The sequence below is a fragment of the Electrophorus electricus genome, chromosome 20, assembly GCF_041902795.1.
Source record: "Electrophorus electricus isolate QZ-2024a chromosome 20, ASM4190279v1, whole genome shotgun sequence".
Taxonomy (NCBI): Eukaryota; Metazoa; Chordata; class Actinopteri; order Gymnotiformes; family Gymnotidae; genus Electrophorus; species Electrophorus electricus.
This window is the reverse complement of record NC_137516.1, coordinates 14,476,690-14,596,138: the sequence shown is the minus strand read 5'-3', so window position 1 is coordinate 14,596,138 and position 119,449 is coordinate 14,476,690. Positions and strand designations below refer to the sequence as shown.

General features: G+C 41.4%; 10 protein-coding genes across 19 annotated transcripts; 7 read left to right on the top strand and 3 right to left on the bottom strand.

Annotated features, from left to right (window-relative positions):
* The first annotated feature begins 20,784 nt into the window (after window positions 1-20,784).
* Window positions 20,785-22,547, top strand: rgs5b (regulator of G protein signaling 5b). The gene is made up of 4 exons (XM_027021058.3): window positions 20,785-20,912; window positions 21,187-21,332; window positions 21,439-21,605; window positions 21,910-22,547. The coding sequence occupies exons 1-4, from the start codon at window positions 20,869-20,871 to the stop codon at window positions 22,081-22,083; spliced, it is 531 nt and encodes a 176-aa protein (XP_026876859.1). The 5' UTR covers window positions 20,785-20,868; the 3' UTR covers window positions 22,084-22,547.
* Window positions 22,548-26,319: 3,772 nt separating this feature from the next.
* nos1apb (nitric oxide synthase 1 (neuronal) adaptor protein b) lies at window positions 26,320-40,895 on the top strand. 2 transcript variants are annotated; one of them, XM_081703588.1, is made up of 10 exons: window positions 26,320-26,718; window positions 26,893-26,964; window positions 32,043-32,135; window positions 32,231-32,289; window positions 33,407-33,515; window positions 34,438-34,516; window positions 35,578-35,675; window positions 37,719-37,892; window positions 38,205-38,370; window positions 38,977-40,895. In XM_081703588.1, exons 1-10 carry the CDS (start codon window positions 26,617-26,619, stop codon window positions 39,315-39,317), a joined length of 1,293 nt encoding a protein of 430 aa, XP_081559714.1. In that variant the 5' UTR covers window positions 26,320-26,616; the 3' UTR covers window positions 39,318-40,895. The 2 variants fall into 2 exon arrangements, with proteins under 2 accessions (XP_081559714.1, XP_081559715.1); XM_081703589.1 differs by lacking the exon at window positions 26,893-26,964.
* ddr2b (discoidin domain receptor tyrosine kinase 2b) lies at window positions 39,180-51,192 on the top strand. 3 transcript variants are annotated; one of them, XM_081703586.1, is made up of 17 exons: window positions 39,180-39,265; window positions 43,214-43,308; window positions 45,297-45,399; window positions 45,725-45,956; window positions 46,094-46,241; window positions 46,396-46,498; window positions 46,588-46,771; window positions 46,857-47,097; window positions 47,298-47,363; window positions 47,596-47,732; window positions 48,114-48,297; window positions 48,624-48,853; window positions 49,029-49,150; window positions 49,245-49,442; window positions 49,603-49,837; window positions 49,952-50,101; window positions 50,479-51,192. In XM_081703586.1, the coding sequence occupies exons 2-17, from the start codon at window positions 43,239-43,241 to the stop codon at window positions 50,623-50,625; spliced, it is 2,550 nt and encodes an 849-aa protein (XP_081559712.1). In that variant the 5' UTR covers window positions 39,180-39,265; window positions 43,214-43,238; the 3' UTR covers window positions 50,626-51,192. The 3 variants fall into 3 exon arrangements, with proteins under 3 accessions (XP_081559712.1, XP_026876866.3, XP_081559713.1); XM_027021065.3 differs by lacking the exon at window positions 39,180-39,265 and adding an exon at window positions 41,041-41,631 and having other exon boundaries at window positions 50,479-51,191; XM_081703587.1 differs by lacking the exons at window positions 39,180-39,265; window positions 49,952-50,101; window positions 50,479-51,192 and adding an exon at window positions 41,041-41,631 and having other exon boundaries at window positions 49,245-49,446; window positions 49,603-49,807.
* A 657-nt stretch (window positions 51,193-51,849) lies between these two features.
* On the top strand, window positions 51,850-67,621 carry xpr1b (xenotropic and polytropic retrovirus receptor 1b). Its single transcript, XM_027021040.3, has 15 exons — window positions 51,850-52,245; window positions 55,453-55,504; window positions 60,775-60,876; window positions 61,288-61,517; window positions 61,971-62,120; window positions 62,275-62,358; window positions 62,636-62,717; window positions 62,852-63,084; window positions 63,201-63,380; window positions 63,618-63,777; window positions 64,118-64,306; window positions 64,521-64,693; window positions 64,914-65,050; window positions 65,436-65,657; window positions 65,954-67,621. Exons 1-15 carry the CDS (start codon window positions 52,177-52,179, stop codon window positions 66,006-66,008), a joined length of 2,118 nt encoding a protein of 705 aa, XP_026876841.1. The 5' UTR covers window positions 51,850-52,176; the 3' UTR covers window positions 66,009-67,621.
* A 120-nt stretch (window positions 67,622-67,741) lies between these two features.
* Window positions 67,742-74,486, bottom strand: LOC113584246 (lipoamide acyltransferase component of branched-chain alpha-keto acid dehydrogenase complex, mitochondrial-like). 4 transcript variants are annotated; one of them, XM_081703425.1, is made up of 11 exons: window positions 74,346-74,486; window positions 73,762-73,897; window positions 73,125-73,200; window positions 72,617-72,798; window positions 72,355-72,479; window positions 71,760-71,985; window positions 71,371-71,537; window positions 71,028-71,103; window positions 70,634-70,827; window positions 69,630-69,701; window positions 67,742-69,405 (listed from the first exon to the last, which is right to left on the bottom strand). In XM_081703425.1, exons 1-11 carry the CDS (start codon window positions 74,394-74,396, stop codon window positions 69,238-69,240), a joined length of 1,473 nt encoding a protein of 490 aa, XP_081559551.1. In that variant the 5' UTR covers window positions 74,397-74,486; the 3' UTR covers window positions 67,742-69,237. The 4 variants fall into 4 exon arrangements, with proteins under 4 accessions (XP_081559551.1, XP_081559553.1, XP_081559552.1 ...); XM_081703427.1 differs by lacking the exon at window positions 74,346-74,486 and adding an exon at window positions 74,008-74,297; XM_081703426.1 differs by having other exon boundaries at window positions 67,743-69,405; window positions 73,780-73,897.
* A 3,362-nt stretch (window positions 74,487-77,848) lies between these two features.
* On the top strand, window positions 77,849-86,821 carry cdc14aa (cell division cycle 14Aa). Of its 3 annotated transcripts, none has more exons than XM_081703792.1 (15): window positions 77,849-78,309; window positions 78,574-78,664; window positions 78,855-78,930; window positions 79,668-79,760; window positions 79,933-80,012; window positions 80,347-80,413; window positions 80,966-81,028; window positions 81,461-81,548; window positions 81,827-82,057; window positions 82,373-82,508; window positions 82,822-82,957; window positions 83,757-83,845; window positions 84,191-84,316; window positions 84,589-84,964; window positions 85,329-86,821. In XM_081703792.1, the coding sequence occupies exons 1-15, from the start codon at window positions 78,264-78,266 to the stop codon at window positions 85,356-85,358; spliced, it is 1,728 nt and encodes a 575-aa protein (XP_081559918.1). In that variant the 5' UTR covers window positions 77,849-78,263; the 3' UTR covers window positions 85,359-86,821. The 3 variants fall into 3 exon arrangements, with proteins under 3 accessions (XP_081559918.1, XP_081559917.1, XP_026876858.2); XM_081703791.1 differs by having other exon boundaries at window positions 82,370-82,508; window positions 84,194-84,316; XM_027021057.3 differs by having other exon boundaries at window positions 82,370-82,508.
* Window positions 86,822-88,769: 1,948 nt separating this feature from the next.
* vcam1a (vascular cell adhesion molecule 1a) lies at window positions 88,770-92,070 on the top strand. The gene is made up of 5 exons (XM_027021055.3): window positions 88,770-88,879; window positions 88,995-89,270; window positions 89,371-89,652; window positions 90,600-90,851; window positions 91,421-92,070. Exons 1-5 carry the CDS (start codon window positions 88,822-88,824, stop codon window positions 91,570-91,572), a joined length of 1,020 nt encoding a protein of 339 aa, XP_026876856.2. The 5' UTR covers window positions 88,770-88,821; the 3' UTR covers window positions 91,573-92,070.
* A 4,024-nt stretch (window positions 92,071-96,094) lies between these two features.
* On the bottom strand, window positions 96,095-99,900 carry extl2 (exostosin-like glycosyltransferase 2). Its single transcript, XM_027021029.3, has 4 exons — window positions 98,606-99,900; window positions 98,407-98,477; window positions 98,143-98,258; window positions 96,095-97,874 (listed from the first exon to the last, which is right to left on the bottom strand). The coding sequence occupies exons 1-4, from the start codon at window positions 99,069-99,071 to the stop codon at window positions 97,481-97,483; spliced, it is 1,047 nt and encodes a 348-aa protein (XP_026876830.2). The 5' UTR covers window positions 99,072-99,900; the 3' UTR covers window positions 96,095-97,480.
* Window positions 99,901-100,068: 168 nt separating this feature from the next.
* Window positions 100,069-103,561, top strand: zgc:110366 (aldo-keto reductase Mjls_1919). 2 transcript variants are annotated; one of them, XM_081703326.1, is made up of 7 exons: window positions 100,069-100,374; window positions 101,024-101,272; window positions 101,411-101,512; window positions 101,682-101,773; window positions 101,896-102,078; window positions 102,257-102,316; window positions 103,180-103,561. In XM_081703326.1, the coding sequence occupies exons 1-7, from the start codon at window positions 100,314-100,316 to the stop codon at window positions 103,303-103,305; spliced, it is 873 nt and encodes a 290-aa protein (XP_081559452.1). In that variant the 5' UTR covers window positions 100,069-100,313; the 3' UTR covers window positions 103,306-103,561. The 2 variants fall into 2 exon arrangements, with proteins under 2 accessions (XP_081559452.1, XP_035391969.2); XM_035536076.2 differs by having other exon boundaries at window positions 100,072-100,374; window positions 102,629-103,561.
* Window positions 103,562-103,699: 138 nt separating this feature from the next.
* rc3h1b (ring finger and CCCH-type domains 1b) lies at window positions 103,700-117,671 on the bottom strand. Its single transcript, XM_027021028.3, has 19 exons — window positions 117,513-117,671; window positions 115,620-116,051; window positions 115,125-115,245; window positions 114,631-114,870; window positions 113,314-113,489; window positions 112,971-113,171; window positions 112,597-112,729; window positions 112,145-112,376; window positions 111,586-111,831; window positions 111,172-111,362; window positions 110,187-110,632; window positions 109,846-110,004; window positions 109,401-109,553; window positions 109,068-109,287; window positions 108,832-108,922; window positions 108,619-108,715; window positions 108,267-108,431; window positions 107,651-107,751; window positions 103,700-107,456 (listed from the first exon to the last, which is right to left on the bottom strand). The coding sequence occupies exons 2-19, from the start codon at window positions 115,848-115,850 to the stop codon at window positions 107,294-107,296; spliced, it is 3,366 nt and encodes a 1,121-aa protein (XP_026876829.2). The 5' UTR covers window positions 115,851-116,051; window positions 117,513-117,671; the 3' UTR covers window positions 103,700-107,293.
* Window positions 117,672-119,449: the final 1,778 nt, after the last annotated feature.

Here is a 119,449-nt window from a genome sequence, read left to right as displayed (position 1 = left end):
TTCAGTAAAACAAATAATTCTCAGCTATTCCTATTCAGTTTATTCGGATTCACAAATACCGCAAATACCTTGTTTGAAATATCACTGTATTAATATGCACTAGTTGGCGCGTGGAGGAGGGGGAGACGGCATCTTGCTTTCATCTTTTTTCTTAACTTTTTTCGTTGTGCTCCCATAATGGGTTTGTGGGGTGGAAATCCGGCTATGTGTAAATAATTCCAAGAGCATAATTTTATGCAAACATTTCCACAACTAACATTCCACTTGCTGGATAGATTTGTTGCCTCGTTTTTTTTATTCCGTTAGAGTCTTCATAAGAAGAAAGCCTCTTTTACCACAAATTAAAAATACTCGTCATTGCAAACATATTTAGATGCGTCCTAGAGCGTGATATTACGCTATAACGCACGACCCGTCGCTTCGGGAGTCGCGTGTCCAGACCACGTTTTCAGACCAGCAGCGGTTCTCGTGAGGGCCAGGGGCTGATCTGCCTCTGTATCCATGTCACGCGCCGCGGGATGGGTGAGCGCGCGGGCTGAAGACGACGCGGTGTCGACGCCCCGCGCCCTATCGGTTCCCATTACCTGCGCCGTTTCCCACCGGCAATCCAGTCAGTTTAAATATTACACACTCAATGCTAACGCTGCTCTCGTGATACTCCCGGGAAATATACAGGTAAAGTAGATGTGGGCTGGAGCGTGCCGTGCTGGTTGGAGCTGTCAGGAATCCGTATGTCTATTTGCGTTATCATTATGGTTTAAGTGATGCTCATACAGACGGTGGGATGAACGCATGTAGGAGATCGTGTCATCTTAGTGTACAGTCATGTGAGCGTTTTCAAACCAGGCAAAATGTATAAGGATGGAGGCTTGAGAGATGTAGACAGCAGCAGTCAGAGGCATCCACGGATAAAGCACAAGACCTCCCCAGTGATTAACTGGACCTCTTAACTGGCAGCTTTGAGATATCAGAAGACCCTGCAAACAGAACCTCTGTTAAAAACACGAGCGGTACGAAGAGAACATCGGATCGGAAGCCCGTGGAGACACCCCACCCCTCGTGAAAAAAGACTATCCAAATAATGACGTGTTAAAAATAACAATATAGTACCTTTGTGGTGATTAAAGATTAAGGCAAACTTGAAAACATAATAGCGTGTGCTAATGGGTGGATCACATCACAATTATGTATGCGCGCTAACGATCGGGATGCTTAATTCAGTAAAATGTTCGCAACAGACTAATGATGAATTAACCTAGATAACTTTGTGCAAGGTCTGGCCGTCTTTAATAGTACAAAGTCTGGTGTTTGTCTCTCATCTCATTTTTATCCACTGTAGTTTCAGATCTGTTTAGTAGGGGACTTTCAAAGCTCAAAATAGACCTACATAAGAAATATGTAGCCCTATGCACGTATTCTGCTTGAAATATGCCCTCAAATTACTTTTCCGTGGAATGTTCTCCATTCTGAGTTTAAGACATTATTAATCCCCTCCGAATACAATTTACTGAGACCCATTTTATGTCTTGTTAGACACAAACTACATCAGGACGACTAACAGTATTATTATTAAATAGCATTTTGCACTCTATTTTTTTCATATCGCAAAACACCCGATAAACTGACACTGCTGTGAAACTTTCACTTTACCCTCTTGGATGTGGTAAGAAGTTTGAAAGCAATTTTGCCACTGGCGCGTGCCGTTACGCAATCGCGTGAAGAGCTCAAATTTAGGAAGTCAGATCCTGAGCACACTGCTGATGAATCTCTATCAAAAAGCAGTGTTTAACGACAGAGGCACAACAGTCGGATATGGATATTTGTGTCGGTCTTAATAATACATGTTTTCACTCTTCCTCCTGGTTCTCTCTGATTTGTCACGGCTGGGTTTCAAGTTTACCTATCTCAAACTTGAAGGCTCCCAGTACAATAAATATTTGATTGCCGTTTCTCCTGGTCACTGTCGTTCCGCTGGCGCCTATGGAGCAGTAGGCATTTATTTTTTAATGAAAATCCGAGAAGTAAAGTACTAAAATCGTGAGCGATCAATGACAATGCGATATGAAGTGTGGAAGATGCATGGGGTGGGGGGGGGGGGGGGGTGGGGGGGGGCTGTGCACTGCTTGGTCCCGAATGATGCTCCATTGCCCAACAGCGCTGGGCTGCTTGCAAATTCAAATATTTACAAGCTTGTTCGTCATTTGCTGCCAGCGTCGCAGCAAATGCAAGGATATGTAAATATCCACGCGCGCGCGCGCACCAGGAAGGGCGCACGCTACCTGGGGTGTCTCATAGGCTCTCTTGACTGGATGCACAAGTACTGCGCGTGCTGCCGTTAATGAAGTGGCACCAATGGGAGAACGTCAGTGGAGCAGTCGCACGCGCACACACACGCACACACACACACACACACACACACACACACACACACACATATACACACACACACACACGTCCTCTTGTGTTACTTACATCTTTGTAGGGTGTTTCCATTTGTATGTTTTTGAAGGCAAGTATTGATATGCCTATGACAAAACCTTAATCCTAATCCCTGCAACCACAGAAAAATCTTTAAAAAAAAAAAAAACTTTTTTATTTAAAAAAATAAATAAATAAAGCTCAACATTAAAATTATTTTCATTGTTGAAACCAGCCAAACGTCTCAGCACAATCACATTTTTTATGCTCTCTTATCATGATAGGACATGCATGAACGCACACGCGCGCTCACGCGCGCTCACACACACTACACACACACACACACACACACACACACACACACACACACACACTGCTGAAGGACCTGTAGTCCTTGAAATAAGATTATTGTAGTGGGAAACCTTTTAAGATCACCTTCAAGACACAAAATGTGCCTTGAAACAGAAAATCTAATTTTGCAACATCCAAAGGCTGCCTCTTAAAACATAAGAGAGGCTTTCCCTACATACCTTAGGCTTTGACTATTAATCTCCTAATTTGGGTATTGTGACAGGGCAACCTAGGTCAGACGCTCGCGGATGTAGAGCGATGGATTTATTGTATTCCAAGTTCGTGGTGGGTGAACAAGCCAGGGTCAAAACCAGGAAAACAAAGACAGGGGTAATCCAAATCATTAAAGTAAACAGTCTGAGTCAAAAAACCAGAGAGCCATCATAAACCAGGCAAACTATTCCAAAAAGGGGCAGGCAAAAATCAGAAGACAGAAAAGCACAAAACAAAACCGATACACAGGCGAGAAGTCAAGAAATGACTGCTCAGTATGCACAGTAGATACTAGTGGCAATGCTTCACAATGCTGGGAAGTTCTAGGTAGGTTTAAATACAGTTGAATGTAGAGAAACGGGTGATATCAATATTCCCGTGATGAGGGTCCGAAGGAATGTGTATGATTGTTTGAGTCGTTAGCCAGGTGACGAACAGCATGTTGGGTGTTGTAGTGTTCTTGGGGTTCAGCCGACGTGACAGGTATACATTTTCACACTGATCTTGCTAATCCCAAACATCACCCTCTGACAACATACCCTCTTCCTTCAACAAGCTTTATGAACACCTGTTTATTGGAGCAACAAATGTTTTTAAGTTCTTTACAAACATCTAATTATAGGGTTGATCATCATCTGTAAACATTCATATTCTGGCTCATTCCTCCCTTTTAAATCTAAAGCAATGCTTGCCTAAAACCCATAAAATCAACATTAAAGATCAAATTCAGCTCTGTTCATTCTGCAGGGTGCAAATTCCCAGCAAGCAGAATAATACCAGAATCTACCATAGGTTATTTAAACTTCTCGCTGCATGTAAGATTAGTAAGATTTAAAAAATACTCAAATAAAAAGTTTCCTCTTTAATATACCTGCTGTACATGGTAGATCCCTTAATGATCATGTGATCTCATTAAAATATCATTTCCGACTAAGGCATCGAATAATCAAACAGTCCTGCGGTACTTGCCCCTTGTTTGGGTCTCTTCAGAGGCATCCTGAACACAGTCCCGGTGCAGCTGCAGCCCTGGGGGAGTCTGAGTTTATGAAAAACCCATTAAAGAAATAACACACCACCACTACAACATAAATCAAGCATCGACAATCCCGCACCTACAGGGGACGGCTAGGGACAGCTTTGCAATTAAGCCATGCACAAAAACATTGCAAAAGAGGTGCCCACATCAGCAGATTTTGTTGTCCTCTGAGACATGGGCAAAGTACAAGATCCCAATGTCAAATGATGCGTAATTGTTCTGCTCATACTCTATCCATTCAGTGTCTACCAGCATTCAATGGAGGAAACACAATGTCACGGAGAAGTTGCCATTAGATGTCTTAAGACCACTGTTGAAAGGCAATGACCTTTGGGAGCTGTAATTAGTGTAGAATCAATCATTCAGTTCTGTGGAGTGTTTGAATCCTGAGAGGCATACGATAAAATTCTATGTATGTTTACCAAAGTTTTGATATTTGAATCTGAATTTGTTATTGTACTTACAAGAGATTTTCACTTTGTGCTGGTGGCATGCCCAAGTTACCTACCGAAATTTACATATGAGAATCAACATTTCAGAATTGTAGATTAATCAAAACCACAACCGATGTGCGTTACTGGAAGCTACAGTTGCCAGTTGTTACGATGCCATTAAGAGAAGGTCCATGCATTCTCACTGAACCTCTCAATCAGCAATGTTGTTATTTTTGTTCTATTATGAGTTCTGTGGGAATTCTGCCAAGACTCTCAGGGGTTGGAAGTCAACGGAGATCAGTGCAGCCAGTTGCGGATGACCAGTTCTGCTAGCAATCAGCAAACCCTTTTTAGAGGTTGTCCATGGTCCGTGTCACAGAGCAGAAAGGCTGTTCTACTCATTGCTGAAGTGGCCCTCTGGACGAAGCCCTCTCTCTTCCAGCTTGTTCAAATTATAGACCGCAGACACACCGGTGCAGTGAAGCGTAAGCGCCGTCTCCCCTTCAGCAACCAGCAGTGGAGGAAAAAATAAAAGCCAGCGTTTTCCTGCGTTTCCTGAAAGATTGCTTTCAGCAGATCACCAAGATTGCGGAGGAGGCTGAACTTCATTCGCACTGCGTGCTACAATGCCCGCCTGATTGTGTGGTCATCAGATCAAGTGTCACATCCCCCCACCTTGTGATATAAGCACCTGACTTATTATGCAGGACATGAATAGATGCAATTTTCATGAGATCTTTTTCAGCCTAATAATGAATAGAGTCATACTCTTAGGTTATGACATTATATCAACATTCTTGAGCTTCTGTCATGTTATGTCTTAGTCTGCTTACATAGACATGAGAGAGTCTCTCTAACTAGCCCCTTTGCCACTAATGCCCTTGGCTAATAATGATATCCATCCAAGTCACCATCCAGCTTAATTCGTTTATATCCGTGGGCACGTGAGCTGTGGTGCCGTCGAGGAGACCGATAACCTTCAGCACCCAGTAAATCCTGCGCCACGCTCAGCGAGAGCAGCACGACTTGATTTGCAGCATAGAAAAAGGTGGGTGGGGACAGAGAGCGATTAATGTCATGGCATGTTGGCGGGACGTGAAAAGTGGTTGCATTTCTTCTTCAACTGAAAGCCCCATGAGCATTTCGCGGGCAGTGATGAAGGCGCGCTTGTGTCTCGTGTCGAAGATGAAAGAGGGGTCCCGCAGCCGTCCCGCACTTGTTATTAAGAGTTCAGGTATGCTCCACAATCGGCCTCCACCGCCATTATTCTCCTCGTTGAAGACCCTTTCCGGCCTGCTCAAGAACAGTAATCGCTACGCGGGACGGCACTCTAATATCATCACTCGGTGCCTTTGGAGGCTTTGATGGGGAAACTGAGATACATCCATTTCAATCTCAGCTCATTAATCTCGTAATGGTCTCCCCCATCGATAATCTTAACACTGCTTGAAAAAGAGATTTTAAAGTGGAAATAAAGCTGCCTCTGGCCTACATGTAGATTATTAATAATTAATAATTCTGCCCTGTGATTTTGCTAAGAGGTAGATGATCTATATTGAATCAGAACCTACAAAATCTGTAGTTTAATTATAATTTCCAATTTTCACTCTAGTTTAAAAACAATGAATAATAGCTCATCTCTCTCTCTCTCTCTCTCTCTCTCTCTCTCTCTCTCTCTCTCTCTCTCTCTTCTGCATGTAAGTGTATGTGTGTTTTACATATAGGATTAGCTCCGACTTATATCAGCATGTAAATAAGATACAACAAAATAAACCCTAATAGACAAGGAACAATATGAATACATGTTCCACTACATTAAGAGTTAATTTTTCATATCGTGTTTGGAAAAGGCATTTCTGTCAACCGTCACCGTGCAGTTCACCTTGCAGAAACATGTCATGGAACAGTGGCCCCAAGCGTGGGATTTCATCCGGGATCATGTCATGTGGGCATGGCAATGTGCCTGCTAGTCCTCCAGGTGCATGGGCCAGGTTTGATGCTCAGCTTTTGTTCTGTCAGGAAGCCAAACAAATGTAACCCGGGTCACATCGCTCTTCCCACCGTTCCATTCAGCCTGCCGTGAACCTGTTTGGCCCCAAAAGCTCCCAAGCGCCTCATCTGCAGTCAAAGCCTGCCATCTATGTGGAAGTGCGTTTACAGCCTTGATTTCACTCCCTCATAAACCTTGGAAAGATTTATGGTTTTAACTCCACCCACTGAAGATTACCACTATATACCATGAAGGAGAAATGTAGTTAATTTTGTTGCTTTACCAGCTGGCATACTGCACTTCCAAATTGCTTGGTACTTACACTCACCATGGCATGCCCTCACTTAAAGCAACTGTGGGCAAAAAATGGCAAAAACGCTGAGCCAGCACAATGTCTAACAAAAACAGTGTTCAAAAATATACTTTTCCTTGTTTTTGCTACAGTTCGTAACAAACACAGGAAATGTCACATCCAGGCAACTGTCAAAATAACAGATCACCTGGGGGACACAAACTTTACTAAAAAGCAGCTAGCTCAACATGGGAATCATTACTGAGATAAACTAAGCGATCAATGTAGCATCCTGCTTCATCTGGTGCCAAACAAATCCTAATTGCACTGAAGCTGGGGGAGGACAATAGCCACCATTCACTGAGCATGTGTTGAAACATGTGTGTCATACTGTATGTCCAGGAACACAAGCAGGTTAACCACATGTGGTCTACTGTATGTCCAGGAAGAAATGGTTAACCATGTGCCCTCACAAGCTTTAAGAACTATATGCCATTGTGGATATTCGCACACTTCCGCAGGAAATCAACAAATCTAATATATTCAGCCCAGTCTTTTTGCTTCTCTCTGAAGCTTTCTAAAGGTTTTGTGGATTACAGGGGTTACTCAGAAAGGGTACTGTTACAGATCCCATACTCCCTTGTTCATATTGCACCGTTTAAATGGCCTTATTGGAACAGTGTGGATTGCTTGTTTTACAGCAGTCAGCAATACTGACAACTGACTTTGCCAGTCATTGACCTCTCAGCCATTCGAACCCGTCCAATGATATTGAAGCTTCATGGGGCAATCGAGTGGCAAACCATTCCAGTAGCTAGTATAATGGAGGGAGCCTTGTGCATATTTGATTGAAAGGAAATATTTCATCTTCCGAAATGAGGTCATGAGAATTTACCCCTCAGATTAGTGATGCTCTAATCCCAAAAGTGTGGATTAGATGCAGTTTCATTACATACAAAACCATTTCCTGTTAACCATAGGCTGATATTACAGAACACTTTTGATTCTTAGACTGATGGTGATGTAAGTTAATTTATCATTACCTACATTCCCATGAGTCTTATTAAGTGGCCATTATGGTCTAATCTCCATACAGGCTCAGAGAGTTTCTACGCAAATTCAATAGGCGGGATTTGTCGTATTAATATCAGCAGTCTTGCGGTCTTTTATTAAAGTCATCAGGTCAATCCTCTCAAAGATTTGTGCAAATGGAAATTCCCCAGACAGCTTATATTACCACTCAAATGTAATTTTTTTCTTCCTGTGAGCAAAAGCTTATATGAATTGGACGTGCAAATGGTGCAAAACTACAAAAGTGAATAAAGCTCATAATGTCATTTTAACTGAAAAATGCATTATTTACTAACACGGACGGTATCTTAAGCAATAGCTCTGTTATGGAATGAATTCATGCAGTCTGCCTTTTGATTTAACAGGGCTGCCTTTTCTGCCATCATCAGAAACTTGCTGGACTATACTCAGTCCTGCGTTGATTCGGTTGTTTTAGGGAGTAGAAAGAGACATTAGGCTACTATTGACTCAACTAATTAGCTAAATTGCACTACAGATTTAAAAACCTCCTGAACTGCTGAATAATCAGTAATGATTTAATAGTGCATAGAAATGACTGCAAATTGACAATTTACCATCAATTTAAATTAGTTTCCAGAATTATAAAAAAATAAAAACAAACAAACAAACACACATGCTGTTTTATCCATACACCTGAATGCTGTCTGTTCAGTGCATTTGAAGCCCTCTAGCAAACTCTGCTGAGGACTCTGTGGCTTCTTGAGTCCGGCTTGGTAGTAAATAGATAATTTTTCAGGGCTTGGCCTTAGCGTTGTTTCTCCTTTAGTCACAAGATATGTGTACACTCAGAGAAGAAACAGCATTAGTATTCTCCACTGGTGCTGCACTGTAACAATAGCACCTAGCACCGGTTCCCTTCGCTAGGATAAATTGCACAAAGGTTTGTGAGCGTGCACGCGCTTGCGCGCGGTGTTGAACCGCACATTAAGGTTGATTGCTATAAGACAAGCAACCCACGCTGTTCCGACCAGGCCATTTCCACAGCGCAATATAAGCAAAGCGCGAGAATGGCGTCTGTAGCAGTGTGCTTTCTGACCAGTCCCCGTAATCCATAAAACCCGATGGAAAGCATCGACTACAAACAATAAAGTCTGGCCCAAAGATATTCAATTCATTGATTTTCTGCGGAAGTGCAGAAGTCCGGGAGAATAATCGCTCTGCTCCGGCTCTCTCAGGTGTGATACAAAGAGAACCGCATTGCTCTAAAATGTGCCTGAGCTCACAGTTATTAAAAAAAAAACACCTCTGGATCTACCGCTTTTTCAGCAGAAAATCTTAACAGCTGCACATGCCTGACAAATCGTTCACGTCTCATTTGAAACGTGTTGTATAACGTACGTATACGTTATATAATGGTAGTGATACGATAACAGTAGTTCATCCGGTGAATGATCAGAGTCGATGGGACATTTTCAGATAGTAGCGATTGTTTTCTGTTCTGTGAAAGGACCTTATCAGCAAGCCCGCAGGCTGCAGCGTGGGCTACGCGAATGTCTCTCGCATCTGTATACTGCTCCCCAAACACCGACCAGTATCTTCGACTGTTGTTCACAACGGGTTATTTTTGCGTGCCGACTGGACCCCCGGCGGATTCTGCAGTTATCTGGAAATTTGTCCCATATATTGCTGCAGAGAGCCGCGGCCGTCGGCTGCTCCTCCGAGAACGCGCGGCCCCACCGAGACGCCAATTTATTCCCCCCTGCGAGTTTCCACTGAGGATGGAAGAAGGCGAGACAGAAGGCAGTCACAGAAAACGACGAGATCTGTCCCGCTCTTCGCTTGCTAATTCATTTGAAACCGGCGGGAGCTAGCACTCAGGCTTACTATGCTGTGTTTAGTGCTCCCGGAGGCATGCCAATTACAACTGAGTTCAAATTGTTTAATTGCACTCAAACAGTTTTTTTTTTAATTATTTTTTTTTTAACGGTATAACGTCATTAATGCTAAAATGCTGAGATTTCTTATGCTCTGGTATAGGGAGCTGACTGATTTCCAGTATCTCAGTTCTGGTTGCTTGATAACTGAGCAGCTGAAATTTTAATTAAATAACATTTCCTATTTCAGTAGTGCAAGAATCCACTGGTTTCCTGAGAGCTGGAATTAACATTTTATCACTGACCTATAAAACTCCACTCTCTAATGGAGTTCCACAATAGGTCTATTAGGTGTTCAGAAAAAAAAAAATTTGAATACCTACAGCAAATTATCTTCCACCGAGCCTCCAGTAAACTAGCTTTACTTTTTTATAGTTTTTAGCTGACTAATCAGTTATATTACATTACAAATTATTATTATTATTATTAGTAGTAGTAGTAGTAGTAGTAGTAGTAGTAGTATTTAGGCTAGTAGTAGTACTAGAAGTAAGAAATTCATTATTTATATACTGAGTATAATTTTTCTATCCAAGTGTTTAATGTTGTAGCTTTAATATACATAATTTCAGAAGCATTTTTGTTGATAAACTACCAACCATTCACATAGTCTGATAAACTGCACCTGTTTTTTTCCTCTCACGTGTAAGCAGTTTTGGGATATACTATAATAGGTAAGTGCTGCCATCTAGTGGGCATGAAGAGACATTTTATCTCTTTGTGACAGAAGTGGCTCAAGTTGTATATTGTACCTTCAACGGTACTGGCTAGAGCGGCTAAATATGTTAATAATCACCCACTTTCTCTAAACTGATAGCACTATAGGATTATATACATGGCGATTTATTTCAAGATTCTCTTCAGCAGCAACTCAACAAATCTGGCAATATATACACCAGTGGATTTGGGATTTAAATAAATAAATGTCAGCAATATTTAATACTAACACCAAGTCTTCAAGTCATCTATTTTTTGCTGTGGTAAACATAATGTTTACTATGATTTCTGCAGTCCTGTAGTGTAACATAGATTTAACTCTCTTGGGAAGTCAACCAAGAAATCACTCTTGTAGTGCTTGGAAAAGGGCTGTCCATATAATACATAGTGGAAACATGGTTCATTTAATGGAGATCATCATATGATCATATGATGACCATAACGTACAAGCACTGCTCAAAATAGGCCAATCACTTTTTGAAGCTCTAGGGATTTGTATAGAAATTTGTCCCATGTTTTGCGGGAGAGATGTTTTCTTTGACGTTCCTTAGGGGCGATTTTCAGGCGCATGACTTCACACTGCAAACATTTCCCAAGGGGGTTTCTGCGGAAGATGGAAACCAGGGCTTTTGGCTGTAACGGGCCCAGTAACGGCACTGGAGCCCCACCGAATGAAGAACACTTTCGGATATGAAAGCATCCACCTTTCTGGGCACACAGACTCGGTAATTTCTAGTGAATTCAGGAGGATGAGTGTGCTTTCTTCCATCTCAAATGGGAATAATGTGAATTATACAGTATTCAGTGCTGGAATTCTCACTTAGTTTATGTACGGGGTTAAAATTACACGGGTGATTGATTCAGTGGATATATATATATATATATATATATATATATATATATATATATATATATAGATAGATAGATAGATAGATAGATAGATAGATAGATAGATAGATAGATATTAAAGCTCCTTTTGTGCACAATAGCATTTTTCATATTTTTCAAACACTTATAGGTTTGTTGACACATGCAGATCTTAATATACTTTTATGAAGGAGTGCCATGTAGTTTAAGGGACTATTATAATATTAGCAGAACATGTTATGCTACAATGATGACTCTATTCTAAATATTTATTATTTAGGTATTCTCTATGGCATATGTGATTCCTGTAGGGTTTATCTGGCCCATTCCCATTTAGGACCTGGTCTGTGTTACCACTGGTTAGTATCAACATTGCTCATTTTTTGGTATTTTAGTAAGACATCTTTTTTTTTCCTTTCAGATGCTCTACACCTCACCCACAAGCTGCTCTCTCATTGGTAGATGCACTAATTAGCATTATAACTTCAGGCCCCTTTGCTCTCCTGGGTATTCTGGAGATAGCTGGAAATTTGTCCCACTTACTGCAATGAGAAGAATTTATGCAATTTGTGGCAGTTTGGGGGCATAAGACGTAATAACATTTCCTGCTGCCTTTCCAGTTGTGGGTTTATGAATCCCCTGCTGACTAATTATCCTGACCATAGGATCAGCAAAATACTGTGAAATGTTTACCATGTGGATGAGAAGCAGTTCCAGTGAAAGGAGTAATGGTCAGCAGCATTTAGCCTTTTCAAGTTACATCAGTTCAAATGAATATAACCAAACCCACAACAATCATCCTTATAAAAACTGAAGTTGTTACCATAGATACGACATTTTGCATCATCGATAAAACAACATGTGTGTATGTGAGTGTGTGTTTTACAGCCTTACATTAAAGTGAAACCTAATGACTGTACAAGCTGATGGACAGCAGAAACTAATGTTTAGCTTATATTGGTTAGGGAAACATATGCTCTAGATAGGTGGTTTACTGATTATTGATTCCTGAAATTTAGGATTCAGACAGGGAATTGACATTAGAGATGCATGAAAAGAACTTACAATAACAGTCAAATCTGGCCCCTTAACCTACTTTATTTTAGCGATATCCTTGTGAGTATATTGTATTTAATTGATTAGTATTGTTGTTTTTCTTCTCTTTGTAAGACAAATTCCTTAGATATTTAAATGTGCTTGGCAAATTAAATGATTCCAATTCCAATTTCATCTCCCATTATAATTCAAATCTGCAGAGGGTGCTTAATGAACCTTTATGGTCAATATCTTGCTCCCAATGTGTCATGTTACATAAGACACTGAAAATAGAATGGAGTCAATAGGTGCCCTGGTTTTGAAATGTGCTTGGGCAGGTGCAGGAATTTCTTAATTGCTAGATGTTTCAGCTGAGACTAATGATATTTCCCTGGATGGAACCTTCTATGGCTCACTGCTACAAGACGATATCCCACCGAGATTTCCTTGTGCCCAAGCCAAGTACTGACATTTTTTATATTTCCAACCTGAATTTACTGCTTTACACATGCTCAAAGAAGGACTGGAGTCTGTTTTCCCTCAACTACCTTGCCAATATTCATCATGATTTGAGGCTCCTCATATTGACTTCAGTCATTCACCACTATAAAATTTTCATTGCACAGGATGCACCTGTGCTCATTTGATTGCTAAACTGGGTAAACTGAAATCAAAGCCAAACACACACACACACAAACACACACACACACACACAGATACACACACACACACACACACACACACACACACACACACACACACACACACACACACACACACACAGACACACACACACACACACACACACACAAGCACACTTGAGGTTGACTGCAATCTTTCAGTGGGAATCAACATATGAAGGAATTAAAGCACAACAGAACTTTTGATCGGCCAGGACTGGCAGACATCCTCTCCCTTGTACCCAAACTCACAAAACTAAACTGCTTTATTAGTTTATATTACTAAATTAATTTATTAGGTACATATAGCTTGTAGGAGAATCACTTAATGATCACTAAACTATTTTATTAGCTAGACGTGGCTTACAGGTGCATTTTAACAGTAGCAGTGTTAAATGCCCATGCACACTTTGTCAACACTCTCTACCCCACCAATCAGTGGCCAGCTTCTAACCACATGACCATTGCTTACCGTATATTATTTGGGTAGCTTTCTGTTCTGCTCACAGCAGGGTCGCTAACATAGTAGTAGCATAGTTACAGGACTGCTGAAATTTATACATGTGCCATTGTCATTGCAGGCGCACCACTCGAAAATATGTAGACAACTTTGGTTTTTCAGACATGGGCTATAGGATGGCTACATACGTTCGTGTCACAAAACATGGCCTATAGACTCCAACTATGCATGTACAAGGCATCTCGTAGTGGTATGGGGAGATAATTAAGTAGATTCAGGTTCTGCCTTAGAAAGTCACTTTTTGATAACTAATTCTATGAACAGTCTGTTGCTCTGAATTGAAGGCGTGGCTGAGAAAGCTCCCACCATCCAATCTACATGGGCAGTAACAGCTGACTGTCCTCTGCAACTCTTCTCCCACTTACTCATCAGACACAGGCTCAAGACTGCCCACAGTGTTTTTCCAGACTCCCTCTCGAGGATGGTGGACGCACTGGGAATAAGTTCCCTCGTGTTGCAGTAGGCAGGGCTTCAGGATATGACCACTCGCCTTCCCTTGTGGACAGCAGCTCGAGGAGAGGACTTGACATAGTTGCCAAGGAACTAGTTTTCACTGCACTGAGACACGAAAAAGAAAAGTTTCTTGACACAAAAGCCTCTTTCAAGCAATATTAATTGCTAGCAAAACTGCAAAGTATGGTAGTTGAAGACTAATGTCTAGACACCAACTCCAGAGCTGTTGCCTTGGGCCCAGCCACAGTAAAAGCATGCTCCTAGCATGGCTCTTTGTGTGGGTAAGGAGTGCTCCTGCACACCTAGGCAACTCCCAATTTCTTTTTATTGGCAACCCTGGTCCCCCTTTTTGATAAGAAGTGAAATGAATTGCGAAAAGCCCTGCACTCAGTAAAGGTCGCGACGAGAGGCAAAGGGGCTAGATCAATGACATCCAGGGTGCTGACACAGGCAGAGCCGTAAATCAGTCACATGCTGTGGTGTAGTAGACGTAAAAGCTGAGAAATAAAATCCCCTGGGACGAATTCAGGGGTTGATGAAACAGCAATTGCTGAACCAGTTCATGATGGACTGTGTGTATAATGGAAAAATTTAAACAATAGAAAAATAAATGTACAAAGGTCTGTTTGAATTATCTTATATTCATGTTATAATTAAAAGAATAATGCCTCTGCTTTTGTTCTTATATGTGTTTTTAAAATACATCAAAATCAGTTTATGAGCTCAATTAATAACCTAATACCGTTTTGTTATAACTTTTTGAGACCACTGAGAATCTTATGTGCATTTGTAACTTCTCGTTGTGTTTTGTAGTCAGCAGCATCTGATAAGTATGGAAATCAAGCAATGTCTTTGAATAAAAGCTAGTCCTTGGAAAAGGCAACATCTTTGCGTAAGATTAACATCTAACATTAATAATGTCCTCTTAGGGGCTAGCAGGGTTATTAACAATAAGCACCATAAGATACAATCAAAAGCAGGCAAAATATTTGCCGACATCAACTCTATTCCTCAACATCAGTGTCAGACTGCATGACTAATGTGAGATACATAAAGCTTGCAAAAAAAGACACCTCTCATGGCTGTGTAGCATACCTGTAACAGAAAGAGCTGCAGAAATTAAAAACATAATTGCAGGGCAATGCTGAGTCATTAATGACTCCTTCCTACAGTGTTATAACTGCAGGGTGTTTTCCTGCAAGAAAATGTTTCAGCTGATAAAAGCTTTGTGGGCAGCTCTTTCACATAATCACTCTATATGGCGTAACCCTTCCTACTCCTCACCCCCTGCGAGGCAGTTTGCTTCTCTACAGCTCATTGCTGTATAATCTGTAGTTCCCCAGATCCTAGTCTATAGACTCTGTCCTCTAATCCAGTATGTCTTTAGGTCTTGAATGAAGTCAAAAGCTGTTGAAAGTAAAAGTCTTCCTATCTTAAAACTGGAATTAGGGTTAGGATATTCTACTGGAATATGAATTGAAATTGTGCCCAGTGTGTATATGTGTATGTATGTATACACATGTATATGTATATATATTTAATGTTAAGTATATATAATGTTAAGTATATATATATGCACATTTTATTGTTAAGTGTATAATACACAACATTAAAATATTTCTATATGTGAACGTATGAAATAATATGAAATAAGTGTTGTTAAGTTCATGATATGATTTTGGCTTTATTTACCCTCCCTTTCTGTCAGTATTACTGTTATATATATCATTTCTCTAAGATACAACTAGTCACATTAAACTCGTTACCCTTTGAACACCTTTAATTAGCACAAAACGAATTTGACATGCGAATTGTTTACCTCTAACCCCTTGTTCTATGATTAGGACACTTTGTTCCACTCTTTTATGATTTAAAGGACTGTCAGAAACCTGCAAGCGAGTTCGCCGTATTCTGCGGGCGGGTGTCCTTCGCTGAAGAAATGTCACCCCTTTGCATGCCCAATTTCTTACAATGTTCCCAATTAGGGCTTTGTTTGAAAACATCCCCGCTGAGGCTATTTTCATTTACCTGCTGTTATCTTTCTGAGTACTGGGGTGGGAGAGAGATACATTCTACCGAATACTGATGAATCTGATCTCAGCATGGGTTTCAAACCAGAGAGCCCCTCCCCCACAGCTCTTCCCTGAACACTCATCGTACTGTTTAACATGCAGTCCCCAGCACAGGGCCAAGAAACAATGGCAGCTGTTTCGAGAATAAAATGAACAGGCGGCCCCACCTTTCCTGAGAGGTTGTCGGGAATTTCGGGATCCTGGAAGGGGAGAAAGGGAGCGTGGGTAGAGCGGAGCTGAAACGGGGCAGTTTGGAGTAGAATGTAACATGCAGTGTATAATGCAGCTGCCTCTGACATGAGACGGTGATGGAGTGCTCGACCATGGTCCACGGTGCTCCTGGTACAAGCCCAATTACTGCATATGTAAGAATAGGCCAGGCTAATGGCCATTGTAGCATTCATGCTGTCCAGTGTCAACCAGAGGATGATGGGTCCCCCTATTTGAGACTTGGTTCCTCTTGAGATGTCTTCCTCTTAGCCTTAGGGAGTTTTTCCTCACCACTGTCACTTTTGGTTTGCTCTATTGGGGCTTGGACCTGGACATATGTAAAGCTTCTTTGTGACAACAACTGTTGTAAAAAGTGCTATATGAATAAACTTTGCTTTGTTTTGATAAGTACAAAAATATTTATTAATGCTGACATTAATACTTTGGACATTACCTGTCTTTCTAACATTGGTCTATTGTTAGATACTCATCTTTTTTTAGAATGGGAGAAGTCGTTTAAACTCAAGTGTTTGTATGTCTGCACGACTGGAAAGTCTGCCATTAGCTCTTGCCAAAAGCTTCCAGGATGCTGGCCAAGTCTGAAGTATGGAAAGTAGTAGAGAGTGAAATTCCCACAGAAGTCAGGGCTTCCGGCTTGCTTCCCGAAAGTTCGTCAGACCATCATTCGCAGAGGGCTTTATGGACCATCCTTGTGTATTTTGGCTCTCCTCACTGACTGCTCATCCAGTCATATTACACAACAATGATTTCCAAATTCATTATAATTTCCAAATTCCAAAGAACTTTCATATGATGAGTGAGAATTTACATTTGGCACTACAGCTTAGCATGGATGATGTGTGTATCCTCTTGGGACTGGTCATTTTGTCATGAGTCCATATGGCAACTCAAATACACTGGCTTTACAGGGGAACCCGGATTTAAGGAGAAAATATTTAGGGCACCAATGAATTGAAGTTGCTCTGTTTTCTCTCGGTATAGTAAGGTTACGTTTTGTCATGGACAGATGCGAAACTAAATGACATAGGATGAAATATAAAGCCATGCAGGGCTTCAGAGAGAACTGAAACCAGTGAGGAAGCTTGCAGGAGGACTCAGCAGAAAGCATGCTGAGTCTGTGGGGTAATTTCTGCTTGCTGAGTTCTGACTGTCAAAGCACAACACAGAAATTTGCATAAAACAAATAAGAACACAGTAAATGATTATAGTTTAGGGGAACTTTGTTTCAGTGTAGGGGAACTCTTTTTCCATAGGTTTACCTTAGATCTTTAATAGACAGTGAGTGTCGAGCAAAAACTAATTCTCATAATTCTAAAATTGCCCACATATTCAGAAATCAGAAAAGCAGCTTGTTACATTAGGCTTCTATATTAGACAAACAAACTCCAGGTGAATGCAAATATTGACACAACCAGGCATATAAAATAAGAAGCTATTATTTTCCAATGTATTAAAGTAATTGGTTGTGAGGTTGTAAGACATATATCCTCATAAAGCTGAAAAACAAAGAGAAATGAAAAAACAAATCTTTGAAATGGCTGTGTTGGCTTTGTGAGGACTCATTTGTCTGTGACACAAGAGGTGAATAGCTTGTACTCTCACACTTGCTAAGAAAAACCATAACTTTTACAATGGAAACCAGTCGCTTAAATAAAAAAAAAAAACAACTTAAAATTTATATTAAAAATGTTGCTGGCCTTCTTTATTTATTTGAGATGATATTCATTCGGCCTTCGGGGCATGTTGCAGAGGTGAACAAACGCACATCTTTTGCCTCTTACGTAAACGTACCACAGACTGAGTCATATGTTCATTTACAGTTACGTGTTATGAGGCCAAGGCATGAGGGGTCTGAAAAAAAAGAAGATAGAAGGATGAGAGCATTATTCAAACAAGTGACCCAGTTCAAAAAATGCAAATCCAGTTATTTGCTCAGATACAAAAGGGCAATATTGGAGCATTATGTCAATCTGAATTTTTTTTTTACTATATCCAGCATGAGTTCACAGCACATTGCGTGTTACGTCTTCTTCAGCGCATGTAACAGGCGCATTTCATATCAGCCTTTGTTTACAGGTAGCAACATGTCAAACTTTAAATTACAGTTGGATAGTTCTGACCCAGATTCTAGAAAGAGATCTGTCTGCAGAATCAATAGCTACAGCTTAAATTAGTGTCATTTATCTTTGCATTTTTTCCATGATGTTTTGGGATGGCCTGCTTAGCTCGTACCACATAGTCTTGAAAACACACACACACACACACACACACACACACACACACACACACACACACACACACAAACACAGCTCTATGGCTATACAGAGTTAGTAAAAATTGTAGAGAAGTACACAAGGTTTCCATAGAAACAGAACGTTTTGGAGAAAGGTCCTTCACCAGCTGTTCAAGCAAAGTGCTTCACCACTGTTCTACCTCTGTCCAAAACATCTTGTTTCTCTGGAAACCTTGTGTACTTCTCTACTACAGTACTCCACAGTTTTAATATTTGTTCTAAGACTATTTGAAACTTAATATTTTACCTGCTCTGTTAATCATGGTTATTATGACAAATTAATAGTAATAATAACAAAAAATAGCATATTTTGTATATTGTGTATTCTGATTTAAATTAATGCTTTTAATCCCATATATTTAAATTGGCTATTAATGTGTGAGCTTTGGGCTGATATGGTAGAGCAAAAGCAGCCATCTTGTATTGTAGAAAAGCACTATTATTGGAACAGTATGACAAATCGCTCAATATGACAAATAGATTACGGCCCACGTGGAGGTCTGGATCCTGAGACAGGAAGCCACTGCTCCTGTTCATAGGGATTCTGATGCTGAGGGCCATTTCCTGGGACTGAACATGGTACACTGGCAATCAGCAGGATCACTCTGGCATCGTTTGAAAGGCCTTCGTGTGTTTATTGAAGTAATTTTTAATGATTTGCATGCTTTGGGATTATGTTTGGGATTATGTTTCGGATTATGGGCCAGTAGTATTATAAAACATATTTAGAATCATGCAGCAGTGATGTTGGGGAAAAACAGCGAATGAGTGCGTTTGGCACAGCTCTTGGACATGTTCCGTGACTCTGTGTCCCCCCCAAAAAACTGACCCCTGTGAAAAACAGGCCTGTCTCCTGTGTGTTCTTCATCATCTATATAATATACTTCACCATCACAGTGACATCGCACCTTCTTCCTTCACAAGTCAGAGCTCACGCAGGCCAAACTGAAAGCACCATCACTGTATCGGTAACCTCCGGAAGGAGGAAATCACAAAAGGACATCGCACCTCTCAAAACAAATGCATTTCACGTCTGAGCTCACCCCCTGAAGCAGAGCCCAACTGTGAAATAACAACCCAAAGCATGCCCTTCTCTAAACTCCATCACTGGCAGATGTAACTGAAACTGGAGCCAGACTGGCAGACCCAGAACTAATGCAGCGTTCTCTTTGAGACAACCTTTCGGGTCTGGCCTTCACAACACACGTCACTTTTGCTCTCAGGGTTTTAAGGTACTTTTTTACCTCGCTTCCCCGCCTCAGTGTCTGAAGCAGCAGACTCCGCTACCGTCTGCTTTGGTGTGTCTTTGTGATGGGTGCAGAAGTGAAGCAACCCTGGTTTCCTCTTGATGATGTGGGTGGGCTTCCTCCCAACTTGTCAAAACAAATAGTTCACCAATAGAGTCCCCTATCATTTCCTGCACCCACTGACTGTACATTTAACACTCGCTAACATCCCCGTTCCTCATGAAACGGCACCTTCCTGTGTCATATTGTAGAGGTAGGGCTTTTACGGGAAACAGAATTCTATAGTCAGAAACGCTTTATACAGATTACGAGAAGAATAACGTTTCTTTAAAGGTGCAGTCGGGTGCAAGGAGTTTGCTTGTCAAAGTGTGAAAATATTACAATTCAGTTGGACTCATTCTGTCTGGTTGTTGTAACAACTTTTCAAACGCTCAGTCTGAAAAATAACTTGCGATTCTAATAACTTGCGATTCTAGAGGCTCCCAGTAAACCTTCTGCTACCCAAAGCCTTTTAACATAGATGATGAGCTAAACTGAGTCATTCTGTGTCAAAGTGGTGCTTGTGTATGACAAGACTGTATATTGCCAAATTAATCTACACATCATACAGAGAAATGCATCATTCACTGCTTCCTAGCTCAATTTCTTATGACTAGAATCAACCACCGAAGAACCAGGCAGCTGATTACACCTTTTGTGAATTTGTGAAGCCTGTTTCTGCTCTGACTAAAATTCTCTAGCACTCCTATTGTGATTACTGAACATTAACACTAGAGATGTTTGGGTTTTTTTAATTGTGTGAGGAAAACCTCAATTTCAGAAACAATGTTGTCTCCTGGAAATGATTCATAACTGACTGCTGAAAGAACATCCCCTGCCTGCACAGGAGCTTGTTTCTACTGGCTGAGAGGAGTAGCGTCATTGAGTGGGCTGTTGTATAAATAGTGCTGGGCTGCTGTGTTTTCCGGCAGAATCAAAACTCCTTGGCAGCACACGTTACCTATTCATCTTTGTGTTGCATGCAACCCGTAGCTGGAAATCTCTCACAGCATTAACATGTGCAGAGGACTGGAATCACTGCCAATTACGTGTCTGGAGAGGTACGTTACACTACTCAGATTCCTTTTTATATTTTGTGTTTCTTTTGTTACTGCGGATAACTTGAGGTTAATACTGCCAAATTATTCATTAATGACACTTAATACTTACTGAAAAGACATTTGAAATCAAAACACATGTTACAATTAAAAGGCCACTGTTGTTATTTCATGCACTGTGGCATGCGTCAGCAGAGTTCCATCTGATGACCGGGCCTGTGAGCAGATGTTTGATGTAGCTTGCCTTCCATCTAACTGGCTGTTTCATCTCTCCCAGGGCTAAGCAATTCAAGGCTCGGCTCGGAAGCTTTCTGTTAAAACAGGAGCTCAGTGTAACTGTTCTCCAGAACAAAGCTGACAAGCTGAAGACAGAGGACGCGCTTGAGTGGAGAGCGTCCTTCCAGAGTCTTCTGGTTCACAAAGGTGAGCATACTCTGAACTTAGCAAGCATAAGTCATGAAAGCATTCCCTACATTCACATGATTCTTTCTAACTGAGATCTCATGGCCTGTTGTGCACTTGTGTGCAGATGGACTACATGCCTTCAGAGAGTTCTTGGTGTCTGAGTACAGCGAGGAAAACATAGCATTCTATCTCGCCTGCGATGACTACAAGAAAACAAAGACATCTTCCAAGATGTGCTCCAAAGCTAAGAAAATCTATGAAGAGTTCATTAGACATGATGCACCAAGAGAGGTACTTATTCAAGAATACTATGGATCATTAGTAATGGAAATATCTCTTACACATGAGTCATTAATAATTATAAAATGCCCTGTACAAATTATAGACATGTATGTCATTGGTAAAATGGGTACAGGTGTTATTTCAAATATTTAAATACTTATTATAGCTTGACTCTAGCTATAAATTTAGAAAGGTACACTAAAAATTATTTTAGCTATTTTAACAGCTCTTTAAAAATGTTTTTAAAGGTTCTTAATTATTCACTTGGTTATTGCTTGGTAAGGCAACTTGCTCTCAATCTGTCTCCCCTCAGGTGAATCTCGATCACGAGACTAAAACCATCACAAAAAAGAATGTAGAGAATCCCACGCCTTCCTGCTTTGAGCTGGCTCAGAGCAAGATCTACACTCTGATGGAGAAGGACTGCTACCCAAGATTCCTCAAATCCACCCTGTGTGTGGACCTGAGCAGGCAGCTCTCTCCCTAAGGACATCTCCAGGGATCAAGCCTGGAACATTCCTGGAACACTTCAGGGACACAAGGTGCATGCGGTCATTTAGAGGAGTATCTTGGATGGAACCAAGGTTGGAGCCAAAGAGTAGTGGAAGAAACTGCAAGAAACTGACTGGAAGATGCCTACGCTATACCAGCATTGGGTCATACACAAATGCAGGTCGGGAGGTTGTACTGTAGCACTGGAACAAAACCGTGAGGTCAAAAACTCGAAAATGCAAACCTTTTGCACAAACAATGTAGAAAAAATTTGTTTGGTTTTCTTGTATGCTCATATTTTTCGCTTCTGTATTTATTGACAACTGTTTTTTTCTGTATTTATTTAATTTTATGACACTGATATTTATTTAAAAAGTATATTTTACACAAATACCACATGCTGACTGATGATTACACTGTGATGTATGGAATTCTGAAGGAATAAAAAATTTGAACTAATTTCCTGAGTCTGATGGATTATATACAATCTACATTTCTTTCTATACAGCAGTGACATTTATATTGTGAATACTGTGAGTTAAGTGTGTGTGTGTGTGTGTGTGTGTGTGTGTGTGTGTGTGTGTGTATATGTATGTATGTATGTATGCATGTATGTATATATATATATATATATATATATATATATATATATATATATATATATATATATATATATATATATATACATACATATATATATGTATGTATGTATGTATGTAGTGCTTAGCTACATCTGTTGAACTGAGTCATTCTCCCATTATATCTTTGTAAAGTCTTTGAAGGCCTTTCCAGCAATCCATTACCTTACATGTATTTTATTGCTTGTTCTGACAAACTACTCACCGGATTGTTGTGATTGTAGTGTTAAACGGGTTTCTCATTTCCAGTCTACATTTTAGTAAACACTGAAAAAGAACACCACATGCACAACACTCCAGTACAATTTCCTTTAAAGCTCCCTTTGTAGTACGTATTGATAACCTGAGGGTGTTTTATTTCTTCCGGGAACGTGCGACAGAGGGTGGCCAGTCTCCATGGCGACAGCACAGGCCCACTCATGTCTCCAACTCAACGCCTCAGCAGTGCTTTGTTTTTTCTTTTGCTTGCCACTATCCTGTGCGCGCCCACGGACGCCTGCCAGGTCCGTGAACCTGCCAGTGAGTCATGTGCTCCTCTGCCCCTGCACCGTCGCCCTCGCTCCCTTTAACACTGATCTCAAGACAGTTTAGGTATTTTCCCGTTGTAATAGAGGTGACTGGCTCAGAGCCAGGGAGAAGTACAGGGTCGACCAGGAGCTTATTGAACTTGTGAATGTTTGCAAGCAGTTTATGGGGGAATTCAGCCACAAAGCCTCCATGGGGTTCTGCCTGGGGCACCAGGTTCCATTAGAGCAAAACACTTTTTGGAATCACCTCCGGAGTAGTAGTGTGTAACGCATGGAGGCAAAGCAGGATGCGGGGACGAACATACATTTATTAATACGTATAACACTGAAGCCGTAGAGGAGGAGGGATTCTGAAGAGGGACAAAGGAAGAAACACTCAAAGGAGAATATACAGAAAGGAAAAGACGTCCTCCTCTTGCTCGGACTGCGTGGCGAGGCGAGGCGACTAAAGGATGCAAAGCGGGGAAGTTAAAGGCACAGGGTGGGCAGTGAGAGTGCTAGAGAAGATAAAGATTACGGTTCATGCTAAATGACATTAGCGTGACTTTCAACATGCAGAATATCGATATACAGAGTGGATTAAACATGTTAGGGGCTTCACAAGAGGAGTTCTGGCAGTGCCAGAACTCAATTTTGTAGTTCAATAAAGATGTTTAGCCACACATCAAATCTTTAGGTAGTTTTTGGTGGCATGCAAATCGCCGCTACTACAACTCACGAAATCTGGAATATGATACAGCGAGTTAGTCTCAGTGATGCAAAAGGAAAGCTAGTGGGAAGATTGTTGATTACATGGGAAGCTTCCCTGGGAAACGTGTTGCTTGTAGGTTACAGAAACACCCTTTGGTGGCTCTGTATATTTGGTGACTCTGTGCGGTGGCTATTTGTGTTAGTCAATTAAGGTTTCATTAATGGATTGCCATTCATTGACTAAAAGGTGATATGATACATGTATCCTGTAATTGTCTGTCATAGGAATTGGGCCATTAGTAGTCATTAAACCATCTTTTTTTTGGTCTGTGTAATTAGAGTGACATGTTTTACAATGAAAGGAATATAATAATATAATAAACCCCCATATCTCTCTCTCTCTCTCTCTCTCTCTCTCTCTCTCTCTCTCTCTCTCTCTCTCTCTCTCTCTGCAGCAACTTAAAAAGCAGCAGAAATAACGGATCATGGAGCCCCATGCAAAGTATCCCTGAAAGAAAAGGCAAAAAGACGAAAAGTGCAGCATGTTCTGAGATGACCTTTTCTCACCTTCTCTCAAAATGTGGCCTGTGTGAGGAGCAACACGAGCACATTAGTAGTACTGCTGAATGCATTTATTTATAGCTGGCCCCGCCACCACGACGGATGACGCACTTTCATTTCTTGACATCTCACAAGTCAGAAACCTATTAAATGAAGGAGCATTTGAGGGTCACAACAGCTTTCAGAAAACTGATGCACATCAACACATAAGAAAAAGAGTTTCAAATGTCTGCTTGCCTGGTAGGAGCACATGTCCCTTTATAATGGACATTTCAGCAGATTTGACATACATGTCAGGGATGGGCCAGCTAAGTAATTGGCACAGATTTTTTTTTTCACCTCCAAAGAAATCAGAGTATAGTTGAGCCAGTTTTCCAAACAGCTGAGCTATCATTAATGTTTCCCCAGTAAAATCCAAAAATAATTATCCTTCCATTTTGCTTGTAAAAATGAAATCTGAATGCCAAGATTTCTGACTAGCTTTTTAGTTTTTAGATCCCTAGATTCAAGATATGCACTGATTTTGAGACGTTCCATTCTACAAATATCATAAATTCTATTTGCTCCATATTTTAAATAAAATAAATTCTGTTGAATTTAGCTATTTTTATGTGCACATATAGAGAGTGTATCTAAATTTATACTGTGGGCTGTAACCATCAGGTGAGGGAGCCCAGTATATGTGCATGTCATCTGCATAAATGTAATAACATGTTTTGGTGTCCTGTATAATTTGGTTTAGAACTAGTCCTTGGGGATGCCATGTTTACAGCCATCCTATCAGATTTATACATGCCTATCCTGACAAAGTAAGTCTGGCTGCCTAAATAGAAAGACCATTTGAGGACCATTCCAGATAGCCCTTCCCAACCTTTTAACCTGTCTAGAAGTAGTCTATGATCTATAGTGACTAATGCAGCACTAAGATATAGTAATATCAGAAATGACATTTTACCAGAGCCAATATTCTAGCATATATAATTTATTACCTTTATGAGGGCAGTCTCTGTGCTATGATGAGGTTGGAAACCTGATTGTCAATATATCCATTTACATTCAGTAAATCAGTTAGTTAGCTAAAAGCCACTCTCTCAATGATCATTATTAAGTTTGTTACAAATAAAATTCAGAAGAGCGTGTTTAAGTATAAAAGAGCAGTATTCAAAAGAGGTTACCACTGAAGTGTTTTTGCACTGTAGTGTATCTATAAAGAAATTTTTTATACCTGCCTTTTAATCAGACATGCAGCAGTTTCACGTTATAAGGAACCAAATAGCAACCTGGTGAAGCCAGCAGGTGCAGAACAAGCAGGTCAGAGTAGTAAACGATCAAAGTATTGAACAGAGGAGATACTGTAAAGAATGTGGATGAATGTGCCCAGTTATCTATAGGAAAAAGATTCAATGGAGTAACTGCAGTGTACAGTAGTTAGAGATGTAGCGATATTCAAAATAGTAAAGTACAGACGTTTTCCGGAGAAACAGGTCAGAGATCCTTCAGCTGTTCCCGAAAGTGCTTAATTTATCATTAATCTTATCATTTTACCATTGCTGATATAACCACTATGTACATGTACGGCAATGTAGCATAACACTGTTTTATGGGAGTAATACATGTAATGTAATGATTGCAGACATCCTTTAAAAAAAAAAAAGATCTGTCCGCTATTCCGTATGATCGCTCCGATATTCTATTTCAGTTTAGTTATGCCTTAACAATAGTCATCGCTAGATGTCAGCTTTTCACCAAAATATCCCACGGTTTAGTCAACCGTGACGGCTAGCGCACGCTTCCAAAAATCAGTGATGGGGACAGCCTGCACCAACAGGAACAGCTGGAATTATCAGGCAAACGCGCGTCTGCATCATCCACAACGATCCTGCAGGCAGCAGAGGGTTCGTATTTTGTTTCAATCGGCTTGACGGGAGAATTGTGATTTTCATCTACGAATTGCCATAGTCGAATTATACCTGGGATTCTTGATAGCAATTTGCTGTGAAGCTCATACGTTCGTTAGGCGCAGGCGGGGACCCTCCACTGGGCATGTATTTTCGAGGTGGCATGCCCCGGTGAAGGATTAAATTTACTCCACGTACGCAGCCTACATTCATCATGCCGGAAAAAACGAAGTACAATTTGGTGGACGACGCGCTCGAACCGAGGATCCTTCCCGACAACGACATCTTTCAGTACGGGATCACGTTCGAAGTGAAGGTGCGTTTCGTGGTTTGTAAATGACATCTTTCATGTAAGGGTTAAGTCTGTACAGTCTATAATGAAGCAATGTCACCCACGGGCTATTGCGTACGTCGTGTAACCTGTTGCAGTGTTGTGTGCGCGGGTAAGAAAAGCTAACTTTTTAACTTTTGTGACTATGTTTCAACTCAGTTTATAGGCAGCCTGGAGATAGTAAGACCCAAAAGCAGGTTGGAGATACTGGCAGCTATGAGGCGGATTCGCGTGAGTGGAAGTTTAATTTATTCTAAAATAAGACCACAAGAAACAAACTGTATTAGATAACCTCATTTCTGTCCCATTGTCAATATATTCCGTTAATGCCGAATAATAATTGTAAGTTAATTATTACTAAACGTCAGTGAATTTATTTGCGCAAAAATAGGAATTTACATACTGTGGAACATTCAGTTGAGTATCTTGAGTTCATGCACATGGTTTTGAAATTCGAAGAAACTTTGTTTTATTTTCAGACCATGAGGTATTCGGATAAGTTTCTTATTTTTTAGGTTTCTAATTTTTGTGCAATACCTGAACCATGAGCATTATCAACAAAATTCTGATAAAAACATTTTCATTTTAAGATGTGACTGATTCTCAGATCCTGTGCTCTGAACTCACATCCATTCATAAATCTCTGATTCATATTCAGTCACTAAGCCAAAGAACTGGCCACTTCTATGAATGTTGCCTGCAAAAATCTTATTGCCTCCTTAAATAATACCATTTTGTAAGTATAAAAGTTTTGACAGTGGGGTTCACTGAAAGAAATTTAATTTGAACTTCGGAGAACATCTGTAAGGGGGCCCTACCTGATACCCTGATAAGCCAGAAAGGACTCGTCAATATGATAAAGGTCTCTGAAAGCTTTCTACCTGGATGCATTTATGAGTTAATAGCTTGTTTCTAGTGCATGTAATGTGAGTCAAATAATGAATGAAAATGAATTCAAGGTGGTAGTGTTAAAATCTCTATCAGAGTCACTATCAGAAAACATCTGTGTCTAGCTGTTTGCAGCCAGTAGTCCGGAAAGGTATAGGGCCCCATCAGTTTCCTTTAACCACAAACACACACACACACACACACACACACACACACACACACACACACACACACACACACACACACACACAGACACAGACACACAAACAGTGCAGTATGTTTCAAAAGACCTGTAGGCTATAGCAAGACTGATGCATGTCTTACTGAATGTGGATAACATCAGAACTTGAAGGCTTTTGCATTATTTTACTGAAATATCACTGCAATATGTTGCATTATAATAAATGTGCAGGTCAAATACCTATCTAACTTATTTGGAAAAAAAAACATTTCTCTTAATGGATCTACCAATAATAAACAAATACTACATTAAAAAACAAATATTACCTGCATATTCAGGAATTCTCCTAAATTTTGCTTCACGCTTTGCATGCAGTCACTAGGAAGCTGAAATGAGAGACTTCAGTTTTAAGTGGTGCTTCTGCAGTGTGACCCACATGAGACTCTAATAGTACAAGTCACTGCTTTAGGTCTGATTTGACCTCTAAGCCTCAGCTAAAGAACATTCACCTCACAGTATCACGTTTCCCTGCCTCTCCCAGCGAGAAGAAGCAGGCTGCTCTGATTGCATGTGAATTCATTAATAATTCCTCATGCTTCTACCCTCATCACCATATAGGCAGCGCTCTCAAGGAAAACATCCTTTGGTGTGAGCGTTCCTTTTTGTGCCACTGCTTACCATAGCAGCAGTCTTTGGACTTGCCCCAGTACCAGTTATAGATTTACGACAACAGCATTGCAGCAGTGTACTATGAGAGTGGCTAGCCTTTCGCTTTTGTAGCCAACATCCAAGACTGATCACAGAAGAGCTATTTGAGAAATATGGAGAGCATCACCATAGAGACATACGCCCGTACTAGCCCTGCATGGGTTAGAGGTGGGGCTGGTGTAAAAGGCTTGTTCTTTAAGGAATTCAGCTCCTGCTTCTGGTCTGTCTGCCTCTCTTCATTTTGATTCGCTAGCAGCGGTGGGGGGGGGGGGGGGGGGTTTGGGGTTGCTGTTTGGCTGCTCTTGCTGACTACTGGAGAAGGACGCCAGCACTAATCAAGGACGAGGAGAGATGAAGCTGAACATGCCCCCCGCGTTGCCAAGGCCCCTGCAGAGTTGTGGTCTCCGGCTTCCTTTCCGTCGCAGGCCCGAGGACTCCATCAAATAGGTTGCATAAACAACACTTATCTGTGAGCCATAGTAGCCAATTTTGAAAGATACAAACAGAAAGGAAAGGAAATAGGAAAAGACCTTAAAGGAACAAAATTTGGTTTCCTAAGGAGATCCAGGAAAGTAGGAAAATCCAGCTCAACATAAGGAGAGAATACATCAAAAATGGAATATGTGCCACAGTCTCAGTAGACAGACTGTACCTAGATGGAAAGCTATATAGAGATATGGAAACTGCACCATGCCTGTACTGGGACTACATGCATAAGGGGGGAAAGAAATTGGATACCTGTATGTTGTGGAAAAATAGCACAAACCTCTAAATAACACCCATTAACCACATTGCTCTAAACAAATGCATCTATATTTTCACTTTCAGTGTTTATCTACTTATATGTGTTGTCCTGTTAAGTGTTAGTTTATTTATTTATTATTTTATTTTTTTGTTGCCTCCAACCACTCTCCAGTTGCCCCTAATTTTACTTTTAATATCTTTAACACACAGTAACACCTTCAACTTAGCAGCATTGTATGTTTTTGTCCAAGTCCCATGGCTTAAAACATTTTCCCACTATCAAACGTAATAACACCAATGTATAATCATAGAATCCTACACCAAGATCCACATACATATACAAACATAAAAGCACGCAGAGACACACTCGAGCACCAAAACTACCATTTTCAATAGCCAAACATAAAAATTGTGCTAAAAATTGTAACATGGAATATCTGTGATATTGAATCTCAGGAAAAAGAAATTAAGATACAAAACCACGTCGATAGACTAAATGCAGGCATTTGCCTTTTGCAAGAAACCCACCTAACAGAATCAGACCAACACAAATTGAAATCACTTCAATTCAGCCATATATTGTCAGCCTATTACAACTCCAAACAAAGGGGTGTATCTAATTAAATATTCTAATAGAAAATAAATCTCCTTCATACATAATACCACTATCACTGACATTGAAGGTCGGTTTATTATAATAAATATAATTTTCAATCACAATACAATAACTATTGCAAATATCTACAGTCCTGTAACTGACAAGCCCAGTTTTTTCCAAAATGTTTTTGATGCCAATCCAGTTTTTCAGACTCTCCAGTTGTATTGGGTGGGTATTTTAATACAGATAACCCAGAAAGGAGTGACCATGCCCCTGTCTCCATTATTCAGAAAGAAATCAGCACAAAGCAGGTCAGTACGATTCAGTGCATCCCTGCTCGATGACCATGTGTTTTCCACCTTCATTAAAAGAATCGGAATCCATTATAGAATTAAATACTTCTCCAGAATCCCAGTCCACAATTCTATGGGAAACTGGAAAGGCAGTATTAAGAGGGAAACTCATATCTTATTCCTCATATAAGAAAAAGAAGGACACAGAAAAAGATTCTACATTAAAACAAAAATTTAAAGAATTAGAAAGTGTAATAATAAATAATTCCATAGACGAATTACAAATCGAGCAATCACAAGCGTGGGCTGAATGATTTGATAAATACAAAAACCAAATCTTTACTACAAAGACTAAAATATGAAAAGTTTGAGGATAGTAATAAATCTGGCAAACACTTAGCAAACCTTATTAAAAGAAACAAAGAAAAAACAATAATACCAATAATTAAGGATACAACAGGAACAATTGTGAACACCCCAGAAGAAATTAACAACACATTCAGAAACGTCTTTGAAAAGTTACATTTAGAAGATCATGACTCCAAATCAGAAGATATAACAATTTGCAAAAATACAGAACTACCAAAACTATCACAAGAACAAAAACATCAGTTATTGGCCTCTGTCACTTATGAATACTGACACTAAAATTCTAAGCAATGCATTTGCAAATAGAATAGAAACAGTAATCCCACATTTTATCCTTCCTGACCAAACAGATTTCATCAAAGGCAGACACTCCTCTACTAACGTGCCAACTATTTAACCTAATCCAATATGCTAGCGACCAAAGAAAAGGAAGAACAGCATAAGTAGCAATTGGAACCCTAGATGCAGAGAAAGCATTTGACAAAGTCAGTTGGAACTTTTTTATTCACTACACTATACTGGCTGGCTTTTGGTGAGTAATTTATACAGTGGACAAGATCTTATACACCTCACCTGCAGCTACAATAACCACTAATGGGATTATATCACAGTGCATCCTCTCCAAACAAACTCATCCAAAATATTCTATCCATGCCATGTGGCACTGTATATGCTTAAAACACTATTGGAAAGAAGTCATCAAGCTGTTAACATTCTGCTTAAACATCACAATCCCTCTATCTCCAGAACTATATCTTTAGGAGACAAATCAATTAAGAGAAACCACCACTGTACTACTCACTGCTCTAACCATGGCCAAACTGTCCTCATGAACTGGAAATCAATAAATATCACTACTATTACTCACTGGAAAAACTCATTAATCGATCAGATATCAATGGGAAAAATATCTGCCTCCATCAAAAAGAAAACTACTCAATACAACTCAATCTGAACACTGTTGATTAACTTTCCACAACAGTAATCACCTCAAGAAATTAATGTCACTGAAAAGTAGGTACACTGAAACCCAATACCCAATTCCACATCGCCCCACCACAACAAAACACTTCCCTTCATGCACACATGCACATACTGAATGCTATTCCTGTTTAATGTTATTTTAACATCTTATGTACATATTTCTGGTGTTATTAATCAGTCATTTATTTCAAAATTATAATTTTTTGTTGTTGTTGTTGAAAGATGGATACTTTTGTCTTTTTTCACCTGTAGTCACTGTCCATACTATCTGCTAGTTCATTCAGGTTTACGTGTCCTCTCTCATACAAGATGCATAATTACTAATAAAGTCTTTAGTCCTCCGAAGATGGGGGGTGCTGGTGGGTCAAAAAAAAAGATTGACTGATTTCTGCCACAGCCAGCCACCAACATGGCTGCCATAAGCAGCCCTGTGGTTTTATGGGTAAATGTGAATTTGATTTTGTCTTTGGTTTGAGATCTAGTGTGCACTATAAAGACGAATAATACTTTGTTTTGGTAATATAAGTCTTTTTTCCACTTTCAGTATGAGTTTAAAGTGAAGAACATCAAGAAGACAAAAGTCAGCCTTGTCGTGTCAGTGGACGGTGTCAAGGTAGCGTTGCGGAAAAAAACAAAGGTACGAGCCCTTGTGTCTCCTTCCTTAATATCCCAAAGCTGAAAGCAAAATTGTCATAAATTTCCATAAAATTCCATTTTTTTGTCTAATTGTAGAAAAATACATACAGCTGGGATGAGAATCAGTTAACACTGGCCCACGACCCCATTTACAGGTAATTAAAAAAAGATCTGTAGTAAGTTTCCTAATCTGATTACAACATAACTCAGTTTAATTTTGATTATGAATTTATGATGCTGCCGAGGCAAAAGAATCTCAGCTTCTGTTACAGAAATGAGCCGCCATAATTCCTTTAGCAACAGCTCATGTTAGCCAGATCGATCTGGAAATGAAATGGAAAAATGGTCATATCCTTATTGACTGCCTTGCTGTGCTAGTTGGATGCACCGGAAGTACTAAAAACATTATGACCCGGAAAAAGACGTTCAATGTCCCAAAAGACACAAAGTGCCAAATGAGGGCAAGACGATGAGTTAAGGTCACCAGTAGAATCTCTCACAGTAACCACATTATTCAAGTTTAATTAAACATCTCATATTCTACATCATAAACACAGCAAGCTTCAAAAATGCAGCATCAATTACTAGCCTTAATCCTTAGACATTATGAGTTCATTTGTATATTCATCTTTAAAATTTGCATGTCTCATTTTCTGCTGTTCACTGTGAAAGATTACACTGGTCAACGATCTGCTTTGTACCAAAAAAACCAAACGCCTGTTTATTATGTATTTTTGCACGCTGAATCCAAACATGCTTTCAGAATTTCTGTAACATGCTCGTATGTCAGTATGCATGGTATGGAAACGCAGTAACAAGGAAAGAGGACCTTCTCCATGTTGGCAGACTACTGCTGGACACTAAAGCTGCTGAGGCCAAATACAGGCAACAGTCAGACACTGTGCATTTTAGAAATGTATACATATTTTAAGTGTAATAACAGCCTTATTTATAAATAAGTGATATTAATTAAGTGATATCATTAATTAAGTGATATTATTAATGTAAAATTGAATTGCCCTGTCACTTCAAAACCATACGTGATGGGACTGTTCTAAAAACACATTCAAATTCAGCATTAACATTCTAGAAGGTCTAGCTGTTTAAGCCTGGGAAGCAAAAAAAGACATTTTGTTGCCCACAGTTACTTACTTCCCAAGCAGAGTGCATGTTGTCTAATGTTGTCCCTATACACACACACACACACACACACACACACACACACACACACACACACACACACACACACACACAATGTTTTTCCCTTTCCAGAATATTCTATGTTTCTCATGATTCCCATGACCTGAAAATATTCAGCTACATTGCAAAGGACAAGAAGAGTAATGTGTTTCGCTGCAACGTCTTCAAATCCAAGAGAAAAGTTGGTGACATTCTCATATATATGTGTGTGTGTGTGTGTGTGTGTGTGTGTGTGTGTGTGTGTGTGTGTGTGTGAGAGAGAGAGAGAGAGAGAGAGAGAGAGAGAGAGAGATACTGTATAATGAGATGCTTAGTGATTCATGAAACAGATGAAAGGGACATGGACTAGGCTTGAAGAAGTGAGCAATTAAGACTGAATGCCTATGAGTTTGGGAGATGGTGATTTAATCTCCTTTTTAATGACTCCAAATGCTCCATTGATTGAGGCTTCCATACTGAAATATTGAAGAAAAACAAGATAAGGATCAGTTACAAATGATTTCTAAACAAATATAAAGAAATGAAGTCCAAATTGACAAGGCCCACAGCGTATAAAGCTATTCACACTTTAAAACACTTTGTTTTGGTGGTGTGGAGGATTTATTACACGCACTTTTTAAGAAACATACACTCATTATTTTTAGGACAACTGATTAATTTTGATAGTACCATGTTGACCAGATAATGATGTCCAACAAACTAGCTTTCTGATTGGTGTTGCTATGCTGTGGTGTGTAGGAGTAATGGTAGGTAATACAAAGGGCTGAATCCCATTGGATCAGAAATGAGCTAATCCATCATGATGACAGCAATCTCAACACCCTTCCTTCTCTCTCTCTCCCTCCCTCTCTCTCTCTCTCTCTCTCTCTCTCTCTCTCTTGCTCTTTCTCACTCTTATTCGACCTCCCATCTCACTCTATTTTACCGTCTTCATTTTCTGCTTTTCCTTTCCACCCTCATGGTAATTCCGGATCATTTGACTAATTCAGCTTTCAGCAATAGTGCTTTTGAACTTAATTATTATTGCTTCAGTGCAGCCATGTTATGAGCTGTGGTAGGTGTATCCACTCATATGTCCTCTTCTGTCTCATCGCTGATATTAGAGCCAGGCTATGCGGATAGTGCAGACAGTGGGCCAAGCCTTTGAGATTTGCCACAAGCAGAGCCTGGACTCCGTTGATGGTAAGAGCATACGCTGGTGGTGTAATTCAGAGTCGCTCAACCCGGACCTCAGGAAGTACCTCAGATGGTCCACGTTTTTACCCTGTCTCACCTCCCATTTGGCCTTAAACAAGCCGTTAAGAACACTGAACACATGATGCAGGTGTACTGGGAGCTGGGTTAGAACACAAATGGAGACCAGCTTGTGGTTCTTGAGGAATGGGTTGAGAAATGCTGGTCTGATTCATTCCCTTTTCCTCCACTGTAGAGGATTTTTATGATGCTATGTGGCATCTGTCATAAAATTGCTGTCATAAGCCTGACCATGAAAAAATATAGAGATTCATAAGAACCTCTCAATAGGCCACATAAACACGACCATGCAGAATACACCCATGGAGTGGATTCAAGCAGCCGACGCTATCGCTAATGCTGTTGCCATCGTTTCCAAGGCTGAGCTTTTTGTTCATGCCTGCTAAGAATGCTGTGGTAGTGGGGGCGTGGCCGAGCAAGACATGGCCCGGGTGAACCGGTGAGTAATTAAAAGAGGTTGGACCTGTGCGTGGTCAATGGCCGCCTGCTTATATGCAAATTCCTCTGCTTGTAGGTGGCCGAAGCCAGAGCCAAAGCGACTCCCCTTGAATACAGATCAAGACACAGATAATGCAGAAAGGCGGGACTGTTTCCTAGTTTGAATTTTTTTTTTTCTTTCCCAAAAGATAAACAGAGCTCTGTGCTCTAAATCTCCCTCCCATTTCCTGTCTGCCTGTCCTAGAACAGGAATTTTCTAAAAACATCATCAACAGCGGCAGCCTAGTCCATTTAAACTTTTGTCATTTGACGTTTGTCTTGTTTCAGGTGTTACAAACGTGACAAATACTCATAAGCTCCATTTTCTCGACTTGGAATAAACCGGTCTTGGACTAAACTGTCATTTCAGCAAGGCCATATTGTTGGAACTCTGATTTAGTTTCAGTTTAGGACTGCTTTTGGTCCGGGGAACTGGCTGCATTCGGTGTCATGTAGAAAAGGAGAAACACAGCTTTTGCAGTGAGACCTTTTTGGTCTGTTTGCTCTGGCAGCATGGCTGGTGAAGGGAGAGGAGGAAAGAGAAGAGGATGAGAGGATGCCAGCCACGGACGCTGCCACGGACGAGTCGTCCTGCGAGCGAGAGACAAAGGTGCCTGTTTAAACCTGCATGCACTTTAGCAAATGCATCTATGCCAATATGATTGACAAAAGAAAAATGAAGCCTCCCTCTTGAAGATATTTTTGTTCGGGAAGCATAAGTGGATCACCAACACTACCAAATTAAGGTTGCTCATAAAGCAGCATTTATTATCGGTGATGAGCCAAGGTCTGTTCAGTTCCTCCGTATTTAGGGGCATTGCTTTAAAATGCAGGTATTTTACCAGTCTGGTGACCTAGTGATGCATGTTAATGTCAGAACATGCAAATACATAAAAAAAACAAGCTAACTAATAAATGAATAAATGAAAAAGGAGCATTGACAGCATGACAACATCTCCATCATGAAAACAAACTGCAGAACCTCAGATGGCCTTTCAAAAATGCTCTATTGTGGAGGCCTGATGACGGATTTGTTCCTCCTTGGTGCCCTTGAAGCCTGATTAATCCTCAGCAGTGCTGGGTTATGGTAGCTGGAGTAATAGGAAGACATGGAAGGTTGGCGCATAAACTAGAAAAGGAGCGTTTTATAGAGCTCTTGTGTGGCTGCACCGCCTCCCCTGCTGGTGGTCTGGTGTATTACATTGTACAGCCTCTGCCACCTGCCTAAACCAAAGCAGACAGACCGTGAGGCACTGCAGGCAGTACAATTTTAATAGTTGTTCTGTGTCAGGATTTTCACATTTGACCGCTAGGCAACAGGTTAGCTGCATTGCAGGACTTTTCCAGTCCCTGCTATTCATTACTGATGCCAAGCACATAGTAAATGCCTCCAGACTGAATGAGTGTGCGACATTCCCAGGTTATTTATAGGGCCCTCACTGTGCTTTTGCATGTAGGGCAAAATTCAGGCCATGAACAAAGGTTGAGAACACAATCACAGATAATGGAAAGATTATTTAGTTGTTTTTTTCCCTGTTAACCAAGGCAGGCTTACAGTTTGGATCATTTTTAAGTCACTCTAATCAAAATACATAGATGTGAATGAGCTAGATGATGTCTAGTCTGACTACATACATAGATAAAGGTATATGTGTACAAACAGAGAAATAGTTTAAAACATATCATACTAATAATATTGTAAACTTATATATAAAAAGTATATATTTCATGAATATATATATATATATATATATATATTTCCCCTCCACATTAAGCAGAAATGCAAAGCACAATTCAAATACTGCATACAAAAAAAATGCTAAAATAATCATACACAATATCAGTCCTACCTTTATTTTATACTGCTGAGCTGAGTAAGCAAAATAACAAAGCAAGATGTGGAGCGAATCACTCCCTTGGGAAAACCACACATCTACAGAAAAGAGCATGGAAGCTAATCTGGAAATACATGTTACACAAAGAAGGGGTCATTGATGCAAAGCACCAAAACAGCTCTAATAGTGCCCTCTTGTGGCACATTATGTTAACCGTGAGTGAGCACGCTGTTGAGTATATGAAAGAGCTACAAGGCAGGTCTGTGAGGTGCTAATAAAAAACTGAACAAAATTGCAGAAAGGGCAGTTACTCAAAGGCAAATGACATGGCAGGAATGAGGATAATTAGGAAAACATACCCTAAGACTGCCTTATGGTGCATGCCGTATTCTGTTACTATCTTGTTGCCGAGGTTTATTACCATTCTAATGTTCAGTTAAACTAGTGTTCTACGGGCAGGTTATTTTTCTTTTTTAATTAAGACAGTTTTTTTTTTCCAAGCTACTAAGTAAAATTAGCTAACCTAGCCAAAATGAAGATGTTCGTTGACTGAGGAGAAAGCGGAATGCTAGCTAATGAACTGATAAGTTGATTGACACGCAACAAAAGCCAACTACATTACAACACTGCTTAAGGCTACAAGTAAGCTTACATTATAATTTGTTTTGCTGGTCGCTCTGAAGCTTGCAAGCAACACTCTTCATGACAGGCTTTGTTTTGAAAATGATACATTAGTATTGTATGGGAAGGGCAGAACCCAGCAGTGCTATGGGCTGGTGGTAATCTGAGAGCAGAACCCTCTGCCTTGTCATCTTCAGGTCGCTGAGGGCCCGGTGGTGGAGGCCAAGGCCCCTGGGCTGGTGTCCCCTGGGCTGGTGTCCCTTGGGCCGGCGTCTCCTCTGCCAGGAGCCCTCACCATGAGTCTTCAGGTGCAGCTACTGCAAAGACAGCTCCATCACCAAGAAGAGAAGAACCTGGCTGCTTCGGCACAGGCAAGCGCCGTGCTTTAACCGGACACACTCTGACGTGACATTCACCCCTCCTCCACCATCTTCTCCGTCACCTGTCCATATTCGTTCACTATACCCACTCTCCTTGGTTGTCTTGTAATTCCAACTTAGCTTTTGAACTGAAGGTTTGATTCCTAAATTCCCATTTCATTCTTCCTTGGTGTATCTATGGAGTGGGACGTAATATGGAGGGCGCATTTGTAGATCTTTCTGTGCTCGAAGGTTGAGGGTCATTGCTACCGCTAACAACGACCTTTCCGCACGGTCACTTGTGATTTGCCGTTCCCCCTCCAGACGGTGCTCCTCCAGCGGAGGTTCTCGGCGGAGGTGAGGGCCAGGGAGGAGGCGCAGGCCCGGGAGCAGCACCTCCTGCGGCAAAACGAAGAGCTCCTGCGCCGCATCTCCCTGCTGGTCGATCGTGTCCAAGAGCTGGAGCTCGGCGCAAACTCTGCCTCCTCCAGTGAGCCCTGCCCCTTCTCTTCCTCTGTTTTTCTCCATCTCTGTTTTTTTAATCACAGTGCCCATATTCAGTTTCAGTTCACAAATGTCACTTTGTCCAGATTAGTAGAAAAACAGCCTGTTTAAACGTTGAAAAAGTGGCAGTAAAACACTATGTTCATAGAATGTTCAAACTGTACTCCCTAATAACAGTGTGCTACTTTAATTGAACCTTAATCTTTGTATATTCCAGTAATTATGCCTTGTCATTCATATATTACTACTAACACTAACAAAAGGTCAAGAAAGAATTGACAAACATAAAGCCTACATTTCTTGAAGTTTCATCTGCGGTCTCCCAAGTTTCCAATGTAGTGTTAGATGTAAGAAGCAAAAGTCTTCATTGTCTTCTATTTCCCTTTCACAACTGAGGATGTTAAATGGTTGTATTTACTCATTGAAATTGACAAATGTGTTGTATCATTCTGATTTGGTGGACTGGGCACAGCAAAGCTAAGCTGAATGCATAGTTTCTGAATCTCCTGCCAGTTACATAGATCTAGCAATGCCACATCTCTGGGTGATGTGACTGACGTGCAATGTCTCTCTCTCTCACTCTCTCCTGCAGCGGGCTCGCAGGACAGCCTGCTCGAGATTGCCCTGAGAGCCAGAGTCACGGGCATGCCCCGCCGCCCGACGCCTGTGCAGGGCGGCATGTTCCGAGAACCTGACCTGTGCCATCTGGATCCATTCCGCTTCCTTCCAGGACCTCCAGTCCGAGAGAAGAAGCCAGACCAGGACCGGGACTCGGGCCAGGGTCTGGAAGAAGAGAACCCAACAGAGTGTTCTCCTCCCGAGGGCCAGTTCTACGGTGCTGTGGAGACTCTCGGATTCAGAGAGTCAGGAATCGCTTCAGGGTACGAGTCCAATACGGACGAGAGTGATGATCGGGACAGCTGGGGGCAGTAAGATCAAGGATGTCCTAGGAGGTACACTAGAGAGGCCCTGTGTTTGTTTGTCATTTTTAGTCCATATGACTACATTAAAAAAAACTCCACAACACAAGAGGCTCCCCCTAACTTACTCTGACTGCACTAATAGACAATACTATTCTGTTCACATTAAGCCTTCATCATAAACTCCGACTGCTGTTAAAATTCTGAATATTCTGAGCTTTTCAGGTACATGCACCTGCACTGACACTATATTGGCTTCTTTGGCCCTGTTCTAGCTCTGTGGGAATGTTGGTTCTTTTCTTACAGAAGCAGGATTCTCTAGGAATGTCTGACTAAACCTGCAAGTGGACTTGCATTAGAAGGGCATTCTGCATTTGTGTGGTACATGTGTAAGGGGTGCAGAGGCAGCAGTGTATGTTGTGAACGTTCAGAGAAGGCAGCCTGTTTTCCCGGTGCACCAAAATCTACCCCAGTGCCATATTCATACCCTCAAGAATTTAAGCTTATAGCTCGTGACAGGTCCATGACTCCTTACTGACTTGATATTTCAAAAGATGTATTTAAAAACTCTTTTAAACCTCCTGCCACCATCGCAGTGTTAATGCGCAGGGCACATCACGGGGCCGCAGACCAGCAGCGCTTTCGTCATCAGTAGCTGATGATTGTGGGAAGTCTCGAGCCAGAGCAGTGACGTGAAGCCAAGGCTAAAAACTGAACAACAGCCAAAACTCATGCTTCTAGCAGCTCCCTGAAGTGCACAGTAGGAGTTTCCTGGATTTCTTTGCTCCAGCCGCATGGCCATTGACACTTCACAGCGCCAGCACGTTCTGGTGTCCAGCGTGAGGCCGTGTGCTTGTTTTGGTTAAATGACAGACCAGCTGTCCACCCTGGAGCGAAATGAGCTGCAAAGCTTGTTTCTGTTTATTTTCAAAGGGAGAACTGGCAATAACTCGAGAGGCACTTGGGTCAATCTGAAACATGATGTTTTCTGTTGCTCTGTTGGAGGTTGGCCAGACTGGATAGAATGTGTGACAGTTGTTTTTGCCTTTTTTTGTCTCTTAGTCCACAGCGCAGTATACATCGGTGCTACGTGTGTGCAGAATGTTTCTCATTCTTCAGCCTGCCTGAAGATGCCAAGCTCATGAAATGATCTGTTAAAAGAGCAGGATATCTAAACACACTGTCATTAGAGTTTGAAATATACTGAATATTTTTGTTTTTCTCAGTGTATAGGATGCTGTCGTTCATTCATTTCATATTACCTTTGGACATGTTTTTCATTCAGTTATAATGGTAAAATGCTGAAATTGTGTTTTGTTCTTCTTAATGTACTATGTGCTGCCTTTTTTTGCAATGTTGTTACAATGTTTCCTATTCACACATTTTTCAGTAGTAAAAAAATCCTGTGCAAATTCCACTGTTAATAATGTGATTGGACCTATCATTAGCATGCAATTCTTCACCTGTAAACCTGTAAACTGTTCTGCTCTAAGTCCTCACTGTCTCATGCACACCAAATTCAACTCACAATCACAAGTGTAGAAGGTATGTTCAAACCTGAATATCATTAAACTGCGCTGGATTACAGTCATCCAGGATTGTCATTCCTACTATAAACGTATTTATTCCGAGAGGTATTGAAGATTATTTTTTAAGGGAGAGAGTAAACATGCACCTCTGGATCTTGGCCAATATTACTGTGCTGTTTTCCTCATCTAATATCAGTGTTTGTCATTCTGTCCCAGTATTGCTGTGTTCCTAAGATATGGTGAGTTATTATAACACTTGTTTTATCTATAGGCCCCTGCAAAATAACCATGTCATTTTCACTGACTTGGGTGTTGAATGGCTTTCCTTGTTTTCATAGAAGGAATCTTCCTTATTTGGATAACCGGAGATGAAATGATTGCGTCTAATTTGTAACTGGCCTTACGAAAGTACCTTAATCTTAGAGGTGTGAGTTTTTAAGCAAGCATGTTGTGGTTCAGCCAATAAAAAAGGGAAAGACTAGCAGTAAACGTTTTCTGTGCCCCATAATTGAATCCTTATGTATCTCTGGCTGACTTCTGGGCTGCTTGGCACTCCTCCACAGTGGCGCTGACTATAAACTTTCTGTCCCCCACCTTTCTGCTTATTTCTGCTCTGGTAAAAGGACCACTGGCTTTGGTTTGCTTTCTTCCCCTGTACGCTCACTGCTCTCTCCGGCCAAAAGAAGACTGCGCTTGGTGTAATTCAGAGCTCTTGTTACACTTGTCCATTCATGGGCTAACGTACAGTGTGGACTTGCCCTTCGGAGCTGCATTCATGGAATTTGAGCCATAAGTGTGGTGAGTTTCTTATGACGGATGCAAATTCTGAATATGTTGGCATCGATTATTGTCATGACAGCACTAAAAAGCTTGTTCTTGTATTGGGGAAATAATGTAAAATATCCTGACTGAGGTAAATGAGTGTGGTTATGCAATTAAAAAGGGTACTATTAATTTTCATATTTCCTATCCAAGTTGATGTGACATGGCAAGATATGGAGGCAGTAGAATGTTAATGATGTGTATGACTCTACAGTGAGTGGGTTCATTGCTTCTCTACACTGTTTTGTACAATATTTTTGATTATTCTTAAAAATTCCCCAAATAATGCTCATTTAGTAATGTTTTTTAAGAGGAAATTATTTTAAAACTGCGTCTACAAATGACTACACAGATAATAATAGGAAAAAGAAGCAGGCAAGCCCATATTACATATTTTACTCAAAAATATGCGCTAACTTGGTAATATTATTGGTAAAAATCACAAAGCTTGGATGCCTACAGGGGGCGCCTATGAGCTGAATGGTGTGACAGTCATTGCATGTGGCGGTCTTATAGAGGAGCAATCTTACTGTCCTCGCATGCGAATCCCAGCCCGCCAGCTTGAGCCGTTTGAGTAATCACCTCCCACTTCCCTCAGAGATGGGCGTTCATCCATTCTCTCACACACCCTGCTGACAGGAGACGTACTGTAGAAGCGCCCTTAAAGTGTGATGAATGAAAGGCAGATCAAGCTTGAAGCAGGCTATAATCACAGGAAGAGTAGTTTTACCTGTGAACTCACAGGACTACAAGAAGCTGTTGGTGTTTTACTTTACTTTTTAATTGCATCTGCTTTGAGATTATTAGTATGAATCGAAGTAACACAGACAGATGGACGGACAGACGGATAGATAGATAGATAGATAGATAGATAGATAGATAGATAGATAGATAGATAGATAGATAGATAGATAGATAGATAGATAGATAGATAGATAGATAGATAGATAGATAGATAGATAGATAGATAGATAGATAGATAGATAGGGTAGTTAGTTGGTACATGGTGGTTATGCGTGTGTGGATATGTGTGAGTGGTTAGATGTAAGTGGTTAGGTGTGTGTGGTTAGGTGGGTGTGGTTAAGTGTGTGTGGATAGGTATGAGTGGTTAGGTGTGTGTGGTTATGTGTGTGTGGCTAGGTTGTTATTGGTTAGGTGTGAGTGGTTAGCTGTGTGTGGTTATGTGTGTGGATAGGTGTGAGTGGTAAGCTGTGTGTGGTTGTACTCAGTCATAATTGTAAGTTGCTTTGGATAAAAGCATCAGCTAAATTCCATAAATGTAAATATGTGGTTAGGTGTGAGTGATTATGTCTGCGGATTGGTGTGAATGTTTAGGTATGAGTGGTGTGTGGTGCGGGGGGGGTTATGCGTGCGTGGATAGGTGTGAGTGCTTAGGCTTGAGTAGTTATGTGTGTGTGGTTATGTGTGTGTGGATAGGTGTGAATGGTTCTGTATGAGTGGTTAGCCGTGGGTGGTTATGCTTGTGTGGATAGGAATACGTGGTTAGGAGAATGAACTTGACACTTTGTGACCTTGTTTTTGTTGGATTTTTTCACAGGTGTTGAGATCATTTCCGAGTTAAAATGTTCCAGACAGGACTGCTTCTACTCTTGCTTTTCCTTCTCGGAACAGTGAGATCACAGGTGAATCCAGGTAAGAATAAACAACATTGCCACATTGCCAGAGGGTGCACAACAGAAAGCAGATATTGTAGGACAAAGATCGTACAATCATTTTTAATTTCTATATTAATTCTTGAGTCAGCAAATGCTCTCTACAGCCCAACCTATGGGAAGGTTAACAGTCTACCCTTCCTCACTACTCCATCTTTGGTTAATAGATTTTCTCACCCCAGATGACCCTACCATTTAGCAGTGTACAAATGTCATCATGGTAGATGTGTTTATGCTGGGGAAGACACATTTGAGTACTTAACCTTACTAAACTTCTTCCATTTCAAATACTCTAATCTGCTGCCGGTGCAATTAATCACAATGGATATTTTCACACATTGTAGTTTGTTTTGCTAACATTAACTGGATTTGAGCCAATATTTGAAAAGATCCCATTTTCATGGGCCTTTGGACAAGTTAAGCAGATGATGTGATTAGGCAACATTTGGAAGGAAAAGGCAAGACTTATTTTAAACTTTAAATCTTGTATTGTAGTTTTCGATTTAGTATTTATGATGTAACTGTAGAGACATATTTAAGGTTCAAAATGGCTAAAAGTCCTTTGCTTGAATTGTGTTGCAGAGTCAGGCCCAATTCATAAATTAACTCAATTATCGACAGATCCTCACACTGCTTAGTCCTACCGAGTCCTCACCCATCTACAAGTAGACGATTCTACCAATCAAAATTGCATTGTCATATCAGTGTAATTGAGATGATGACATCAAGTGCCTTTGATCTTTTTACAAGCATTTAATAACCTATACCCTACTAAGAACCAGGCTACACTGTTGTGTACATATTTTATTTCTTTTTTGCTATTTGTAACGAGTAGCACCTGCTAAATATGGTTAGGTAAGTAAAATCTTCAAAAAAGTAGTCTGCAAAAAAAGTGGTGTCACGGGTTTGACGCAAGCGCACCATACGTAGAAGTTAGTATGGTCATCTTAATCAAACAGGCATATGTAATGACTGCATTTTCATGGTCCTTCAACGTGGCGTCCACAGAAGAATTTCGCTGGCGAAAGCACCCATTGGCCAGTGTACCTTTTGCAGTGGTCCGAAGCGTTTGTGGTTTCTGAGCTCATTGGCCAGAACAAGCAGGTCATTCACAGGCTGGCAGTGCAAAGAGGAGCCTGCTCTGGGGGGTCTAGTGTCCGCTTAACCTGCCAAGACTAACACGACTGGTGGGGTGACAGAGTTCCTCATTCATTCGCTACTCTTGGGCTTTTCCTGTTAACCACCTCTAGGACACCATGGCTGTACTAAGTTGTCACCCATCTACAAGCAGACATTTCTACCAGTAATAGAAAATTGCAATGTCATATGGGTATTAAGGTATACACGTCCAAACATATTTTTGGATCCCAAAACGAACGATTTCTTGTCCATAAGATTCAGCTCAAAGCGTATACTTCTCTCTTTGGCTGGCTGGTGAATAAAGGTCCTCTGTCTCCACGTAAAGGCCTCCTGGAAAGGGTGGGTGGTATTTGGGTATTTACTTTCAGGGTGTGGGTTTGAGAAGCTGGGGCTTGGGTCTGTTCGCCTTCATGCCCAAAGCTCCTAGAAAGTCTTTACAACTACATTTTGTTTTCCACAGCTTAAACAAACCCATCCATTATATTTCACCTGCAGTCTTCATGTGTTATTAAACTGTGCATGTGATTATATCAGCTCATAAACACACACATACAAATAGTGACTTGTCTTCACAAGTTTATAGGCACAAAAACAAATCATCAACAAAATCTGTCCCACTTTAAACTCGCCTGTGTTCATTTGCGAAATTCGATTCAGACACTACTGGACTTGATCTAGTGCTGCTGATGTTACTGTGAATCACGATCCACTTTATTACTGGCAGGGTGCATTCACCAGGACATGGTTTCAGATTCTGCCGCTGAGAAATGTGTGGGGAAGGTATATTTCATGTCTCTGTGCCTCTTTGAATGCACGTCTGTGTCGTAGGAGTGTGCAGGTATCCCCTGGGGATGACAGGAGGTAAGATTCAGGATGAGGACATCTCTGCCTCAAGTCAGTGGTCCGAGTCAACCGCAGCTAGATATGGCAGGTAAGTACACACACACACACATACACACACACATCTAAAATAAGCACTAGTTCTTAACATAGCATTGTCCTTCAGGGAATGAGAAATGCTTAGGCTATTTGAAAATAAAAGCAATCTTTCTATAACCTTGTGAAGACCAGTAAAAAGATCCTACAAGTCACTATTTGCATCTGCGTGCGTGCTGCTTTTTACTGTTCTTCTTAGGACCCTTATGATTCTTTCATGTTTATGAGGACACATACTTGTATCATACTTGAGACTCTCAAACACAAACACTGCTGTGTACTAAACTGTCCACTCTTCTCTGCTCCTTCCCTAAATTAAGGCTGGATTTTGATGACGGCGATGGGGCGTGGTGCCCGGACGCCGTGGCCGAGTCGAGCAGCCTGAAGGAGTTCCTGCAGGTGGATCTGCGCACCCTCCACTTCGTCACGTTGGTGGGCACGCAGGGACGCCATGCTGAAGGCATGGGCAATGAGTTTGCCCAGCGGTACAGGATCAAGTACAGCCGTGAAGGCAGCCTCTGGGTCTCCTGGCGTGACCGCCAGGGCAGCCAGGTGAGGCAGCAGGACAAGCATTTGGTGCGGCAGGCACGTTTTCCTAAAACAGGCGCTCCCTTTCGATGACTTTGTCATTCTAGTTATCCTCGTGAGGTGGCCATGTGACCATGTCCGCCACTCGTTCTTGTGCCCAGATCATCGAAGGGAACGAAAATGCCTACGACGTGGTGCTGAAGGACCTGGAGCCGCCGATCATAGCACGTTTCGTGCGCTTCATGCCCGTGACCGACCACTCCATGACTGTGTGTATGAGGGTGGAGCTTTATGGGTGTGAATGGCTAGGTCAGATCTTGTTCCAGCCCTTCATTACTTTTGAATGGCCATGGAGCCATTAATGGAGCACGTTATGCTCTGAGAGCAGAACGAGTCTTTTGGCTCTGAAAAGGTAAAATAACAAAGTTGCAGCATGCCAGATTGAATTTGCCCTTCACTACAGATGGCCTCGTATCCTACAGCGCCCCCCTTGGTCATGAGATGATCATACGCGGCCAGCATGTCAACCTTAATGATACTACATATGACGGAGCTGTGGGCATCAGGTGAATCATTTGTGCATTTTCCTGAGTCTCACAGGACTGGGTCAGGGCCTGAAGATACATAAAGAGCCTGCTCTCTCTCTGTGACTCAGCATGACAGAGGGCCTTGGTCAGCTCACCGATGGAAGCTGGGGTCTGGATGACTTCACTCAGAGCCAGGTCTATGGCGTCTGGCCTGGCTACGACTACGTGGGCTGGGCCAACGTCAGCTTCCCCAGTAATGAGGTGGAGATGATGTTTGAGTTTGACCGCATCAGAAACTTCTCACTGATGAAGGTTGGCGCCTTATTTTCTGTCTTCTTGAGCTCGTTTCATCTCGTTGAAATATATATACGCCAAACATCATCACATGTCATCCTAGGTGCACTGTAACAACATGTACACATTGGGGGTGAGAATATTCCAGCAAGCTGTCTGTTACTTCCGCTCTGAGTCAGACTGGGAGGAGAAAGCCGTTTCCTTCAAACCCAGAGTGGACATCATCAGCCCAAGTGCTCGCTTCATCACCGTGGCTCTCGGCAACCGCATGGCCAATGCAATTAAGTGCCACTTTGCGTTCAGCGACACCTGGATGATGTTCAGCGAGATTGCTTTCCAGTCAGGTAACAATTCCCATGCTACATGGACATTATCTTCACATTTTATTTTTTAAAACTCCTTTTTAACTGATTGTTTCCTGCTCATTTGCTTACATTTGTTTACATACGGATGAGTTTGTGAGTAGTACACACGTAAATGACGTGTAAAGTGATTCAGTATATTATCTGAGAGATAAAATGCGCCTCAACTTCCCAAATTGCAGACAAAGCGGTGTACAACACCTCTCTAGCTCCTCGGAATCGTGGACACCCTACCAGCCTACACCCAGGTGAGCAGCCAAGGACTGCTGACATGTCTGACACGTTCAGCTTTCTTTCTATATAAATTTCCCTACCCACGATAGGTCAAATGTAGTTTGCACGCACCACGCACATTAAGTGTGCCCTGTTGTTTATATAGTGCTAATGACCAATTTGTGCTGTGCCATTTATTTCGATAATGACGTGTAATGCGAATAAGCGAGAACATGTCTGACTCTCTCTAACCAACACCTCCTCCAGGACGAAACCCCACCCACAAGACTGACGACAGCAACACGCGCATCCTCGTAGGATGTTTGGTGGCCATCATTGTCATCCTATTGGCCATCATCATTATTATACTCTGGAGACAAGTCTGGCAGAAAATGCTAGAAAAAGTTAGTGATTAGTGTTATTGCCATTTAATCTATTTACATAATTACAACACTTCCAATTTTACATTCACTTCTACTCATAAGATCATATCCTAAGCAGCACTGAAGACATGCATTTAAAAGGTGAATAAAAGATACAAAATTTAAATTGAAGGTTACTAGATTTCACTACAACTACAACATAAATGCACATATATGCAATTCGTATGAATTGGCAAAAGACACCAGAAGATTATGCGTGTCTTCCTTTAGAATGTTTGTGTTATTTTTTGTTGTTGTTGTCAAGTACACCATCTTATGTCAGTGAATTGTGAATATGTTAAGAAGTGAGCTGTGATTGCATCATTGCTTATGGAAATGAAATACAACGAAAATCTGTTCCAGGCTTTCCGACGGATGTTGGATGATGAACTGACGGCACGTCTCTCAGTTCCTAGGGAAGCCTTCACTAATTCTTCCACCAGTGATGCTGAGTCCACATCCACATATGAGAGGGTCTTCCCTCTGGATTACCAGGAGCCGTGTGGCCTACGAAAATCACCAGAATTCCGGGCTACAGAGAATCTTGGTGAGGAGTATCTGATTCACTGGTTCTAATCTTGTGTAAAGTTTGCACCTTTCTATGGCAACAGTGACATTATAAGGTTTTGCAGCTTACTAAAGTGGTCTCACAGATTTATTTTGCACAAATAAGTTGTTGAAAAAGCATATGTTTTATCTAAAATTCAACAAATTTGTCATAATTAATTTGTAGGAATTTCTACATATTTTTCCATGAAAATGTGCATGATATGAGACTACACTTGTAACCAGCAACATCAACCGACTGGGGCTTCTGTGATGCATTGTATCTGATCCATGTAAACCGCATTTTCCAACTGGCTGGCTTGACAGTGGCAGTGGGAAGTGTATCCTCTCAGCAGATTCTGGGCGACCTTCCGGACATGGTTCCTCACTACGCGGAGGCGGACGTAGTGAGACAGCAGGAGGTGCCCAGCACCCGTGGTTACTGTATCGCTGCGGTCGGTGTGCCGCTGGCACCCGGCCGTGATGGAGCTCTGGAGGAATTCCCCCGAGAAAAGCTCACCTTCAAAGAGAAGCTGGGAGAAGGCCAGTTTGGAGAGGTGGGTGCAGAAGTCTGTCGTTAGACAGCAACATAACTATAAGACACAAAAAGTCTTATGGTGATGCCATACTGCTTTGTATGTCAGTTAAACCAGACAAATCCGAATAGATTTGACCCACATATTTCCCCTGACTTTGTTTAACACTAAAAGCTTGATTGATTATGTGCTTCAGGTTCATCTATGTGAGGTAAGAGGAATGCAGGATTTTATGAATAAAGATGGGAGTGGTCCGTGTAATGAGCCCTTCCTTGTAGCTGTAAAGACCCTTAGAGAGGATGCAACCAAAAATGCAAGGTACACACACACACGCAAATGCAGGGTGCGTTTTTTTTGCTTTTCGCATAGTTTGATTAGTTGTTTCATTTTTTACATTTGTTTTGTTTTCCAGAAATGACTTTCTGAAGGAGATCAGGATCATGTCAAGGCTGAGGGACCCCAACATCATTCGGCTGCTGGCCGTGTGTGTGGAGAGCGACCCTCTATGCATGATCACAGAGTACATGGAGAATGGAGACCTCAACCAGTTCCTCTCCCGCCATGAACTTCAGACTTCAACCACTGACCGCCTGCATGTAGCCACCATCAGGTCTGTAAGTTTGCACTGTTCAGACAAACTTTTTGTTTCTGCATACTTATCTGGTGAAACGAGAAAACCTACTATACTTTAACTGTACCAGATAAACCATGAAAATTCATGGTCTTGTGTACATGACATGGAGCAGTTATGGACTTGTTTTCTTTGGCAGCTTCCACACCCTGATCCACATGGCCACACAGATTGCCTCGGGCATGAAGTACCTGTCATCCCTTAACTTTGTGCACCGTGACCTGGCCACCCGTAACTGTCTAGTGGGGACGAACCGTACCATTAAGATCGCCGACTTTGGCATGAGCAGAAACCTGTATCGCGCTGACTACTACCGCATCCAGGGCCGAGCCGTGCTTCCCATCCGCTGGATGTCCTGGGAGAGCATCCTCCTGGTAGGCTCTGGGATAACTGGAGGGAGATGGAACAGCCCAGATGGAACAGCCAACGTTTATGTGTTTGGAACTTGGAGTGCGTTTGACTCTTTTGGCTTTTTTTTTTTTGGTCAGGGCAAGTTCACCATGGCCAGCGACGTGTGGGCCTTCGGCGTGACGTTCTGGGAGACGCTGATGCTCTGTAAAGAGCAGCCCTACTCGCAGCTCTCAGATGAGGAGGTGATCGAGAACACGGGCGAGTTCTTTCGCGATCAGAACAAACAGGTCTGCACTTGCATCTGTGTTTCTGTGCATGTGTTAAAAAAAGAAAAGAATGTGAAAAAAAACATGAACATTAAAAAACCCATTTTTCTGATAAGAACACCTGATTCTAAAACATTGGCATCATACTGTTAGAAATTAATCCTTAACTAGCAGTACCATTCCTGGACGGCTGTGTTGTGCCCTCAGCACTACAGAATCTAGTGTTCCCATATACTTCGAGCTGATCTCTCAGCCCTGTCACACCAGGAAAACTGTACTGCTGTGGTCTCCCACAAAAGATGCCAGAGGATCTTGAAACTATGGGAAAGACTCCTATGCCATGCAATACCATATTCGGTCTGAGGGTGGCAGTGCTGAGCTGCGTTGGTCTCCCCCAGGTCTACCTGCCAAAGCCTGCCTGCTGCTCTGATGCAGTTTACTGTCTCATGCAAAGCTGCTGGATGAGGAATGCCAAAGAAAGGCCCACCTTTCAGCAGATCCACAGCACTCTGATGGAATGCCAAGGTTATCTGCATACTGACTGATGAATCTGACATCAGAAATGGATTCCACATTTACACATCCTTTAGCTGATGCTTTTATCCAAAGAAACTTACACTTGTGACCGAGTACAGCTTGAGCAATCGAGGGTTAAGGGCCTTGCTCAGGAGCCCAATAGTGGCATCTTGGCAATGGTGGGGCTTGAACCTGCAACCATCCAATTACAAGTCAAGTACCTTAACCACTGAGCTACTGCTGCCCTATTTATTAGCTACTAACACTCTTTAGGTAAGAATGTTAGTAAGTAGACTATGGCAAATTAGTCTCTAAGTGTTTTTTGTGATATGTTTTTATTTTACATGTGAATACTTGATATTTCTTTTCTTATCCTTGTTAGCCTAATCTGTTATATACAGCTGTTTACACATATTAAAATATGCCATGATTATCCTATGTAATAATTTTGTAAGAATAAACTCAACAATCTTTTATTTGCACATTACTCTGCTATTCTGTTTGAACATTCATGTTGTCCAGCTAATGTGGTTAGCGTATTTGTGCATGGTCACTATTTAGCCAAGTCTAGAAAATAACCACTTCTAATGCCAAATGTATTGAAATGTGTGAGTGTGGACAATTACTAGGCACAGCACTGTTCTTTATGGACGGCTATTGCGTATAAAAAGTTAATGGCCTCGTCGGCTTTGAGTTTTGCAAGTTTTCCTTACAACAGTTTTTAGGATTTGGGATAACGTGGCGTAAATGTAAGATCGTAATGATTTATTGCATACGTCTATGAACTTGATCAGGCAAGTGTACATCCACTTAAACCCTTAATCCTGTGTTAAGAAGAGTTGCCACTGAAATATATTAAGGTCTACGGTATCTTACACGCAGTTAGATAGCTATATTGAAGAGCGAGTTAAGTAAACGTTTTGCTTTTCATTTCCTTTTGATTACGGTTCGCTTTATTAAAATCTGTAACGCACTTCCAATCAATAAAGCAGAGAAACCTCCAAGAAGAAACATCGATGCGGGTAGTCTGTTTGGATGTAAGCAAACAGCAGTTTCAAATAATACTCCCCAGGTTAAACGATTACTCAATAAATTGTTTACATCAAACATAACGTAATTTCCATGCTGCTTGCTGGCACCCTTTGCTTTTTTGCATTCAAGATACCTTTGTAAATGACAGTGTAAAGCTTGAAAAGGGCATCGTTCCTCAGCTCGTAAACACCCCCTCCCTCTCCCAGATGTACATGACGCGACACTGACGGAAATACCCGACAACTATGGCGGCTGCCAGATCTTTCAGCTTCACCAAACGTTTAAATATTGTCAGTGTATAGCCGTCCTCGTACTTTTCCAGTCACTTATGGTAGCGTCTCGCAGTATATCCAGCTATTAACTGAAAGGATGGCGAGGCCTTTCGTTTAGGAACATGTCTGTGTGTCAGTCATATTCCCTCGGCTGTTATGTGGAGCGGGGACTGGAGAGCTACGAAAAAGCGACCGTGAATTTGAAAAGAAGCGTTTTCAGTCGCTGATGATTTCATCTGGTAGCTTTCCGACCGGGTCTCTCGCAAAATCCCAAAGATGAAATTTACCGAGCATCTGTCGGCGCACATCACCCCGGAGTGGAGGAAACAATACATCCAATATGAGGTGAGTGAACGTGAACGGACGTTAACGAAGTCCTGTGCTAGCACTCTACGACTTGGTTAGCTAGAGCTAATACCCACCTTTAAAAGACTATAAACCATACAGGGGGCAGTTTATTATTACTGTGATAAACGAAATTGGTTACGTATCTAAGAATTATAGATAGTGTTTTTATTACTCTTCGACTTGCTGCCACCGCTTTCCATATGAACAATAATAATCACCTAGTAATTAATAAATAGCTGGCTAGCTTAGCTGGCTAACTAGCTAATGAAGGAATGACAATGATGTGTGTAACGGTAACTTGGTGGCTAACGAATGGTAGCGAGATATTCAACCTCCAGACACTGGTTTATATTTGGGTTTACGGTTTCAGATAAGCTAGTTTTAATGAATTCTCACCAAGCCTAAGAGCACTATACAGATTGTTTTGGGCACATCATTGAGACAGCTCTTTTTAATCTGTCAGGTGGAGGGAGTAGAAAGGTCTGCTTAGACTGAATATGTAGCGTTACACCACGGAATAATGTTCCATTTTCTAGAGCAGCGTAAAAGATTTTTGCTCTTCCTCTACTTGCTCTTTAAATATTTAAACTATTCCAGTAACGCTTTGAGTTCTGTCTTAATTCTCAAATCCTCATACTTGCATGGTATTGTGAAATTCTGTTTCATTGGTCTAACTGTATGCTGAATTGCACTCGAAAGACAAACCATTTCAGTTTTCAAGTTAGTGCATGCAGCTAACCAGCTGACGGAGTAGGTTTTTTTGCTGACCTTTCACATTTATCGTTCTTCCCTAACAGGTTTGATTAGATTTTGCCGCTCATTTACGAAGACGTGCTTATCTCTCAGACTGTTCCAGGCTCCTTAATGTTTATTTGGCTTTTTTGGGAGTTTGTTTGTTTTAAGTTACCCCGTCTTCGCCCCTGTCTAATCTTCATATGCAGATATATGTTGACACATGCCTTCATAGATGTATGCTTTAGCAGGCAACATAATTTAATTATTTCACATGACCGCTTGTGAGCCAGCTGCAGTGGAACTGACAGTGGACATTGGCTCCGTCGCTGGGCTTTACTGCAGTCCAGCGCCTTCAGGTTTAATGGCCTACACATAATGAGATTATTGCTGTCCTGGTGCTTTGATAGAAAATTAGTCATCACCCACAGTGAGCAAAGTGGATGGGTTACTGTGTGTGCATGTCCCAATCAGCTAATGAGAATGAAAGCTTGGTTGTTACATTCCGGTGTGCAGTGTAAGACAAAGGCTGAGTGCACTTTTACACACAGACGTGGCTTTCTAGCTCAGTGCTGAGTTTGAGCGCGCCAGCCTTCAATATGTATTCCTACAGGAATAAGGAATTTTTCTTAAGACCTAGCTGCTCAGAACGACAGTTGAAAACAGGTTGAACACAGTTGGCTCTAAAGAGTAAAAGTGCATTGTAGCAACGCTGGTTTCTGTTTAGCGACTTCCCGAGTTTGATAAAGCTGATGCAAGCCGATTGCAGACAGATTGCAAATGTTACACAGTTCACACTGACATGGATTTCAGATTCACTGCAGTCTTAGACGGAGAGAAAAAGGATGTGGGAAATTAGGGGCACCAATAGAGACATCATATTTATAATATAGGCCTAGCTAAAGCTACACTAATATTTGCACCATGTCCATAGAAATACACTAAATGTTGGCATGTATTAACCAAACATCGCTACCCCCCCAGAACCCTTTACAACACTGTAGGAAAACCCCTACAACCCCTGTAGTCTGCCAAACATTCTGCCATAATAGTGTAAAGCTTTTGTGTCTCTGTCTTACCAATCAGCCATGCCACAGTGTCCTGCAGAATGAGCTTTTCAGCTCTGTCTGCAGGACACCAGGCTTGCACACTGCAGGCCTTGCAGGGCCATGCTGGGATTTACACAGGCCAGTGTTTTGCTGACGCAAGGCTTATGGCATCAACACTGTCAGACTTTCCTGGGCTGCTTTTTTGTTTTTTGTTTTTGTTTTTGTTTTTCACTCTGCATTCTCCTTGTTGGCTCAGAACACTGTAAAGGGACACTGTAGGTTCATGTTCTGGGAAGGTCAATAAGAACATCATAATACATGGCTACTGTTGTTGTATGTGATATAAATTAGACATTGCCATCATATTGGCATTAACTGATTAATTGTGTCTCTCTTTGTTTAAGACATCAGACATATGCTAGTGTGAGAGTTAGAGGATTGTGTCTGAGAGCTGGCAGGGAGAGATGTCATTAATGATATCGGATAACCAGGATTGGATACTGCCATTTGCCATTCCCTCACCTCCCACTACTTCCTTATGGCAAGATGTGATCTTTGACCTAGTGTTTTGCAAGCAGCCCCAGAAGCCCCCACTATACAGCAAAAGGCATGGGGAGAGGGTGACCAAAAAGTGCAGGGAATAGCTGATTTTTTAAAAAAGACATGAATCAGCACATTGTCTTAATAGTGAAGAGTAAATGGATAAGCGGGTAGAGGTCACCTCCCTGATTCACAAGTTCACAGTTTTTGACTTTAAAAATACAATTCAAGAACTGGTGGAACAAAACAGGCATGCCATTTACATTCTAAACAAAGGCATTGTCTACAATTTGGCATTTGTGTTACTCTTTTAGCAATGGTGGGTGGGTGTAAGTGACAGACATGAATATGCAGTGTTTTGTCCACTGAATTTTAGATCGTGCTAGTCTCCAGAATGCACCTCATATTTGTGCCATAGTGATGACTTCCCACCTCTTAGAATATACCTGTCGACTTAATAAAAATCTCTGTCAGAGTCATAAATGTTTATGAACCAAACATGGCAGTTTTGCCCTCTGCAGTTGCTGACCTGATTCTTTAACAAGTCTCTGGCTTTCCTGTTGCTTGCAGGATGCTTATGGACTGATCTCAGACACTCACACTGGGAATGTGGGGGTGCTGTGATGACTCAGGTGTGTTGTAGCAGCAGTCACATGAAAATGTGAAGCACCATTATTATCGGCCTTTTCCTGTCCTCCTGGCCAGATCTGGATAGTTCCCCTTCCTCTCTCTGTGACTTCTTTCCATTCTGGCTGCCTTGTCTGCGTATGCACCTTGGCAGATGTTCCCCTGGAAGGCAGAAATGGCACCAGGCCAGGCACATGCTAATGCTGACTATTTGACCATTGGAAATAACCTCTCATGTCCTCCTTCCTCCTCACAGGCTTTTAAGGAGATGCTGTACTCTGCCCAGGACCAGGCTCCGTCAGTTGAAGGTAACTATATTGTGTGCGTGTGTTTGATAGAATACACATCCCACACAAACATAAATATGATCCACCCATGTACAACAATTATAAAACCGCTCCCATGCATAGACTTGCATGACACGGTAAATGTTGATATTGCTATGACCGTGCTACATAATGTTCAAGCTATAGAGGGCCTGGTTTCTCTTGAGTCTTTTGAATTCAGGCATTCATTATGGCAAACATGCAGAGATGAGTTATGATGGCTTGGGGAAGCAGCACTCCAAAGAACAGCAGGCAGAATGGAAACCTATAGAGGCTTGTTGTGGTTGCTAAGCACTCTGCAGTCGATATGTTAGCCAAAGAGCACCTCATGCCTTTCCCCAGCTGGTGCAAACTATATGGTCATTTAGGCAATGATCATTTGGTTGCGATTTACTTAACTACATAGTTAGAATCCCTTCCTTATTGCGATTATCTTTAACAAGCTTTCAGTGTTAAGACCCATATATGAATATATTTGTAACTGTAATTTCCCAGATTGGTCAAGATTAGAGGATGAACATCCTTTCCTATATACGTAGTCTCTTTGCTTGGTAAAGTTAGGTAGAATGGGGCAGTGTTGTACTAGGCTCAGGGCATGGTGCCTGGATGCACTGTGACAGCAGTCTGTCTTGATGCATCTTTTGTTGTATCCCATAATTCATGAATGGATACGTAAAGTCGAAGGCAGCCTCTACACTACCCAAGTGGCTGACAAAGGGGGCAGCGGGCATGCACGACGTGGCACAATACTTGAAGTGGCAGAGTCCGTACCATCCAGTCAAATGCCTCCCGTCTCTGGACAGTCAATTGAGCCTCTCCTGAACGGTGGCTTGCATTGCGATAAGGCGGTATTCATAAAACTACACTAACGCATGTTGTTATCCTGGTGTTATCACACGTATGGTCATAGCAGCTGCATGCTTTCATGTGTGCTTTCATGCATCACTAGGTTAATTGCATAAACCCCTTGGTTTGGTCCCTGCACATCTCTGGATACACATTTCCTATTAAGAACAGAAGGTCTTTTTTATTTTTTTTATTTTTTTATTTTTTTTTCTCTTCTTGAATTTGACTATTTGTCATTCTTGTCACACAAATAAGGATGTAATGGTCTAGTACTCTGTTGCTTTGCCCTTCTAAACAGAGCTCTGTACTGGGTTTTCTAAGTCAACAAGAATTGAATCAAACAGTGTCATTCAATTTGTGAAAAGTAGTTTGAGAGGGAAGTTTTGTGGTCTTTTTGTGTATCGTTAAGTGTGGCGTGTGTTTGCAATTTTGCATCAGAATGTTATCACTTTAAATGTGCCTTTTGTATATTTAATCATTTCCGATGACTTCATAGTAGGTTTTTTCCTCAGGAGTTTCAAAGCCGTAATTAAAACCATACTTCAGTAATAGACCAGATTCCCTGTCACAAGCCCGTATCATAGCTTTTTTGGAATAAAGAACACAAGCTAAACCCAGTAGAAGTAAGCATTTCTGAATTATTACAAATAAAAGTAAGCACTAAAGTTTCAACATAAGATGCTTAAAGTTGGAGACATTTAGAAAGAGCATCTGGGGTTTTCAGCTTTACTAATCTGCTTCGTTTCTGTGTGTCGCCAGTGAATGTCACCTATGGCTTTGTTATGAATGGTCAGACACAGCTAAGATTCCTTTCCAGGGTATGATCTCAGTGTTGGAACATTTCTGGCATGTTATTATGAAGGGTGTGATAAATGTTGATGTCACCTAATAATATCCTTTTTAGACAGGAATTGCGATGACCCTCATTGTTGGTAGGCTTAAATTAAATTTAAAAAGTGAATTTCTCTAGCTAGCAGCAACATCTTACTGTAGCAAGATTCCCAGTAAGGTTGCAATGTCAATAAAAGAAACTTAAGTGGCTTGTAAATCAGCCATTTTTATTTGTTTGGGTTTTTATTTTTGTGTTTATGATATAAACAATGATGTCTTTAATAAGCTACGAACACGTGCCTCTATAGTGATCTATTTTTCACTACGGATCGTAATGTTGTGGCAACAAAACTTGGAACGACGTTTTTTGTCCTTCAGCAAAAAAATGTGCTACTTTGTATGAAACACATTTAAAGGGATACTGTGTAAGATGGTGTCATTAGTGACAACAAATTGCAGTGTAATTCAAAGAGTCAACAAAGTTTTTAATATTAATTTGGGGTTACTAGTAATTTAAACTTTTCATCAGTTTAGGAGTAGCATTCTGAATGTTTTCTGCAGACTCCTTTTCTCGTGGACTAGTATAGTACACAATAAAAATCAAATGTGCAATACAAAGTAATTAAAAGCTACCTGTAGCATCAGGATATGTTCATTTTCCTGTGACATAGACAGGGTACCAGCTATGCAAGGAATAAGCCCACATAAGAAAATATGTTTAGCCTGGGACGTCTATATTTGGGGTGAGAAGAGTAGTGTTCCTTTGTTATGGCACTCAAGCTTTAGTGGAATTACCCTTGGGCAGCACAAGTTAAACACTGCTTTGGCCATGGCAGTAAATTTTCACCCATTCACTGCCTGTGATTTATCCTCATTGATGTGCGATGGAAAGCTCAGGGAGAGCAGTCACAGCAGTTTATTAAAGTACAGAGCTGTCAGATAAACACCCGCGCTCCGGTATGAGAGCAGGTGGCCACTCACCCGCACACTTCCTCGCACACGGCCCAAAGCGCCATGCCCGGTTGTTCCAGACGCCGCCGCCGCTTTGCTGCTTTTCTTTTCTGTGTCAATGCTGCCACCCCAGTCACAATCCCGCACAGTGCGCTCAGGGTTTCACAAAGACGTGGGAGCGAGTCGGTTGTAATTATGTGTAAATAACAGTAATCTGCTTTCTCTGTATGTTTATGCTTTTCTTGGGGAGTGCCAGTTGAAGGCAGTTAACCGCGATCATTTCAGGTTTAAAACACACTCACACTTGTGAAAACCAAAGTCGCAGTGCCCCTCTCGGCTGGTGAAATGCCATAACTGGCAGTGACGTTAGCTAAAGGACTGATTTGTGGAGGCGGCTGCAAACCTCAACCCCTCATTGTGAGACTTTTGGGCGCAAAGTTACTCATACTATTATGACAGCCTTTGCCAGTCTAACAATGAGATCATATGCTCAGAATTTCTCCATAAAGAGTGGTTTTCCCACTTTGATGGCCATGTCCAGACATTACCACAGGAGCATCCGGTGATGAGGCCCAGCTTGGACATGCCAGATTCCAGAAGGATCTTGGCGAGTTCCAGAATCCCACTCTGACACTGTTTACATGGTCTTCTGTTTTGTAGAGGGGGGAGGGGGAATATTTCCCCTAGCAATTTGCAACCCTAGCTTCCTGCCCTAAGCTCCAACTGTGTGAGAAAGCAGTCAGGGCCCTGTTTCTCCGTCCCCGCTGTGCTCGTGTGTAATCGAGCCATATGTCCTACTGCAAGGGCCTCGTCCGTGCTCCAGGCCAGACACACTGACCCACTTGCAGGCCCCCACTCAGAAGGTTACCCAAACCATGCACCCAGCCATGTGTTCCCATGGTAGACCATTTCTACAGCTGGGCTAGAGAAACATTGCAAAATCATGTTGGGTTTGGACTAAAATTGATAGTTATCTTTCTCTTAGAGGTGCAGTTCTTCAGACAGCCTTGAATCCCGAGAACATGTGAAACTGTCCCTGTTTACTCGTTGACGTTAAATCTGAGGAACAAAGAACATGTGGCTATTCAGGTCACTCACATTCTTATTTGACCTACATTGATTCTTTGCTCTCTTCATTCCATGTGAACCCTCATCGTCCCAAATCATTGCAACATTTCCCTGAGATCAAGAACTGCAGAATAGGATAAGAAATGCACTCTGTCTTGAACAATGCAGACAACCTTGGTAAACTCCTTGTCACACCTCATCATGGATGGTAACTGACCCAACTAGGAACTTTTTTTATATGGCTATAGTGGTTTGTTTACCTAAACTGTTTACATATGCTTCTTATCACAGTGAACTACAATAATCGATAAGAGTGATTTGATAAGTTGGCATCTTGCCTTGAGTGACTGTACTCACAGCTCTGTTATGCTGTGTATTCTTCTAATAATAAACCAAATGTCAGTGAGTAACACTGTGTTCAAGTATGCTCAAACAATGTCAATTTCCATCATTTTGTCTTTGGGAAATGATACTGTGATTCTTTTAAATATGGTCTTCTGCAGGCTCATAATGGGCTATGTTAGTTATCACAACTTAATATAATGAGTCTGATCAATTTTGCTTTTTGGTGGAAAATGTGCTTAAAAACCACGTTTCCCTCACACTCTCTCCTCTCCACATTTCTCAAGCATGTTCCCCTCATCTCTTGCTAAAAATATTTTTAAAAATTCAATTGGTCTGAATTATGTTATGAAAGTAGCTGAGTACTCTTCCTAACAATATAGCAGTGAACTGTGCTGAACAATGACCTGGTGGCTTGTGAATTGTTACTGTAAAAAAAGGTAGTGTTTTGTCTCTTGTTGATGTTATGCCCTGATTAAGAAAACAAGGTGTGAGTCATGGACAGCACTAGTTACAGTAAACACGTGAGACAAAGTAATTTATGTATTCCGTGTCATTTCTCCAAACCAAAATCCTCCGTCCAGGGAAAATAATCATTTGACTCACTCCCGAAGATGATGACTCAGTGTCTGGCAGCGTGAATGTTGTACAGCCATGCGCTCTGAGACACCACCGTGCCCCTCGGGAGAAATCCACTTCTCACCCACTTCTCCTTGGCAACGTGCTGTTTATAGTCGACTCCCTCTCAGCAGTGGGCCATCGGGGCATTAGGAAACTGTCCCACCAGTCCTCAAGCTGTCCCTAAGTGTTCTGTCATGGATTTCTGCCTTTGGTTTTCACTGGTTCATTCATCATTCTGAAATTGGGACTTGCTTTATTAATGCTAGATCTCCCTTGTTGGCACAAAAGAACATCGGATGGGCTTTGTGATGATATGCCTGGTGCAGTGCGAGAATGCTATCTGTGATATTGGTTCCACCATGCTGTGTTTTGGCACTGTTACCATGGAAGCAGCAGTTCTACACTCTCAGCCGTACACTCTCAGCGATCTGTCACTTTGGATAAGAGACACGCTGCTTGGTGTCCGGCTCCAAACTGGCAAACCGGCAAATACGTACAAAAAGTGGTTTGGATTGAAATGGAAAGAAAATATTCAAGACCATGTTATCACTTACATTTCTCATGTCTTTCTTGTACTCCCTCTGTCTCTCTAGTCACAGATGAAGACACTGTTAAGAGATACTATGCCAAGTTTGAGGAGAAGTTCTTTCAAACATGTGAGAAGGAATTGGCCAAAATTAACACATTTTATTCAGGTAAGCACATGATTTCTCAACAGAACCCTTCCCTGGGTATAACTTTGTGTGTAGCTGCCATTAAGATGTATATTGTAAAAAGTACTGAACAAATAAAATTATTATTATTATTATTATTATTATTATTATATATATATTTTATTATAATATGTAATTATTAATAGAAACTGTATAGAAATGTATAAATTAATAGAATAATTATGTACAGAAACCGTATTAAATTATTTAAATGTAGAAGGAGCCACAAACAGATTTTTTTTATTTTTTATTTATCAAAATCCCTTCTTGCTTACTTTTTTACCTTTAAGCCATTTTCATATACTCCACATACATAAAGTTATCCACTCATCCACCCATCTCTCCATGTGGCTGATGTCACTGTCTGCCCCGCCCCACCCTCTGGCCCCGCAGAGAAGCTGGCAGAGGCGCAGAGGCGTTTCGCCACGCTGCAGAACGAGCTGCAGTCGTCGCTGGACGCGCAGCGTGAGAGCAGCCGCGCCCCGGGCCTGCGCAGTCGCGCCCGCCGCCGCCCTGTCTTCCACCTGTCGCAGCAGGAGCGCTGCAAGCACCGCAACATCAAAGACCTGCAGCTGGCCTTCAGCGAGTTCTACCTGAGCCTCATCCTGCTGCAGAACTATCAGGTCAGAATCCCCCTCACGCATAAACAGACCCCACCCTCCCCAGGGTCAGCAGTTCCCTTTTCCTGGGCCTGGGGGACCTGAAAGTGACCTGACTGTATCGACCTAGGTGTGTCTGAGCTAGACTAGAGTTAGGACTGTTTTCATAAATAAGTGAGAGCAGTGCGAAGAGCACAGGTAACATGCAATTAATAATCACAGACTGCACCAGGCATCTCCTCATCACAAAAGCCCATCTGATTTTCTTTTTGCTTCTACTGTTTCCATCCATTTTGCTGCTGTTCTGTTAACAGTATGACTCAATCTCTGCTATTTCTCTCACACTGATGCCTCCTTTAGTGCTGGCATCTCTCATCTCTCCGATCACTTTTTACCAACTGCTCCCACCTCAGCGTTGCTTGCGTAATTAATTGCTGTACCACTGTCCCTAGAACAGAAGTGCCTTCTTTTCTCTAGAATCTGAACTTCACTGGTTTCCGGAAGATTCTTAAGAAGCATGACAAGATTTTCGAGACGGCACGGGGGGCAGACTGGCGTGTCATCCACGTGGAAGTTGCACCCTTCTACACTTGTAAGAAGATCACCCAGCTCATCTCTGAGACTGAGGTACCTGGTGTCTAGAATGTAATCTTTCATACTCTAATAGGCCTTTTAGGCTGGTCAGACTACTGTGAAATGTCTTTTTAAGGACACAACACACTGAAATGACAGTAAAGCGACAGTCAAATAAATGAAAAGCACATGGTCATTTTTTTTTTAGGCCCTGGTTACAGCGGAGTTGGAGGGGGGTGACCGACAGAAGGCTATGAAGAGGCTTAGAGTGCCTCCCTTGGGTGCAGCCCAGGTGAGACATCTGCATGAGTAGGTGATAGATGGTGGTTAAAGGAATATTGTGTTTTATTTTGTATAAAAATGGATGACTATGAGCATGAGCTGGTGGGGACCTGTGTTGGTGTTCCTTTTAGATGGTTGCAGGAAAATGTCTTTAATTTGGTTAAACTTAGAAACGCAGGATGAATATCGGGAACAGTTCTATTTTTGCATTTGTTTGTTTTTTGTTATGATGTGAAGTCACAGTCAGCCACTATTGTGATAGCTCTGTCCTTCCTGTTCCATTTCAGCCTGCGCCGGCATGGACAACTTTTAGGGTCGGATTGTACTGCGGAGTCTTCATCGTTTTATTAGTCACCATCACCATCACAGGTACAACCCTTTCACTTGTCCACCACCTCACACCACCCAGTGACCAGCTCCCCAAACCCAGTGCCCTGCCCACCCACACTAAGTGGGCCATTTCTCCTGAACTTAAGAGGCGCTGTGACTTGTCACGTGCACAGGCGCGGTGAGCGCAGTGAAATTCGGCGCGGTGAAATTCGGCACGGTGAAATTCGGTGCGGACAAATCAGCAGTGTGGCCGCTGGTGCGGATCTACCGTGGCGGCTTCCTGCTCATCGAGTTCCTCTTCCTGTTGGGCATCAACACGTATGGCTGGAGGCAGGCGGGTGTCAACCACGTGCTGATCTTCGAGCTGAACCCACGCAACAACCTCTCCCACCAGCATCTCTTTGAGGTGCTTTTGACCTCGTCTTCTCAGAAAGAAGAAAGCCGTCTACTTGACTGGTAATAGCATATTGTTCCTGCATTACATGAACTTTTATATGGCCTTGTGTTCTGTCTGATTTGCAGATTGCTGGTTTTCTAGGAGTGCTGTGGTGTGTCAGCATCCTGTCCTGTCTTTTCTCTGAGGCCATAATGATCCCAATTTGGGCCAACCCTCTAGCGCTCTATGGCTTCTTCATGCTTTTCCTCATCAATCCTTTCAAGACCTGCTATTATAAATCACGCTTCTGGTTGCTCAAGCTTCTGGTAAGACCCATTAGAGTACTGATTTATGCCCCACACCTTGCAGATTACTGATTTATGCCCCACCCCTTTCAGAGCACTGATTTTGGTGTGCGTGTCCCAGCCCTTCAGAGCACTGATTTTGCTCTCACATTTCCACTGGGCCTCCAATTGATTGTTTTTTAATCATTTAGCCCTCATTTGGTGAGCTATCTCTCCTCTGCCTCCAACCCCTGCCATGCCGCCTCCTCCTACCCCCAGTTTCGAGTGGTCACAGCTCCGTTTCACAAAGTGGAGTTTGCTGACTTCTGGCTTGCTGATCAGCTCAACTCCCTGGCTGTACTTCTAATGGACCTGGAGTACCTTGTCTGCTTCTACAGCTTGGAGATAAACTGGACACCAAGCTATGAAATATCTAATGGTAAGGTGTCATTCCTTATCAAAAGGTTCAACAAAGTTTTTGAATAAAATGGATATTTATTGCGATTGTGTGTGATTGAGAGTGTTTTGAGTCATGCATCCTGACTAATAATGGAACTATGTTATGCCAGACTACATGTAAAATTTGGCCACCCATGACAAATCTGTTGGTGTAATGTACTTTGTACAAGAACCAGAAATATATCTGCAGGTTTGAAAGTGGTGAACTTGGGAAAACTTATAAATGTAGATGCATCAATTTGCTGATCAATACAGCACTTTGGTGATTTAAGCCTGTAGCCATTAGTCATATTTTTGTTGCATTTCTTTTCTCCTGTTAGGTATATGTAATTCATACTCCTACGGGGTGCGGGCTGTCATCCAGTGCTTGCCGGCGTGGTTCCGATTCGTGCAGTGTCTGAGACGTTACAGGGATACTCGGCGGGCTTTTCCCCACTTGGTCAATGCTGGCAAATACTCCACAACCTTCTTTGTGGTGACCTTTGCAGCACTCTACAACACACACAAAGGTAGGACTGTCATTTATGTGTCCTGCATAGACCACTAACTAAACACACCTGACAAAATAACAGTAAAAACCTTGCAATCTTATCCAGTGTTGGTATGTTAGGGTACAAATATTGAACTTTGAGGAATGCTTGTCTATTTCTGTGCATTTCCGTTTCAGAATTTGCGGATATCGAACTGGTATCAAGTTTTGATATGAAACAATTTTTCTTTCAGTTCGCAAAGATAATGCTTCAGAGGCGGACATTTTCTTCTACCTGCTGATTGCGTTCTCTGTGATCAACTCGTGCTATACACTTGTGTGGGACCTAAAAATGGACTGGGGCCTTTTTGACCGCAACGCAGGGGAGAACGCACTTCTCAGAGAGGAAATAGTATACCCACAGAAGGTAAGGGGAGCCACACAAGCACTGGATTCCACTCACTAAATTTGTGACTTTCATTGTAATGTTGTGGCTGTATGACTTTGATAATACACAGTTGCTGTCCGTTATGAATGAGGCTTTGGTTGTAGTAGTGATAGAAAGAAGATCGATTCTGCTATATGTTCTGTATGCGTCGCCATGTACTAAAGCTCCGCCTGAATGCATTCTGCTTTCTCCTTGCCAGGCTTACTATTACTGTGCCATATTAGAAAATGTGATCTTACGCTTTGCCTGGACAATTCCTATTACTGTCAGAGCCACGTACCATGTTGACATTGCTGACATTTTGGCCACTGTTCTTGCACCTTTAGAGGTTTTCAGGTAAGAATCGCTACAGACATCCATAGTTCAGGAACCATGTAGCACAAGACAACTTCTGACATACACATATGTAAAAATAGGCAGTGTGTGTGTATCTACATGTAATCAGATTTTTCTAAGACTTACCCCAGCCCTAAACTCAGTAACGAAGATGAAATATTTTGCCCTTCAGTGTAAAAAATAAATAAATAAAAAATCAAACATGTAGCTTTAGTAATAATTGCTTTATCTTATTTTGCTGGCCCTGACAAAGGTCACCCCTGTTTCTAACACACACACACACACACACACACACACACACACACACACACACACACACAGAACCACAGACACAGCTTTGTACAGCTCTATCAGCATAACCTTGCCATTCTCACCTTTCCCTCAGACGCTTTGTGTGGAACTTCTTCCGTCTGGAGAATGAGCATCTGAACAACTGCGGCGAGTTCCGTGCTGTGCGTGACATATCCGTGGCACCGCTGAATGCCGACGACCAGACCCTGCTGGAGCAGATGATGGACCAGGAGGATGGTGTGAGGAACAGGCAGGGCAAGAAGAGCTGGAAGCGCAGTTACAGCATGTCGCTCCGACGGCCGCGCCTCGCCTCCCAGTACGCATAACACCGCACCACTGAAAAGGCTCAATCCGTTACCCATACTGTCTGCATACAAGCATCTATGTTTAAGATGAAAATCTGGCAGAGCTGTTAAGCAGTGTGCAAAACGTGTACCTTTTCGTAATTGCAACAATAGATTACAATATTTTTGTTTGGTTTGATGGGCTATTTGCTGATACCTATGGCTAATTTATATAATATGCTCTGAATACTGACTACAATCAGTATGTTAGTATAATTTATGTTTTTAGGCCACCTCTTCACGCCGTTCTTCCGTCTTACCTTTGTAGATCTAAAATCCGTGACACCAAGGTACTGATAGAGGACACGGACGATGACACCTGACATCTGGCCGCACTCTTCAGCGCTCATTCGAACCCTAGAAATGGATCACGGTCCCCTCAGGGACCTTAAGCCTTCCATGGCTATTCAATCAGTCCATCACAAAGCTGCCTGTTTACACCACACACACACAGTCATGTACAAACTCTTCACGCACACACTGGCACTCACTCACTATATTCACTAGTACAGGCTTTTAACAGGAACAGCCACTTGTCAGTTACTGTATTATCTTTTTTGATTTGTTGTTACTACCTTGATTATTTTCAAAGCTCTGTTACTTGGAAGATGAAAATAATCAAAGACTGTATGAACCTATATGTACATTCCCATAACAGGGATCTAGAGGTGATAATCAGAAAAAATAAGACTGGCTCTGGAGTTGAACCTCCAGAAATGAAGAGATTCACCAACATGTTGTATACCATGTCTCTTTATATGTTTTTATGAAGACTATTGTATTGGTCATGTAGCAGTCCTGTAGATGCTTTTTTTTTATTTTTATGAATGTACATTATATTGTTATTTATGTGAAGGATAGTTGACATTGCCTTTGATCGTTTAAGAGGAAATTCTGTTAAAGGACGGTGACAATGTAGTATGCCTGTCTCAGATCTTTCCCAGTATGGACCTCCATTTTGTACATGTATTTCAAAACCCTCAGGTGGCATTGATGAGATTTATGAAATGACTCTGTCATGTTCAAGCACTCCAAAAAATGCCCCACTTATGCAGGCCTAGCTAAAAAACCACTGAACTAAACTTGACAAAGGTTCATGAAAAAGTGTGCGTGCGTGCATGTGCGTGTGTGCGTATGCGTGCATTGAAAAAGCATAATGCCAGTTTGAACCAGTGCTGCTTGATAGAACCTGCTGGTGGTTTATCTAGCAGAGTTTAGGAATACAGCTCGTTTAAGAGCAAGCCAAATATCGGAAACATTCCGTGAGAGCTTTGTAGTGATTGCAGTGGGGGAATTGAAGTTCATGCTTAAATTGGTAGCTCTGGATCAGCTAGTGATCTACAGTACAAGCAGTCCCTAATCCCCTCAAACCCTTGTCATTTTTTTTTCTTCGTTATTCGGAACATTAAAGTAGAAAGCCAATTGGTCGGTGGTGTATCTTTATTTGTATCATCACATTCCATTCTAGTAGCCATTCCAAGTGAGTTTTGTTCTATCTACTTTTACTCTTTGTTTATGTCTTCCAGAGTCAGACCCAGTCCTCAAAAGCCACCTAAGGGTTTTACTGATATAATGGTTTTTATCCCACTTTGATCTGGAGCCCCCGTTTGGATCTGTGTAACCTCTGAAGCTGTCTCTGGCACCTGCCGAACTGAGGACTTACGCATGGTGTGCATCAGGGATCAATCCTGGATCCCATTGAAATGGACTGTTACATTCCGTGAGGAAGCATAGCCAACAAGCCTTTGCACAGAAAAGAGAGGAGTTCCTACTCCCAGTAGTAATTGTTGTTATTACCATTGTGGTGCATAGGAGCTGGGCTGATTTATGCCCTTTGGGAACATAGATTCACTTCAGTGCATCTGCAATAACCGGAAGGCTCCTCTTCAGATATCATGTCATGTACTACTGTCCCAAGTAAATGCTTGGACCAAAACTGCTTCCTGTGACTTTTTTTTTCCCCCTCTTTGCTTTTTATAGTTTGACTCCAAATGAAGATGATGATACTTTATTGTGGTTGTGCATCCATTTTGTTCAATCTTGTTTTAATCTTTCCATTTTCTCCCTATGTGCAGGTTTTTAGTTTTAAAATGATGAGTGTGCATGGTGTATTATAACCATCACATTCACTGGTGGCAATAGCTAATTGGAAAGTCAAAATAAACTAATTAAAAATAGATATTTGCTATGACTTACATATTTATCAGTATGACCATATACATCATCTTTGGGTATTAAACCCATGTACTTGTTACTGCTCCTACCTTGCTCTTATTGTTTTGGCTTGTTCATGTTACAAGTTAGTGATTTTTGGCATTTTTGGTTTTATATTGATTTAACTTACTGTGTGGTTATAATAGGAAGCCTTTGGTTTGCTTAACTTACTTTTAAAGGCCTTTTTTAGTGAAAAGCTACAGACTTAAATGTTTTCTTGGAGAGGAGACCCTCAAATCCCTTGTCTGTTGCATGATCACTTTGCACATCAGAAAAGATTCACTATTGTTTGACCCAGACCATATTAAAACAGTTCTGCCCCATTATTTATAATTGCTTGTAGTACAACCTTGCCAATAGCTTTACTACTGAATAGATGCTCTTCAGCTGCTTCTCGCTGGGCCTAAACCCATCCCATGTGGCAAATAAATCAGGTCCAAAGAAACCCCAGTAAATCTTTCCAAAAACAGGAAATACAAAGCACTTGAAGTTGCCCAAGCAAAGTCAACATACAAAACTTCAAAATGTCTTATCTTGTAAATACTTTAAACCAAAACTAGCATTCTTGAGAAATTTTCTTTAAGTTTGTATTTTTAAACATTTAAAAAAATGTTTTTCTTTTTCTAAATTTCCTTGGGCATAATCACAATCTTGCCACATTGTCATCACACCTACAATACAATTGTAAAGAAGCTTCCTATGTAACAGTGTCCCTTCAGAGTCCAGCGAGGCCACTCCATTGGCGCTTTAATGAAGTAGCTGTCTGTCAGCTCTACAGATGTTCATTGTGAAGATGAAGAGGTCTCTGAGATGGCCAGCAGACAATGAGATGGGGCATTGAGATGGAGCAGCATCAGACTGCCTCTGCACCCCCACCCCCACCCGTACCAGCCTCTACCACATCCACTCTAGGCTTCTCTGGCCCTAAGTACAGGAAACTGGAGCCTTACATCTACAGTAGAGGCTGAAGTTCAGTTAGGGTGTAAAAGAGGGTGTAAAAACTATGAAGCTAAAAAAAAACCCTAAAACATCCATATAATTGGAAATCAAATATACTAACTGCACCTATAGGGTGCAAAATGCTTGTTCATTCATTATAATTTTATTAACAAACAAAAAAATCTCAGATTGTAGACTTACAGTGATTGTTGAATCAGAAAGTAATCTGAGAAAAAGTTTCAAGAATGACAACCTTTTCTTTTCCATTTGTTGAAATGTTACATTAATGTAGCAGGCAAGGCACCTTGGCCCCGCTAAGAGTAGGATGGCCAAAACAACACCAACATACTAAGTGAAGAAGCCCCAGGGTGGTCTCCTGCAAAGGTTCTCAGAAATGCCTCATTTGAGGTCAAGGACCATAGAGGACGGCTGCTCCAAATAGGAGCACCACAGGTTGGAGAAGCGCGACATGGTGGCTCCGTCAATGACACGGTGGTCAGCCGACCAGCTGACGCTCATGATGTGGGCCTTGACCAACTCGGCGCAGGAGTTAAACCTGGGCAGCGCCTTGAAAAGAGAAGAGTGCCAGCCTCAGAAATCCAAATATTTGAACAAAGCCATTTTGAATGCTTAAAACATCTGGAGTCAGCCTTTGTAGTTAGTGACAAGGTGGCCAAAGATAAATTAAATTGCAAAATACACTTGTTTTATATTAGATCATACAGTGCATAGCCTGCATGTCTGTAGTTATAAAATACAGAATATAATATCTACAGAATATAATGACCAACCTGGATCTTTCCCAAAGCGCCAATAGCCACCTCCGGGGGTAGGATAACTGGCTTGGCATAGGTTCCTCCAATCTGAGCCAGAAACAATTGAAAAATGTCAAGCTACAGGAACCAGATCATTTTGTCCTGAATCTCACAGGCAGTGTTTAGGACGCAGGGTTCGGCAGGAATCAAGAGTAATTATTCCCCGTGCTGAAAGCCCAAGGTAATGAAGGACTTAGTTCCTGGCCGGATGCACCACAGCTGACTCAACTCTCTACAAGGCTTTGAGTTTCAAGGTCATTTGAATGGATTGAGTCTTATTATAGTTCTGTGGCCAGTTGATCCCAAATAGGTTCCTGAATGTTTTTGGGATATTTTTCCAAAACCTTAGAACTGTTATCCAGGTTCAACTCAGTTTGTATTATTTTATGTTTGGTTTCTGAAACCAATTTAAGATTCATATTAGCTACAGTATAGTGGACTGCAAAACACTTTTTCAATGCGTTAGTAGTGATCGCCATCTTTTGGCCAGAAACTGAACTACACAGTTAAGGGTCACATTAGAAAAAAGTTATGCAGGTGTTATGCACTAGTTATGCATATGAATATAAAAACTCAAGCTTCACAATCTGTATTTTAGGCTAATTTATAAAGCAGTTGAGATATATAATGAACATATTCCACACAAGCATATAGAATGATAGACTAAACGCTTAGCGTCTTTGGAGTGTGGGACTTTGGAAAACTTTTTGAATGGAGGGTGTGTGATTAAGCAAGAGGGTGGTAGACTGCTGCAGTGGCTAAATCTGATGAACATAAGCATGAAGTGTGAAACTGATTACAGCAGCCTTAAGCCCATAAAGCCGCCTTCTTGCACTCATAACCTACACTGATCATAATCCATATTAATCCATCTTTTCACTGGGGTAAGAATAAACCTTTCTTGAATCAAAGTCTTTTTACGATTTCTTTCAACCCACATCCCTGCGGAGGCGAGACCAGACCAGGTTCGGGGAGCTCACCGAGCCGACGTTGGAGAGCGTGAATGTGCCCCCAGTCAGGTCAGCTGGGCCCAGCTGTCCTGCCGAGCCCAGCGCCTGCAGGCGGTTCAGCTCAGCTGCGATTTCGAACACGCTCAGAGCCTGCACATTCTTCACACTGGGCACCAGGAGGCCCTGTGGGGTGTCCATGGCCAGGCCAATGTTGTGAGACCCCTGAACAAGAAAGGCAGAGAAGTGTTTAGGTGATAATTGAGCATAACATAAAATATTACAGAATTTCTTTTCAATGTCTTTTCAGTCATCTGCTTCAGTATGGGTACAAAAATGTTCTTTCTTCTTTGCTCGTTCAGTCATTTAAATGACTTCAGTTTTGGAACAAGGCTCAGGAATTATAAAAGCAGATAGGAGCTTTCCTTGTAAGTGATGGTGTGGCAGCCCTCGTCGAAAGAAGCATTGAGAATTGGGAACTGCAACAGGCTCATTGATGCAGCCTATACAAGGACAGTACAGCAGAGTTTCATGAGCATGGTTGAAGTGGTGTCTGAAGAGTATGAACAACTAGAGAACTAGGAGCATATGAAAGGGATAGTCTGACCAAAAATGCTAACATGGCTAACAGTACAAATCCTGAATAAAATGTTTTTGGCATACTGTATTCAATATACATTATTATTTTTGGCCAAACTATCCCTTTAACACCATTTTGAATATTCAGAGATGTTAGTAAGAAGTAGGAAAACGTGCACCATGCGTCAAACCTTGACGAAGAAGGGCATGTAGCTGAGCCGCACTCCCCGAGCTTCAGCCAGGCCCTTCAGTTCCGATCGCAGGAGTACCAGCTGAGTGAGGTCAACCTCGTCACAGTAACCAAAGTGGGGGATCTTCAAAGCGGCTGTCATGGTCTTCACCATGGCCTTCTGGAAACCTACATGAGTGTTGCCATGACAGAAGAACAGAAGCCTGGAGCAAACAGTTCGAACTAAACTGCTTGTAGTCAGGCTAGCTGTTTGTATTATTCTATATCTTCAAGGCTAAAGTGAGGGAGCAAAAGAAGAATAAATTCTTATAACTCCTAAACTCCTCCCATTAGCTTATATTAGCTGTCATTAGCATTAGAAGTGGAACACTAAAGCAGCTGCCATGCTACCACTGAGAGGCTCTGTCCTGTCTTTCCCTGTGAAAACCTGGCACAGGATAGCAGGCAGAGGGCTGGGCCCTGGCCTTTTCTGCTTGACAGGAGCCCCTGGTGGAACCGGCTGCTTCACTTCATCGTAGGGAAGGATGGCTCCTGTCTGTTTGGCCAAGAAGTTGAGGATGTCCTCCTTCAGGATACGCCCGTCCTTTCCTGTCCCGACAACCTCGCTCAGTTTAATCTGATGGGAGACAGAAGTGGGAAACAAACATGGAGTGCAAAGAGAGGCCCAAATTAGCCACATGATTTAGAAAGATTGGAATTTGCTATTTGGTCAAATGCAAAAAAAAAAAAAAAAAAAAAAACTTTTTTTTTTTTTTTTAAAGTTTAGCTGACATCCCAAGGTACATCATCATTGTAAAATGACCAACACAAATTGGAAAAACTTAATTATCACTCTGAAAATACATGTGCAATGATGTTAAGCCTCGTGTAAATTTGTTAAATATGAATGGCAACTTGAAATCTTGAGATAACATTTTGTTTTGCCACACCCACGAACCCATCACATGACTTCACCCATTACTGGTTTATATGTCAGACAACCCACGTTGTTCTCCATGGCGAGACGTCGCACTGCAGGGGTAGCCTGGGTTTTGAGGCCTTTAATCTCCTGGTGTGTGTGCTCGTGTGAAACTGCTGGCGTCTCTACCACGTCCTCCTCTGGTGCGCCATCTGCCGGACAGACAGAAAATGGCATCCAGGTAGCATGATTGCAGCATAATGTACTACAGGGTTTTTAAAAAAAGAACAGTGTGTGTTACAAGTCTTTAAAAAAGATGGGTGTGTGTATGCCTAGGAGGGGGGCTTACCCTGTACTGTCTCAGTCTCAATGTCTACAAGTGGGGATCCGACAAGGGCGACCGCATCCACATCATAGTAGAGCTTCCGTACAACTCCCTCGTAACGGCTTGTAATAGTGACGGACGCCTTGTCGCTCTGCACCTCACAGATGCTGTCAAACTGGGACACTCTGTCACCCTCCTTCACATACCTTTACACAAGTACAACAACTGTAATCAGCTGGAGCTGGCATAGAAGCAGAATGCCTAATTTGAGAATGTATAGCTACTAAGCTGGTCATCAGAAAATGTTAAAACATGAACTGTAGGAGGTAACACTGCTAACCAAAGATAGCAACATTTTGTGATAATTAGTAATAAGTTCACTAATGCATGCATACTTCTAGCACAAAACTGGACAGAGGAAATGATGGTGATATCATGCACAATTTACTGCAAAACTCTCTTATATGATGTATTTATTTAATCTATTAGGGAATGGAACTAGCAAATTAAATGGTTGTGGCTGTACACATACCACTCTTTCACCGTCACCTCCATAATACCCTCTCCAATGTCTGATAATTTGAACTGAAGAACTTGACCAGAAGACACTTGGGGGAGAGGATACAAACCACTGAATTAGCTACTTTGCACAAAATAACAAATATCTAGATATTAAGAGAAGTAGCAAGTAATTTCTATGGCATGCTCAATTATGGCAATTGTCTGAACCCAAGTTCACTACTATTCAGAATGTATAGTGTGAAATGGTCTTTTCCATCTCTAAATGTGCAGAGGTTATTTACATGTTCCTTCGGGAAGCTGCATATATCTAGGTAAGTGTGTAGGCAGAATGGGTACATATATCTTATCTAGGTAATTATGTATCCAGGATGGGTACATATATTTTATTTAGGTAATTATGTATCCAGGATGGGTACATATAGCTTATCTAGGTAATTATGTATCCAGGATGAGTACATATAGCCTATCTAGGTAATTATGTATCCAGGATGAGTACATATAGCTTATCTAGGTAATTATGTATCCAGGATGGGTACATATATTTTATTTAGGTAATTATGTATCCAGGATGAGTACATATAGCTTATCTAGGTAATTATGTATCCAGGATGGGTACATATAGCTCATCTAGGTAATTATGTACCCACTCAGGTGAAGGAGCATACCACCGCTTGATCTGAAGGGTCTGCACTGTTGTGAGGTTAAGGGATGCTGGAATGCATAATGTTCCGCACACGCTTGGAGCCTGGGACACGGCTTGAAGTGGCGGGATGACAACTGCGGCTTTGACGGAAAACAATAAAGAATCAGAACATCCGAACAAAACGACCGTTTTGTTAACCTTATGTTGCATTTAGAAACAAATCTGTAGTGTAACCGAACGAATGGGTCACCTCAATGTCACGAACTGAAGAACGTTTTATTTAAATTCTGAGATGCATAGTTTAAAACTATGTTTGCATTTTGAAGGAGCAATATTTTTTTTAAATTAAATTCGCAATTAAATATATTAATTTCTAGGGAAAAGCTAGCTGGCTAGCTAAGCAAACTAGAGAAAGGGAAGAGCAAATAAACGGATTAATCCAGCTAGCTAGTTTTCAGAAGTAGTAATGGTAGTAATCATTTTTGTCGGTCTAAGTACATACAGTTATTCTATTTCTGCATACTACCGTGAGTACAGTGTTAAGTGCATTATAAGTTTTAACCTTTCGCAGAATGTATGTAAAATTACCAAACGCCTCAAAATCCTAAAGCAACACCGCACTGTTGTCACCGCCGCCATCTTTTCCTCCAAATCAGAGCAAGATTGTAAATAGAACAAGAGGGCCTACTAGCAGGTGAAGTCAGTGAAAGCCCCAACCATCTCTCTGATGCGTAGAAATTCTCATCATAGTGATAATAGTTGTATTTCATTTTAAACTGATTGTTAAGCCTTGTGAGAATAAAATGATTACAACAAGTCCAAAACAGCAAACAACTTGCCGTAGACATCTCTGTACCGAAACTGTTGTGTGAACCATCTTGTAACACAATTTTCTGTAGCCCTGAAATACCATGCTGATAACATGTTCTCTCCTACTTTACTCGACCAATCTTCTTTTTTTTTCTTTTTTTTTTTTGTCGAACGGAAAAAAGGTTAGTAGCCTATTTAAATGCTATCAGCATCTCGGCTTCTGCATACTAACGATGGGGATGTCCTGATGTGAATGTATATTAACAATGATAAAACGAGGTGTATATTCGCAATGGTAGAGTAAACTTCATTATGGAAAAAATATTAGTTCATTAGGTGTTTGCATTTCCACTTGGCTTGTTCACAAATAAGAGTGTCTCTAAATTACATAATTACTGTTTATTGAAATAATTATAGTCATCATTATATTTATTTTTTAATCACAGTACACTGTGTGAACATTTCAAATAGAAAGATAGGCTGCAAGTAATCATATTAAAAATTGAAACAAAAAAAAATTCTTCTTTTAAAATGTGTAAACATAATATAAGATAATAAAATAATATCTTATTTGTGTTTATTTTTAAAAGAAAAGCCTGTCTCGTGGTAATAATGTACTGTAATTTCATATAAAATGAAAATTCATCCTTTGTTATCTGAATTGTACAATATTTGACGGTTGTAAATTGTAGGTCTGTGCAATGGCTGAGCAGAGCAATGTAAACAATGATTGCAGGATTGTGTAAATTCAAAATGATGACACTAAGGGATGCATACATGTGAACATGGAACTTTTTCTGTGTGTCCAAGAAAGATTTACCTGTGGGACAATAAAATATATATCATATATCATATCACTGGCCTGGGTGTATTGTTTGGATGCCATCCCGCTCAGTCCTTAGAGTTCTGCAGGAGTAGACTCTCCACTCTCTGAGAGTAGTGTACCAGGCTGACAGCCAATGGGCCTTCAACTCTACTTTAATTGGCTGACTGGTTAATGACTGGTGAGCCAGGGAAGGAACAGAAATATTTAAACTTAAATGAAACTAACTGAAACAGAACTCATGGAAAGAACACTGTGAATTCTGTGATATCTATATCCATATAGTCACTGGTATGATTAAACAGTTGTATGTTCCTTTAGAGCACTAGAATTATGCAAGCATGATTGGAACAATCCAGCCTCAAATAATCACGATTGCCACAAGTTTGGCTGTATTCAGAAAGATTTCTACAAATCCTCTCTGTATTAGAGGAGCTGCTTGCCATAATTAAACCATACTTCTTTAGTTTCTCATACAGCACCACACAGTCCTGATAACCTCTCCTGTAACGCAGTTGCTGACCTTGACTTGCTACCAGAAACCCAGCACCGGTTTGCTTCTTGCCTCCACTGCCATCTCATCATCTCGAGTGTTGCTTCCCCACCATTTCACAGTAACCAACCCTTGCCTGTCTCTGACACAACAGAACAACCTTTTTCCATCCTATTAACATGGCGGGGGGGGGGGGGGTCCCATACAATAGAAAAGTAGAAGTCGTGTTATGGCGCTGAAGAGTTCAGGACACTTGGAAAGAAACGATATTCACCCCTTTATGGGAATCAAGTGTAACGGAATCCCCGGGTCAGTAGACAGTAGACCCTTTTTTTTCTGGATGCCGAGCAGTAACCTGAGTCCGTCACCTGAGCTACTCTTACCCTTGTTCTGTGGTGTGTTGTCAGGTGAGGCTGCAAGTGTGTTCCCATGCCTCTGCTTCTATCCCTCATACTGCTGAGGAATCCTGCTTCCTGTTTACCCTGGGTGGCTCACGGAGACGCCGTCCTTACCGCAGTCTCTGTTTACCTCGGGATAACGTATGCTGATGCGGAGCGTTTGAGATCCTGGTGGGTTTTGATTTTTTTTTTGCATGTACTCTTCCTTTGTTTTCCTTTGTTGTCCTTCCCCAGTTGTCTCTTTACCAACCCCAATGAAGGCATGTCGCGTCTGGCAGTCTCGGGGGGACAACGGCGGGTTAAACACAGGCCCCAATCCGTGCTACCTCCGATGGCCTGGATCTCACACATAGCAGGTGGGTCTCCTGATTTATAACATGTAGTATAACATCTCCTACTAACAATCTTCATTTTCAGTGTGCATGCCTCTTAGACAATTTTTTTCTTCTTTTTGTTACTAAGCATGTTTCATATTCTATGTTGTCTGTGGGAGTCAGGTTGTGTGAATTCTATTAAAGTTTCTATTTAATATTTAAGGTGGAAATGGTGGAAAACCATATTTAATGTGGAAATGGTCTTTGTCATGTTAGAGGCCAGAAGTGTGTCGAGGGAGAAGGGTTGAATGTGAACTGGCATGTCAGTGTGTTGGGGCTAAAGCATTCTAAGCATAATCTTCCTCGGCCATATTAGTGCTAAATTAGCGTCAGCGGCATGAACCACGGCTGCTGCGGAGATGCCCACCAGGCATCTTCTTCACACAGCCCTGCAAGCACTGCAGGACTCATCAGCAGCTCTCACACTGGGCCTGACACAAGTTGCTCAAGATACCTACCTCCACATTAATCCATATAGTCTATTTGTTTAATTAGGTTAATTAAGTGTCCAATTAGATGTCTATTCAGACCTTATTCAAATTTGAATATACGATTATCAACCACTTTTAAAGGCGTTTATTGTAGAAACAGCTTGTAGATGTACAGTTATCAAAGCACATGGGATGTACTCCTCAGCTGGCTAGTTGTTTGGCTGGTGGACCACTCTCAAAGTAACAGTGATAGTGACACATTCAAAAATCCCAGCAACACTGCTGTGTCTGATGAACTCATACCAACTTGACACCCATAATCATTCCACCTTAAACATTTACATTTACATTTACATTCACATGAAATGTGTCATTTTCTAAAAGACTATTTGGTATTCACTGCCTTTAAAAGTAAAGTTTTAAAAGTAGCTTTGAGATATAGTGGTGGAGTGTAGTAATAATAATAATAATAATAATAATAATAATGATAATAATAATAATAATAATCGAGACACTACAGATTATATCCTAAAACTTTTATAAGGTATTTTTGGGGGGTATCATGCGTAGTTCAGACAATCAGTAACGTCACTGAGCTTCAAATCTTTCCTTCGATATTCGTTGGCACTAATCCAAAATCTTACCCTTACGTTTACGCCGAGCATCGCGTTTCGAATGCTGATTGGTCCGTATAAACTTATCCATAGCAACCCAGCTTTGTGTGGTGGAAGGGCACGTGGTTACTAAGCGACGGTGCTTTAATAGTGTAGCATGAAGTTTGTTACGTTGTATCAGCTATTTGTGAGCGCATATGTAAGATTTTTACGATAAAGAAGGCAACGTTAAAAAACAATACATTTATAATTACATTTTTTGAATATAAAGTTTTCAGTCGCTTTTTGGAGGGATTTTACCGTCGGCACTCGATATGGATTTACTTTTGCGGGTTGGGACTGTGACCCATTGGCTACTATATTTTGCAACTGCAATGATTTTGCTTCTTGATTGCACATTGCGCATTGTTTTTTACACAGGGATTGACTGCACCGTTTAGTAGACTACTAATTCTCTCTAGTCTATTTTCCATTCCAAAGGCCATCAGAGAATAATCAGACTTATTTGAACTGTTACCAAACAACCTAAATCGCACGGAATCATTTTAAGACCACTGAATGAAATGGCACATCACAATGACTTGTTCGGAGCTACTGAGTTTATCAAAGGTATTTATTCCAGTTATTAGGCTATGTTGAGACGAAATCCGTAGTCTAGCCAATTAGGCCTATTTATGTTAACAGAGCAGTTTGTTATATAGGGATATAGTTTCACATTATGCCCCAAGGAGAAAAGAAAGAATATGTTACTTAATCTTACTGCAACAAAAGAAAAATATAACCTAAGCTAAAACTCACGTCATTCTCATTGTTTATTTCATCTCCTAATTTACATAAATGAATACTTTCTGTCTCCTTAATATTTTCTTGCAGATCGGTTATATTTTGCTACTGTGCGATGCAAACCAAAAAGCACAGCGAATACGCATTATTTCTGCACGGATGATGAATTTGTCTATGAAAAGTGAGTTTCTCTTACACTTAAATCCAAGTGTAGGCTATAACGCATATAATATGCGACATGATTTTAATTTCCACAGTTTAGGAATTTTGGTATCAAAGTAACAAGCTGTTTGTTTTAAATATAGCAATAGATTACGTGCTCATGGTTATTTCATGTAGACATAATTCAATTTGTTGTGTGTTTGTTTCAGTTTCTACGCAGACTTTGGGCCTCTTAATTTGGCCATGCTGTATCGATACTGCTGTAAACTGAATAAGAAGTTGAAGGTAAACTAGGATTGCATTCTGTATACTGAACCCTATTAAGTAGGTTGTCTGTCTGTGTGCCTTATGACTTTATGTTTTGGCTTATAGTTTAAAATTGAATGTAGTGTGTTATGGCTTGGTGTTTAGAGTTAAGGGTATATTAATGCTAACTCATTTATAGCTTACAGCAATGTAATCACGTAGTGGTCCCGTTATTAGGAAGCCAACCGTAATAACGGGAGTGGAGATGTACTTGAGTTGAACTTTGATATTTGAGGGAAACTTAGGCAGCAACAGGCTTGAATGGGTGAAAATAATGTTAAGCAATTGTTAACAAACCAGGTATTTAGCAACTGAACCTAATACTTTGTAGTTTCATTTCACTAATGGCTTCAGACTGCACCTACATATTAGAAATGAACTTTGGTGCTTTTCAAATGGTGCTGTGCTGAATGCTGAGACATACTTCAATGGCCAGAGCTCTGTGTGTTCTCAGTGTAAGTAATGGTTTCCTAAACAACATAATGCAAAATTTACCAAATATGAAATTTGTGTATGTTGGCTTATGATAGGCCACATTGCACTGAGCACAGAAGAATGTGCTTAAGAATGCATGTCAATGTAAATGAAAAGATTTTAAATCGGAGTTTGTGGGTTTAAACTTGGAAGGCCAACTAGATTTGCTGGTTTTCGGAATGGCCAAACAGTGAACTTTCAGTTGCTTGGAGAAAAACAATCAATCTCCTGTATCTGCACAGTCCTTTACTCTGTCCCGGAAGCGTATTGTCCACTACACCAGTTATGACCAGCGGAAGAGGTCCAACGCCGCATTCCTGATTGGTGCTTATGCTGTGAGTACACACACACACACACACACTGCAGGATTTTAAATGTTTTAAACCTGGCTGCCATCAGAAGTGGGATATTGGACACTGATCCTAGATCAGTGAAATGGCTGATTGTTAACCTGGAACAGTACGTGTATGCTGCCCTTTCCTCATATTTTTTTGGATTCGTCTGTAGGTGATATACCTAAAGAGGACTCCAGAAGAAGTGTACCAAGCCCTGGTATCTGGAAATAAAGTGTCATATGTACCTTTTAGGTGGGACACCTGACCTCACATGTCACCAAAACAGCCACTAAAGTAGTTTAAGGTGACTGTAATTACCTGCCGTGCTTCAAAATGTAAATGTAGCATGCTCATTTTTTAGAGGACAGTTTGAAGCACTCCACCATTTAGAAAATGCTGAATTTGTCTTAGCTTATGTATATAAGATAATCATGGTGAAGACCTTTATTAAAATAAAACGTTCCTGAAACATCCCATGCAAGGCCATTTTCAATGCTGAAAAGTTTATCACAAAGCAAGCCTGACTTTTTCTGTGCCTCTTTATCTCTAACATCAGTAATTCAAGATTATCTTTCTATCCCTCTAGAGACGCGGCCTTTGGGAACTGTACATACAATCTAACCGTCTTTGACTGTTTACAAGGCATCCGCAAGGTGAGGTGTGTAGCCTGGGTAAGATCTGAAGTTAACACTAGCCTTCAGTGGCTTGTTGCCTTTCTGGCCTCCATGGTTTTTTGTGGTGTGTAGTTCAGATCACCTTCCAAAGCCTCAGATGTAATCCATAATCCCTTGGTTCAAGAATTCTCTTTTTCTGGATTGAGATTGGTAGTGGTACCTGCATGATTCCGGATGGGAGAACTGTTGGCTGATTATTTAAAAAAAAAAAAGTATTCCCTTTACTGTAAAGAATTAGGAACTTCAGACTGATTTACTAGGGGATATGAAGTCTGTATAAAACATGTTAATAGTATGTAGTTGGTGTTACAAAATGATATTGCACACCCAATAATTCTAATAATTCTGGACTTTCTGCGGAAGCATTTATGGATTTGTTTTCCTCATAATTAATCTAATTGTCATATGAATGATTATCACTTACTGCTCAAAATGTGACTGGTCAACCTTGTTCATACAAATTGAAAACTGTGCAGTATGAATTGGTCTTAAACTTGGTCACTTCACCTGGTTTCCATGGTCTCTGTGCAGGCCTTGCAACATGCGTTCATTGACTTTGAGACATTTGATGTTGAAGAGTACGAGCATTATGAGGTATGAGACTCCCTCGGGTATCACCATGGACTTTGTACCAGAATGTTCTAAACTTCAACCAGTTAAGACTGCCTTTACAATAAAAAAATAAAAAACTTGTTTTAAAATGTAGGAGGCCATCAATGCTGGATAAATTTGGCCATCCAAATATATTCAACCCATTGGAGATATACCTTTCATAACTATTTTCAAACAATTATATTTGCACTGAAATAATACAACTTCACTTTTTGGGGGGTGGGGATATATTCCCACATCTATTCATTCATTGTACATCTAATATTCATTGTATATCATTCTCAATAACTGATAATGTAAAACGTGATTAACTTAACATGTTTGTGTGTATTATCTATGTAATACACTAAAGCATGCAGCAAGTCTTTTGACCTAGTTTGGCTGAACGTATGTTTGCTTTGGTTTTTGTTCAAGCGTGTAGAAAATGGGGATTTTAACTGGATTGTGCCTGGGAAGCTACTGGCGTTCAGTGGGCCTCATCCCAAGATCAAAATCGAGAACGGTGAGTAATGGAGACTTGAAATGGGGACGACCACCCATTATCATCTGAAACCACGTGCTTGCTTCATTTGTGCCAAAACCATCTGCACCGTTTGGCAAAGAAATCACTTTGACCCATTGAAAGCAACACTGACCTCCAGTTCTCTAAAATTCTCTGAGCTTTTTAATTCTCCCATGTGTTCTCTATCACTTATCAAACTAAAACCTCCAAATGAAGGCATGGCCAACACTCACAAAGGACTAATCCCTTCCCACCCCCCACCCCCGGCCCTATCTCAGGTTACCCGCTCCATACCCCTGAAGCCTACTTCCCCTACTTCCGCCAGCACAACGTAACTGATGTGGTCCGGCTCAACAGGAAGATCTACGAGGGCCAGCGATTCATGGACGCTGGCTTCAGGCATCATGACCTGTTCTTTGTGGATGGCGGCACACCCAGTGACCTTATCCTCCAGCGTTTCCTGCATATCTGTGAAAGTACTGAGGGGGCCATCGCTGTTCACTGCAAAGGTGAGGAGACTGCTGGGAAACCCCTGGTGGAGGGCGGGTCTTGCTGAAGCCTGCAGACTTTATTTTTGTGTGGTACATGCAGTGCATTGTTGTTGGTTTTTTTTTGCTGTAGCCTTACTCGATAAATATTTCAACATGCAACTTGGACAAAAAACAAGGTTGACTTGTTTATTTTTTTAGTTTTTACTCTATGTATGGAAACACATTGAAATATGTTCTAAATCATCTTACCTACTCACCTCATGTGCTAATTAGGCTACATCTTAATCCATTGTTCCTCCGATGGTCATTCCTTTTGGCTTGTGTGTGCAGCAGGTCTCGGCAGGACGGGCACTCTGATTGGCTGCTACCTCATGAAGCACTACCGTTTCACAGCAGCAGAGGCCATTGCCTGGATACGCATCTGTAGGCCTGGCTCGATCATCGGACCCCAGCAGAACTTTCTAGAAGAGTGAGTGGATGAGGGTGGTGGCACGTGATGCAGGTCATGTGCAGTGATGGTGTAGATGCATCCAAGCCTGGTCCATAACCATTTAAAGCAGAGGCGCAATCCCAGGAACGCTCTGCAGGGGCCTCCCATTCCCAACACATCTGATTCTGATGTGATGGATCAGGACCGGATCTGAGAACCTCTGATTTAAAGAACACTTTTATGTTCCACATCTCCACACCAGCAGCTCATTGTTCTGTATCCCCATCTCTCTCTTTCTCCCTCTCTCTCTCTCTCTCTCTCTCTCTCTCTCTCTGTCTCTCTCTCTCTCTAGAAAGCAGAATAGCATGTGGGTGGAGGGGGACTTGCACCGATCCAAGCAGCAGGAGAGGGGCCTGGCGCACCTCCTCTCTGCCATGGATGACATCTCCATCACCAGCACAACCCAAAACTCCCAAAGCACAGATGAGGTAAGACACGTGATGTCACAGTTCATTTCAGATGAACGGAACCAATCAGCTGATGCACTCAATGTGGCGTTGAATGACATCACAAAATGCCTCTCATACCTGCATTCACTGGGAACTTTATTAAGTACACCTATGCCATATTTACATATAACTGCATTTTTATGTGCATCCAATTGCAGACTATAGCATAGCTGTTGGTATGCACAGTTTGAGAGCCACCCTCTGTCCTGCTTATTACTGGTTAGTGTTTAACCGGTACTGGCTAAGTGTTGGGCCATTCTTAGTGTAACAGTGACACTGATGAGGTTGTGGCACTGATGTGGCCCTTTAAACTGCTCTTTGGCTATCACTCCTCACAGTATGGCTGGATTTCTTACACATAAGTGTTTCTGTTCAGCTGAAACTGGGTCAAACACCCAAAAGTGTAGCCAACAGCTGTCCTGTAGTCAGAAACTGACCATTGATGAAGGGCTAACATTAAATGTACAATGTAACTGAGCTATAGACTAAATGGTCTATAGACTCATAACTGTATACCTGTGAGGTCATAATACATAAAATAGTATTTCTCAGAAGGTGGGTGGTGAAACCTGAAGAAGGTTATAACTGAAGGCTTTTCTTAATTTAACATTTTCAATTTTTAACTTTAAATGTGTATTTGATTAGGTTTCATAATCAAAAATGCCAGTGATCTTATATGCCTTATTTTATTACCTACTAGTATTCTTATGTTAAAGGCATGGCTAAATGGAAAATGAAGTAAATCCTGAAATAACTGTCGTTGTGCCATTCGCTACAGAATGACGATAATGTGAACACAACTCAAGGAGATAAACTACGTGTTTTGAAGGGCAGCCGCCTTCCCAGAGCTGCATCAACTGCTTTCAGGTATGAGGCTTGCTGTCGGTCTGAAACTTGCTCTCAGGTGTGAAACTCACTGTCAGGTATGAGAATCGCTGTCAGGAGGAAGCCTTGCTTGGGTGTTTGCATCCAGTTTAGAGAAACCATGTATCAGACTCAATCCACATCTATACTAAATCATTTCTGTTACCAAAACCTGGTGCACAGACATCCTTTACTCCTTTGCTTATCCTTGACTCCTACACCCATCATGTAGTGTAAGGTGCGGTCTAGCAAGAATAATATCGCACACTGGCAATTGTGCACATAATGTTGTTGTGCTGCCAAGCCTTGGACGTTTGTTTTCAGCGATTTGTTGTTGCTTTGCTGTAGTAGGATATTGCCAGCACCTACTTCCTTCTCTCCCTGGAAGTCTTCCAAAATTCCTTTCTCTTTCACCGCCCCATCACCCCAAAGAATCATGCGAAGCCCCTCATCTTCTGCAGGAAACCTAAAGAGGTCAGTTTGTGACAAAATGCATAGGAATTAGTGAATGTTTATGATATGTCTGTCAGACTGCTCCTTAGACTTAGACTTAATGCTGGATCAAAAGGATGTCGAGTTAAAAGAAATAAGAATTATTGCCAATCTAGATTTTTCTAGTGCTGGTGATCAGTGGGCCTCATCCCATGAGATCTAGACAATGAGATTTAACTAATCTTGCACTGTGAAATTTCACGCAGTCATCTGCAACCCAGCTCCACATTAATTTGTGCCTGTGTTCTCCACAGCTCCAAGCCCCGTTTAACCCGCTCCCTTGGCAACCTCTACAGTCCAGGTGACTTCCAGGAAGAGGACTCCAATGGCTTCTCTTCTCTGTACTCCTCTCCGCCCTCTGGGCCTCCACCCTTGTCATGTGCCCTACCTCCACCCCGCTTCAGCTATCCCGACCTCCACTGGCCTTTCTCCAGCCCCAATTTCCAACAGGAGGTCAACAGCGGGCGGGGCAGGGCGACCAGTGCCAGGACTGTCGCCCCCACCCACTCCTTCAGGCCCATGAAGAGAGCCTTCGGTCCCAAGCCCGTAACCACGTCTGGCCCTCTCAGAGCACCGGGTTTACTGGGGCTTGGCAGGCCACCAGGCCACATCCTCAGTCGCTCCATCCCTGTGAGTGAATGTCCGGTTCGTGTGCCAGAGGACTGCAATCCGTTCTCTTCCATGCTGATGCCTGTTCCTCGTTGCTCTTTCCCACTCTGGGACTCTCCATGGTACAAGATATTTCTTTCTTCCAGATGCGTTTTTTCTGATTTTTCCTTAACATTTCTCTGCCTGGATCTTTCTTCATCCCTGTATTCTCTTCTGCCATGGTTTATATACCTCAGTCTTTCAATCGAGGGTTTTTTATGTGCATGACATGCACATGTGCATGCACGTATAAGTATCTAGGTTATATATATTGTCTGGGCCCTGAGTAAGGAAGGGAGACAGATGGATTCTGCTGATTCATGCTAGTGTCTCTGTCTTTTCACAGTCCCTTCAGTCGGAATATGTTAAGTACTAAGACTGCAACGACGCACTGATTCCATTCCCATCCAGACTGTTGATCGATTCTCTCTTCAGTAAGCTGCAACCTGCTTCAGAACTCACAGGGACTACAGAATTAACAGCTTTGTTGCAATGATATATAAAGGCAAACAAAAGAAGGGATCAGTACGTGTTTATAATGTCAAAAAGTCTTGACACTGAAGTTTGTAATTATGTTTTTTTGTTTTGTTTTTATTTTGTGTTTGTTACTTCTACTTAGGCCATCTTACATAAGATTGTGTATTACTTTATCTAAATAATGCTGTGCTTACCCCATCCCTAATCTTAATATCAGTAAGTAAAAGAAAATAATTTGAATGATTTTTAAAAAATATACACAAATGGTTTTGTCATTCTCACATTAAGATATGGCTATTACTTATGTTGTGTGTCTGCTCCTGATACTGAATTTAGTGGTTGCAGAGTGTGTGCATGCATGTGCCTATGCATGTGTTTTTATTTACGTGTATGCTATGCATATGCCTGCCTGCCCACCTGATCACTCAAGCATACTTTTTCACATGACTGCATAGAAACTGTGATTTATAAAACATTGTTTGTTCAGTTTCTCTTGCATTGATTGTAGGTCATAGTTAATTACTAAAATAGACTGAAACTAAACATAAATGTGGTTAAAATTATATTTGTCATAAGAACCTCAATATTTAGCCAATTTAAGTTACTACATTTCTGCGGTTACTATTGTAACAATGCATAATGTGTGCCATATCCCAAAGTAGATTCAGACAATATATATTTTTAAAATGTCTTCTCATAAAGTAATTTCTCATAGGTTTATATGGTCATTAAACAAGGTGCATTAGCACATTATTAAAACCTGCGAACAGCACAGCGCCTCTCCAGAACTCCATCTAGAATTTATTGTCCAATAAGAAAATGCATTGACATTGCTATCGCTTACATGTTTTGTGTGTTAGCAGATGGCCTACAAATTCTTGAGCCATCTGCTTTTGAAACACAAAGACTACATCTTCTTTACTGAGGGTTCAGTAACAAATCTATAAGTTTGCCCATGTTGCAATGTTGCACTGTCATATTGTAGGCCTTTGTTATTATACACTTAATTCAACTGAATATATAGTCTTAATTAGTCTTAATTGTGGCAAAACCTAGTCCCATGTGTTATTTTATATGCAAAGAGTACTTAAGAATGACAAAATTGAAAAAAAACCCCAGAAACCTTGGAATGGAAAAAAGAATGAAGTGGTCCACTGTACGCCTGAACCCAATACAAGTACTGTTCATCTGTAAACTGCATGCAGATCTCTACAAACACTGACCTAAAACCCCATTTATGGGTACATATTCACGTTTAGCAATAAAAAAAAAACAATCTATACCCATATGTAATTTATAAAGTGGATGTGCTTTCAAACTGAGGGTACATGCTGAAATAAACAAATAAATAAATAAACGCTACATTCCTAAGTAATGCTTGGTTGTGTTTGATAACACCCGGGGCGACGAAGGTGAAGCTGAGGCCACACACTTAAGTGCAATTAAAACAAATTATTCGATGTTAACATAGCATATACTTTATTCCTTGTATTAACATTCAACCTAATATTACATGCTGACATGTAGTTTGAGAGAAATAAAACATTAAAACCGCTACTTTACTAAACAGCACATAACCCGTTGATACACAGCTGTGCTCGATTTATAATAACGTGAAGTCGGTCACCCAAAAGACCACAGTATGTCCTAACAAGAGACACTTTCTCAGCTACAAATACTTAACAAAACTAAACTAATGAAAGTAACCCTACCAACAAACATCACCTCCTCCCTGCAAGGGCTGAAAAAGGAAAAAGGCACCTACTGCATGACATGGGGCCCTACCAGAGTGCAAAAAAAGGCACCTACTGTACAACATGGGGCCCCACTGAAGCACAGAAAGCAATGATCCATCACATATGGTGAAATAGTTCTGACACATCCTTGATTAAGATTAACATTATCCTATTAGGCATTCCAGATTAAATGTATTTACCACAGTTCTATGGTAACAAACCACTGGGACATATAAACCTTTTAAATGTTTATTTCTCAAACACCTCTGAAGTAGGGAACTATTAAGAGGGAACTGCTAACTTTTGTTTGACACTCACACACACACACACACACACACACACACGATAATGCCAGGCATTGTGTTTTGAATATACGCAGAGTTTGAGATGTAAATTCCAAAACATATCAAAGAATTTGCTGACACTCCTAGACTGTTGTCACAGAACCCACTGTGGGAAAGCATACCCTAATGGGCATTTTGAGGAGACTGTAAGGCACTGCATCTAATTTTCTTCACTGGGATTTTTTTATGTTGAATGGGCACTTTTGTGTTTTCTCACCTAAGAGGGCATCTAAGAGGGTACTTCATGAGGTTTTTTTTAATCAAAAAGGCACCTGTAGGGAACATCATTTGTCCCTTTGTGAGGGCACCTATATGACACCACATTCCCATGCATGTAAGAGCACTTTTTACAACAATGTATCCCATTAAATCTACTGGATGGGCATGTCTCCATTAGTGGAGCACTTAACTGGCCACTTCATCAGGTTTTCTCAATTGTAGCCATTCCCTGCATAGCACTCTACACTATTTGGTGACATTGTCATGTAGACGCAACATAGGGGGTACTTCTTAATTACACGTTTTTTCCACTGGAAGACCCACCAATAGGGAATGTCAAGGGTAGCCTGTTGTAAGGGCACCTTATAGAGCACTGCATCACATTTCCTCCACTAAAAGGGCACTCATTAAGACACGCAATCACATTATTTGCTCTAAAATCATCATTATCTATTGCATGAAAGGGCACCATAGAGGGCCCTGAATCATTTTTTCCTGTATGAAAGGCAGCCAATAGGACCTTTCCTCTTGTTTTCACCATTCTAGACGGCACTTCTGCCATGCCTTTTCAACTGTAGAGTCACCGGTAAACGAAGGCACCAGTTGAGTTAAATTAACAACATGAATTCTTAAGGGCAAACCAAATTTTCTCTTGTTTCAAAGGAAAATGAACAACAAACAATAAAAGTCTTCAAGGTTAACTTGCAATTTCCAATAATTTCTCAGTTCCATCAGATGGTGGCAATGACTTAATTTTATTTCCATCACCTAACTACCACATTACGAGTACAAAACTTATGCTGTAGGTTGCTATCATGTATGTATTTATCTACTCTTATATGTATGCCTGTTTTCCTATTAATGGGTTTATACAGTGAAAAAGAGTGAATATTTTCACAAAATATAACAATGTTATAATAACGGAACATTCGTTGATTGGACGAGGGCCAACACGTTGATCTTTATAAATACCGCCCACGGACAGTCTAATCATACAATGGAACACACAAGAGCCAAACCGGAGCACTAATTTACGAATTTTAACATATAGCTCTGACACAAAATGAACGAAAAACATATTGTTTTTGTTTTATGCATGGCAGCTCTGAATTTATTTACAGGTTGGCATCTTTTGTGCGCTTTTCCTTCAGCACGAATTCTACCTATAGTAGAATGTTTGCAATTATATTAAATTATTGATGTATTTACCATGTTGAATATTCTTTGCCTTTTCAGCAAAACATGCGCACGAAGTATACTTACACCCACAAAATCCGGTGAAGCATATTAACGAAAGCGTCGAGTTGATATGCACTGTGGCTGGATGTTCGCAAGAAATAAAATTCATGTGGTCAACGTTATTAGACAGTTCTACAGGAGGTCAAAGTAAGACTAACCAAACAGTATCCCGTCTACTGTTCAAGACGTTATCAATAGAACACGAAAAAATAATTGTTTGCAAAGTTATTTGTGGAGGATATAAAGAAAACAAGACAAAGATAAGAGTATATTGTAAGTACCCGCATTATTACTATGAAAATCGAAAATAATCTCATTAACAGACTCACTAATCGTTTTCTTTGGGTACAATGAAATGCCGTTTCTTTCACAGCGTTCCCAACTAATCCTGTGATTTCACGCATTCACGAGTTGCAACTGCAGTGTGCAATACACAATGTCTATCCTCCGTCTAAGTTCAAAATCCAGTGGTTTCGCGGAGATACACAAATTTCAGACGAATATGACACATCTTCCAGCGAAGTCGTCGCGCAGGGCATGCATTCCATTTACAAACCTACCGACGAAGACCGCGGCAAGAACATCACTTGCAAAGTTACTCTGAATATGGAAGGAGTACCCGAGGATCGAACGGTGCGGTCAGTTACAGTCCAATGTAAGTTGCTCAGCTCAGTGAACATTTGAATGTGTTTGTTTATTTATTTATTAACTGAGGATTTGAAATGGTGGCGTTCGAGGAGTGTATTTAGGCATGTTTGCAGGCGAATATTTTAATGTGTATTTGTGTAGTCCAAATTACATTATATCTAAGTGCTATAAATGTACTTCTATAACAGCACGTTTTGTAGGGCGCACCTTCAATTTTGATTAGATAAAAGCATTGTGACAATTTAAAATTAATCAAAGTAGTACAGGGGCTGGTATTATGCACCTATATTACATACCTTATTAACTTGACATCACCAAGCTTATGTCTGTAGTGTATTCTGAATATGACTGTACCATACTATGATATAAAAAAATTGACCACTGAAGCACATCTCAGAACCAAATAAATGGTAAGGAAAATACTCTGCGCCTGAGGTAAGAAGGCATGAAAACAAGCTCCACATCATAAATATCATCCCAAACTGTAGAGACTTTAGCATGAAACTCACAAAGGCTGAGCCACAAACAGAAAAACTGGATTACAGCATGTTGTGTAAAACTCTGACTGTCTTGTACAAATATGAGGAAAGCAAGCATCTGATTGGAGTAGAACTACAAAATCCATGCCTACACGTGTGAAACATAGTGTGAAGGTTGCCATCCAGCAGAACTTTGCTCCTATTATTACTCAGCATGGGATAATTATTGTATTGTATAGTTTTGGTACCACTACCATCAACCTCAGTGTGGTTGCAATGCAATGCTACATTTTCAAAAGAGTCTGTTCAAATGTGCTGCTCACCTATAACAATAATATAGGTAATATTTAGAAATGCCTTAAACCAATAAACTACTTATAGACATATTTTTGAGTGAACCTTACGTAAGAAATAACCAAACATCAAATGTATTTTTGACACATATCACTTAGCTATATCTCCTGATTTCGTTTAGATGGTCCAGCATTCATCACTATATCCAATCACACCACTGTGAGGCTCGGCGAGCGTCTGGAATTGAGGTGTGACACTGACAGGGAATCTAGTATAATGTGGACAAAGTTAGGAAAGAGCGGCGCAGTTGCACTTGGCAAGGACAAGGAGCTCGTGTTTGAACACGCTGACTGGAACCACACAGGCGAATATGAGTGCGAAGTGAGCACTGCGATGGGAAGTTGGCGGTCCAAGGTGAACGTGACTGTTCAAGGTAGGTAGAATTAACATTTTCACCTTATCATCCTAGATTTTTTAAGATGGTGGCTGACTGAAAAACTTGAGTATGTAGTTTTGCAGGTCCTCCTAGTGTTCACAAGATCAGACTAAGCCAGACGACTGAACCAAGCGAAGGAGACAAAATTACCATATTCTGAGATTCGGACAGCAATCCTTCCGTACATTTGATGACTTCTGGAACCTCCTTAAATTACAGCGAAAGGTCAAGTTCTGATCGGGCTTATATGTGCATAAATATTCCCTCCATTCAGATAAAGGATTCTGAATTCTACTACTGTGATGCACGCAATGAATCTGGCCGCAAAAGCAGCAGCATTAATATATTGGTCCACGGTAGGTTATTTAGATCAGTGTGCTGGCCTCACTGGACTGTGATGGTCAATTTTTAGTCCACCAAGTCCAATGAGCATCAGCAAGTCATCTTGGAATTTAAATCATTAAATCATCTGCTGTTTTTATGATGGGTGTAAAGACAAGGAGTTCTGAGTCTGAACCCTAGGGGATTCTGTATCAGTTCTCTAATGCAGCTGGTTTCTTCCCTAGATCGGCGATCTGTGGTGCCCCACCTGCAGAATGCCATCATTCCTGCTGTGAGCTGCATGACTCTGCTGGGTGCTGCTGCTGCCTTAATTCTATTCCTGAGGAACATGAAGAAGAACTCGCAAGATATTGCCATCGATGCATTAAACACATAATCTTCAAGCAAAGGAATTCTCTCCTTCTCTCCTTGTTATTATTACTTTTACTACTCAGTGGTAATATTATTTGTGATAATACTACTCAGTGATAATATTAATATTATAATGATGCATAATAGACCTTCAATAAAAATTGGCAGCCCATATACCGAAAGACAACATATTGAGATTTCTTTTTCTCAGAATGTAGGCTAGTGAAATACATTTTTAACAGTGAATACAGTATGTTACCATGCGGGGGGATTCTTTGATTGACATAGTGAAGTCTGAAGGACACAGGAATAGATTCCTTTCACCGGACCCACTCCACATACCCTTTTTCAAATTTCTATATCAGATTTGATCAGGTAGTTTTTTTCTGTATTTTTTTGATGTTACACCAAAAACTTTGTTATTGTTTTACTCTTTAACTGATTTAAATAACATTTTACTGTTTTATTGTGGCTTTAATGCAGCAATGGGTAATAAATAAAACATATTCTTATGAAAAATGAACTGGTCTGACCTCGTATTTTTTGCCAGAAGCCAAATCTAAATTAACAATACTTTTAATAGTGTTAATATGTTTGAAAATGCACACTAAGTTTTTATCCTCTGTATAAAAACAAAAGGCAGAAGTCACCATTCTGAATCAGTACTGTGGAATATGGTGCAGTTTGTTTACATGTTCAATGCAAAAAAAATGCTAACAAATATTTCTCAGTTCTCTACATGTCCTGTCGTTAAAAGGGCAGGGACACTTTTCTTTCTTTTCTTGTTTTGACTTTATTTTATGTGTTTATTATATCTGTGTGTTTACTGTCTTTATATGTTTATTTTATGTACCTGATCCAAAATAATGGGTTGCAGGAAAGTGTACAAGCAGCCTCAACACCATCTTTTTATTTCTCAAAGTAGCCTAGTGGTATTTCCTTACTTTATTATAGCATTAGCTTCCTCCTTGTCCTATAACAAAAGGAGGAATTATTTTATATAACTCTCCACCTGAGTACTGGCCAAGACATCACAGAGGTTAAGGGTGAGAACACAGCAAATGTGATCTATCAATAAAATTAGATCAAGTAAATTAGGGCTATTAAAGGAGAATAGGAGGGCAGTAGAAATGGTGACAAAATGCTTCAATGATTAGAAGTTGCTATAGTTGAGCCTAAATACAGAGAGAGTGGATCACCAGTGGTCAGAAGGAGCTAATCTGGTTTAAAACTGCTCCTCTGATAAATGCAAAGGTGAGACTTGCATGTGGAGTGCAGGTTTCAACATCCATCACCAAAAAAAAGCCAAGGCCAGCTGGGAGGTCTGCTTGTAAACCAAGAACAAACACCACTTCTTGGCATGCACTAGGAATCATTCTTTCTGCCTTTTTGACTGCCTCTGCATACGCACATATACATATGACAGATGGAACAGGAAGGTGGCCATCTGGCTCTAGATCAGCATTACTACAATGAGGGACAAGTTCCATTGTGAGGCAGTGATAAGGAACTAGATTAGATAGGCATGGCCCAAAGTGGTGAAAATAAGAAGTGTTCTGTTTGAAACAGTCAACTGGCACCAGGGTGGGAAAGAATGTGTCTCATATGAAATTCACAGTGAATACATACTGTTCGAAGAAGCCCCTTATCATTTGAAGGCACCAAGGAGGGGATTCTCCTAGCTTTCTAGGGTGAGTACTACGGCTTACTATATGGGTTACAGTGGATTTCTTGACTTCTAAATCAACAAAAAAAAGAATCAGATGAAAATTAAATGTACAAAACAACTGTAAATATATAAAATACCCAAATAAAAATGTAAGACTATTCATCCACTGTGACAAAAAGGAATGACCCCATTTCTTGCTTTTTAAAGACAACACAGTGGCATGGTCAGAAAGCAGAAATACCCCAATCCAACACCTCCAAAATGTACATTAATGTATGCATGGCTAAAGGTGACAAAGTACAGTATAAAGCAAAAAAGGTGGGCGAAAAAAAAGAGTAATCAGATATGTACCAAAGTGTCTAAGAATGGAAGGGAGTTTTACCAACTATCTGGTAGGGGCAGGGGGTTAGAAGGGTCATTAGGATCCAAGCAATTAACTGGAAGCTGGGCATCCACAGTTTGGACTGTCCTTGCAGGTTCGAGGGCTGGGTGGTAGGACACAAGCCCTCAGATAATGCATGAAGACACTTGCCGGAAACTCAGGTAGTATTAACAATCACCCAGGGCGTAGATATGTTCTATGGGTTAATACAGGATTTTGCAAAGCATTTTGGTGCTTTTTGCATACATACAACTTTTCAACGTATTGAAAAGTGAAAACCTCAAGCTTTTCAGCATGCAAGAAACAGCTTCGATTTCAGAGGGGACTGTTGCTTTCAGAGGGAACTGTATGAACATGGAGGCTGTTTGGCAAATGGTAAAAACAGCACAACGTTAACGACCTCTATCGACATTAGCCACACCGCTGCTCACTCTTAAAAGGAAGCCTTCATATCGCCAGGACATACTGGATCAAAGAAAATATTTCCTGCCATCGTTTTACCACTGTTTCTGAGAGCAGTGGTGCAATGTTTTCAGGGTGATAAGGGAACAAAATAAGCAATACCATTTCCTCCAAACCAGAAAACAAAAAAAAAGGTTCATTAATGTGCTGATTTTCGGAATATTTATAAATAATAATCCTCGGAATTCATAAGATTTCATCTGATTAATTTTTAAGAACATTTAGACAGTGGCTGGTGCAGGAATGTCGTAGTGATTTTCATTTACTGTTAGAAGCTGATAAATCTGCAGTGGAGGTCATCAGAATCAGAGTGGGATGTTTCAAACACCGTATTGTAACTGCTACCACCTTAGGCCTTCTTTAAAAAGCAACACCACCAGTACCAGGGCAGACAAGTTTATTAATACAATCTAAAAACCATAAAACACCACACTGAGTGGAAAATCGGGTTCTGAGTTCAGGCACAAAAGGGCTTCACTAACATTTAATGGGGTTACCATCACACGTGTGCAAAAATCACTTTGTCAGTACAGTCTGTGATAACTCAAATATTTCCACACCACACCTAATTAAAATCCTACATCACAAAAAACAAACAAACTCAGAATCAAAGAAAACACTCCCAGCGGGCACGAATTTATCGGGACCAAACGTAGAGGAAACAAAAACGTGACTCAGCCCCCCTGGACACAAAATACAAAACAGATTATCCCACATAAAAAATTAAGCACAAAATCAACAAACATTAATGTGCATCATATTTAAACATCACCTTACGTCATATTCCATATTTACCGAAATTGCGCTTAATCACGTAAAATGTTTTTACTTTTCCCATCGCTCTCCATTCATTCAGGACGCAACCTACTCCGTGGCAACGCTGCTATTTTCCCGTGTCTGTTCGCGCCGACTAGAACACTTTCCAAACGCCATCCACCTGCACGTTTAGCCCACGCCGTCTTTGTACCGCTCAATATGTCGCACGTAAATACGCGTGCTCATAACGAACTGGGTTCCCCCCGCCTTAATTACACGGGTTCTGTGTGCACGCGCCTTTCCCTCAGTCACTCACTTAATCTTATTCCGTTTTCACTATATCACAGTATAAAAAAACTTATGTTGAGTTAGTTGGCAAAATTTGCAACAAGTACGTTGCAAACAATAATTCCACCCAATCTTCATAGAAGTCACATTTCCATTGGTCTTCTTTAAGATGTTTTGGCAAGCATTTTACTATTTTACATTTACTATGTGTTTCTTTGTAGTGTGAATGATGAGAGATGTGGATCTACACCGGCATCACAGAAGTTCTCTAATTTCACTGCACTTTCTATTTGTTTGTTTTTTCTCTATTCACCAGTTTTTGTTTATTTTATTATGCATAAGAAGGTTTACCTGATTTCCCTGATACACGTTAGTGAGATAAGAAAGAATAGGGTGAAGCTATGAAAATGAAAAAACAATTCGAAGAAAATGAAGGAACAAAACTGATGATTTGATAACACCAGGGGTTAAATGGCTTGTAGTATTCATTTTCATCAAGTCGAAGGAAGTTTGAAGTCTTTGCAGGTTGATCTGGAAATCTCGTCTATTACTGTTTTACGAGGAGAGAGATTGAGTTCTCATGAACCAGCCTCATCAAGCGACAAACATTTAATTGTTGACGCCATCCTGCAAGTTCTTTTTTGGCCCTTAGCTTAATTTTCTATTATGTAATTGTTTCCTTCTTATTCCCAGAGGTCAAGTTGAAAGTGAAAGTTAAATAAAAAGTTTTGTCATTTTTATTCGGAGAAATATGTGAAATTTCAAGCGAACATCTACTATCAAAGAAGCCAGAAATGTACTTGAATGGTTGTCCTATGAAAAGATCAGAAAAATAAGTGATAGATGACTGTTTTAATCTAAAAACTATTTGGTTCTGCTGAACGTAGACGCTCCATCTGCATCACATGTGAGAAGGGCAAGTTTATTTTTTATATTTAAATGGACATGGTGATAATGTGCCTTGGTTCTTACTGAAGCCCAAACGACAGCTTTAAGAAAGGGAAAATTTTATTGCGTTATATTAATATTTAACTGACCAGAGAGAACCGGCAACTATGAATAAACAGAAATGTACATAATCGATGACAAAACTGACAGTTGTCATTGGTGCTATTTTTCTGTGACAAAACACACTTCATTTTACACAGATTATTTTGTACATAAATTTTACACAGTACATAATTTTGTTCTTGATGATTGTGTTTGACACACAATCGTGTCACAAGGTTTGTCTATAATATAAATGTGATGTTGAAATCTGTGATCACTATTATGTTTTTTGGGTATGTCTGCCTCCATGTACATGAAAGGAAAAGTAATGAAAAGGCAAGGTGGTCTAAGAATTTTACGTAGGAATTTTAGAAAGGTAAGAATTTCAATGGTAGGTTGAGATCTGCTCTTTACAGTCTTGCATCAGAAAGAAGTAAATAGAAGCTTGACTGCAAAGCCAAACAGAAATGGAAGAAAACCAAACTAATTATTCACTATGGAATTATTTTAAATCATATTAATAACAATGTAGTGCTAAAGCAAAAAAACAAAACAAAAAACAACTTAATACATCATTTTATTTTGTTACTGATCTCCTTCCCTTTAAATCCTAAATTAACCAGCGTAATGACAGTTCCCCAATAACGTCATGATTTTGCATTACGTGTTAATCAAAATAACAAATATTCGCCCACATCTTACAATTCCATCCACACCAATACTGTTTGTTTTAATGCAGTTTTTGCTGCATTAGATGTGGTGTAAACTCCTCTTAGGAAACAGGCACTTCTACAGATGCACTCTAAAGATCAGCTCTTAGACCATTACTGATGAAAGCAAACCTTCATTTTTCATATTTTAAAGGGGAACCATTATGCTTTCCAGTTTTTCCATTTTTTTTAATGTTATAGAGCTTTTTGTGCATGTAAATGGTTTGCAGTTATAAAGCACAAAGTAAACTCAAGAGTGTATAGCTCTCTCCCAAAGAAACCTCATTTCTCAGCTTTGTGAAATGCCTCGTTGGAATTTCAGCCTTTTCTTTGTTACAGGATGATGTAATCTCACAAAACTTTCCACAATGCCCACTTATTGTCCCAACTTGCCATGCCCTCATACAATGTATAGCAAGTACTGGAAGCCAGGAAGAGTTTGTACAGTGTTGTAGCCATGTTGGGAAGATGATGTGTTCTGCATTAAGGGTAAATCTAGTTTGTATCTTCAAAATAAAGTTGTTGAAATTCATTTTTACTACTGTTCTCTCTCTCATTCCAATTATTTTTACTGTGCCTGGCACAGTGGAATGCTTAAAAAAACAAAACAAAAAAAAAAAAACATGCTCAGTTCTATGCTGAATTTTCACATCAAAATCTACTTTTCCCCTCCACATCAGTTCCTGCTCCTGTGGTTGCCATAGCTGGGGAAGCCGAACTGTGAGATCATGATGTTAGAGTAATGCAGCGGCATGCCTCCATAAATCTGTGCCAGCCTGTTCAGGCAGTGCGAGCGCTGGAGCAAGTGTGCCGCGCGGTGCCACATGCCCAAGTACCCGCTGCTGGCATCCTTCTCCAGGTTCCTCAGGTCCACCGGCTTCACAAACACCCCGGCTGACCGGTGGGGTCCCGGAACCCGTGCCAGGTCTCGAGCCACCACAAAGTTCATGGCGATGTCATCGCAGTTCTGCGTCTCATCCACCAGGGCGTGCACTTCAGGAGGCTGCGCCTGGAACTGCTGGAGGAAGCGTCGGTGGAAAAAGGCTGCACCCACGAGCACCATGGAGTACCTGCAGAGGAGAAAGAGGACCATTCAACCATTCATTTACTATTATCTGTCTCCACATTGTAGGAGGGCTGTGTGTACAGATATATTTGACCTGTACTACTGTTTTCTGTAAACCTCCTTTCTAGAACTCCTACTTTGGCAGTATTAAAATTAATGTTAATAAAAAGAATGCCTTTGTTGTGCTATTGATCAGTGCTCTTGGATTGCCAAAATCACAACCACCTTAAAATTTGATTAATATTTGGTTATGATAGTTGTTTGTGGCCTACCTGTCCCCACCACCCATGTCAGGATCCTGGAGTTCAAAACTGCCATAGCTATACACACCGGAGACTGTGGTCACATGCTTCCTTGGTACAAAGCCCACTATTTGGTCTGGAAATTGCTGCAATGGCAGTTGCAAATAATTGTTACGTTTGCGTGTGTGTGAGTGCCACCTAATATCTTAATAGAACTAGCGAATCTAGATGTTCATTTGGATTAACTTTAGATACTGTGTTAGCTGTGCGATGTTCACCTTGGTGGTCCCTCACCTTCCAGATGGAGTATGCAAACCTAATATCAGGGAGGCTGACCAATGTGTCATCATCCAGCATCAACACAGCTGTTAAGGAGAAAAACAATTTAATGTTTTAAAACCATGATCTCTTCCTCTAAATGGACACAGGTTTTGGATTTTGAGTTGGTTTTTCAGGCCAGTTATTTTAAAACTGTCTTGTCTGTCTCTCACACCATCCGTCTCTATCTCAGCGAATGGCTGAAGCCGGTTACGCATCCGGTTGCTTGTCTGTTGTTTGAAGATCACCGATATTGGATGGGGTCCTAGAGAGTCCCATAGTTTAACAGGCGGCAGCTCCGCGATGTTGTTCCAAACAATGATTATCTGGTGCAGACGAGAAACTGCTTGGTAATGATTCAGCAGTTTCAGAAGAACGTCCGTGCGGTTGTATGTTTGCATGACTATGGTAAACGAGTTTTCACGTGGTGGGAGGGCGAATGAACTGTTAGATTGGCGGCGGAAGACTCCCAGGATACTGTCTTCTGAAGAAGGTAATAAAGACGTCAAGACTGCCCCAACCACCAGGAGCAACAAAGGGACGATAACGCACGCCCGCCGAAGGTTGATGAGCCTGCATCCTCGAACACGAATCGTAGAAACACGATTTTTAAAGGGTATCAAAGTGCGAACACTGCACATTCTTAATACTATTAGCTATATCGTATAGTCTAATTTTAGCATTTTAGAATGATCTAGGAACATCTAGCCCTTAGATGTTTACAAGCTAGATGTAAACACGACATAACATACTAATACTCCTTTGGAAGCACTGTAGTATTTTTGGCCGCCTTAAAACTGCTTAAAACGTTTTCTAACGCCTAAGCCCAGTGTAGTGTAGTAAAACAAAATCTGCGTTAAAAACTCGATTTTGTGCAGTTAGCTCTTAGTTGTTAAAACATAAGTAGTTTAGATCACTACATGTAACGTTCGTTAACAAATATTTTAAACGTTTCACGCCATTACTATCTCATACATTTCCCAAGAAAATCCCGTCGGCCAGATAAAACTAGGAAAAGTTAGTACGTTTGTGCACACTGCGCATGCTCAAAACACTCAGGGTGCGTTCAACGCAGCCGTTGCCCAATTCTTTGACCGTATACATCTATTGTGACTATTAGAAAACTGGCGTATCTGTGTAAAACTACCTGAAAACTGTCCTACAACTTAATAAATAAGATTAACGGAAATAGTTTACACCAGACAAACAGACAACTTAAAACAAGATTTTTTAACCACAAAATCTCATTAGCCCACAACTACTGTCTACAGGCTACTGTCGCAAAACACGACTCCTTTAACGACACCGTAAGTCTGAGAGTAGGCTGTCCCTGAGCTACTCCAGCACACTTTAAGATTTCGCTCTGTCTTTATGAGAACGTGAGATTTTGAAGCATTGTAGGAAAACATAGTTTAAAACGTAACATCAGTGCATTAGCTATTTAAGATAACTGACTTAATTTAAATGAAAATGGAATAGATAAAATCCCTAATGCCAATGATGCTCTAAGATCTGTTCTTATATCATCTGTATAATAACCTAACCGTGATTTTAAGACTATACTTCGAATAACATTTATTTATTTATTTCTTTGTTTCTTTGTTCGATTGTTTTGGCCGGAGTGAAACCATGCATAATAATAATAATTCAACAAGGACGAACATTGTCTTAAGTTTAAATGCACAAAATACGGTATAAGCGCGTATTTCACTTTACGCGCGAATGTACCGTAAGATCCGGTATATTTGCGCATTTATGGTTACAACGCCGGTGGCTCGAATAGCTTGCCTGCGGATCACAGGCTCGTTATCAGACATAACATTACTAGTAAACTAACGTGCAATAAATTCAATAGCAATATAGTCTTCGTCCCCATTGTTTCCATGTTGCCTTGTCCCATTGTATCTCTCTCCAATGGACAGAAAATTCCGATACTTGGTTTAGGTGAGTAACCTACAGTAGGTTATTGTTAGCGGAAGGTGCATATCAAATTTGCAAGATACAATTAGTACGTTAGCCATTTTTGTCTGCTTTATTGGGTACACTGGTCGCTGTTTTAATAAAACGTAAAAGGCAGGAAAATGGCTACATTTACTGACAGGCATCGGTAGTGATCGGTTATTTGGGAGATCGGTCCAACGGGATAGGTAAAATACTGCGACTCGAAACAAACTACCAAAACTGTATCAACAGAATAACTTATATGAAAGCGTCGAGTTTGTGTTGCTGTTAAATGACTTCATATTTTAGTCAAATAAACGTTTACTTCCACCCAGAGTTTGTAGTTTGTTTCTCTGTATGTTGTGTGTCTTCATAGTTTAGTCAAAATAAACGCTCGTTTCGACCCAGTATAACAGTTCCTGTAAAATAACACTTACCTGACGCTTTTATCCAAAGCACTTTACGATTAGGACTGAGTACAACTTGAGGGTTAAGGGTCTTGATCAGGTGTCCAACAGTGGCAACTCAGCAGTTGTGGGGCTTGAACTAGCAACCCTCTAATTACAAGGCAACTACCTTAACCACTAAGCTACCACCGCCCGACTGCATATAAAACTAGGTCACTCATTACATTTCGACCTCGTATCTCTAGGGACATCGCATCATGGTGGCTACTCCCACGAGGCAGTCGTTTATGCTCTTCGGGATTGCGGTATTAGACACATAGACACCGCCAAGCGTTATGGGTGCGAGGAGGCTTTGGCCAAGGCAGTGGCCGAGAGCCGAGTGCCACGCGATGACCTCTGGATCACCACGAAGCTCTGGCCTTACGACTACGGGTACCACAGTGCCAAGCAGGCTTGCCTGGCTTCTTCGGCCAGGCTTGGAGTGGACTACTTGGGTAAGGGTGCATTAGTCCTTCCGGACGAATGACTGTTGTCAGATGGATATTGACCAAGCAAGAGTTTGTCACAACCTTCTAATATTTGTCATGCAGTGCTTTATAATGTGATGGCAATCTGATCTCTCTTCTTTTCAGACTTGTACCTAATGCACTGGCCTGACTGCATGGTTCCAGGCCGCTCTAACAGGGATGTTCGAGCAGAGACATGGAGAGCACTGGAAGACATGTATGATGAAGGTGGAGGATTTATATTACTCATTGCGTTTCAGTTAACAGATCTATGTGTTCACCTGGATTCATACAGTATTCTTCAAAGCATAAATGGAAAAGTAACCCAAGTGGCTCACAAGTGGAATGTTGGCTGGCTAGGAGCTTTCGCTTGAGCGCCTTTTCCCCAATGATACAGGACTCTGCCATGCTATTGGAGTGAGTAACTTCCTAATCTCACACCTTGAGGAGCTAAAGGATGACTGCGGCATTGTGCCTCACGTCAACCAGGTGAGCAAGAATCAAAGGAACGTTCTTCACGCCTTGAAGCGTGTGGCGCTGACCGACGTGCCCTTTTCTATTCACTGGTGCAGGAGCAATAGGTAAGGCGAACATTTCTGATCCTTTTGCAGGTCGAGTTTCACCCCTTCCAGCAGCCTTGGGATCTGGTGCAGTATTGCCAGAAGGAAGGCATAGCATTCCAGGGCTTCTGCCCCCTGGCCAAGGGCCAGGCTCTCAGCCACCCGCTCATCCTAGGGCTGGCTGAGAAGTATGGCCGCAGTGCCTCCCAGATCTGCATTGGCTGGAGCATTCAGGTACAGGAGTGCTAAATGAGCTCTGTTCGACAATACAGACAGAGCAGTAGCGATAGGTAGAACTTGCACAAGAGTCCAAGACATGCTGCAGTCAGCCAGAGTCTCCTGCATTATACAACCATGCTCCCAAAATTGGGTTTAACTGGCCTCTTGCATCATATGATTTTGTTCTCTGCAGAATGGGGTCATTACAATCCCAAAGTCCACCAACCCACAGAGGATCTTTGAGAACTGCCAGGTAAGTCTGTGACTTCTCCAAAGGTTTTCCTCCCTGCTGTGAAGGTCCAGCTTTGAACTCATCTGCTGTAGCATTTTATGCACAGCATAATCATAAGACAGAATCATGAGATAAAGATTTTTAAAAAGTTTTGCTGCATCACTATGTTGACTGAGGTCAACTTGTTCATAGCTCTGTAGCTGTTCTTTGGCTCCCAAACAGACCTGAGGTCTAGAATTGGCTTTCTCTTTACAACGTACAGAGCCCATTTATAGCTTGGCTGTGCACAAAGCACTTGCATGTCATCTTCTGAGACTGCCTCTGCATGTGCAGGTGTTTGGGTTCCAACTGGAAGAGAAAGACATGGCACTTATTGGCACCCTACACGATGAGAGGCATGTGAGCTGGGACCCAACCCTGGTGAAATGACCACGCTGGTGTGTGTTGATAGTGGCATGGCATTGGGTTCAAATGCATCCTTTGCACCACTCTATAGAGAAGTGGCACCAAAGGAACACTTCACCTGATAAATGCAACCTACACCAATATGGAATGTAAATTATATGCATTAGTTCATTCACTTACATGTCATTTACTAATGTTCCTTTATATCTAAACTTAACACTCTGTTGCGTTGTAGATACAGAGCAATACATCCACTAAGTGTTTTCCAAAGTTTTTTGCTCTCAAAAATATAAACCTGGACTGGTTTTTCCCAAAAGCATCATAACACAAAGAACATCTTTAAACAGTAGAGAGAGTATTATATTGAACACTACCATGCTTTTTGGAAACGGCTCGAAACAGTGAAGATGAATGAAGAAAATGAACATATTTTACATAGAATTAAGTTGCCAGTTCTGAGCTTTTTGTTTTGTTTGCAGGTTTTTGGGTACATGCTATCAGAAAAGGACATGGCTAATAGTGCACAGCTACACAAAGCTTATTCATCTCAGTTACCCACTCTGGAAAGATTAAATAGTGCTGAAGTGTTTTTTAGACAGATATGACACAGGTAGGGTCATTATCGATTTTTATCAACAAATACAACTTATGACTATCATTTAGAATACACCAAGTGTGCCTTTATAGAGGTCAAATGGTCAGAATGTATAATTGCATGCTTGAAATGTACTGTTAAAAATGGTTCAGATGTTTTCAGAACTCTAGCAGGTCCAACTCCAAGTTGGGAGCTTATTGGAGAATTTCAATAGTGTGTTTTGATGTGTGTATTGTAAATCAGGCCTGTATTAACATCAGTGCATCTTAGGGGGGCATCATTTTAACAGTAAAAAAAGTTGCATTAATTTGTTATACTGTGTATGGCTTCTAAAATCTCAAATTTAAAATGTAAAATATTTTAATGGAAAATTTAGTTATTGAAAAATTTAATCCACATTGATATTAAAGTGTCAATATTGTTTAATTCATCCCTCTCATTTAGAATCACTGTTGTACACAAGTTACATTTTTCTTTAATATCACAGGTTTTTTTCCCTCATCCTCCAACTTCGTTTCACTTCTCAAACAAACAAAAGAGCAGATTGTATTATACAAAAAATGCAAACCAATTTTCACACAGTGAATTGTTTTACAAAGTCATAAAATGGCGTAATAATGGCTACATCCACATTGGAGTAAGATGGTTCTAAACATTCCTTAATGGAGTATAATCTATATTTATATATATATAGATATATATATAAAACCTTTCCTTGTTGAAATCAAGCCTGTACCTTAATTTAAGAGATTTTACAAGACAACTTTGAAGTAAGCATAAAAAAGCCATTACATTTCCCAAAAAAGTTAGGAACAGGGGAAAAAAAAAAAAAAAAAAAAACCACACAAACACGGCCATAACAGTGTTAAGGTTCAAAATGAGTTAATTTGCCTTTCATTTAAATGAGTGCTACAGGTCCGCTCAAAACAGACAATCCAGATAGAGAAATGAATATCATCCATTAGGGACAGACCCATTCTCAAAGAAAATCACATTATGCTGTGACTTCTCAGCAAGGGGTGGGGGGGAACATGCATGAAGCTTAAAGATGTAAATGAGGCTTAAGTCTTTTTAAGTGGCTATATCTGGTTGGTCAACATGATCGCATTTGTGAAACAATGTACCAAAAGGACAAAAATCCAAGCCAGTGAGATCACCGGAAAAAAAAGAGGGGAGGGGGGTGGCGAAGAAGAAGAAAAAAAAACAAAACAAAAAAACCCCCCTAGGGCACCCAAGCAAGTGCCAATTTGCTGACAAATATTAAATACATATAGCACATTCCCATATAATCCAGAGGTTAAAATAAAATGAGCATCCCTGCTTTTCTGTGCCAGTCATGGACGCTCCATGCAAAAACCAAAAGGAACAAACCCTTACACCTGCTAAACACTGTCGTAATGTGGCATGCTTGAAGCAGGTTAACCGTTTCAGCCGCAAAAACAGCATAGCAAAGCATGAACGGTCATCATGCTTGCCATGTCGCCTAGAACAAAAATACTCTGTGCATTCAGGAGCAGCCATGCTGGCTGGATTCTTAAAAGCTAGTATGATTCCTTTTCTTCACATAGAAGACAAGGAAAACCAAAGCCTAGCAGTGCCAGAAAGTATATTTGAGTTCACGAGTCACTATTCAGAAGATAACTTTGATTAGCCAGCTTTTGTATTTCAGCACTTTATAAACTCCAAGCAGGCTTCTTAAAAAGGTTTGTACTTCCATGCTGGTTTTGATTTACTTTGATTTGGTTAATACATGGTGTCTTCCTGTTGCAATGGTCCATAAAGTGAGAAAAGAGAATCTCAGTATTTGCTATAGGGGGCTGAGAGGAGATTGTTAGTCATTTAATATAAATGCTTGCCCATAGAACGTTTCAGCACTACATAGCTGTAATGAGTAAAACGCATCATCTGTTCACAGAAAGCAGAGATGTTCAGAACAGACAGGTGGCAAGAGACATTAAATGGGAAATCAAGACAATTTCAACTCACTCCAAAATAAACAGCATTTGTTTTGTACAAAATGATCACTAGGGCCAAGCAGTGTCTTAAAAACTGAATTTTTGATCACGGAGTAGGATGGTTTATTAATTTTACAACAAAAGATGACCACACACACCTACTTAGAGTGCTTGTCAAGCACGAGACTGCAAAACCTCATCAGGAAGTTCGGCTTTGTCTCCGCATGTGTAGACAGCTCAAGTTGTTTTTGGTTTTTTTGAAATGGTGGCATGCTCTTCTTGAGCAAAATCATCAAAAGAAAGGAAATTGGGGGGGGGGGGGGGGAGACCATGACTACACATCGTCATCATTTAAAAAAAACAACAACCCATCAACAGCACAAAGAAAAAAAAATGTTGAGGTTGCACCCAAAATTGGAGCTTAATATTGTCGGTCTCAAGAGACTAGAACAAAACAATCACATGTGAAGAATGTCATCACTATAGGAAGACTTCAAAGCTTGTCCACTTCCTGATCTTTTCCTTTATTAGGGGCATTCTTTTTTTGTTTAAATAGTCAGAATATATTATGTGCAAAAACACATTAGGTCAAAGCGAAGTGATACAGGTTTAAGCTGAATAAATGTCTCCGTGGAGAATTGATTCAAAATAAATCAGTGAGGTTATAAGGAGCTCATTTACAAGCCTAATCATGACACTGATCAGGGTGGCCTTGTTTAAGATAAACAATTGCTGTCTGGACAACATGGTAATCAGTTCTGGGTGTTGTGGCTGTTGGTTGTTCTCCATTGCATCTAAGATTCCAGCTCAAGCATTCTATCATCCTGGGTTTACTTCTGTTGTAGTAGCATCTCCTTCTACGGTTTCTGTGCAGCGACTAACCCGAATATACAAACATGACCAGGAACCCCAAATAAGCAACTTCACAGAAGTTAAGGAGAATCACTGAAAACTTCTGAATAGGCTGCGAGCACATGAAACAGATGTAGCACTGGGAGGAAAACGAATTTCATCCTAAACCACTGAACCCCAACCCCAGGGAACACAAGGATCTAAAAGTGTCATTCTTCCTCTAATAAAAAAAGCACACACTCATAGAAAAACATGGAAAAAGTGCTCATTTTTTAAAGACATTGTATGCATTCTATAAAACAGAATGCTTTGTGTGTTAAACTTACAAATTCTGAACAGTTCTGTAGCCAAACCATAAATTAAATGAAATCTTATAATTGATTATTTATGATCAACCCCTGTGTTCGCTGGAACTAGGGCCCATATCTGTTCACGATACAACGCCCGCCCTAGCTGAGTTATATACCTGGTGGGGAAAACCTGTAGTAATGGTCCATACAAAATGGATTGATAAAAAGGCTCTCCATGCTATATTGTGCCTGGTCAGTCAGTTCATATTCAAGGCCGCACAGATTTTGTTAAATGTTTCAACACAGGCCAACTGCGTACGAGGCTTCTCGTTCCCTACCATCACACCTCATAACTGGAGTCACAGAACAGCAGAAAGACTCCAGATGCTACAAGAGTCTACAAAGGCTTCTGTTTCTTTTCCTATGCTGCCAGTCATCAGATCTGTTTATTCCTTTATTTCCATGCTTGCTTTGGGTTTGTCTTTGTTATTTAAATGTGTCATGGGCAGGGAAAAAAAGAAGAAAAAGGAAAGAGAAAAAAATAAGGTATAATCAGATGCCCTGGTTTCCAGGTGATGAGAAGTCATTTAAAACAAACAAAAAAGCTCATTCACAGAACAAAAAAAAAGAAAATTCATATCACGGCAGATACTGCTCATTTTTCTAGATAAAACAAAGATAAATTTGTGTCTGTGCATGCATGTAACAGCATGCAGGTGCGTATAGGTGTGTGTCCCTCTTAAATTCTGTGTACAAATTTCAAGAGTTTCTGATCTCAGGTCTCTCTAAATCAGTTGGGACACGTTTTTACCTGTGTGCAGCCAAGTAATGAGAATTACTGAATCTTGAATAGAGGGGTGTGTTTATGAGGGGTGTGTGGGTTGGGGGGGTGGGGACACTCTTAAGAGCACGAATGAACAACACCATTCTTTTGGAGCTCCGAGCCACTCGCTGCTTGGTCACCAGAGCAAAGGGTGAGCGAAGATGTCTTATTGGTCAAAGACAGCATAGGGCCTCCCACACTATTGGCTGGCCCCATGCTACTCGATCCATTAGAGACGTCACTACAAAAAAAAAAGATGACACGTTATGCCTTTAGGGACATTATTTCCAGATTCACCTAGTTTCTAAGCAGCAAAGCACAACAGTTTGTTCTAGGTATGACACATTAGGTTCTAGATATCTCTCTGCCTAGGAATGACGCATATTAAGAAGTGAACAAGAGTTCAGTACAATTATGTAGTGCAGTTATGCTCACCCCAGGGCTAAGGAGAGTTCTTCCAGTTGGGCTTTATGGTCAACTTGCCCATTTTCAGTGGATTTCAGTTTGTACTGCACCTCATGGGCCACCTGGTTCTCCTGCAACGACATCCAAAAAATATTTTTTGTAATAAAATCTCCAATGGTACAGTTTCTTTGACGGAAATGTTCAGTATTTGGCCCAAAGGTGAAATGACCCAGGATGTTCTTGTTATTCACGACTGATATGATTCAATATGAAAATGATGCAGATTAATTGAATTCAACCGCCGAATATGATTAGTATGTCAATGCTTCATTTCTGTTAATTACATAAATGGTATCAATTTCCTGTTGTTTTCATTAATGCGTAAATGTTTGTCATGGACGAGTTATACTTGTTCAACCTCTGTTACTCACACCTATAACAGGAATCTAAAAGTGGTGAATATCTGTACCATATGCCATTCCCTGTAACTCCCTACCCATGCAGTAAACAAATAAAACTAGTGGATCTACCAGTGGTTTTTATTAGCACTGCCTACCAGTAGTTTACATTAGCATTGCCTATCAGAGGTCTACACTAATGCCCTCTACCAGTTGCACGCAAGGAGCATCGTCCCTGTCTCACTCACCATGGCAATCTCGCGGGTCCTCTTGCCAATCTCTCGCTCCACATGGTGGAGCTCCAGGCTGAGCTGCTCGCTGGAAACGCCACCCCCTGTTCCCCACTTGGCGGCCGGAGGCTGGGCAGCCAGGGCGCTGGCCTCTCTCTGTAGCAGCATGGAGTTGCTGGCGGCCTGCTCACATATTGAGCAGTAAACGGTTTGATGGTGGGCGTCAGAGCAAGTACACGCATCATTTCCGCGCATTCCAAAAATAGTATACACGTCACAAAGTGCTGCTGATTAGCGACTTCGGGTTCTTCAGGCAGTGATTTACAGGTGTAATGAAAGCCTCGTTTCGGCGCTAAGGGCGCCTACAAACCTCCATGCCACGGATCTGCGTCTGCTGACTGATCTGCTGGTTGACCTGCTGCAGTTCGATCTTCAGCTGCTCCCGATCGGAGTTGGACACAGGCAGGCTGGATGAGACCCACAACCAAAATCAATCAATCAATCAAAATGGGAGGGAGATTGGATGCAAGTTCCACTGATTGAGGTAACAGGTACAGTATGACTGACAGGATGGCTGGCATACCGTTCGTTGAAGTGGCCAGTAGAGGGCATACTCTGGTGCTGCGGGTAGGATACGCTGCTCCAGCCTCCATGGTTCCCATACGAGTACTCGGCTGAGGGAGCAATACATGGAGCCCAGTTCAGACATTCCTTGATGGTTTGAGATACTGCATGAGGTACTGCCACAGCAATGAAGCATAACGACTAGGACGACTGGAAATAGACCCTAGCCTCGCATGCTGTGTAGAGCCTACTTGCCTGTGATGGTCATGTGCTTGGTGCCAGAGGCCTGTGATGAGGCCATGGCCTGCACCGGGCCCGTGGTCTGGTAACCCGTCTTAGAGGTGCGCGAGATGGCCCCAAAGGGCGACACTGTGGGTAAAGGGCCAAACGGGATGATGGGGTCGTCATCCTTGACCTCCGCAGCACGGCGCTGTACATCCAGGGGCAGCTCACGCAGGCTCTTTCCGTCCACGTTCTGGATGGAGGTGGGGAAGAGGAGCATCATTACTCTTCAGGCCAAGTAAACCACAAAGAAAGGTTCCAAAAGAAAAGAGCAATAAAGAAGCAAATGGAGAGATTTCTCCCAACCATCATTTCCACAGAGCCGGCTGCCATGGCATCTTTTGGCTTGGGGTCTTTGGAGCTGATGTACGAGCCTATAGTGTCACATGACCACGGAGAGTACTGCCCTGCGTAGTCGGGCTCCCGGCTCCCGAAGGGCTTGGAGCCGTCTTCTATGTACTGCAAGGCAAAAGGAGGAGAAAGCATCTTCTCAAACCCTGCGAGTCACACATAATGGAGGCTCTCTGCTAGGTGGAGAAGACACCACTGCAACACAAAGTCCTTCCTGGTCCTCTGCCTGTGGTCTTTCAGGTTTCTACTCAACTAGCTCACATTTACTACCTTAATTGAGCACCAAGGCATCTTAGTTTTTGCTGATTATTTTCAGAGCGGTGTTCAGTGCATCTGCATTTTAAAAGGAAAACTGGCAAGCTGGCTCATGGCATAAGGTTCCAGTATGGTGTGCGCTCACCTCTTGAGGGTAGTCGGCATGGAAGGCGGGGGAGGGGAGGGTAGGGGAGGCAGCGAACGGTGGTGGTGAGATGACCTTCCTCTCCTCCAGCTGGTTCAAGAGCTCTTTGCGCCTGCGGTGCAGGTAGTCCAGGCTGGGTTGTGCACGGCCGTACAGGTCCTGCAGGGGGCAGAAAGTTAGTGGCTGACATAGAAGAGACGCCAGCCTGAAGGTTATTTAAGGTGCATTGTCTACCTACTCAAAGGCAGGCAGATCCAGATTGTCTAGTTTACAGCAAATATTTAGATGTTAAAATTTGATATTCAAGGTCTTGTTTAAAAATGAACATTGTAGAGACTCACCCTCACTTGGGACCTGATTGGTCCAGGGTGGGGTGTGTGTGGGTAGTACCCCTCAGGCGGGTACCTCTCCCGTGTTGCTGACTCAGAGTGATACATGGAGCTGGCGGCTCCAGCTGCAGTGGGTGGCAGGGGGGCGGGGGGGGCATCAAGGGGCACGGGGCTCATCCGGACCAGATCGTCCCGAGGTGGGGCAAAGGGCTGAGGGGTAGGTGGGGGTCCGGCGTAGGGGCCGGGTCGACGGCCGTCATAGTGAGAAGGTGGGGGGTAGGGGTGGGGGCTCATTGCGGAGAAAGGTGGACCAGTGTGGGGGCCTGCGTAATGGCGCTCGGGGCCGTAGCCAGGGTAAGGGTCCTGATAAGAGGCCACGGCAGAATCACCTGGGGCGGCGGGGTTACGGATGTAACGAGGCGGGACATACTGGGTGGCCTGGTAGGGGTAAGGATTCCCTGGAGAACAAAAAGCTGGCATGTTAGAAGGATGGCATGACATGGACATTAACAAATGTGTTTACAGTACAAGAGGAATTTAGGTGTAGGATGACCAGATATCAAAACTCAAATATTTTCCTCAAACAAAGTCACACTGCAACAGCTGCACACTGACTGTTGTCCATGGGGTTTATTTGCACATACTGCTTCAACTTTTTATTATAGTGTTCTGATTGGCTAGCAGAAGGGCCCCCACCTTGCAGTACATGTACAATTACAAACGTGACTTTGAATCAGATTGAAGATTCGAAAATAAGTTTTATTCAGTCATTCCCATGACTCACTAACGGCAAGACTCAGGGAACTGAGGTGAAGTGAAATTTTGGCAACTGCAGTTCTCAAATATGACTTGCCTTCTAAAACTTTTGAGTTTGGTATTTATTTGCTTCAGTTTTACTTACTGTGAATGATTTCTTTCTGTAATTTCTTTGGCTGTAGCTCTTCTTGTCTACATCCAATGACACCATTTATAACAGGCAACACTATGATACACTCACCGGTGGAGTACTGTGGGTCATACTGTGATCCTGCAGGGGCCCTGGCCTCTGAGTAGAAGACCTCAGACTGCTGTGGGTAGACTTGAGGCACCCCACGGGGCACGCCAGGTATCTGCTTGGGAATGGGCTGGTGCTCCACCCTGGGGTGCGAGGCCGCGTGGGCTGGTAGGGGCAAGCCGCCTTTATCCAGACTACGTGAGAGGGGGCAAAAAAACCAAACAAAACAGCCACAGGTTAACAAAGCAACGGCCCTCACCCTGGCCTGCCACAAGCGAGACTGGGCAGACAAAGGAAGAAACAGCAGCTGAAAGCCGAGGTGCTTATTTTATGGCTCGGAGCAGTGCTGTAATGTGAAGCCGTGACTTTATGCCACTGGTGAGTGTGAGGGAAGGAGCAGAGCTGGTGAGGACGTACGAGTCAGGTGGAGAGCCAGGCGCGCTTAGGCCGGTGGCGTCTAGCTTGGGCTTGCGCATGAGCTCATAGGTGGAGGGGTCGGGCCCGCGGGCCAGGAGCTGCGGCACCGGCGTGGCCGGACAAGGTGGCACCAGGCCATTGGCTAGCGGCGAGGCCTTGCGGGTGACGCTCTCCAACGTGACGCCTTCCTCGGGCAGCAGGGCGCATGGCAACCTTGGAGTCAGCCGCTTATTCATCTTTCGGTATCTATGGGAGGCAGACAGCGTGCTCAGTTTCTCCCCCCCGATACACAGTCATTCCAGCACTACTAGCTTATTCAGTCATTGTGTGTAAAACAACATTACACTAATGATCCTTAGTACTTCTAATAAAACAAACTAGTGAGGTAAGACCTACATGATGAGATCTGAATCCATCACACCATGCTACTTGATTGCACTATGATTCCCACCATCTTTCCCTAATAATTAGCAACACTATCCCTTTCCTTCCCATTCTTTAAAAGACAGGATTGTAGTGGAAGAGAGTGACTAGGATATTGGCTGTCGGGTGTACTCACTTCTCCAGCTCCTCCTGCGAGTGGGCAAAGGTGCAGCTGGCCCCGCGTGGGCAACCGCCCTTCTGCTTCATGTCGCGGCACATGTAGGTCTTGTACTTGCTGTGCTGGGCCGGCTGCTGCTGCTCGGCACCCTTCTTGCTGTGATTCTGGATAAAGTCCACCAGACCGTGCACCACTGTGCGCACGGCCACTAGGCCCTTCTCCAGCTGCTCCCATGTTGGAGGTGGGGCATCTGTGGACAGAAGGAGGGGGGGTAAATATATGCTGAGACTAGGTGCCTTTATCAACAGTCACCTGCGAGCATTTTGGGGACCCAGTGCCAGTTATGGATATTTACACCGCCACACAGTTCAATCCCAGGACACCTGGTGTTTAGATTAAAAAGCTACTGAAAGAGCTGATTAACTGGATCAAGTGCGTTCGATTAAGGTAACCGGTTTTCTGCTCCACACCTGGACTGGGGTCAATGTTGGCGAGCAGCTCTAGGTGCGGTCTGAGACGGTTCAGGTTGGCGGGGTCGCCTGTCCTCTGCAGTGCTATGGTCAGCTCCTGCACACTCTGTGCAAACGACGCAGGCGTCTGCAACTGAGCCACAACCAAAACCGGAGATCAACCTTTCTTCCAAAAAAACATGACCTCTCAGGAATTCGAAACAATCCATGTGTAGGTTTAACATGGTATTATATTTTGAACTTGGGATATTAATTCCATAGGTCAGCAATGTTGTCAATGCCTTACATGTTAAAATAATAAATATTAACACTAATAATAATAATAATAATAATAATAATAATTTATCTGTGGGGCCTCGATTACTATGACGGACCTTGTCTATGATGGACTGCATGTGGGACTTGTGGGACTGGTCCCCGTAGAGCAGTGAAGACCACTGGTCCGGGGCAATCCGCAGTCCACCCTCCATGGCGATCTGGACGATCTGGGAGTCGTGCTCCCTCCGTAGGGCCTCGTACGTGCGGAACTCCTCCTTCAGTTGCATTAGGGATGAGTCTTCATCCCTCTTGGTCACCTGCACCGGGCCAACGAGGAGAGTGATTTGTTGCAAACAAGAAAGATTGAAAAGCTCTGTGTTCATTGAACAATAATAAGAAAAAACCTGATGTGCGTAAAAATGGTCAAATTCTTGTTTCTGTTGTGAAAGAGGTGATTACTTTGAAGCAGGAGGCACGGTAGAGCAGCTGAACCACGTGTCCAATACTGGTTTTGGAGGCCTGGGGGAATCGAGGCTCCAGGCGCTGCACCACAAAGAGAACGAGAACCTTCCTGGACAGAGCAGAGCCATCCTCCAGAGCCAGCAGCACCAGTTTCAGAGCCTCCTCCTGCATGGCTGCAGATAAGAAAAAGGCCAACGTTCAAGACATCAGGGAAGGGACAACTGAAAACGCTGCAGGAAAGCATCTCTTAGCTGCACACCTATTCAAAATACACCACAGGGAAGGATTGCTGCACCATTAATATGATTTCATAAACACCTAAAAGAAGCACAGAAGCGGTATATGGTATATGTTAATATAGCATATATTAATTAGAGCTGAAACAATTATTCAATATTATCAACATCAGCAACATAAATCTGGATGCTCAAAAAAGAATAAGGTCTGGAAACATTTTATTAAAGAGGACAAATGTGTTTCACTGGACATGAAACAGCTTTCCACACAAGTACTACGTGCATGCTGCGTTGATTGTGAAGATTCTGTAGTAGCGCAGTAGCTACTTAAACATTATTTCCATGCCGGTGTCCATGACAACACACAGCTCATCAACAAAGTCTGAAATGTTGCTGAATTGACAGAATAAGCCAACACTCAATAACTAATAAGGTTAATTATTAAAATATTCTAAACCAAATCTGTTTGTTTTAGCAGACTGCTTCAAAAACCTTTTGAACATTTGGACATGTCATGGCATTTTATATAGTTTATATTTATAAACTAGCTACATACAAGTGGTAGGTTAACATTATTCTAAAACAGCCAGTTCCGTAAACATATATTGTGTGCATCAGCTCATTGTCCTGGCCCTAGTTAAGTATTTTATTATAATTAGTAAGTTATTCCTTTCTGGAAGTCATTACAATTAACAAAACGTTACTTCCTACTAGAATTAGTTAGTGTAGTATTCAAATGTTCATAAAATGCAAATTACACATCAGTATTTTACAAAAAAAAGCTAAATGATTTGCTACAGCCTCTCGTCTACAAGCTGTATTGAGGGCTATTATTTGATCATTGGTCAATTAATGCATATGAATAAACAATGACCAAATCTGTCATTTTGTTGCAGTTCTAATAGTAATATAGAGATAATACACAGGAATGTAATACAAATTTAAAAGACTGTGAGGGTCTTTGCCAGACCATCACTAATCCATGCAGCCTAAAACCACAGCGATCGATGTGGCTTCACTCACTCTATGGGCGTGTTCTAGTCACGGGTGAAGCTCTCATGATGTGCGGCGCACTTACCAGGACCCAGGAACTGGCAGCCTCTGGCGCGGACTGCGGCCCACAGGTTGGAGGAGAGCTGTTGGGGGTTCTGGTGCTGCAGGATGAGCTCAGTGACGGTGCGCTCACCTAGGGAGCGCGCCGCCCGCATCGCCCGCACCCGGCCCTCCTCCTCCACCAGCTGGCAGTGCACCAGCGTCACCAGCTTCCGCTGCATGGGCCGACTGAGCATGCTCTGCGCCGCGTTACTCAACCCCACGCCTGCAGTGGGGTGCAAGCAAGCAAACAAACCAGCAAACAAAATAAGAAGAAAGAATAAAGGCTAGGAAATTGATCTGAGCAATTAACTCCACACACTGGCATGCACCTTCAGATCGATCCTTGTTTTAAACGTGACATAGTAAAAAGTGAGTTTTATGCCACCCGTTACATAAATAAGCATGAAGAAAGCTTAATGTGTTGCAATCTGCAGTTCCAGGGTGGACGAGTAAAAGCAATCACGCCATAGCTGGTACCTCTCGTACTGCTAAGGGGTTTGAGGTAGAGGGCCAATTCCTCCACACACTGTCGCGCCTCATCGTAATGCTTGGTGTCCTCTGGACTAGTGATTAGTGCCACCGGCTGCACTTTGGGCACCTGAGAGACAATTTATACAGAAAGACGTTCTAAGTGCTACTACCTAAAGAAACAATGCATTAATGATGAGTACAAAGTGATACATTTCTGGACACAGATTTTGATATGTAGCTCAGGTTCAGATCTTGTACTTTCCTTTATATTAGCCTATGACAGTGCATCCTCGCCTAGGCCTGATGTACCACAGCTGTTTAGGTAATCCATCCCTCCCAGTCTAACACACCCAAATGAGCTCATAAAGGACTAGACAATTAGCCAATTCAGCTGAACTCTGTGTCCTCAAGGAGGGCTATAGCTATGGACTGAAACACCCTGGCATTTTAGATCAAGTTTGGAAGCATGTAGGAAATTAGTCCCAAGCTCTCCAGTCTCACCTGACCCCCAACCAGCTGTAGCAGGGCTGAGTTGACAGGCAACTGCTCGATGTCCGTGTTGATGGCGGTCTGGTCGAAGGGGCAGGCCTTGCGATGCAGCTTGTTCAGGCACATTTTGCAGACAGTGTGGCCGCAGCCCAGACTGATGGGCCTGCGAACTGTCTCCTCGAACGTCTGGGTGCATATCGGACACAGTAAGAACTCTGTCCATTGTGGAGCTTGTACAGGCATCGTAGCTATATGGTCTACATGTAAGAAGAGCTAGGGTTCCTTATAAGTGTGAGAATGTGTGCTTGTGTGACTGTGGGAAATTCATTAAACAAAAAAAAAAAAACTGGAAGATTCCACTGGAATCAAAAAAATCTGAACACAGGAGTTCTTAAATAATTTCACACGTCCAGGGTGCTCATCACATAGTGTGAAACCTGAAACCTAGAACAAAACAAAAAAAAGCAGAGTCACGGTTAATTAGAACAGACAATGATGGCGATTATCATATAATTATCATAATCACAGAAAAGCGGGTTACTTTAAAACTTCATCAAACTAAACGGAGCTACCGGTTCACGGTTTCTGACCCAATATTAGGATCAAGTGCACTGGTTAGGTTAACCAAAATGGGGACAAAGGAACGACTGGCAGTTGTTGCTGCCTAAACAAGTGAGCAAACCATTACATTACATACATTACAAACGCGCAAGCTCGGAACGACCAACAAAATGAGGACACAGTCACAAGTATATGCATAAAAGGTCGACATGCTACTTAACATGAGTATTTTGCTATTTTGAAGCCTTTCGTTGACGTGTAAAGCGATATTGCCCAACGTTGGGCCAAGCAGTGCACTTAGCTAGATTGCTAGCCAGCTAGCTTAGGAAGATAGCATAGCAATTTATGACAGAGCGGGTTGGCTTGCTAGCTAAAGTGGCTGCCAATTCTATTACAGCATCTTATAACCATAACCTCGCTGCTTTTTGAGTATGTGCGTAAATGTCAATACTGAGCTAAATACCAATACTCTTATCTTCTGGGACACTAACGCCAACTAGGTAGATCTCGGAATATTACTGTTTGACATAGCTAGCGAGCTATTGGTAGCATATATAAAACACGCCGGCTAGCTAGAAAACGTTGCATTTTAGAGTTTTAGCATCTAGCTAGATAAGTTAGCTTGCTAGCAAGCCAACCCCATCAATCGTTTTAAGTTAGCAAGACATCAAGTTCCGCATAACACCAACTTGTACATTAAAAGAGTGACTCGTTGGGTCAAGAATAAAATAAAGTTTACGCAATTAGCAAAACGGTTTCCTTCAAATTGCCTGGTGAACTCTCGAAATAAGACTTAGCAGGCTAACCACATTCAACATGAGCGATTATGTAACAGAAATAGCTAAAACTTCCAATTACCTGTCCATTTGAATTAAGGCTAAGAACATGAAACCAGCTAAAGGTTTTCGCCAAAACGTGCGAGATGCAGGGAGCGTTATTCCTGAGCACTCACGACTAACGTTATGATTCTGGTAAACGAGGGAACGGACAGCTGTAAGGTAGCCAGTTTGCTATTTAAAAACATGATCAAGAAGCCTGCAGCGTTGAGAAAGCTTCCGAATTCGTTTAAACCACATTAGTAATGCACATTTACCGACTCTTTATCGTAACTCGTCACGAAAGTCGGCAAACCAAACCACCAAAGCGTTTTAGGGCGACATAGCCAATACTGCAAGTAAACTGGCTAAGCTAAGTTGTCAGATATCTGATCTATCGCTAGGTTAGCTTAGCACGAGCAAGATAGCAGTCGCAGCTAGCACCGGTCCACACCCAGACACAGACATATTGGATGCAAAGTACATCGTTGCAACCCAGAGACTGCTGTGCCAAAACATTCATACGTACTCATCCTTAATGAGTATGAATATCTTCATCTTTTCTTTAGAAAGCGCCGAATTATTCCATCGGTCGCCATATCGACCGTACTAGCAGTTGCCGAAGTTCTCCGGGAGTTCCTCACACAAAAAACTGGCAGATTCATCCACCAAGGAAGCAAACGGGTCGAGCTCGGAGCACAAACATTCCTAGTGGTCACACAGAGTACTGCAAGCGGGGTTTCAGACAAGTCAACAAATAAGGGACGCGTTTCCCCAGGGCTTATTTACGATCTTCCCTAAATTGAGCTGAAGAATGTTCGCTAATTATTGAATGTTAGCCGAAAACGGTCTCAAGTAAAGTACTACTCGTCCGTAAATGACCGATTAACACGACCTATTAATTATACACAAAGTGCCTCTTTATTTGTTTTTTGCCTGCAGTTCAACACCAAAAAGCCAGAGGCCGCTCTTTAAAAAAAAAAAAAACGCGTGTTCTGTGTGAAATCTAGATAAAATGTCATATATTGTAGGGAAATAAAAGTATATATAGTTTATATAACACGATACATCACAACTACATAATTATGTAATTGTATAACCATCCAACCAATTATTTCACTCTTCCTTGTACGTTCTTGTACGTTCCGTGTTGGTAATTCTCCCACGCTCATGCAGAAAGTTGATGTTTAATTTTGAGCATTTATTATGCATGCTAACTGACGGATTCAGTAAAGGATTTTTGTAAAGGATTTTTGTTTGCACGTGTGTGCGAAATGCTTTTCTTCTCTACTGTGTTAGTTTTGATGGTTCAGCAAATTCCCTAATGGGTATAATAATAACGCTTTTAAGATTCTGAACGTCCTGAGCATAAGCCTGAAATTAAAGGGAAAGACATAAGAATACGTTCGCTTGTTAGTAATAACATTCACTCCACGGTTTGCCACTGTATTTGTAAAACAAACAAACAAATACATAAATAGTTTCGTTTTTATAACTGATAGTACTACAGGATATTGATTGATTGATCATAGTCAGAAAGGTAGATAATCTATAAACCACATCATCGATTTATTTACGATTTATTTCATTTTTATACGGGTCTTTTGGTATCATGCATATGGAATGCACTGTAGTCTTTACGGGCATTCATGTACATTACACAAACATACGCAGTAAAAGCAGTTCGCGTCAAAGGATTTAAAGTACTACGCATTCATTTCCATTTTTGCCTAATCCGTCTGTATTCTGTGGGGATTAAAAGACCAGTCGTTGACATGGCTCGCAAACGAGAAGGCTTGGAATGGGAAATGTATTCATGCAGTCGTTGGATCAGAACAAGTAATTCAAGTAACAGTCCATGCAGGTAGGGACAGAAAGACATGCACATTGTAACCAATCACTTTCTAAGATATGGTGGAGTAATGCGCGTCGCCCAGCTGTGTCATATGGCAGATAGTAAAACAGTGAATAACCTAAAGTAAATTATTCCTGGTGAGATTAATAATTCGCTTTTATGTAATGTATTGATCAATACTTGTTATATAAAGTCTATAAAATATACAAATTATATTCGACATAAAAAAAAGCATTTACTGTGAGGCTGTAAATATATTGAATATATACCAGCCTATGCCCTTGCTATACTCATTATGACTGGCTAATTTGTTGTGTAAATACATTTGTGAAAAGTTTTGGCTTGAATTGCTTATCACGATAGGCCTATATGTGGCTGTCCACATGAAATAGAAACTGTTGCCTTACTCACACATATTTTATTTGTTAATATTTATAACATGTTTTAATATTTTTGCATGTTTTAATCTCCTTTTCTAGATAAAAAATATCACATTTCTAGCACTCTGCATTATACATATTATCCATGTCTGTTTTTTATCATTATTCCCTGTGACTGCTGATCATGTCTATATTCAGCACACATGAATATGTGTAAATCTCTAAAATTAT

Bases quoted from the DNA above. Each gene is read 5' to 3' on its own strand.
- rc3h1b (XM_027021028.3), bottom strand. From the start codon at position 115,850: ATGCCTGTACAAGCTCCACAATGGACAGAGTTCTTACTGTGTCCGATA. The intron at 109,288-109,400 runs GTTGGGAGAAAT...ACCTCCATCCAG, and splicing joins CCGGCTCTGTGGAAATGATG to AACGTGGACGGAAAGAGCCT. The intron at 108,432-108,618 runs GTTTGTAGGCGC...ATATGTGAGCAG, and splicing joins CGCAGATCCGTGGCATGGAG to GCCGCCAGCAACTCCATGCT.
- zgc:110366 (XM_081703326.1), top strand. From the start codon at position 100,314: ATGTTGCCTTGTCCCATTGTATCTCTCTCCAATGGACAGAAAATTCCG. The intron at 100,375-101,023 runs GTGAGTAACCTA...TCGTATCTCTAG, and splicing joins AATTCCGATACTTGGTTTAG to GGACATCGCATCATGGTGGC. The intron at 102,079-102,256 runs GTACAGGAGTGC...TGTTCTCTGCAG, and splicing joins GCATTGGCTGGAGCATTCAG to AATGGGGTCATTACAATCCC.
- xpr1b (XM_027021040.3), top strand. From the start codon at position 52,177: ATGAAATTTACCGAGCATCTGTCGGCGCACATCACCCCGGAGTGGAGG. The intron at 63,381-63,617 runs GTAAGACCCATT...TCCTACCCCCAG, and splicing joins TCTGGTTGCTCAAGCTTCTG to TTTCGAGTGGTCACAGCTCC. The intron at 63,778-64,117 runs GTAAGGTGTCAT...TTCTCCTGTTAG, and splicing joins AAGCTATGAAATATCTAATG to GTATATGTAATTCATACTCC.
- ddr2b (XM_081703586.1), top strand. From the start codon at position 43,239: ATGTTCCAGACAGGACTGCTTCTACTCTTGCTTTTCCTTCTCGGAACA. The intron at 45,957-46,093 runs GTGAGGCAGCAG...TCTTGTGCCCAG, and splicing joins GTGACCGCCAGGGCAGCCAG to ATCATCGAAGGGAACGAAAA. The intron at 48,854-49,028 runs GTGGGTGCAGAA...TATGTGCTTCAG, and splicing joins GAGAAGGCCAGTTTGGAGAG to GTTCATCTATGTGAGGTAAG.
- cdc14aa (XM_027021057.3), top strand. From the start codon at position 78,264: ATGGCACATCACAATGACTTGTTCGGAGCTACTGAGTTTATCAAAG. The intron at 81,549-81,826 runs GTGAGTAATGGA...GCCCTATCTCAG, and splicing joins CAAGATCAAAATCGAGAACG to GTTACCCGCTCCATACCCCT. The intron at 83,846-84,190 runs GTATGAGGCTTG...GCTTTGCTGTAG, and splicing joins GCTGCATCAACTGCTTTCAG to TAGGATATTGCCAGCACCTA.
- vcam1a (XM_027021055.3), top strand. From the start codon at position 88,822: ATGAACGAAAAACATATTGTTTTTGTTTTATGCATGGCAGCTCTGAAT. The intron at 88,880-88,994 runs GTTGGCATCTTT...TTGCCTTTTCAG, and splicing joins AGCTCTGAATTTATTTACAG to CAAAACATGCGCACGAAGTA. The intron at 89,271-89,370 runs GTAAGTACCCGC...TTTCTTTCACAG, and splicing joins GACAAAGATAAGAGTATATT to CGTTCCCAACTAATCCTGTG.
- nos1apb (XM_081703588.1), top strand. From the start codon at position 26,617: ATGCCGGAAAAAACGAAGTACAATTTGGTGGACGACGCGCTCGAACCG. The intron at 32,290-33,406 runs GTAATTAAAAAA...TTCCCTTTCCAG, and splicing joins GCCCACGACCCCATTTACAG to AATATTCTATGTTTCTCATG. The intron at 38,371-38,976 runs GTGAGCCCTGCC...TCTCTCCTGCAG, and splicing joins CGCAAACTCTGCCTCCTCCA to CGGGCTCGCAGGACAGCCTG.
- extl2 (XM_027021029.3), bottom strand. From the start codon at position 99,071: ATGTGCAGTGTTCGCACTTTGATACCCTTTAAAAATCGTGTTTCTACG. The intron at 98,478-98,605 runs GTGTGAGAGACA...TCTCCTTAACAG, and splicing joins CGCTGAGATAGAGACGGATG to CTGTGTTGATGCTGGATGAT. The intron at 97,875-98,142 runs GTAGGCCACAAA...TCTCCTCTGCAG, and splicing joins GACATGGGTGGTGGGGACAG to GTACTCCATGGTGCTCGTGG.
- LOC113584246 (XM_081703425.1), bottom strand. From the start codon at position 74,396: ATGGCGGCGGTGACAACAGTGCGGTGTTGCTTTAGGATTTTGAGGCGT. The intron at 72,799-73,124 runs GTATGTGTACAG...ACTTGTGTAAAG, and splicing joins GAGGTGACGGTGAAAGAGTG to GTATGTGAAGGAGGGTGACA. The intron at 71,104-71,370 runs GTTTGACGCATG...GTCCTTGTATAG, and splicing joins ACATGCCCTTCTTCGTCAAG to GCTGCATCAATGAGCCTGTT.
- rgs5b (XM_027021058.3), top strand. From the start codon at position 20,869: ATGTGCAGAGGACTGGAATCACTGCCAATTACGTGTCTGGAGAG. The intron at 20,913-21,186 runs GTACGTTACACT...CATCTCTCCCAG, and splicing joins CCAATTACGTGTCTGGAGAG to GGCTAAGCAATTCAAGGCTC. The intron at 21,606-21,909 runs GTACTTATTCAA...GTCTCCCCTCAG, and splicing joins GACATGATGCACCAAGAGAG to GTGAATCTCGATCACGAGAC.